Consider the following 144,179-nt stretch of genomic DNA (forward strand, 5'->3'; position numbering starts at 1 on the left):
TGAAGTTGCTGAGGCAAGGGAAAAGAAGTGAACCATACTTGGTTAATAACAACATTACAGGCTCTGCAGATGCCAGTTGTCAACTCTCTTGTGATGCTGGAGAAACGTTTAGTGCATGATAAGGAGTAGCAATGGTGGTTGTTTTTTTTAAATATTTTAGTGTGATGGGCTTCAGTGCATAACAGCCTGCAAATCTAAATAACAAGGAGAAGGAGAAGCCTGTGTTACGGCAGTAAATTCCATAGATTAAATTATTCATTGTGTAAAGAAGGTACCTCACACACTGAATAATTAAATGTGTGGAATTCACTGGCACAAGTCATTGAGGTGGTCTCTGGCTTAGGTCATCTTTAAGAGGGCATTAGGCAAAATTCGAGGAGGAGCTATATCTCTATGGCTAACCATCAACCAGTATAGAGGGAGGGAGGGAGGGAGGGAGAGTGAAAAAACAACAACTTCTGGCTCCCCCTGTGCTGTCATCATCCACTTGTTTGCATTCTGCCTCTGGGCTCTGTGAGGGAGAGAGCAAATGAGTAGCCAAGAAATGCCATGGTCTTCCTCACATTGCCACCTCCCATTGTCCCAAGCTCACTCAGGCCCTCTGGTACTTTTCTGTGGCTGTATTCTGCACCAGCTTCTTGACCATTAGTAATGGTTTTATTCTCCTTCAGTTTGTTACACAATGCTTCCCCAATGCTACCATATTATCACTGGCGGAGGAAGAGGAGTGCGGGGGGAGCACACCGCCCCCGGCAGCACAATCCCAGTAGGGTGCCATTGCGGCTGCCCCCCCCCCCCATGCTGGGTGCCACGTCCCTGCAGGCGGCGCGCCACGCACCAGGACGCACACCAACCCTGCCCCCGCCTGCTGTCCACCCCCCCGGTGCCAGAGCATGAAGCTCCACCACTGCATGTTATTGCTGTCTGGAGGGGATATGACGCAACAAAAGCAAGGGGGGGGAAATAAGCCAGAACATTTGAGGTATAATAAGCCATGAGATTTCAGCAGGAAGTTATGGGGAAAGCACTGATTGGAACTGAAGCCGTGTGACCACCTCAAAACTTTTTTTTGAAATAAATTGAAATACTATTTAATATACATGGCTGAGTCACACATGCAGCCACACATGTGCAGCAGCTGAATGTGTGAACCAACTCTATTGAAAAATGCCACAAAGGGGGATTCAACCAATCAGTATCAGCAGCAGAAGCCATGCAAAAGGATTTTCACTTGTGCAACAATACTTCTCCCTCTCCTACCCCACATGCCCCCAGAATTGGCTCAGCGGGGTGGTTAGGAGAGTCCCTGGAACTGCCCATGAGCGGAGCAGAGGAGATCTTGTTTTGCTTGGCAAGCTGATATGGTTGCCATTGTGAAACGATCAGCATAGTGCTAGGTTTGAGGCAGCTTTGGGTGACAGTGGTGTTTGAGTCACACAAGCAAACTGACCCTGGACATTGAATTTTACATGCATCTGGTAGCCATCCTGTGTGTAACTACAGCGTTCTGGTCATAACTCAGTGGTAGAGCACCTGCAGAGCATACAGAAGGTTGCAGGTTCAATCCCCTGCATCTCCAGGTGGAGTTGGGAGAGATGTGTTGAAATTCTGGAGAGCTGTTGCCAAGTCAATGTGGACAATATTGAGCTACATGGACTAATGATCTGTCTTTGTGAGAGGCACGCACGCATATGAATAACTGGAGAGAAGGGCTGCTGGGCTGTGGACAGCTAAGTTACCAGAGCTCCATTTACCTCCATGGGATTTAAGCAACCTAACTCCGAAGAGGATTGAGGCTAAGGATCTCACATGCTGCTCATAGAAACTCTGCCCTGTTTTCTTTGCAGTGTGAAAAATGTCTGTGCTGGAGGGAGGAAGCGCAGTCTTTTATTAGGAAATAACCACTGACACCTGCTTTCTCGAAGACAACAACAATGCTGCTTCTTGTTTGTACATACTGCCATCATTATTCCCCAGCTGGTGCGTTTGATTTATGACTCTTAATATCTTTGAAGTAATGCTTGTGGTAATTGCAGTTACACTATTGATTTTTGACAAAGCCATTTTATTCCATATGAAACCATTGCTTTTGAATCAATGGCTCACGCGCTACTAGTTCAGTTGTAATAATGTGGGCATTCTGGTAACCCGTAGCTTGAGATTTTTTTTGTCAACAACTCTTGTTTATCATGCCGCAGCTTTAAAGGCCTGAAGAAACTGCTAAATATAGGCACTGGATGTTCACCAATTCGTCAGGCACCATCCCAGCAGCCTCATATATTTTATGCAGAACAAAACATCCTTAATTAAGTAGGCCTTGCTGTGAAAAGTGGGGGGATTGCTTGCTTCCTAGGGAACTTTGCATGAAAGATTATTAAGCTTTCCAAAAAAGAAAAGTGAGACATACATACTGCTTGCTTCTTTCTTTCTTTCTTTCTTTCTTTCATGAAAAAGGCATAGAAAGCACCAAGGGGGAAATCCTCATTATACTAACACACGGAAATGGCTGGCAAAAGGTTTTAATAGGGTATCTTTTCCCAGTAGACACAATGAAGCTAAAAGTAATGTACATTCCACCACAACTCCCAAATCACACTTGCATGAAATTTAAAGGTCTTCGGTAACATTCTTATTTACTGTGCAGGAGCCTAAATTCTTTACCAGAGATTAGTGGTACTCAGCAAACTTTAAAAGGGGAATAAACAGTGAGGACACAAACCTATGACTCAGCTAGTATGGTAAAGAAAAAGTGTTTCATATGTGTTGTATATACAGTGGTACCTTGGGTTACATACGCTTCAGGTTACATACGCTTCAGGTTACAGACTCCGCTAACCCAGAAATAGTGCTTCAGCTTAAGAACTTTGCTTCAGGATGAGAACGGAAAACGTGCTCCTGCGGTGCGGCAGCAGCAGCAGGAGGCCCCATTAGCTAAAGTGGTGCTTCAGGGTAAGAATAGTTTCAGGTTAAGAACGGACCTCTGGAACAAATTAAGTACTTAACCCGAGGTACCACTGTACAATATAACACTGTGACACCAGATGGAGCTGCACAGTCCCTCCTTCCCTACTAATTGCTTCTTTGACATGTCTAGATCCAGCCCTACACTCCTCCAGCCTATACTCTCCTTCCAGTTTATGACTTGTTAGTGTTAAAATGTTGTAGCATCCCCCATGATTCTTTACATTCTGATGTGACAACCCAGTGTAAACAGCAAGTGAGAGAAAAGCTGGAATGGATAGCTTTGTGAGTGAGTGAGTGAGTGAGTGAGTGAGAGGTAGGTAGGGGGAGGAACTGGTGGGAGGGTTGCATTTGGGGGGGGGGGACACATAGGTTAGTTTGCACTTTTGCCCAAGTTTACTTTAGGATTTCTTAACAACAGCCTTAATAATTCCCTGCAGCATAAGATTTTTATTATTATTGGACATGGCCTTTCACAACAACTTTGTAAGGTGAATGCTTCGTTAAATGTTCTTCACTCCTTCATGTCACAGGATATTTTGGCAGCAATGGCAGGAGTTGACCCAAAGCAACTGGATTTCCCAAGAAATGCCAAAAAAATGCAAACTTTAAAAGCATCAGGTTTCCCCTCTCTGAAGTAATCTTGCTATTATTTTGGGGGAAAATTCTCCTAAACGTACACTTGGGCACAATCCCTGCTTTGTTCAGATATAGATTCCCTTATCTTCTCTTGAGTATTTTTACTTAAATCTGTGGACCTAGTATTTCTTCTTTCTATCATCCATAACTGCCAATATATTATATATCATACAATGTCACTTTCTGTTTTCCTTGTACCAGTAATTCTTCAAATGCAATTTCCTTCTCTCTCAATTTACTTTGAATTAAGTTTCTTAATTAGAAATATCAATATAAATTTCTTATTACCCCTTCTCTCAATTATTGATAGGTACAAATATCATACTCCTTAATCAATTGCTTTAATCTTACCAACCTTCCGTGCTGCCAATCTTCTCCAAAATTCATTGCCAATACAGTACTTCTGTACAAAATGACTCTCACGGGGACACTGAAGAATTCAATTTGTTTCATTTTATCCCATACCTCAAATATAAATCTCATTACTGGCATTAACACTTTCTGCCATCTCCTCTTCTCACTACTTTTCCATAACATACTCAGTAGAGGTATTTTAAATTACTTTTGTTCATATTTTGTTAGGGCCCATTCTGGATCAAGCCATTCAAGCATTCCCTGCAGCTGTGTTTCTAATATATTGGAGAATCCTAAGCCCTCTTTTTTCTTTCATTTTATCTGAGTTTCCATTTCCTCTTTCCTTGCTTTTTTTTATAGTTCTTTGCCACTGACATTTAAAGAGCAAGGTTTTGGAAGAGCTAAATAAACTTCAACAACATACACATCTTCACTCACCTAATTCTTCCAAACTAAGGTATATTCAACTTTTCCTCAATCTCAAACTTTTTCTGAATTGTTTTCATGAGTGGCCCAAAATTATTTGAATTATGTGTTATAAGGTGTTGCTTTCCACTGACTTCCAAATGTCTTCTGAATTTTGAGACAACCCTCCCCAAAACTCCATTCTACATCCTGTTTCCCGAATTACTCTCTTAACTTGTTTCAATTAGTTTATTGGATCCAAAGTTGTTAACATTGTAACTTCCACATAATACCATTACAGTGTTACCTTGGGTTACATACGCTTCAGGTTACAGACGCTTCAGGTTACAGACTCCGCTAACCCAGAAATAGTACCTCGGTTTAAGAACTTTGCTTCAGGATGAGAACAGAAATTGTGCTCTGGTGGCGTGGCGGCAGCAGGAGGCCCCATTGGCTAAAGTGGTACCTCACGTTAAGAACAGTTTCAGGTTAAGAACGGACCTCCGGAACGAATTAAATACTTAACCCGAGGTACCACTGTATTTTAATTTCTTTTGCCTCTAACCTTCCCTGTCTCCCTCTTTATTAACTTTCACGAGGAACTTAAAAACATTCCCATTTTCCCAAGCATTTGATGGCTGAAAGTTTCTTTTCCTGGCATCCTTGAAATTATTTGCTGTGCGAGTATGTGATTGCTTTTATTTCATTTTTATTATGTTGTTTTAAGGCTGATGTGTTTGCTGTCCTAGGCAATGTTGGGAGGGAGAGCAGGATATGGACTTAACAAATAACTAATATGATTTTCTTTCAGTCCTCCTTTCTGAGTTGGTTAATCCTTTGCTTGCTGATTCTTAATTTTATAGCTCCCTATTCTCCCCTTATCTCACTTCTCCCCCTCCCCCAGTAATCTTACTTCCTTTTTTCACTAAATAATTTCTGTCATTAATAACCCCCTCATATAAGCCTTAAAAGTCTTGGAAACTATAATGTTTTCTGGGGTAATTTTTATTAGGGGGGAAAATGCTTTATTTCCTCCTAAAGCCTATTAATTATACAGTGGTACCTCGGCTTACAGACTCTTCAGGTTACAGACTCCGCTAACCCAGAAATAGTGCTTCAGGTTAAGAACTTTGCTTCAGGATGAGAACAGAAATTGTGCTCTGGTGACGCAGCAGCAGCAGGAAGCCCCATTAGCTAAAGTGGTGCTTCAGGTTAAGAACAGTTTCAGGTTAAGAACGGACCTCCAGAACGAATTAAGTACTTAACTCGAGGTACCACTGTATATTCATTCCAGAAAAATCACTGATCCATCCCATAAATTTATATCCTCTCTCAACCATGTGTACTACTAGCCTTGGTCAGCTACCATTCTGATTAGTATCTAACATTTATTCATACACCACCTTGAGATCTTTTGAAAAAGGGCAGTACAGTCATACCTCATCTCCCAAACGCCTTGGGAGTCGAATGTTCCAGCTCCTGAACGATCGAAAACCGGAAGTGAGTGTTCCGGTTTTCGAATGTTCTTTTGAAAGCTGAACGTCCAGCGGGGCTTCCGATTGGCTGCAGGAGCTTCCTCCTGTCCTCCCCCTAATTCAATGAATTTATCTGACTCTATTTTAAAGCCATCCATGGGGGTGGCCATCACTGCCTTTTGTGGGAGCAAGTTCCATAGTTTAACTATGCACTGTGTGAAGAAGTACCATATTTTTTGCTCTATAAGACTCACTTTTTCCCTCCTAAAAAGTAAGGGGAAATGTGTGTGCGTCTTATGGAGCGAATGCAGGCTGCGCAGCTATCCCAGAAGCCAGAACAGCATGAGGATCGCTGCTTTCGCTGCGCAGCGATCCCTCTTGTTGTTCTGGCTTCTGATATTCAGAGTATTTTTTTTCTTGCTTTCCTCCTCCAAAAACTAGGTGCGTCTTATGGTCTGGTGCGTCTTATAGAGCGAAAAATACGGTACTTTCTTTTATCTCCCTGCAATTCTCCAACAATCCACTTCATTGGATGTCCACGAGTTCCAGCGTTAACGAGAAAGGGAGAAAAAGCATCTCTCTGTCCACTTACGCCATGCATGATTTCATTCACCTCTGCCTTGTGCCCTCTTGCTCACCTACTCTCTAAGCTACAAAATCCTGCAATCTTTCGTCGCAGGGGACTTGAGTGTTTTGCACCACAGCTGCAATCCCATCTATACAGATCCCATGCAAAGGAAGCGGTGGCGGGGGGGGGGGGGCTTTAATAGTCAGACGAATGTGAACTAATTCCCTCTGCTGATTACATTCCCTCTCCTCCACAACTATCAAAGGTGCAGGCCTGTTTTTGTACCTAGCCACCCTGCCCGTGTCCTTCATTTCTGTTCTTATGCAATAGCTCCATTTAGTTTGATACATGCCTTCTGAAAGCTGTTTGCTGTTTTTATATTTAGGACTTGACTCTGAATGACTTAACATGTCTCATCCATATATATATATATATATATATATATATATATATATATTTCAATCTGCTCCTTAGAGTTGGAGGCATAGCTAACGGCAGGCAGCTTTCCAGCTCAGTGAGTGCTACCACCATACTGTAGTTATCACTATGTTGGAGAATCGATATATATTTGCTGATGAGTATCTGATTTTCCACCCAACTAAAATGCCCACGTCGATTTGTTGTGGGTGAGGTGTCAGCCCTGCTGTAAACAGGCTCAAATGTAAAGCAAGGCAAAAAAATGACTCTCCTGCACAGTCTCCTTTGTTCCCCATAGTCTTAAGTTTCCAGGCTGAAAATGAAGTGCCAGCAGTTTCCATAGAAAAACAAAAACCCTCGATTCTGTATGCTCTGCTGCAAAATCTCAGAGTTGGATGCTTTGCAATCCGCTCTCTCCTTCTCACTAGATGGTGCTCTAGGCCTTCAGCACAAGGATGGAGGGGAAAGAAGAAAAAACCGCTAAGAAAGCATCAAGGAGCTGGCTGTACTGCAACCGTGATATTATTCTGATTAGCAATTACACTGCTAACCCTCCCAGTTCTACCCATCCAGGTAGCAGTTTGTCCAAACATCAGTTTAAATTAGCGGAAGATTACAGTAAGCATTTATGACACACCCAGCTGTAAAGGACACATACATTTGCATTTACAGGATCAAAGCCCCCTGTTGTTTCTGTTGAAAAGCTAAATGCAGGTATTTATTCAGGAAGTAACAATTAATCTTCTTGGCAGAAAGAAATTCTTTATACCTGCCGCTTAAAAAATTTATGGTCTCAGCAGGTGACTTTATTAGCTTTAAAACACAGGGTGGGTTTTTTTTTTCCTTCTTAGGAGGTTTATTGACTATGTCATCTGATTAAATGCACTGTGCAGAGGGTTAGACTGAATCTTTGTACTGGTGGTAAGGCTACAATCCTACACACACTTATCTGGGAGTAAGGCTCAATAGGACTCCTCTGAGTATGAATGCATGGACTTGCATTGAAGGGGAAAGTTGGTGTGCATTCTAGGGTGTAGCTATTGGCTAGCCCTTCCCTTATGTAATGTGTTAAAACATAAGAACATAGGAAGCTGCCTTATACAGAGTCAGACCATTGGTGCATCTAGTATTGCCCACCCTGGCTGCCAGCAGCTCTTCAGAGTTTCAGGCAGGAGATCCTGAGGTCTAAACCTGTGACTTTATGCGAGCAAAGCAGATGCCACTGAGCCTCTACTAGACAGACAGGCTGTAATCCTATACAGTGGTGCCTCGCAAGATGAAATTAATTCGTTCCGCGAGTTTTTTCGTAGAGCGAGTTTTTTCGTCTTGCGAAGCACCACGGCGGGGAGGGGTGGGGAGAAGCAGGGCAGCTGCCGCAGCCGGTCCTTGGACTCACCCGCGCCTTGTGGACACCGCACGACGCGGCTGCTGGAGGGCGGCGGGGCTCAGGAGCGCGACTCCGGCTGCAGCGCTGGCTGCTGACAGCAACGGCTCCTGAGGGGAGTGCGTGAGGGTGGTGGGCAGCGGCGCAAGGCAGCCAGAAGGTCGGAAGTTCGGCCGGAAGGTGGGAGGGAGCCGGAGGATCCGTCAGCAGGAAGGTGGGAGGGAGCCGGAGGAGCGGGGAAGCGAGCGTGCGGGCGTGCAGTGACCGTCGCCATGACAGGAGAGGCAGGGCTGTTTCGTCTAGCGAATCAAGCCCTTAGAAAAATCCGTCTTGCGAAGCACCTCAGAAAACGAAAAACCCTTTCGTCTGGTGGGTTTTTTGTCTTCCGAGGCATTCGTCTTGCGGGGTACCACTGTACTTGCTTACCTGGGTTAAACTGAGTGGCACTTACATTTGAGTGGACATGAAAAACAGCACTGAAAAATGGATAAACAGTTTTTCCTGTCTTTCCGCTGGAAACACTGGGAAGCATTTCCCACTGCAACTGTGTACCAAGAGCATGTAGCTTATGTATGTAAAGGCAGCACCATGCAACAGGTTTTTCCTGCCCGTGTGCCTGCTTGCTAAGAGAGGTTGAGGAAAAAGCTGCTGGGAGGGCCAGGACAAGCTAGCACCAGCACCAGCCAAAATTCTTCTCACATGATATCTCTGTAAATAAGAATTCTTCCTTCTACAGTGGTACCTCGGGTTACATACGCTTCAGGTTACATACTCTTCAGGTTACAGACTCCGCTAACCCAGAAATAGTACCTCGGGTTAAGCACTTCGCTTCAGGATGAGAACAGAAATCGTGTGGCAGCGGCGGGAGGCCCCATTAGCTAAAGTGGTGCTTCAGGTTAAGAACAGTTTCAGGTTAAGAACGGACCTCCGGAATGAACTAAGTACGTAACCAGAGGTACCACTGTACTTCCTTTGCAACAGATGCCACTTCACATACAACATTCTTTGTGCACACAAATTTCATGCTGGAAAAACATGTCATAATGTGCTATGCTCCCTCAGCCTCTCGTGTTGAGTCCACCTGCATTTCCTCAGCCGCCATGAAACGCTCCCTAGCTCCCAGAGCCCATTGAGGAAACTGTCCTCATTTCTTGTGCTTTACCGAAAGGATTTATTTCTGTCTTTTTATTTTATTTAGTGAGGGCAGAAGTTCACTTCCCATGGGGAGACTCTCCTTTGTGTTGAAGCAGAGATGCTGGGCCCAGCTTTCCTCTTGACTGACGTACTCACTGCTTTCAGATTTGGATGTTATCCATTTCAGTGGATATCAGACATTCATGTCAGTTTAAATATAGGAGAATTAAGACATTTAGGTGTGATGTCCTTAAGATTTAGGATTAGCTACTTGGCTGAGACATTCCGTGATACGCACCAGGGATTTCTCTGTGCCTTGCTTGTGGTCTACCAGGGAGTATAAAAACCAAACACTGTAGGGTTTGAAAAAGCAGTAAATGTACTTGCATGCTTAAGCCTGACCAAAGCACTGTTTTATTTAGTTACTTGTTATCTTGACTCTGGCTGCAGTCAGGGTCCAGGACAAATAATCCAAATGAGAGGCACCCCAAAGACCAAACAAAACCTGCAGAAGAGCTACAGAAATGCCTGGCAAAGACCTTAACATTAGTTGAGGAGTGAGTTCATGCAGAGTCATGAGGGTGGAAGCCTTGAGATGGCCAGAGAGACTGCTACTGCTTCCACTAACATATAAGTATGTGTAGTCATGGGAGCTGTAGGAATGAGCAAGTGGGTAAGAGTCCATGTTGCAGGTGAGATACACACATGAATAAATGTATTTTGCAGAGAAGGAAGGAAGCCCAGCCCAGGATGCACCCAGGGGACTTATGAGGACTCTGTTGACTCTGCATGTTATGCCATTTATTTGTTTTCGGTTTTTTAAAAAAATATAAAGTTCTTTAGGTGCCATGGCTGAACTGTGGCATATAAATACAGTGAATATATAAATATAGAGGGAATTGCTGGTTCATTTTTGGAGCATCAGACTAATGCAGCTACTTTCCTGGAAAGCAAGTGAAAGTATTTCCTTTCTGACTTTAGTGTGACACACGGGGGGGGGGGGGGGAGAAGGAAGGAGGGAGGGAGGGAAAAAGAAGAAGAAAAAGAAAAAGATGACGACTATAGATTTGTTCTCAAACAGCTGGGACAGAGTGTTTTCCCCAATCAGGAAAAACGTTAACAACAACAACCACCGCAATTTATTTTGTGTCAGATAAAATAATGTTTCTTCCAATTTTGAAACTGCATAGAAGCAGGGGGTGGGGGGAGACTTCAAAAAGCCAGGAAGATTAAGCAGGAAACAAAACAATGATTTAAGTGTTCTAGGTGATACACCAAAAGGCTCAGTCCAATTTATGAACAAGTTTGTGGAATGGAATCTCTGAAGAATCCTCCAGATAGTTCACCCAAAGGAGAAGCTGCCAGGAAGTGAAATGGTGCCTCCTTGCTAGGGAAGCAGCATTTGAACAGGGTCTCCTTGCGGCGGCAGCAACAATGGATCACCGCCCTGCCGGTCAGGAAATGCTCCTTTACCAGGGAACAAGGTGAACTCAGGTATGACTGAGAAGCAAACACGATAGAATAACACTGAAAATGGAGTAGTCAGATTAATAATAAGCTCAAGTTGTTAATTAGGAAAGAAAACACTTTCCATTGTTGCAGGAAGGCGTGAAGTGCTGAAGGCAAATTAGAGTGCCAGCCACTTGGGGTGGGGGTGGGGTGGGGAAGCTCATTAAAACAAAAGGATACAATTTCCTTTTTGTTCTGGAGAGGAGAATGTGGGCTGCATCTGATAACAGAGGTAGGGAGGAGGCTGAATCTCAGCAGAAAAACACAACCCTTCGCATCCTTCAGGAGGGCTGCTGAGTATTGAAGAAGAAGCAAACAAACCTCTGCAAAGGTTTATTATAAATACATTAATTGGCTTATACGCCTCTCAGGTTAGCATCATGCAATCACAGCTTATTGCAGAACAACACTCCCTTGAGGTATTTTTAATAGTTTGCTTAATGCGTCTCTCTATTCTAGATCCTACACTGGGGTTTCCCTTACCCTTTTTATTGCAAGGTTAGGCATGCTCCTTGGGGAATGCACGGGCCACCACAAAATTCCTAGTGATCAACATGTTTGAAAGGTTCTCTGTAAATATCTATCACAGAATTCTAGCAGTGATTGGCCTATTACAGAGCCAGGGTGAGTGCAGTGGATAGCAGAGACAACTCCTCAATGAATTTCGCTGAAGTGAACTTGGGTCAGTCACAACTCACCAGACAGACCCGACTTCACTGAGTTCTGTTGATGATGAATTGGGGGGGGGGGGGACTCACTGGGAAAGCAGAGATGCACAAATGAACTAAACAAATAAGTATGTTTAGTGTAAGAGCCACAATTCTGTTGAACTACACTTGGTGAGTGTCAGCGCAGACAGACAAGCCCTGGGGGCGGGGGGGGGGGGGACCAACCAATAGTGATGCAAAAATCAGGCACCATTAATTGGTCGATCTTTTTCCATGTCCATTCTACAGTGTAGCTCAAATGTCGGGAATCTTTGGCTCTACAGATGTTGCAGGTCTATTTTATTTATTTATTTAACTTTATTTACCCCCCCCCCCGCCCTACATCTGAGGATCACAGGGCAATTAGCAATATAAAAACACAAAAATGCATTGTAACAAACAAAAACAATACCGCCCCCTCCTGCCACAAACACAGTTTAAACAGCCATGGATTTTTTTAATTGGCTGAAGGCCTGGGAGAAGAGGAATGGTTTTGCCGGGTGACTGAAGATATTTAATGAAGATGTCAGGCGAGCCTCCCTGGGGAGAGCATTCCACAAATGGGGAGCCACCAAAGAAAAGGCCCAGTCTCGTGTTGCCACCCTCTGGACCTTTCGTGGAGAAGGCACACAAAGAAGGGCCTCAGATGATGATTGCAAGGTCCTGGTTGGTTCGCTTCCCATCACCCCAAGCAAGCATGGCCAATAACCAGGGGTGATGGGAGTTGTAGTTCAAGATAGCAACATTAGGAGAGCCAAAGATTCCTCACACTGGGCCTAGCTGCAGGATTGCCTCAGTATTCCATCCTCTGGATGGTACTATCCTTCCCTCCACCCTACCCCTAGGTAGAAACACCAGCACTTTAACTGGATGGCCAGGGCCTAAGTACCTTAGATTTTACACTCATGGGTCATATTTGAATGTTACATGTCTGTGTGTACATCTGGGACACTGGTGGTGGGGCTGAGTTATTGACCCAATCTAGGAGATGATCCAGCCTTGTAAACGTAGTTTAATATCACTTTGAAGATAAGCCCAGAGGAGGAATCTTAAATCCACGAATATGCTTCTTATCGCACCGTATCTTCTTGTGTAAAGAATGAGATAGACACAGAGGGAAGTTAGCGATGGCTTGGGAAGGGCTTGCTTACCCCCCCCCCCCAAACAATGGCCTCTATAGGAGCAAGGTGGCAAACTCTAAAGATAATCCAAGAGGATATTGAAGACTGGATGCTGCAGGAGAGGTGCCTTTCAACTCTACTCTGTATGCCATTAGAACAGAAACTTGCCCCACTGGGAGTTAAGCTTGAAGGGAAAATGGAAAACATTTGGGGGGGGGAGGCCCCTGAATCAGTACAATGAAAGAATCAGTACCTTAAAAAGCCCAGCTTGATAGCTCAAAGGCTCAAAGGGGAATTTGAATGAAGAGCAATCTAGTCCTTTGCTAAGAAATAGAAACCCCTGAAAACAGTAAAAAGGAGTTTTAATAGATATTCCTAGGACTAATGGAAAATGCTGAGAGGGATTCTCCTGGAGTTTTGGAGACAAATCTTGAGATCAAATCTGAATCTTCCCTTGAAACTGCTAGAGCACTTCACCATCCCACTGGGGCAGCTGCAATGAGCGAAAAGTCTCACTTTATGGCTTCCAAAGCTGTGAAATTTAAATTACTTAACTATAAATTGCTTCAGAAATACTGCCTGATGGCTTATCTTGCAGCCCAAGGAAGTGGAGATATAGGGAAGAAGATGGAAGTGATGGATTTATGCACAGACCTGTTGTTACCTGCAAATGCTGTATCCTTTCAGGCACTCAAAGACAGAAAATTGGGTATTAGATTACTGTTTATTAGAGGACTGCTTCCTGAGATATTCATTTCAGTCAAGTGCCCTATTTTACAAAGAACAGTTCTCTATTTGAAGGGCTTTGTGCTCCAGATCTGGTTTAAAGGACCATAAGAAAGGATAGAAAGAGGAGGCTTGAATTTACCTATCAACAGCATCTGGTTAGCAGACTGAACAGATCATCTGGGCACAGTCTTCCCGGATGTATTGTATTTCTATTTAAATTAACTGTTACTATTCCTAAATTTGTATCTATACATATCAATTTGCACACTTTCCTTTTATGCAAATCAGTGTTCTTTTTATTTAACATCTAATACAACCCCTGGAAAAGATCATCCTTGGATTTAGAGTGTGTTGCTGTATATCTGCTGATAGCACAGCTCTATTTATTTACCATTTTCATCTAACACAGTAATGGGAACACCTGTCCTGTATGCCTATTTAAACCTGCCAGGCTACTGAATTTCACCTGTGAGGCCATTTTCGACACACCAGACATACCCGCCAATCACCTGATCTGAGCACTAGGTGTGGCTGCTTGCTTTTTTATGGTAAAAGAGAGCAGAAGATGTTTATGATCTTAGCACTGTGGTCCCACAGCACTAAGATCAGTGATAAGCCTTGGCCTACTAGCTGCTACCTTTTAAAGGGCAGGCAGACTTATCACTGTGAGGCTGCAGGAGATAAGCTTGTGCCTTCTCCTAGAGGTTTGAACTTGAAATCACTTGATATCATATGATTGTTGTTGTTGTTTAGTCGTGTCCGACTCTTCGTGATCCCATGGACCAGAGCACGCCAGGCACTCCTGTCTTCCACTGCCTCCCGCAGTTTGGTCAAACTCATGCTGGTAGCTTCGAGAACACTATCCAACCATCTCGTCCTCTGTCATCCCCTTCTCCTTGTGCCCTCCATCTTTCCCAACATCAGGGTCTTTTCCAGGGAGTCTTTTCTTCTCGTGAGGTGGCCAAAGTATTGGAGCCTCAGCTTCATGATCTGTCCTTCCAGTGAGCACTCAGGGCTGATTTCCTTAAGAATGGATAGGTTTGATCTTCTTGTAGTCCATGGGACTCTCAAGAGTCTCCTCCAACACCATAATTCAAAAGCATCAATTCTTCGACGATCAGCCTTCTTTATGGTCCAGCTCTCACTTCCATACATCACTACTGGGAAAACCATAGCTTTAACTATACGGACCTTTGTTGGCAATGTGATGTCTCTGCTTTTTAAGATGCTGTCTAGATTTGCCATTGCTTTTCTCCCAAGAAGCAGGCGCCTTTAATTTCATGACTGCTGTCACCATCTGCAGTGATCATGGAGCCCAAGAAAGTAAAATCTCTCACTGCCTCCATTTCTTCCCCTTCTATTTGCCAGGAGGTGATGGGACTAGTGGCCATGATACCAGGTTATTATTAGATGTGTGTCCTACCCACATTGAGAAGCATATAGCCATTAGGAAGCCATAAAATAGATAAATGATTACAAATCCAATGGTGCTCAATCACTCCATTATAACTTCATCTCTCCTCACTGAATGTTCTCTTTATGTAACAGCAGTTATACATCAATTGGGAGAGGCTACAGCTGACTAATAAATAAGGGCTTGTAGGCAGGTTCAATACCTGGCGCCTCCATTTAAATGACCAGGCAGTAAGTGACAGTGTCCCTGCCTGATGAGACCCTAGAAACCCGTTTGCACAGTAGGCATCATTCAGTTAGGTCAGCAATGGGGAACCTGCTGCCCTCCAGGTAATCTTGGACTCCAGCTCCCATCAGCCTCAGCCATGATATTCCATGGTCAGGCATGACAGCCGCAGAAGTCCAGCAATATTTGGAGTCCCGTGGGTTCCTGATCCCTAGGCTAGATCGTTAAGGAGCCTGATCTGATGCTAGGCAGTTTTCTATCTTCAAAATAACATGCATGAGTTATTTGGAAGAGTGGGATCTGCTTTCTTTTTCTTCTTAGGTGCACTGAAAGTTCAGCCACTGGGATTCTGAAAAAGCTTTTTAAATTGTGCACCACATTCTCAAAGCATTGTTCACTGTCTGAATAGAGGCTGGAGTCTTAACGTTCATTTCCTATCAGCATGGAACAATCCACAACATCCGTCATCCTCAGAAGTGACCAGAGCAAACCTGGATCAAGTTGGGAGGTACAGGAGTCGCCACAGGCATGCGTTTAGTGAAATATTTCCATCTGTACTCCTGTGCAATATATCTTATATATTGTCTGGTGCTGTATAAATAAAGCACCACCAACAAACACCTAATCAGAGATTAATACAGACCTGCCATAACACAGCATGTTAAATTAGACCATTTGAGAATAGTGTAGCATTTCATTCATACTTAGGGGGGAAAGTTATGGCAAGCAGCTAAAACTATGTTAAATTGCCTGAGCTGAAGAATTACACAACAGTGCATTCCTTATGAAAAGTTGTGACAAGTGTAACTGCTTCCCTTCCTTTCTCCCAAAGGCAGCACAGTGTGTCCTATTCCAGTGTCATGACTGATCAAATATATGGAGTGCATTGATTTTATTTATACAGCAGAGTCCACAACCCTGGGACTTTAAAATGCCAGCCATCATGCTCCGAAAGGGCAGGAACTTTTTTTAGAAGAGCTTTCTGCTGTTATTCATTGGAATTTCCATTTAGAGGGCAGGAATTCCAGTGGGGGGGGGGGATGGGACCCGTGTGCAAATTAATCTATCCAAATGGCTTCGCAGGGGTGGACAAAGGCAATTTTTAAAAATTGAGATGACCTAACACAGGGTGATGGGGATAAAAAGATATATGGTCCTGAGTTTTTTGGGGAGGGGCAGGGGGAAGAGACCACAGCAAAACACTCAATAACAAACCAGGGGCATGATTCAGCAAGTGTTTTCAAGTCCCATGAATTTAAAAGGAGAGGTTTAAATATGTGCTTAATCAAAATCAATGGGAGCTAAAGGTGTATGACTCTTTACATGTGGCCGAATTGTGCTCCCAGTTATTACATTAAAGCTGCAATCCTATACCTACTTGAGTGGGAATAAGCCTCGTTGGACAAACCCATGGAGAGCATAATCGTGCCTTGAGGTTACCAACACATAGGTAACTATGGGCAGGCTAACACTTTAGAAGAAATAGCCTTACTTGGTCTCAGCCTCTGGGATACCTTTTGCCGCCAGGGGACACTAGTTGAGGATTCCTAGTGTGCACAAGTCCCACATGTCTTGCTTTTGGGTTTCCCAGAGGCGTTTGGGATGCTGAAAGCTAGGCTAAATGAGCTTTCGGTCTGTTCCAGCAGGGCTCTTCTTGTGCCCTTATCTTCCCATAAAGTTACTGGCCAACAAAGAACATTTAACCCTTTTTCCCAGGAAATATTCATCACCTTGCAACTTTATCTTACCCCCTCCCCCATAAAATATTTCTCTTCAGTACAGATGATTGAATTTTGTGATGGGATTTTGCCACCGCTTAACCTTGTTCAGGGCGCTCCAGGCTTGAGAGCATCGATCATGAATGCTAAGTTGCCTAGATGTTACACTCTCTTTCAGGACAATGGCAAAGTTACACAGGAGTCAGGAGGAGAGATGATACGATGCCAAGGAAGATTATTTGCTTGGGGCCCACGTGGTGAATGTTAAGAAGTGTGCAAACCAGTTGGCTCACTGTGGGGATTGCCGGCACAAAGTAAGAAAGGAAAACAGCACCAAAGAATACTAAGTGCCTCTGTGTTAAACTGGCACGTCAGCTGTAGTTTTCATTTTTGCGGGTTTACAAGGCGAAGATCATAAGCGCATTTCACATAGCTCAATGGTTTCACTGAACGAAGAGTCCACGTTAGGTAATAAAAGGCAGCTAGATCTTAAAGGGGGGGAAAGCAAGCAGTATGAAGTAAGGAAGCTTTTGTTTCACTCCCGCTTCTCTGAGCAGCAGCAATAGATTCATGGCAGCCTCTCTGAGGTCAGTCTCCTTCAAAGAGGAGGGCACTGCCTTGTTATGTATACTTAGCATGCTGCCTTGCAGCTTGTGTGAGAGGACGGGGCAAGAGGGCCTTGGTCCTGAGGTCACAGAGGTGGAGGAGCTGACTCAAGAGTTCAGCAGCAATGAGCAGGAGCAGCAGCCATAACTGGACATTTTTGTGCCCAGTAGTAAGGAAGTGGGGAGGAACATGTGTCTAGAATATAAATTCTAGGTACTCTTTGGAGCTGCAACACCAATTTGGCATTTTAGTGGCGGGGTTCCAAGAATCAAGGTAATGAGAGGGCAGAGAGAGACTTGGGGTGGGGAAGCAGGGGAGATAAATTAAGATGGCGAGCAAGTGGAAAATGTGGACTATTCCATAGAACCTGCAAAAATATATAGGCTGTTTGCACACACCTGGTGCTTGTCTTGCCCTACTGCTGGGAATTTCCTGTGAGCCCTCTTTTATATTCCCAGAGCTGCTGATTCACACACCGATCGAGTGTTGTCAGCGCGAATTAAACTTTTTCAGACAACATGGATTAGACCAGGGCCAGCCCTATCATGAGGCCGAGTGAGGAGGTTGCCTCAGGAGGCAGATGCTGAGAGGTGGGAAGTGGACCTGCACCCCCTAAGCTAGCCTGCCGCACTTGAGTGTAAAGGAAGATACTGTTCCTTCACCAATGCAGAAGTAGGATTCAACTGTCTGTTTGGTCAGCTTTTGGACCTTCAATGAGAGATGTGTCACCCTACGTTTCACATCAGGGAGCAAAATGTATTGAGCCAGCCCTGGACATGTTATCTCACTCTTGTGACTAGTTCAGTATGCCAAGAATAGAGGGCAGCCTGTATTTGAAAGTCTGTGGACTGGCATGCAGACAAAAGAAAATATTTCTTCACAAAGTGCATTGTTAAACTATGGAACTCTAGGATACACTGGACCTGTCGGAGCAGACATTAGATGGTTGTGTGAATCAGCATTGCCTCCTTTAAACGGTGTTATGTACCAGTTCCCCCTCCCCACTTACAACCTTTTAATGTGAAGGGCTGCCGATGGTAAGAACCAACAGGCAAATTTGAAGCTAATATTTGTTGCTTAATATATTCAATCACAGCCACCTGAAACAGACACTAGATTTTCTTCACTGTTCTATCCACCAGTAAAAATGATGGCACGTTTATATGTTTCTCCAGCTGCTTCTGTTTCCTGAAAGACTGAAATAGTTTTCTCACATCGACAATCAATTTTAATAGCTTCTCCCCAGTGCTGTTATCTATGACTGCAATTTCAGACACACATACTATCAGGCCAAGGATTGGTGAGAATGTAGGAATCCTAATACTCAGAAACTTGAGGAAAGGGAAAGTGTTACCAATCCATATCACTGTCTCGTCACTAAGGGGTGGCTTCTGGGAAGGCACCCCATGGTGAAAACTCACATGAAGACTGTTCTTGCAGATGGGTTTTAACATGTGCCTGTTTGCTGGCAAAGTGTAGCAGGGATGCCCAGATACATTGCAGTTCTGCTGTCTGAAGCAGCATTTATATACTCTTAGAATTGTAGAGTTGTGTCGCTTTTGTTTCACATAACAAGCCAAGCTTACTTTATTCCTTTTGTGTGGGAACTTCTTGTGGGCATAGGGTAAGGATAAACACATATTCATAAATATTCTGAATAGCACATTATAACTCTTGTAAAAGATCCCAAACCTCTTTGTAGTGTGCTTGCACACTCAGCCTCCGAAGTCTCAAAGCACTTCAAACCAGTTGTTAACACTTTCCCCAAGTCTAAATTTAGAAGTGAGAATAAGGTGGCGGCTGTTGCCTGTGAAACACTAAAAAGATATGTAAGCTTTATCATTGACACGTAGTCCACCTGTGAGGTAAACAGGAGTGTTTCATAGCTTTCAAAACATTGCCTGGAAGACAATTACCCCATGTGAATAAGAAGTGCACTTCACTGTTAACGGTACACGCAGGAGAATGGCAATATGGAACCTTGCTAGGAATATATATATACAAGAATAATAGTAAAATGGTACATGAGCCTGTTGTATAAACCTCAATAGCATATTGATAAAGAGATTCCATTGCAAGTCATCTGGGCAGTTTAACCAATAAAATTTATCTGCAGCAATTGTGGGGGACAGGAAACAAGAAGCCAAGTAGAGGTGTCAATATGTTGTCACTGTTACTAATTGAGGGGGGGACTATTTTTTATACCAGGTGTGGGGAACTTGTGTCCTCCAGATGTTGCTGGATGACAGCTCCCATCACCCTTGACCTTTGGCTGATGGGAGCTGGAAGTCCAGCAACACCTGGAAGGCCATAGGTTCCCCAAGTGTTCCATACCATCAAATGTATCTTCCTACTAAATAACTTTCCAGAAGTCCACAGCTACCTCAGCTTTTAACCTCTTGATTTCTGTCCTTGGAACTGTTTTGCTTGGGCTGAAGCTTCCAGATTTCAGAAGGGTTTGAGTGACTTTTTTATCTGGACAGCTATATGATGCTCTTCTGCCCCCAAAGCAGCCTCTCAAATGGCCTCTGAAAGCAGCATGCAGTAGATGCTAAAAATATCATATATTAACGTGTGCACATCTGCATCCAGAAATGTTGCAGGTTTTTTGTTTTACTGATCCTGCTGCTTGGCTTTAACAGCTGCCTGAAACATAGAGTAAAGCAGGTAATGCTCTCCTGGTCACAATAGGAAACCCTTCCCCTTCTTCCTTTCTGGATGTCAAGCTGCTGTGCCAAAACCACAGAAAAGGGGCCACTTTATAAGTTTGCAATCCTAAATACTGCACACTCCATCCCATTCATTATACCTTAGCATCTTTAGTTTCCCCCTATTTATGTATTTTGAAGGTTATCATCGTTGAATTAATTCATCTCCATGACCCTTGCCTTTGCAAGTGGGTGAGGGGCTTTGAGCTTTTGCTGATTGCATATTTAATTCATATGCTGAATTACCCATGCAAGTCTTATTTTTATACATAATCATTGTACAGTAAATGTGGCGGGGACGACTGTGAGCTGCTCAACCATTATTTGAGAGATGCTATTTTGGTTATTGGCCTTTAGATAAACTGCATCAGCACAAAATGGGCCACTGTAATTTCATGTCTGAGATGCTCTGATTTGGATGTATTGAACTATTTATATTTGCTGCATCCCTACTGTGTTATTTCATTAATCACATAACAAGCCTTCCATTTCTCTGCAGAACACACTAACTCTAATTATCTCTCTACTGCACAGATGTTTCCTCATTTAGATGTTTGCTGCATAGCCATTTGTCACTCTGGTTTCCACATATATTTCAGTTTGCATTATATCACTCTAATGCCTTTTCTGCATCTGAGCCCTCAGGGGTTAATATGTCCCCTCTGGGTAGCAAGTAGACATATGTGGCCCAGATAGGTGCCTCTATAAAATGGATGGCTTTGTCCATATGGGGACTGTTTGGAAAAGATCTATTGCCTTTGGTTGCAATTCTGCACAGACGTGTGCTGATTGTATCTCAGTGACTCAAATGGGATCTAAGCTGCCTAAATGGATGCAGGATCTCAAGCTTTGGCAAGAGTGATTACCCTGAAAAGGGCAGCATGAAGTAAACGTTGCTTGCTTTACAAAGATCAAAGCATGCTATTAATTAGAATAATGCTTGCTCTAGTTAATGGTATATATATGCAATGCCCTGCCCCCGTAACAATAAAAACAAGGATTTAAAGGGATGATCCAGCATTTTGATCCAGCAATAGGAATGATAAAATGTTGAACTAACCAATTGTGTTTAACTTGTGTGGTTTTACTTTTTAAGATTATATATTTCCATTTTGCAATTAAAGGATCCCCTTTGTCCTCTTCCAAAATGCAGATTAACATATTACAATATGACGAGTGCCTATATGCAGTCCAAGCCTATGCATGTCTACTCAAAAGCAAGTGCCACTTAAGTTCCACAGTGCTGTCTCTCAAGCAAGCAAGCATGCATAAGATTGAATCCTAAGCATGCTTACTAGGGCATTAGCACCGCTGAACACAATTAAAGATTTACTTTTTTAATATTGACCTGTCAGGTTGTGATTCTAAGCACATCATAAGAAATGTAACCATCACTGAACTCAGTAGGACTCCTTTTCAGGGAGCATTCTTAGTATCACATTGCATATTGGTTAGGTTTTAACCTCAGGTGGCAAAATGGGATGGGCTGCCCCTGTGTTGAATACCCAACACTTGGACTTTGGTTGTGCTCTAACTAGGCAGTCACCTTCTGTTGATAGGACCTTGATTGCCTTTGTTCCTTATGAAGAGAGACCCAGACATAGAGCAGGATTAGGCAGTCAGAGTTTATCGAATGTTTGGTCTTCCTTGGCACCTTTCATCCAGCAGGTACAGGGTTGTGTGTCCAAGACACATGCTTTTTGTATGTTGCTCAAAGGCAAAGTCTATCATTGCAAAAACCCTGCAGCCAAAATAGTGTGTCTGCCTTTCCAAAACATATCATACCAAGTTCCAAAGCATTTTCCATTTCTCGTTATCCCTTACTCTGTCAAAAAATAAACATGAGTTCTGCAGAATCACATGCCAGGAGCAAAAGCAGAGCAGGCAGGGCATGTGCTTCAGGGAGCTCTCCCCCTGTATTCTTTTCCAAGAAAGAGCAGCAAGAGGGGCTGTAGGACCACCAGCAGCAGTGATGTAGCGAGATAGGTTCAACACAACTCTTTAGCCACAGCAGTACCCAGCCTTTGGTAACATGCTGTGACATTACCTACAAGGTGCTTTGAAGATACAATTGATGGCATCTATCCTGACCTAAGCGGACGCAGGTGGCACTGTGGTCTAAACCACAGAGCCTAGGACCTGCCGATCAGAAGGTCGGCGGTTCGAAGTCCCGCAACGGGGTGAGCTCCTGTTGCTCGGTCCCTGCTCCTGCAAACCTAGCAGTTCAAAAGCACGTCAAAGTGCAAGTAGATAAATAGGTACCACTCCGGCGGGAAGGTAAATGGCGTTTCCTTGTGCTGCTCTGGTTTGCCAGAAGCGGCTTAGTCATGCTGGCCACATGACCCGGAAGCTGTATGCCGGCTCCCTCGGCAGGTAAAGCGAGATGAGCGCCACAACACCCAGAGTCATTTGCAACTGGACCTAATGGTCAGGGGTCCCTTTACCTTATCCTGACCTAAGAACCCACATTTAGTGCAGTACCTATAGTGGGGGGGGGGTCCAGACAATAGGGTCCTATTTGATCAATGGGCATCAGTTTTGGGGGCCTGAGGATTTTGACAAAGGTGCTTGGACAGGTTTCGCTGACCAGTTGTGTGCTGGGGCCTTGCTTGTCTTGGCCTATTCCATTAAAGAGGGATGAGATGTCTGGGTCTAAGGAACTGTTAACTCCTCATTGTGAGAGCAAATCATAGCAGCCAACTCCTAGGGGCCAAGATCCCTTCAGCCCCCCCCCCAAATAATAATTGAGGGGACCACCCTCAGATGAATCTGCTGCTCAGTTCTGCATTAGCAGGAGTTTCCAAACACTTGTCAAAAGCAGTCCCACATACACAATGTGTTGCAGTTCTACAATTCTATGAATCTATTAAGATCTAGTTGAGATTCCTGCATTTCAGGGGGTTGGACTAGATGACCCTCAGGGTTCCTTCCAACACTACAATTCTGTGGTTCGGTAATCAAACCAAAAGGTTACCAGACCATAAGATATTACCACTCAGTGGTCTCATGTTAACTAGTGGTGATAAAATTGAACCCTACAAAGTCCCCCCCCTGTAGATCCTACTGCATTGTTTGGTGCTCCACCACTTTCTGGAGTCAATTGTGCAAATAAGACTGGGAACTATTGCAAAGCATTGCTTCCCAGACCCAGCTGAGGGAGCCGCTCCAGAAGGATACTATGCTCAACTGTATAAAAAAGATGCTCAGGGTGAGGGGTCTAGGAGAATCAACAGGATCACGCCCTCCCACCCACCTTTCTCCCAAGGAAGGTCATCATACAAGGTGGAAAAGGCAACCCCGCTGCCAAACTCAGGCTGAAATGGATCCAGAAAATTAGCATTTTCCAAGGGTCTAGTTCTGGTCCCAAAAGGACCACCCTGCCTGACTATAAAAACCACGACGATATATAAATACCCCCCACCCGTTTCAAGACAGCGAAAACGCGTTGCCTTGTGTCTCCCCTCCAGTTGCGGAACAGTAAGAGTTGACACAAGGCTTCTTTAGACTCCGGTGGCGCTGATGAAAGGAGGAAGATCCCCGAGTATGGAGCATATGCTCTCGGCTCTGAGCTTTCCATCTTCACACGACCACCACCCTTTAAAAATAAAAACCAGGGGGGCCCTCAGAGAGATTCCAAGAGGAAGAAGTACCAGCAGGAATATCTTCTACTTCTCTCCCCTCACCCGCTTTGGTGGTGCTGCTGCTGCCAAAGGCTCAGCGCCTGACTTCTTCCAATACAATACCCAGCCGCTGCACAGCAACTTCTCCCTTCGGCTGTGTTTGGCTAGCGGGCTGGCTGCAAACAGCAACCTTTTCCCATCTTCTGCTTCGCGGTGGTGTGACTAAATCTCCACTCCAACCCCGATTCCGCCCCCGCCCCCGCCTCCTCTCCCTCTCCACCCCCCCCCCCGGCGCAACCCACCCCCTTTCCAGGTCTCTGGAGTTTTCAGCACGTGAACCTATTCACTGCCTTATGTTTCACAGAGAGAGAAAGAGAGACCCCGCAGTGCAAAGCGAGAACAAGGGCAGCAATCCTTGCAGCTACTCGGAAAGAGGGAGGGAGGGAGACTCACCGGCTCCCACCCCACCCCCCTGCGCCGCATCAGCCCTGAGGGGATCCCTCCCCCTCTTCTCCGACACGCGAGCACCACCGTAAGCGCCCAGTGAAGCCGCCTGCCGCCGAGAAGACTCGCTCCTGGCTGGATCCTTCTCTCCGCCACCGCCCCCACCAGTCATCCCGCCGCGCACCCAGCGCCTGCCGCCCGCCCGCCAGGACAGCCGAGTGTTTCCAGAAGCCGCCCGGCTCGGGAAGAAGGAAAGTGGAAGAGTTCGGGACTCTCCCGCGTCCGCGCACCCCTTTCTTTCCTTCCCCAACACCACCCCCCCCCCCGTCGTCCCGCTGCTGCTTCGGAGGCGGACGGGAGGAAAGCGATGCTGAAAGGGAAGAAAGAAGGAAAGCAGCGGCAGAAAGACCCGGAGCTTTGGCATAAATAAACAAGAATAGTAATAGAAGGATCGGCGGCTGTGTGGAGCGGAGGGGGGGCAACCCCATCACGCCCTGCAGCGCTTCTCCGGAGACAGAAGAAGGAGCGCAGAAATAAGAACGGAGAGTTTGGCGCAGGTCGGTGGTCCCCGCTCCGGGGGCGCCTCTCCCACAGCATCCCGCCGCCGTCTCCGCCTTTCCCCGCGGGAGGTCGGTCAGTGGCCTCTTCTCTTCCTCCTCCTCTCCGCGCAGGAGCCAGGCGGGAAGAAGCGGGGCCTCGCCGCCTCCGAAGCAGCCGGGCGACCGTCCTGCGCTCTCCCCCAAGGTGTCGGCGCCAAGGCGGGCGGTCCCGTCGGCTCCTCCGCTCCAGGTGCGCAGCGCCGAGCTCCCGTGTGCCAGGAAGCCCGGCGTCCCTCCGTGCGCCCTGCCGCCCGCTCCATGGCGAGGGAAGCGCAGGCTGAATCTCTCCGCAGGAGGAGGAGGAGGCGCCGGCAAGAGCAGCCTCGGCGGCGGCTCCGCGATGCCCCGCTGCCGCTGCCACTGCTGTGAGGGCTGCAGCGGCGGCGGGGGCTCCCCGGGCGGCGAGGCGGAGGGCGGCCGCGGCCGGGGCCCCAGCATGAAGTCGCTGCTGCTGAGCCGCTTCTTGGTGCTGCTGCCCTGGATGCTGCTGGTGATCGTCATGCTGGACACGGGCGGCAGCCACCGGGCGCCCCGTCCGCCGCCCGCCTCCTCGCGGCAGCCCCTGTCCCAGCCGCAGCATCCGGGGGCGCCGCAGCGCCGGGAGGCCGAACTGCCCGTCATCTACACCATCACGCCGACCTACAGCCGCCCGGTGCAGAAAGCCGAGCTGACGCGCCTGGCCAACACGTTCCGCCAGGTGGCGCGCCTGCACTGGGTCCTGGTGGAAGACTCCGCCGTGGGCACCGAGCTGGTCAGCCGCTTCGTGGCGGGGCTCCTGCGCAGCGGGGGCCCGCCTTGCACCCACCTGCACGCCCTCACGCCCAGGAGGTTCAAGCGGCCCGGGCAACCCCGAGCCACCGAGCAGCGCAACGCCGGCCTGGCTTGGGTCCGTCAGAGGCACCAGCGCCTGCCTGCCCCGCAGCCGGGCGTCGTGTTCTTCGCCGACGACGACAACACCTACAGTCTGGAGCTCTTCCAGGAGGTAGTGGGCGCGCGGGAGTCCGGACAGCCGAGCGGGGAGGGAGGGAGGGAGGGAGACGCCGGGCCTCCTTTCGCGCGCGCGCTTGGGCGCCGAGTTTTCCAGCAAAAGTGGCGCGCGACAGAGCCGCGGGCTCTCTCTCTTTTTTAAGTGCTTCTTGAACAAAGCAGACCTACTTCAGTTCTGCGTCCCATGGAGTTGTGGGGCTCGAACCCTTTTGCAAGTGTATACAGGGACAGGGTTGTAGCCTCAGGTAGGCCCGTTTTTATGCGCGCGCGTGTTTTGCTCCAAAGTCAGCTCCGCTTTGTCCGGCGAGGCGCAACTTTGCAAGTCAGCGTGCCTCGCCATAAAGGCTCTTCTTGAGCGTCTCTCTCCCCCCTCCAGTCTGCAGCGTCGCCGGCGGCCCAGTGTTTCCCTTCCCTAACCATGGACTTCGGGTTATTCCTAGCATGTTCAGCTAAGCATGCCTCGCTGACCAGGCGGCAGGCCAAGCCCTGCAGGTAGCGGGCACCATAGCTCCTCCTCCGACTCACCTCCTTCCCCGTTTGGTTTTCCCTTCAGCTTCCACGCCTGCCTTGCTTAAGAAAAAGAGCTCGGCTTGGAAGGAAAGCCTCCATGGGGCTCCTGCTCCCCCTTCACATAACTTGCTTCGAGGGCTTTCTCCACCCTCGACTCTTTCCCAGGCTTGCAGTATCCTGGAGTCCGTCAAGTTTTGCTGTAGGTTCCCCACCGTGTGTGAACCAAATGTTTTCCTGTTTTTAAGCAGGATCTCATTTGAACCAGAACTTATAATCATTTGTTTGTAGTGCCAGCACTGGGGCCTGTGAATTTTTTAGGTCTGGACTTCCTCCTTCAAACTTTTTTTATTGCTAATCATTATTTGTGTACACCACCCAGAGAATGTTTTGATTACTAAGAGGCATAGAAATGGAGTTGATAAATTAATAAGGTATATTAAGGGAATGTATTTGAACAGTTGCAGAGTAACTCTCTCAGGTAATGGTGACTAACCTCTCAGTTACTTAGGATTGGGAGGAAGAGTTTCCGGATAAAAGGTCTGACTTCCAGTTATGTTTTTACTTTCTGGCTAGCTGTATGCCTTCATTAAGACCAAAAGCTATGTGTAAAACCTTCCCTAGATTTTATCCAAAAATACCTACTCAGTGACAAGACCTGTTATTCTGTCCACTCACAACTCCAGCAAACTTTTGCAGGTCAAAGGTAATTCCTGCAAGGTACCCCCTGCAACTTTGGCTGTAACACCACAATTTGGGTGTTTTCAAAATAAACTACCGTATCTTGCCTTAGAGCCCCAAAGTAGCTTCCAGAAAGTCCTCGCAATAAAATCACATTAACAACTCTTATTGCAGTACAGTCCTGTGCATGCCTACTCCATAGAGTCCTGGGAAGATTACTCCCTGCAAAGTGCAGCCTTAATAAGGGTCTAAGAGAGCTCTGCTGTCTTTGATTCCTAAGCTGATTCTTTTCCTGCCTTGCTGAGGAACTTTCGTCACACACCACAATCCCTTGCTGCAAATTCCTCCGGAGTAATCTATCTATTCTCCCATAATTGTTCAGTCTTTAGAGTCTCCTTGTTTCTTTCTTTCAAAAGTGAAAAGCTCATTTATATAGTGACTAAACGCACTGTAACATGTCACTGGTCTATGAGTAATTCCTGCACTTCATTCTGAGGTCTTGGTTGAAGGCAAGCTTTTCTCTCTCTCTCTTTTTAAGTGGTGGCTGCTGGCAAGTGTTTGCAAAAGGGCCGGGAGATAACAGGGGCAGGGTTTTTAAGGGGGAGACATCATGGGGAGTGCAAGTAGGATAGTGATGAATAAGTGTGTAGTTTTGGCAAGGGAAAAGGGAGGGGGCTAAGTATGCAGAGGGGATATAAATTACCATAACTCATTCAGAATAGGAAGCCTTGCCAGCTGCTGTGTGTGTATTACAAGGCACTCAATAAAAGCTCAATAGAATATAACCCCCCCACACCTAAGAATGCCCAGGGCAGCTCCACAGAACTCAATGCTATTGACGTCCCCCATCCCCGCTTGCAGCCCTTTGCTGACCCAAGATGGGGGCCAAACATGCTTGTGTGTTGCAATGTACTGGTGATTCCTCTCTCTTTGCAAGTAGGCTAGGTGCATTAGGAATCAATAGATTAAAGCCAAGGCACTGCGGAAAGATGCAGAGCACATCGAGTCCCTGAAGAGAGAACCGTTTCAGAAAGGCTGCTCAACCCTGCTGACGTGTGTTTAGATTTCCAAATGTGTTTGGGTCTCTTTCAATATACTGCTGGCAGGTGTTCTGCCTGTTCCCCACCAGCACTTCCCATTCAGTAAAAGAGCTGTGCTTCCTTTCCTTATGTGGAGGCCTTTAGTTGCATTGAAATCCTTTATTGGAAGTGTCTAAAAGGGAGATTATTATTTTTTTTTTTAGTTCTGTTGCTTTGGTTTATTTCCCACTAAATTGTGGGGGACCTCACATAGCTCTTTACTGCTGAGAAAGTTCGGGCTTTCGTCTTCTTGGCGTGTAATTATTTCAACTGTGCTTTCCCTTTGAACTGAAAGCTCATGGAGCTTTTTTTACTTTGGGGGGCGGTGTTGTCTGAAATCCTGTCCCGTTGCCTGAAGCGGTGCTGAGGCAAAAAAAGGCTATTGAGAGACAGACCTCCGTTCTCTTTAAAGCCTAAATGGCTCTTGTAAATGAAAGCACTAATTACGCAGGAGAGGGAGGAATTGACTGTAGCAAGAACCGGCACAGAGTCACAATGTTCCAGTTGAGGTCGCTGCTGTGTAACCCTCTGGCGAAGAGATGCACCCACACTGCATTTAGTATTTTACTTGTTAGTCATCTCCCTCTACCTCCCCCAATTTAACTGGCTTTTATTAAAATCAAGGTACTAATGAGATCCTCTCTAGCAATGCTGCTTGTCAGTTAAATTGCAAGGCTAAATGCGAGTAGATAAAATAAGCCAATTGATGTTGAGATGCTTCTCTTCTGACAAGATGGCTAAATTCTTTATGTGTATGGGCACACAAGCACACACACATCTTCAGTGCAACAAGGGAGAGGTTTGCTCTGAACAAGCTCCTATTCACTTAAAATGCATGCACTGAAGAGCTCAGCATAGTCACATTACAAGGAAGGAGGAGACAGACAGAGATAATGTTTGTGAGACTACTATTCATCTCTCCTCTATCACTGATAGAGATAAACCCTTTCTGAGAAGGGAATGAATTTGTCATATTGTTAGGTGTAGGAAAACAGATAATCTTTTCTTATGTTGTTCTTATATCTTTCAATTTTTTAAAAAAATATGTAGATTTCTTTGAGAAGGCGAAGCACATTTTGCATCCCTGGTAGGAGGAAGTTGAGAGATAGCCTTTTGTTTTCACATCAACCATTGATCAGAATTTGTATTGGCTACAGAAAATGATTTCCTTTTCAGTCTTCCATTCACCCCTTTCTCTCTTTCTGCCAGATCTTGATCAGTTTACAAAAGCTGTACAGTACTGGTTTTCCCTTTGGTGTGAAAAGTCCAAGCTTGTGATATGTAGGAGAAATTCAGACATACTTTCTTTCTGGATTAATGGCAGATGAGAGGAAATTGATGCCTAATGTGTCCTGCGCCCCTCCCTCCGGCTGCCTCCCATTAGCAAATCTGGCTGCTGATTCTCTGAGCCAAAAGGAGCTCTGATTTAAGAACCATTTCAAAAGTGGAGGTTTTGTGGTTATAACACCAGTCGGAGATGTCTAAAAGAAATTGCAACACCCCAGTCCTGCCCTTTCTTTGTAGCTGTGCATGAAAAATGCTACAGTTGTCAAACTGAATAAGATTAACTTCTTGCCAAGCAAACCTGCTTTGTACGCTAAATTTTGCGTAAAACTAACTAGATTTAGAGTATTGTGCGTTGCAAGTTTGTTTTTCCCAGGTAGAGTCTTATTACACGCTTTGAATCCAGTGTATTTACAGTGCTGCCGCCCATATTTTCATAAGTTTACTGCAGAGCTACAAGTTTCGTGCACTGGAATCTTGTGCAAATCGATACCTTTGCACAGTCCACTTCCATTTACACAATGCGTTCCTTAACATGTACAGTTTTGTATATTTTAGTGTATTGTATAATTTCTTCCATGTGTCCCAAGTCCTGATTTTCAAAATTTTGTCTACGATCATGAGTGCTGGAAACTTTGTGTGTGGTTGATAACAGCAATATTCAGAAAGCCAAGTTCTCTTCAGGGCAGGGTTCAGGCTGCATGCTGGACAGCAAGCAATGGGTGAAGACAGACAGACATAAATTTGGAAGCCACCTTTTGTTTTCTATCCATTTTGATTTCAATATTAATTTAAAGACTTGAATGAAGAAGACAAAGTGGCAAACAAATGTTGCAGTAGATAAAAATGCTGGACACCTGATGGTGGTGGGAGCCAATAATAAAGGGGCCAAGCTTATTGAAGTGTGTGGGCAGGCTGTGCGTATCTTAGTTAAGAATCAAAGCTAGCCGGGAGCAGAGTTTGCTCCCATAACTGAATATCTGACACCTGCTGTTCAGTTTAAGGTATATCTCCTTTCACATGAACCAATAGCACTAAATTTTACGTGAGATTCGTCCAATATCTTTAATAATCTATGTGAGTTAAAATGGGCAATGGAGATGCATTACAATTGACACGCAGCAATGTTGTTTGTCAGAATACATTCCTGAATGTAAACAGATTATGATCCTGGTCAGATCATCATATTATTCCTGAAGCAACATGCAAGCTCTTTAATGCTGGTGAAATGCTTCCTCAGCTCAAGCCTGAGGAAAAATTGGGCTCATGAAAAGAGGGTCCTGTCCCCTTGATTTATTCCCACCAGAACAACTGTGGCTAAAGTGTCTGCTGTTAAAAAGAGCTAAAATCAAATATTCTATTTTGGGGGGGGGAGGGGAATGCAAATACAGGTGAGGGGTGGAAGGTGCTACAAATTTGCTCAGGCCATGCAGGGAGGGAGGAGGTGTTAAAACTCTTACCCCACAGTTTTCGTGATCTGAATCCTCACCCTCTGAAGCAACTGCTAGCAATGATGATCATCTGTACTTCTGTACAACAATATTATATATGTTTAGCAAACCTAGACCCCTTTGTGGTAGAGGTGTTATGAAATGGAATTCTATGGGCTAGTGGTATGATTATACTTTGGGGGGAAAAAGTTATGAGGCCAGTTTGTAGGATTTATCAGCTTGTGCTTTTCAAATGTGCTCATGCCTTATATAGTTGATAGAAATATATTGTGTAGGTTAAAGAGAAAGTGGTTATTAGAGCTGTTCCAAAGATGGGTATACCTGATCCCTCCAAAATTAATACTGTTGCTTGTCACATTCTCCCTCCTCTCCACCCCCTGTAGGTTGCTATACTAATAATCAGTTTCTGGACCACTGTTGAATGGTTGCCATGGTAATGGTTAGTGCCAGTTTGAGTTTTCTGTCTCTGCCTTTCCATCTGTAAATAATCTTGCATAAGTTGAATTTGCCTTTTTGAGAAGAGGAATGGCAAATTGTTACGCAATTATACTATAATGTTTTAATTTTTAAAAAAGAAGAAAAGAACCAGTTGTTGCAAATAAATACTGGCAACCTGTTATTTCTAATTCAAAACCACAGATGTCCATTGATGGGGATTATATTTAGGTTTATTACTTCAGACGTTGAGCAAAGTGTCATGGTACCCACCCATTTTGTAGTAAATGGTGGTTTTCAGTTAGAATCTTTTACGAGACAGTAAGGGGAAAACTTACATATTAAGTGTTGTTGGTCCTCACTTTAGCACAACTTAAAAAGCAAACAAACTGGGATGCTTCAGTGCTGAGTGGAGGACTGGTATGAGTGGGGGGCTGCTTAACCCTTTCATGTCAAGACTTCCCTACTCAAAATCCCCCCAGCTGCTTTTTACTCCCATGAGGGGAAACATATTTGGACCAGGAAAATGCAGTTTGCAACTACAGAACCCCCAGGAAGCCTGTAAAAACCCCTTGGTTTCTACAGGATAAATCTTTTCTCATACGGGGCAGTGATTGTTAAAGGTAGGTTAGAAAGCAACATTCCAGCAACATTCCAGCAGAATACGTGCAACAATTCATAGCTTTTGGAATTGATGGGTAATATTTATTAACTTATTCTCAGTTTTTATTTTCTAAATCAAGCACTAAAGTGTAATTTATGTACATTTCTTAAGCTATACAGATAAGAACTAGCCATTTTTCTTCTTCCCATGTATGGACCATTGAACTGCTGATGCTTTTGTAAAGGCCAGCAATGCCCATTTCATTATTCCCGCTTCCTTCGGCCTTTAAGCATCAGTTAACTTTCTTAAGAAAATGTTAATTTCCAGAACAAACTAGTGGAAGAATCAAAGGCTGCCCTCTTTATTTGATCATCATTACTGAGGTTTCTGTACGGAGCTATTATAACCTCTCCTTCGTTTTTACTGTAGGCTGTTTTATTACTTCGTGCAACAAGAGGTCATTCATGCTATTGGATTTTCTTCACCCTTTGCTTGGAGTGGGAGATAGCTATATTGAGGCTGTCGACAACTCCTTTTGACTGCCAATTGTATAATTCCTAATGGAAAACTTGTAACAGTGAAGGCAATGCCTTTTTAATTCCATCTCTATGTAGAATGTCACATAAAAGTAATTCTACACAATCTAAAATACTGGAGTCTCAAATAACTTAGGTGTGAAGAGGCCTGATCTGGTTAGCTGTTACAGGAACCTGCAGGTGTGTCCTGTTGTCCCATGGGCGCAGCTCTCTGCTAACAGGAAGATGGCTAATAGTATTGTCAACACCAAGGGTACCTAACCTGTTGCCCTCCAGACTCTGTTTGGCTCCAGCTCCTATCAGCCCGAGCCAGCCTGGCCAGGAATGATGGGAGTTGTAGTCCAGGAACATCTGGCGGGCCTTAGGTTTCTTACCCATGGTCTACACTGGAAGCAGTGTGTCTCTGGTTTTGGGTTGGCTCTTTCCAGCTCTACCTGAAGATGCCTGGGTTTGCACTTAGGATCTCTTGTGTACAAAGGATATGCTCTACAACTGAGCTATGCCCCTTCTTCACAGGCAGGGGTGAAGAACCTGTGGCCCTCCCGATGTTTTTGCACTCCATGCTCCATTGTCCCAGACCATTAGCCATGCTAGGTGGGACTAATGAGAGTTGGACTCCATCTACATCAGTGGGGCACAGCTGCCCCGCGCTACTGAAAGGAAACTCCCTGAGCTTGGAGCAGTGGTGCAAGAGAGGATGGGGGCAGGATTCAGTCCATATTTTTGTTTGCTTCCGACATAGGAAGATTTGGATTGCCTGGTGGATCATTGGATGACTTGTAAGGTAAAGGTAAAGGGACTCCTGATCATTAGGTCCAGTCGTGACCGACTCTGGGGTTGCGGCACTCATCTCGCTTTATTGGCCAAGGGAGCCGCCGTTTGTCCGCAGACAGCTTCCGGGTCATGTGGCCAGCATGACCAAGCTGCTTCTGGCGAACCAGAGCAGCACACGGAAACGCCGTTTATCTTCCTGCCAGAGCGGTACCTATTTATCTACATGCACTTTGTTGTGCTTTGGAACTGCTAGGTTGGCAGGAGCTGGGACCGAGCAACGGGAGCTCACCCCGTCACGGGGATTCGAACCTCCGACCTTCTGATCGGCAAGTCCTAGGCTCTGTGGTTTAACCCACAGCCCCACCCGCGTCCCTTTTGGATGACTTGTAGTATATCATTAATAGGTTATTTCATTAAACTCCCAAGCAGTTTGATAGCAAAAGCAAATGACTTTTCCTTTCTTCTTTCAAAACAGGCTATTAGAACCTCTGGTGATCTTTTTAACTCAGGTGTAGATTGGCACATATATATATGAAGGTCATCCCTGAAAAGAGTTTATGGGCGTCAGTGGATGGCAAGCTCTGCCCCTTGGGCTACCACTGGGTGTCTGACTTTGCCCTTTCTCTGCTGCTATTTTGTGACATCGTTGATCAGTTGATCACATTGGAACACGGAAAAGAAAATGTGTGTGGTTGAATGCCTCCCCTTCCCCTGCTTTGAATGCTCCCCTGCCCTGCCCCGCTGGATAGCTGATTAAGATCAAGAGGCCCTTCTGCTCTCCAGCCCCAGTAACTCTGCTGGAAACTGGAGCAGCCTAGCAGAAGGCACGAAGCCTTCTGCTGCACTTGTGCTTTTCTGAATCAGTGCCAGAGTGTATAATATCAGCTCCCACAGGGCTGGAGTGACAAGGCCTTGCAAGCAATCTGCAGATGGGAGTGTGAACAGCACAGCAGATTACCAAATACTATTCCAGAGCTTTTTAGTGAAATCTGGAGGGAAATGTTTTGCGAAGGCTCAGGATTTCCTGTAGACTTTTGTGTCCTCTGAAGTCGTTTATATTTGTGTGTGGACCGCTACAATATTGGGAAGCTAATGCCAACGTGGAAAAAGTAGGCTTTATAAAACATATATGCTCACGCAAAGATAGCAGGTGGATTTGTATGCATGCTTGCACTACATAAACCTTGCATGGCAGAGAGGGAAAGATACTCTGCCCCTCTTATCTCCACCCCTGCATGTGTACCTTTGATCATGTGGGTACCATTGCCTCCTCAGTTGCTTGCCTGGCAGTTTGGCTATATCTAAAGACCTCTACCTGCCTGGCTTAATGTTTATGTACCATGAAATAACAGACTTCCCAAAGCATCCCTGTTTCGTGTGTAAATAGGGCATCATCCTAATGAGCCATGTGGGTGGAAGATTTTACATGTAACCAGACAAGCTTGGGAAGAGTAGTTTACTAGGTATCCTGGACCTGAGTTGTTTACAACAAAACCCTGAACTTGCCTAGGTACCTCGCAGGGTTGTTGTGAGGATAAAATGTGGAGTGGGAGAACCTCGTCTGCCACATTGAGCACCTTGGAGGACAGGTGGGATCTGATTGTTAAAAAAACAAAAACAAATAAACAATAGGCCAATATTTCAGTGCTTGTGTAATATGTGCAAAACTGAGTGTCTTGTCAAATACCCCAACAGCTGCACTCTGCACTAGCTGCAGCCAGGTATGAGACTCATCCTGCATAGAGCACATAACACTAGTTACCGTATTTTTCGCTCTGTAAGACGCACCAGACCACAAGACGCACCTAGTTTTTGGAGGAGGAAAACAAGAAAAAAAATATTCTGAATCTCAGAAGCCAGAACAGCAAGAGGGATCACTGCGCAGTGAAAGCAGTTCTTGCTGTTCTGGCTTCTGGGATAGCTGCGCAGCCTGCATTCGCTCCATAAGATGCACACACATCTCCCCTTACTTTTTAGGAGGGAAAAAGTGAGTCTTATAGAGCAAAAAATACGGTAACTGCTGTCATGGGCCAGGAATCAGCTTCACCTGCTGAACAGCAGCCTGAAGAGGGAGAAGGTGGAGTGAGCCCACCTGCAGCTGATCAGCTTTCTGGTACACAGAGGAGAAGGCACTAATGAGAACCAGCTGGCTTCAGCCTTCTTAAGCAGAGCTTCCAGCAGCGGTCAGATGCTGGTAATGCTTGTAGTTTCTGGCTCTACCTTGCTGCTTCCTGCTCATTTTGACCCTTAACCCCGTGATCATTGGATTCCCTGACCCCTGGACCATCTGACCATGCGGATTACTGTTTGCCTGACCCTAGGACTGAAACTGACTTCAGATGCTGACTCTGCCTCCAGGCAAGTACACCTCAGAGACTCTTCTGGTTGACTGGTCTCCCCACCCCACTGAGCTTCACATTGTTGCTCAGTAACGAGACTGCGACAGCTGTGTGATTATTGGTGTATGGATGCCTGTGGCATGGCTGTCCCTGGCCAGGAATGGCCATATAATTATTGCAGTATATATTTTAGGACCAGCTCTGGCTGTGGTTGTCATTTGTTTTAAACTGTTTTTTAATGTTGTGCTTTATATAGTTGTAACCTGCTTCTAATGAAGGGCAGGCTCTAAATATAACAATAGTAGAAATAAAGACCCATTAATGTAGGTGCAGGAAACCTTTAGTCCCCTAGAGCAGTGTTTCCCAAACTTGGGTCTCCAGCTTCTTTCGGACTACAATTCCCATCATCCCTGACCACTGGTCTTGCTAGCTAGGGGTGATGGGAGTTGGAGTCCAAAAATACAGCTGGAGACCTAAGTTTGGGAAACACTGCCTAGATGTTGCTGAACTGCAACCTGCATCAGCTGCAGCAGGCATGGCCAGAGATGATGGGATTTGTAATTCAACAACACCTGGAGGGCCAAAGGTCCCTCACAGCTGCATTAAGGCATGGTTGATATCATACTATATTGCTTCTTCTCTGAATGAGTCCATGTGCATCAGTGTATTTATGAATCATGGTAAGGCTGTAATGCCAAACAACTGGATAAGAGTTGTCTGCCTTAGAATGAAGAGGAAAGGGGAAAGGTAGCATTATAGACACAGGGAATTTTCTTTTGTCCCTTGCAGTATTGAAATGCATTTTGGAGAGATGATGCCCAGTGTTGGTTTCACATGTGATTATTTTTCTATGTATTTAGAATGTTATAGACCAGGATCCAAAGAACTGTGCAGATAGTTTCATGTGCTCAAGAGCGCTTTTGGTTAGCTTCTGTCAAACGCCAGACCTTCATGCCACATGGCACACTCACTTTAAGATTAGTGTGCGGGGGGGGGGGGTGTAGAAGCTGTTTGTAATGGGGCAGGACAGCCTGCTGTTTGAAGAGATCTTGGGGGGGGGGGGACTTGCAAGGCATGCCAGCTCTTGGGTAGTTCTTCAGCTATCTCAGTATTCTAAATTTTTGGCTTTGTTTTCTCAGGCTATATCAGGGCAACTGCACTAGATTAGTTTAAGAGGAAAGCTAAATAATATATGAGGGAGGTTTGCATGAATGCTTGAATTCTGGCATTTTATTGAGTGCAAGAGGTAGAGTGAAGGATGCTGTAATCTTTTATGATGCCCCTCATGGCAACAATAGTTCTACAGTGTACAGAGCCTACAATTCAAATTTCAACACAAATGGAATTCTATTTTTATTACCTAACATAAAGGGGAAAGGCATACCCAGTGCCAAAATTTGTTCATCTTTAACGCACCTAAATTAACATTTATGGGATAACCGTCTCGTGACAGTCATTGTTGCAGGGGGGAAAAACATGAGAAGTTACTGTTGCTTTCCCACATTCAATATGTTTTGATGAAAGCTTCAGTTGAAATTCATCTACATATAATTGAGAATCTATCTACAGCATACTAGATATATAGGCAGGAAGCAAAGTGTTGCAGATTTTACCCCCGTTGGCCTTTGCTATGGGTATCTATAGCTATATAAAAGTCACCACCAACATTTCTTCCTGCTATAGTGGCTGTGCTCAGATGTAATGCTAAACCATAGTTTAGCACTGTGGGAACATGCCAGGGTCATAGGCTCTCCACTCCTTCACAAGCATGGCAGCAAGAATGAAATCAAAAGCAGTTTGCCTCTTGTTCTAAAATAATTGCAGTAAGTATAGTCGTATAGGGAGGATTCTCAATGACCGAAATCGTAAGGGGGCAAACTTTGACTCTATGCCCTGAAAGCCCCATCCCATGTATAGCCTTTGACCTAAGACCTCTGTGCTCCACCTGTCGGTCTGTAGGCACATGAGGTCACCAACTTGCCAAAGCTAAATGGGTCTGGGTCCAGCTGATGCCTTGAAACCATTTTTTTTACAGTATACATTTTCCAATCAGTGTTAGAAATTAGCTAGGTGCTAGGCTTGTTTTGCTACTGACATGGATCCAATTGCAACTACGTGGGGATTTCTAGGTGCCATAGTTCATACTGTTTCAATTTCCACTGTGTGTGTTTCTCCTCCTTGCAAACTGGGACAAGTGAATTGTTGTAAGAGCAAGCTATAGTCAAGCAAAGTAGTTGAGATCATAGAATCGTGGAATTGTAGCATTGGAAGAGATCCCAAGGATCAATCCCCGGGTGAATAGAGATTCTGTTTTGGCAAACATAACCTAGATTTAAGGCGCCATTTGGCACCCAGCTTACATATCTGAGTTTCTAACTCCGACTGTATAAAACACTGGGCAGTACTCAGATCATTCTTGGGTCCTGATTCCACAGTACCGAAATATCTCTCGGCATGCTAGCACATTCAAGGGCTATTTCAGCCATAGCTGAGAGTTACGATTCAATTATTGATGCCCTTGCTTGTGTTCATACTAGTGACAATGAAAAAGGTGATACGGGGAGAGAAGATGCTATTCTTCGGGGGAAATGGAGGATTTAGTGTTTGTGTTCAGGCTCAAGCTTTTGGAATCATTTATTAGATCAGTTCCGCAAAACTAGCAAGGCCCCACAGGATTCAAAGATAGCCCTCAGTACAGATGTGCAGAGCTTTACACATCGCTCCTCCACTTCTTAAAAGAAACCTAATAAAGTTTTGATGAGATTGAACTCAAAAGCAAAATAATACCTGCCTGGTGTAGACTGCAAGTGTGTGAATAAAGAAAAAGTCGGTGATACTGATGCACCCGATGCTGATGAAAGCCATTCTCCAAGAGAATCCTTTATTCTTTTGACGGATGGGCTTGAAACCAATTTAAAGAAAATAGCAGAGGATAATATGTTTTAGTGGTTTTGGTAATTTTTAGTTGCATCCTTGGCTGTGTACCAATGTATGCGTGAATATAAAACTTTATTATTGCCCTTTCTGTTAGGCTAATGCACTTTTATTAAACACTGTGAGGCATCTTAAACTTGACATAGATTAAGGCCTCAGAGTGCCTTAATCTGGCCATAGATCAAGGACAGAGACACCCAGGGGCAGCCCACCCATGAGGCAAAGTAAGGTGACTGCCTTGGACAGCAGAATCCATGGGGGCTGCAGATCCAGCTTCCAAGGAATGCATTGCCCACTGCCGCCACTGTGCCCTCCTTGGAGGCCAAATCTGCTGCCTCCTCAGTAGCCCCCACAATTCTGCCTCTACAGGGACCTCTTGACAAATAGGAGGCACTGCTGGTCTCCTCCCACCCCTAGGGAGGAAATGGTGGGCGCTGCCCTCTGGTATCTCCCAGGCTTTGCAACCCCCTGTGTGATTCAGAGTGAGGCCCTTTCCCCTCTGTAACGGAGTTTGACTCCCACTGGTTGAGTTTGATCTGATACTCTCCCCACCCACGTTCCTGATGTAGATCTGTATTTCCCCTCTTGTTCCTGATGTAGATTTTTGCTCCCCTTTTTCTTCTATGGTTGGGGGCACCATTTTGTGGTTTGCCCCAGATGCCAAAGTGTTTTGGATCAGTTCTGGAGACACCAACTACTTTCTGAGCATCTCAGTCACAGCACAATGCAAGTCGGTGAAGAAACGAGTTTGAAAGTGATTTTATGCTTCCTTTCTTACAGATGCGCACAACCCACAAAGTGTCTGTATGGCCTGTGGGTCTGGCGGGCGGACGACGCTATGAGCGCCCAGTTGTGGAAAAGGGCAAGGTTGTTGGATGGTACACTGGCTGGCGGGCAGGTAGACCTTTTCCCATTGATATGGCCGGTGAGTATAGTTACAGAATCTCAGATACAGATTATATTCATGTGAACCTGCATGCAGACATTGTATCACCCACTTGCACTTGCAAACAATCTAGTTCTAGATATTGCATGAATGCTCTAGGCAGGCATACAAAAACCCAGTCTTCTGCCTTGTTCTGGTGCACAGAAACAATGTTACTAGGTTCCTTCACCTCCTGAGAATCTCAATCTTTCCTTTTTTTTCTTTAAATGCAGTAGACTCTCAACTTGTGTGGATTTAACTTGTGTGATCACAGTTTTATGTGCTTGGCGGCTGGCCAGCTGCGATCCCACAAATTAAAAGCGTGGAAAGTGGAGAACTTAAAAGCTCTTTTCACAGCAGATTTTATTCTGGTGCGAAAGAACTTTTAAGCTGTCAGGTCTGCTTACAGGGCTCTGGGAAGCTATAGTGAGATCTTGTGGAGCCGCCTGAAATCTCATGAAGGCCTCCAGAACCTGGTAAGCCCTTGCATGGGGTCAAGGCTTGTCGCACCAACTCCGAAACGATAGGGATGGACATGAAGTGTTGCTTCTGGGTTTCTTCGTCTTTACACAATTCTGGCTTTGTGTGCAATCCGCAGGACCTATGTTCTGTGCAAGTTCTGAGTCGTCTGTACAACTTCATGGTGCTCAAGAGTTTCAGACAGAAATTTGTAGAAATTAATGAAGTTGGGTGTGTGTGGTGTGTGTGGTGTGTGCTTAATGCTATCATTCTGGCTACATACGACCATCAGGAGCACTCTTGATAATAACACTCAGAATCTTCCTCCTTGGCTACCCTGTGCTGGATAGGAAGGTTTCGGCATGCCATTTTAATAGCACCAGCATATCTTGGAGAGTATATTCTGGTTAAATCCCGCAGTCACTGGAATGCTTCTGAGAGTAAGTTGTGACTGAGCCTAGGGTCTGGAAGAAATATGCACCAATATTAGGTTTTGCATGTACACACCTATCTCCTTCCCCCTTCTGGATTATTTTCCCTTCGCTACAAAGACCAGTTGTAGTAGTTGGGAATGGGGCTCATTCGGTGATGCTTCTTACACATTACAATTTTCCAGCTCCGTATTGGCATTCAAATCTCTGCTTTTAATGGGCTCTTGAGAATCTTCAGTGCATTAGCGAAGGGTGCATAATGCATTTAAAGCTGCTGATTTCAGAGGTTTTGCCCAGGGTTGTAGCATAGCATGGTTCTGATGTTGTAGCACAGGCTTAGTCAACCTGGTGTTCTCAGGACATGGTAAGCTACAGCTCCCATCACCCCTTGGCTAGGGCTGATTGGAGTTGTAGCCCAACAAATCTGGATGGTACCATATTGGTTACTCTTGATGTAGCAGGAAACTATCATAGGGTGGGTTTGTTGGCTGATGTGATGCTGCTCCACCTGCAGTTGGTATTTGGAACGTTTCATGGCTCTAATCAGTAGTCCATCTTGTTCAGCACTGTGTCTGAGCAACTTGCCAGCCAGAGATCCTAAGATGTTGGCAGCCAGAACAAGCATGATGCAGATAGCACTTTCTTATCATTTTTATTCAGTGTCTAGTAATAGGACATACTGCCACTGGATTCAGATACTTCACTATCGAGTTATGGATAGATCTGAGGGTTTTTAAAATTTAGATTTATATTGTATATTATTGCTGTTGACTATGAAAAAACCTATAAGATAGTATTCAGAACTTCTCTCCAGAGGGTGGTAAAGTGAGGAATTTTGTCTGATAGGACACCTGGCAAGCATGCCCTGTTAAACTTCACACTGAGCATGTTAAAAATTCATATTGTATTCATGGCTGCCATTAGAATGCATGCAGTATTTGTAATTAGGAATATTGTTGAAAAAGAGCAAAGTGTGAAACTAATAGAACTTTTTGCATAACATGTATTCTCATCATTAACCCTCTTATAAGCCCTGCTGCTGTACCCTAATTTAATTTACTTTTTAATAATAGGAAAACACTCTTCTCATTTATTTGAATTTTATATGGTATTTCTGTTTGAATGCTTCACTGAATTTCTTCTCTGAGCCTTCATTAATTACTGCAGGCAGCTAGTATCTTTCATTACATGAACATTGCCATGTGCATAGGAAAACAAGCCCCATCAGATAGTTCAAGTGTGAAAAGCACTGCTTCATCATGAAATTAGTCATTTCGTACAAACCGCCGGAAAGTGAGGACTCTTGATAGCTTATAGGTAGATACAGTTTGAAGTGCCCTGCTTAAGGGAGAAATCAACAAAACAACCACGAAGGCAGAGAAGGTTCAAAAATTAATCTCATCAATCTTTCACTGTATAGCTTGTGACTGCATAGCGCTGTCTAGCAGCATAGCTCTACATGCTTGGTCAGTCTTTGGTGTATTCTAGATGCATCTCAAGCGCTGGCTGAATTGCTTTTGATATAGTGGCAGCTGTATTCCTGTCAGCCATGAGTTTCTGTATTTCAGAGAACACAGGGAGTGGGGTAGCGGTGAGGAGCAATAGCATAGTGGTATATTTTGAAGTACACATAGGCATCTGTTTTGATCCAGGTATGTGTGTGTGTGCATGCACACACACACACTAAAGAGCAGGAGTATGTAGCGATATCTGAGCTATTAGGATCAGTAGATGGTCACTGTATATAGTGAGCAGGCAAAGGGGTGGTGTACTGGTTAATATGTTGGACTTCAGTTGGAGACCACTGCTGATCGGCCACGGAGTCTTCTTCCTCTGTAATTTCAACTTGTAAAGCACATTGAGCTTTAACAAAAGATCATCACCATTGGGCTGAAACAATGCAACCTTTAGCTTTAATTAGCAAGGCAAACAATCTAAATTAGTCCATTTTTAGAACATCTCCCGTTGTTTTTTATAACAGATAGTTGGCTTCAGTCGAGGATGTTGGTTAAATTCCACATCTGTCCATTGAACTCCCTGTTAGGGATGTAGGAGGTTGCCTTATACACAGGCAGACCAATGGTCTATCTAACTCACTGCTTGCCCTGACTTAGCAGAGGTGCTCTCTCCTCTGCCGGCCCCTTTCAGAGCTGCAAATAATACAGCTGCAAACATAGCAAGAGGAACATTCTGCACCATTGCAGGGATTTGGACTTAGTGGCACCAATGGCAACCTTGTCCTCTATTCCTGCGGCAAGGCAGCAGCTCATAGAAGAGCCTTCGGTGGGCATCTGTATTCTTTTCATTCCCATTGGCTCAGCAATGCCTATTTAGCTGATTCTGCCATTCTAATGTTTATTTCCAGGATCAAAAGCACAGATAATAATAAGTGCAATCAAACACTGCATGCAGAGAACCTTCTGCTGTTTTCTTTTATGCTCTGCAGGCAAATATATCTTCACAAGATACCGTGGAAGTAATAAGTTGAATCCAGAATATCTATTCTGTGAATGGAAGGACTCCTTCCATTTATGCAAGGGAATGAGATCCAGCGGAAACTCTCTACCAAATGAATGGTTGGGATGTGTGTGTGTGAAGGCAATTTTTGGAGAGTCCCTCTGTCTCCTTCTGTGCTGTTCCTCATGTTATTCTGGAGGGTTCCCTGCCCCCCACAGCATATTTTCAGGTGGTGCTGGGGCTGTAGGGTGAATGATCAAAAATCATATTCCTCAAGCACAAACTGTGAACTTTGGATCCAAGCCATGATCACTAGTAGATTACTTAACTCTATAATTTGATCCATAGGGAAGATGCTCTGACTGGAAAATTTTTACTGACCATTTGAGAATTTTACTTGACCATACTGAGAATTTGCAACAACTATTAAAAAAAATCCACCCTTTCCTCCCTTTTTTGATAGGCAGTTGGCCTAATCCAGTATGCAAATTGTTTTCCTTTGAAAAGGGATGCAGCTTTTAAAAGAAGAATATAGCTGGAATTCAAAGAAACTTAATGCCAAATGGAGAAACTTTTACAGTGGCCTTGCAAAAAAAAAGAAATACTAGCCTTCAAATGGTTCCGTGCCTGACTGCCCATACCAAGAGTGTAGGGGAAAGATGGTTGGGAGGTCTTGTACAATCTCATGGATGGCTTTAGGCATTTTGGCACCCTATTGGGCAGAATCCTTTGGCAACAACTTTAAAGGTTTATAGCTGCTCCCCCTATCTATAAGGCAGGAGTTTGACTCTTGCTTGATTCTGCAGGCAACACCGATTAGGAAACTGATCTGTAGGCTCCAATGATATAAGCTTAAACCAGAGTTACTTGCCCTCTGGAATATTGCCTTGTTCTGCTCAGCCCTAATTACTAATTCTCATCTGTTATACTAAACTGGATTTGATGGCATCCCAAAGATGTTTTGTTGGGACTTTGATCCACCCACTTGTGTGCTGGGAAAAGGGACAGTGACTTTGTCTGTATTCAGAATGTCACTAGTAATTTAATCTCCATGAGAGTAAGGAATAAATGGACTTGGTAGCTAAAGAGGGAAGTGTGTGTGCATTAGGTGTGTGGCAACTCACAGCTTGAGTTATAACGTGGATTTCCCGCCAACTGCCATTATGTGGACATTTAGTACAGTATTACATCTACTTTATCTAAATTAAGATCTCAGCTAGACACAAGAATATTGGCCTCTCTGGACCTTAGCTGTAACCCATTGTAACAGGTTGAGCAGCATCCTCTGACTCGATCAGAATAAGGCCTGCATTACTTTGAAGATTTATCAGATGGATGCAAGAGAATATTATAAATGCTGCCCCTAAAATTAGTTTCCCCTTTCCCCCATCTCCATTCCACTTCAGCCCACTTCTCCTATACCAGGAAGCTATACTAATTTCTCTTTAAGCCTTTCCTGATCCACCATGGACATGTCTGTTCTAGGGTCAGTTAACAGTTGTCTTTCCTTACTCTGGTATTAAATGATATTTGTCTTAATAGCAGACAGCCTTAGTTGCTTTCTCTCACCACCTCTGTTATCACAGCTGTCCTTCCTTAAGAAGCTTTTACAGAATGATAACTTTATATTCAGTTGATTAGAAAATATTAATCCTGGGGAATGTTTACCGCACGGTAAAATGTCTGGAAGTCTAAAACAGCTTGCAGAGTATGTATTTGTGGCAGCATCCTACATATGTAATCTTCCAAAATATATTGGCTTTGAGCTGAGTGAATTATATCTCCTAACAAAAATTGCAAAGTGCTGTAGTCTACTCACTGCAGCTTGTTATTTTGAAGTATAGTTAAAATAAGTGTTTTATTAATATGCATTGCAAAGGCTCTGCTACCAAACCTGGTCATTAAGCAACCACAAATGTGCTTCTTTCAGCACTGCAGAGTTTTATTAAGAGACCATCCAATACATCATACAGGCAGTTGAACACTGTTGGGGGCCTAATGGAAAACATTACTCTTCACTGCAGTAGTGAGGACGTTATGGCCCTACTGATGTTGTTGGACTACAACTCCCATCATTCCTGATGGGCTGAGGTGATGGGAATCTTAACAATATATGTAGGGCCACAGCTTCCTTACCCCTGCATTTTTGGGTCTGAATTCCTAACTGCTTGATTCAAAATCTTTAGGACAGAGTTAAGCAAGTTAACTGATTTGGTTCCAGAATACCTTTTAGACAATGGGGCACCTGGCATTCAAATCTCAGGGCTTTTGCGGAAGATAGGTCCCCTCCCCAAATCCTTACTTTCAGATATGCAGGAGAGGGGCAAAGGAAAACAGCCTCTGAACATACTCTTTGCTTGGCAGTTGCTTCCTGCATCCCACAGCTGAGCTGTAGAAGGTTGTAAAGTCCTGCCTCAGGTAAAAATGCCGCTAAAGGCCTTTTGTCCCAATCCTGATTGTGCACCGTAGAATGATGTAGCTCAAATACTTCTTTAAACGAAAGCAGTGGATTCCAAATTGAACTTACAGAAAAAAATGTTGGCAAGCGTCTTGTTGTACAACAGATTTGCAAAACCCTCATGAATCTTTTTCTTGTGCAAGGATCTCTTTTTTTGCTGCCGGAAGAAGCCCTTTCAAACATGGAAAGATCTTCGACTTCTGGAAGAGCACTTCTGGGCTAACCCCTTAAAATGAGAACTGCACGTGTACAAAAGAATCAGGAAGGCACACTAGCTGCCTTTACGACTTCCTAAGATCCTAAGTAGCAGTTAAAGTCTCTTGACAAATTTTTGGTACTCTGAGGAGGGAATAGGGAGAAAATGTCTGAAGGGTAGTACATTACCATGCTTCCCTGTTTAAACCAATTGCTGAGTGCACAGGAGGCCTACTAGTATATTTAGACGTATGCAATAGCCATTTCGTATCACAAATTAAAAGCTAAACTGAAAATTGAATCACCCAGTTTCTGCATTCAGTGGGCTCAATTGTGACAACTGGCCTAATTTCATATATATGAGAGAAATGAATGATACAAGCAGCAGCAAGTATTCTAGTTTTAGGAAGTCTTGCTATATGCTAGAAATTATTGACATCCACACCTCCACAGTAAGGGTTCGCTAAATAGTGTACTGCGAAAGGATTTGTTTTTCTACCACTTTCTCTTCAGATCATTTTTTAAAAATGGTGATTATGGCTGCATTAAGTATAGGTGTTACACTCATCATGAATGGATATCACTGCTGGTAGTATCAATGACATACTAATTTGCATGTGAAATTCACTAAGCCAATTTTATTTTGCCTTCTCGTTAACAACTACATTCACTTCAGAATTTAATTTTCAACTCGTTACAAATGTGCTGTCTGTTGCTTTTAAATCTCGTTTTTCACACCAGGCAGGCTTTTCATCACTTGTAAATTCCAATAACTTGCATTAAAGGTCACTGTTCACATTCAGAGAAAAAGTATAAACAGATACAGAGAAGCAGAGCTACTTTTCCAAATGAGAAAAAGCAGCTTATAGCCTGAGATATATGCTGCATAAATTGTGATGCGACCACAGGAGTGAAATTATATCCTGCCACATGATGCGGTGTAACACCCTTAGGTTGTTTACAAAATACAGGTTAGCAAGAAGAAAAAGGGAAAAAATATTTTTTAAAGGTAAATGAAAGAGGTATGAAATGTTTATAACTTTGGTTTTAATGATTTAACAATATCTTGATTTATGAAGGGTTTGCTGTGAGCCTTCAGGTGATCTTATCCAACCCTAAAGCGATATTCAGACGCCATGGATCCCAACCAGGAATGCAGGAATCTGATTTTCTCAGACAGATCACCACAGTGGAAGAGCTGGAACCAAAAGCCAACAACTGCACAAAGGTATTAGTTTTGCTGTTTTAATACAGGAACCTGTCCTATAAGGGGATTATCCAGAACTAATTGTTGATCCTGAACTTTTTTTCAGGTTCTTGTATGGCACACGAGAACTGAAAAGGTAAATCTATCTAATGAGCCAAAGTATCACCTGGACAGTGTCAAAATTGAAGTATGATACGTAAGCATAAAATGGGACATAACAAAATTAATGGTTGCATCCTTGAAACAGCTAAACATTCAAACAGCAGTTTGCTTTTGTGCAACAACTTACTTTACCGGTATCAGTTAAGACTCATCAGATGGCTGTGATTTGTCTTCACTTGTTTTGCATGTGTTTGGATTTTTTTTTTAAATCTGTTTTAGTACTTTATCCAGATCTTAGATTGTTCTTACACAAGACGTTCAATGAAATGCAGCGGAACACTAAAAGAGTGACTGATCTAAACAAATGCAAAATTTCCAATTCATTTATAAATAGCAGCTTCCAGATTATTATGTTCAAAGTTTATTGTTCCTGAATTAAACAGCTTTGCTTTTGAAGAACAGTAGATAAAAGAGGTCTTTATAGAATGAAAAAAAATCACATGTTGTTTATGGATTTCTTTAATAGAGGGAAGCAACAGCTTATTGATACGAGGCACCATAAAATGTAAACACAGTTACTGGCATAAACCTGGATACAGCTGTAGAAAATAAAAGTAAATGTACAATTGAGGAGTGAGTTACCCTGTATATATGCTGTGCAATATACTTTAGATTAGCCCTCTGTACATACGTTTTAAGCCAAATTTACTCATTTTGTCACAGGCAACTCTTAAGAAAACTGATGAGGCGACAGTGACATCCAGGTTTATCTCTCTTTCACTAACCATCTTATCTGTTCAGCACGTCGCAGTAAAATATCACAGTGGCATGAATAATGGGACAAAATCAATTTTACACAAGGAAAAAAGTTTCAGTGATACATGTACACTTATTTATATGATTTAACATTTGTTCATACAGTACCTTCTACAGGATTACTGGGCAATTTGTGGGGTGGGGTTTACATATTAGAGATAGTACTTACATGATATCTATTTCCCTTATATGCAAACATTGGTTCTAGAACTGATAAAATAATTTGAGTATGTAGTTGGTCACGAAGCTCTTTTGAAAATGTATCATTCATGAAATCAAATGTACTGTGGAATGAAAAAGCTGCTGATGAGAGGTGTTCCCAACCTGCTTTTCACTACATCAAAATTTAAGTCAATACAGACCACAACACGGTTGGTTAAGATTATGTCTTAATATGAAGAACTGTGAGATTGAAGGGGGTGAGGGTGGGCAATGTATGTGGGCAGACCAAGAAAACTAGATGTATTTGAGCATGGAATGTCAAGTCTCTGATCTAGATGAAACTTCTATTGCAGTGTTCATTTCCAGAGTTGTGTGCTGAGAGTCTGGCCTGAGGAAGTTCCAGTCCATCCTGCCACTGTATTTGGGGGCTGGCCAGCAAAGCCCATCACATTGCTGGAACTAGACAGATTCATTCCAGCCATTTGCTGATTCATCTGTGAAATGCAAACATGGTTCTAAGTTAGTATACAGGGGTTCAGATACTGTTTGTCTTGCTCAAATTTCATGCTGAAAGTTCAGACTCAAGCTTTATTTGAAAACGCAGACACCACCTTGTCTCAGGGAGGGTCATTTGTATAGCTGCACCTCTGTTACATAAACAGGTATCTTTCAATACCGTATTTTTCGTCCCATAGGACGCAGCTAGTTTTTTGGGGGGGAAATAAAGGAAATTTTTTTTCCCTTTATTTCCCCCCCAAAAGCAGGTCGGGGAAACCTAACCAGGTCGAGGAACAGCGGGGTGGCGGCGCTGCGCCTCCCTGCTGTCCCCCGAGCTTGTGGGGCTGGCAGATGTCTGCCCGGCGCGAGGGGCGCTCTGCTTCAGGGCGCCCCGCCCGCCGGGCGGCAGGCTGCTATCCGCAGCGTGGGGAGCCCTGCGGGAAACTCCTGGAGGGCTCCCGACGCTGCGGATGTGTTCCCGAAGCGCCGGGCGCTCTGCTTTCAGGACGCCCGACGCTCCAGGAAGCAGGCTGCTATCCGCAGCCTAGACATCCCTGCGGAACCTCCCGCAGGGCTGCCTGGGCTGCGGATGTCTTCCTGAAGCCTGGAGAACGAGAGGGGTTGGTGCGCACCGACCCCTCTCGCTCTCCACACTTCAGCGAAAGCCTGCATTCGCCCCATAGGACGCACCCAGATTTCCCCTTCATTTTTGGAGGGGAAAAAGTGCGTCCTATAGGGCGAAAAATACGGTATGTCCTTTTCAACAGTACGTTTAGTTTTATTTTATCGCTGTCCTATGACTGGTCTTATTGCTGTTTTAACATGAATACTGTAAACCACCCAGGTAGCCTGGTGGATAAACGGTAATGTAGAGATATGGCAAATAAATAAATTGTATACCGTTTCCGACTTTTAGATAATATACATGAAGCATATTTGCGAATCAGTAGATATAGTGCTGTAGAGAATTTTAAAGGGTGCATTTTCTACAAAGAAGTCTTATCAAGGAGAATAAAGGTCAATGCAGTGGTTTCCAGAGTGGTGTGAAAGCTGCTTCTATTTGACCCGATGGATTGTTAGTCCAGTAAAACAAAAAGCAGTCATGTGGTTGGATAGTTTAGCAGGGCAACTTTCCATGCTGACAGCAGCAATGGGCATGAAAAACAACCTTACCCAAAGAATTTCTTCCTGCTGTTACGAGTGTAGAAGCTGCTCTCACACCATTCTCACAACAAATCTACATTCCAATTTTAGAGATTAGTAGCATCCGGAAACGGCTCCACCCTGTCTGGCCCTCTTCCACCTTGTGAAGGCTACTGTCTTCAGTGGGAAGCCTTTTGCATCTGTGGAAGCTCTGACCCACAATTACAAAAGCCCCCTCTCCCCGACAATTGCTTTTTTCAAGTTGGAAGTTGACAAGAGACTGAGGTGGGGACAGCTAGTCACCCTTCCTCACTGCATGTTTATTTCCCCAGGATTTCCAACACCTGAATAAAGGTTAGATGGTTATACTACATCATTGATAGGATATTTAGAAAGAACAGTACTTTTAAAATGTTAGCTAATATATTGTACCATACATACACACAAAGTACAGTGACACAATGGGCTCATTCATACATGCAAGTGAAACCTTGGCTACAGCTCATGGTTAGGGAGGGTAGAGACTAACCACAAGAGCAGGTTCAAATGATGCACTAAGCCAGGGGGCTGGATGACCTGCTATGCCTGCAGCTTTCAGGGCATTGGGAAAGAGTTGTGCTTCTCAAATGCTAAGCATAGGGCTTGCAAAAGCACTTTGTGCAGTACTTCCAAATTTCCCAACCACCACCTGGCTGGGAAACACCTTTTGAATGTTGACAGGTAGGGAGACTTCCCACCTGCCAAAGTTGGCCTGCTGGGTTATAAAGATTTAGCCTGTTGGGCCACGGAATTTCCCCACCCTGCGCTAAGCTACAGCTTGGATAGCTCTGCTATCCAACAGGAATAAAAAACAGCAGGGTGGAGCCAAGAGCAAAGCAGCCAAGAGCTGCTCCCTGGGAGCCTGTATATATTGGCACCATCCTGCTAAGCCACAGCACACCCATGGTTTTGCTGAACAAAATACACAAAGTTGTCTAGTGTCTAGTATTCTGAATTAAGGAGTAATGCACCAAATTACCAAGCCATTCTTGTACTAGCACCCATCTAACAAATTGTTTAAAGTGGATAATATCGCCAAAAAGCAATCTTGAACACAAATACAATATGGCAGGATTTACAGTTCTGCTGGTGTAATTAATTCCTCCTAACTGCAGCAATAGCTCCCTAGCAATAACTGGTTTTACTACTATTATTATTATTATAAATTCTATTGACATTATATGCATAACCAGGTTTTAATCCTAAGAAGTTGCTCCTCTCTGTAGCACCCTCTCCCCATGAGGAGAAAAATGTATATTCATTCTCACCTGAGAAAGGTTCCACTGGGCTTGCTGATTTTGCTGTATACCATAGTTCTGTGGTGGGGCTACAGGCCCCACCATTGGTCCTTGTGGTCCAACGTTTTGAGGAAGTCCCAAACCAGCAGTTTGTGTAGTGACAGAAAAACCATTAGGTATTCCCATGCCCACCATCATGCCTGTGTTCTGTCCTATGACAGGCACCGATTGCCCCATCATGGTTCCCATCATTGCAGGGGCTGCAGGTACAGATACAGGTACAGGCACTCCCATGGCTGGAAAACCTTGAAAATGAGCTGGTGGTTGTGCAGTAAAGGGAATAGGTTGTGGTCCCATGAATACACCTGTATTAGGCAACATGGAAGAGGAAAGGAGTAAATTCCATTATGTCAGCAAAGTTTTAAGTTCTAAAAACAAAACCTGCTTTTGCTAAATTTGCCAACCAAACTTCCGTTACATCAGGCAAAAAACAAAACTGATATCTAGAGGAGTGGGAAGTAGCTGCTTTACTTAAATCATTCTTAATTTCATTTCCTGATTTGTAGACTACCTTTGAGGGCTCAATTATCCCTTCAAGACAGTGTACAAATAGTGTTAAGATCTACATGTGGCTCAATGAATGTTGGCAAGGAATCTATTTAAAGACAAACCCACAGTCAGACATTTAAGGTGGCTGGGGTTTATAACAAGAAGCATGGGTGCAAAAATCCAAGCACCTAGTTGTCAGTAGTACCTAAAGTTAGGCCTGGTGATCTTGTGGCTGTGTCGCTGAAGGAGATAGGAAGCAGGCTTTCTCTGAAGCTGCTGCCACCTTTTGCTCCTTCTCTGTTCCCTTACAAGCTAGGATAGCTCCCTCACCCCGCAACACTCTGGGCTACCTGCAGAGGCAAGGCACTGGCAAGCTACTCCTTTGCTCCCGCTCCACCTGCGTGGCTTTACCGCATGAACAGCAGCTCCTAAAGAGAAACCAAGAACTGGGCAATGGCAGAATCTGATGACTGCCACTCTCCTGAGACATGGGAAAGAGCCTAAAGTGGATTATGGGATTTGTTATGGTTTCTGGTTTAGGATTACAGTAGGAGTGGGGAAACTCCAGTCTGCAGGCTGACTTGTGCAGAAAGCAGGCGTGAAGTCACTGCCCATCAACAGATAGGTGGTGACCAAGCCTGCTGATCACTTGGACAGGAGGGTGGCTCTGTCCACAAGGGTAAGGGGGGATAAGAATTTGGCCCTCTGGCCAGATCAAGTTCCCCACCTCTGGGTTTAGAGGGTCATTTTCTCTTCCACCTTTCCTTCTTATTTTTGCCCTCAAATCCAACTTTACACACCCCTCCACAGTCTTTTACTTTCCACTCAAGCTATTTACTTCTTATACTCATCCCTCCCCCCTCCCCGTTTCCAACTCATTTCAGGGAAGGAGACCTTAAATTGCAGTCAAAGCTTCCTGGAATGCAGCCCCAGAGCCTTTTCAATAGCAGAGACCAGCTCTGGCAGATATGTTTCTATAACAGTAATAACAATAATAGTAACCCTGATAAAACCATTAATGATTGTGAGCATACTGAAGATCATGAGGCGTAGCTACTCAGGGGCAAAGAAGTACAAAGGAAGCAGCGAGAAGAACAGCACCAAGAAGATCCCTCCTCTGAATAGAAGCCTCCTCTTCTCCAAATTGACTCCTAACCTTTTCTGTGAATAGCTGTAGCCTTCAAATTACAATGCTCAGTTTTGAATAATTTCCTTCTTTAGGCCTGCTGCTTGATGTTAGTTTTTTAATGATAAAAAGGGAAAAATAAATCCCACTTATCACTAATACACACTTTTTGCCGCAGGGAGAGAGAGCAAGAGCCCCAACCATGTGTTCTAGGCACAACTTTTAATTAAGACATTTAGAAATAAATTTGAAAACCAATTACCTGGAGCATTTTGCTGCGGAATAGTACCTGCGCCATACAATGACAGGATGGAGTCTTTGGAGAGCAGTTTCTTTGCTGACTCTTCTGATTTTGTTTGTTCAGTGAACAGATCAAGATCTCCAGATGCAGCAGATAAGGTGGCAGCTGCAGTGTTAGTGGAAGCAGTCTGGGAAGAAAGTCAAATGAGATTACTGAAAACCATTATCACCAAATACATTAGCTAAAGGGCCATGTGTTTTCAAACAGAATGCAAAGATTTAGTTATTGTATTAGTAACCAAACTTTCCAATTACAAGCATCCCTAAAATTTGTAAGTACCGTGAGGGAAAATGTCCTAACGTTGAAAAAAACAACAACAACAACAACAACAACAAAAAACCACTAACAAACAAATGCTTGCATATGTATAACACAATACTATTTACCAATGTTTCCTTTGTGCAAGTTACAATGACATATATTATGACAAATAATCCAGAGGTTTACAAAAGTACAACAGCTACACGTTTTTATACAGCAAATTTATTACCTACGGCTAGCATGTAAAATTTATGTCTTCCACATGTATATATGCACATCTGGGAACCTTGACTGGCCCAGGATCATCAGATGTGTACACACAGTTGTTTGAAGATGCGCACACAAGCTTCTGTTTCATAGTTTATGCAGTGCAGCACCACTGTATACGTAGCAAATATGCCAACATAAACATACACACACTATGAAGAGTTCATTATCTGTCCATCTGTTTTTAAATAAAAAGCTTACAAAGAAATTGCACAAAGATTGTCTCTTGCAGAATTTGTTCTACTTGTGATGCACACATACACCCATTACAACTGTTCATCATCTCTATTCTAGTCCCAGATCCTTGGTGGGTTTATTCTCCTTCTTACTTGCCTCCATGTAACATTGTACAAACTACAAGTACGGTATTCGTTTGGCTGCATTACATGCAAACACTTTTCCAGGAGAAAACACCTTCAGATCAACTTCATTTTGGTTTGCTTATAATTTTTCTCAAGTAAACTAAAGAAAGTAGTGATCAGATGAAGCAATTTCGTATGATAAGAAATACTGAGCAGAACTGATGTCATAGATCTATTACTTTCAACTAATTCAAGGCAAGGTTACGAGAACTGCATAAGGTAAGTTTTGGAAGCTGCCAGTTTTAATTTTAGGGTCACTGCGTAAGAACAAGATTTTTGAAAAAGATCTCAAGTGGTTTGTGAAGCTCAGATTCTTAAAGGCTTCAACTGTGTTTTAAAAGCAGAACCACAAAAGGATAAATTTTGTATTGCCCCGTGTTCCGCACAGTGCATAAAGGTCACAGCTTGAATGGTTCAGTAGTCTTTGTAAGGAAGAACTGCACCTTTAGAAACTAGAAATTCTCACATTTTTTATGACCTCAGTGAAGCATGAAGAAAAGCATCTCTTCCATAAATCTTAGTATGTCTGTAAGAATGGCACCTCTGAAAAGAAATGTAAGTAACTAATCAACCAGAAACAGGAGGTAGTGTGGTTAATGTGTCAACCTAGGACCCAGGAGACCCAGGTTCAAATCTCCTGGTGATGTTGGCCCAGCTGCTATCCCAAGCCTGTGGGGAAATCGTGTATGCTACTTTGCTCATTTATCTATTTAATTTTGAACATTTCTTACTGACTTTTCATTGTACAGTGATTTCAGAGCTGTAGCTTAAATAAGTTCCAAATTCACAATACACTTGCTAAAATCAAGGTATGCAGGTCAGAACCAGCCAACTAAAAATTCAATACTGGGATCAGATTCCAATAAATGTTTGGACGAATAACAAGGTCATCAGCTGGCAACTACCACTTTTTTTAAAAAAAGTAGGTGCCCACCATATCACAGAGGGGAGGGAGTTCCAAAATGCTTTCTCCCTGGGGCTCAGCACATAGAGAGGTTGGAACAACAGCCATGGGTGGCATGCATGGGTAAACAGGTGGTGGGATGAATGCTCACCCTCTACCCAATTTGGGCCCTCATACAGAAAAGAGCTATTCATATCCAGTTTCATTGGAAGGGGAAAAGACTATTGCTATGGGTGGACTCAGGAGTAGTATAATGTAACTGAAAAACTCCTACTGCTGGAAAGCTCTCTCCAGGCAAATTTCTAAAGTCTCACCACTCACAACTGAAAAATTATGATTGTGCAGTGATTCAAAATATACAAAAGTGCTCTTGTCTGAAGTGGTTTCACACCTTCAAGCCATCTGATATATATATTAATATTTGAGGAAGCAGTCTACAGTCCACAAAAGTTTATGCCATAATAAAAGTTGTTAACCTTTCATGTGTCACAAGAGTCTGCTCTAGTACTGGAACAAGTTCAAATTTTTCACTTGTCATATGTAAGAGTATCTAAAATAACCTGAGCACTACACAACAAAAGGAGAAAGAGAAGTCCATGCTTGAAGGGCTGCAATCTACCCATCTGCAAGAGAATGGGGCACAGGAAGAACAGAAAAGGAGAAGAGAACAAGCCAAGGTCATATATCACTTAGATAGCACTTCACCTTCCTAAAAATGGAAAGTAGTTGATGGAAAAATTACTTTAAAAAAATGTCATGGGGCTGGATTTAACTAACTTGTTCTGCTAGCGGAAGGACTTCTGTTAATGCAATGGGGCTCCCCCCCCCTTTGCCCTGCCTCCCTAAATTCAACTTTGGAGGGTCAGGAGAAACCTCAGTGTCTAGGGCAAGGAGAGGGGAGGTAGTTCCATCAGCAAGAGCATTTCTCCTCGCCTGATAGAAAAATCTTAGTACTTTGCTGAATTCCACTCAAAGTGTTTTGTTTTGTTCTGTTCTTTGTAAAGATAAGGTAAGGAGCTTAAGCCTCAGAGCACAGTAACAGAAAGCATTACATGCACAAAATGAGTTAGCATAAGAAAGAGCAAGCAGTGAACAGGAAGACCATTGAATATCACGGAAAAAGGAATTAAGCTGTTACCCTGAAGAGCTTTCAGTTTTTAATGAGACAACATCAAGAAGACAGAACAGTGATGCATGGTTAGTGTGTTGGACTAGGGCAGGGATGTCCAAAGTCTGTTTTAGGGACCTAATCTGGCCTGCCAGTCAATTTAATCCGGCACCCTTGGCAGTATATGTTCACTTCATCAAATCTGGCCCTCTTTGAAAAAAGTTTGGGCACCCCTGGACTAGGGCCTGGGTTCAAATCCCCACTCATCTTTGAAGCTCACTGGGTGACTCTGGGCTAGCCACTGTCTCTCAAACTACTCAACTCTACTTCACAAGGCTCTTGTGAGAATAAAATAGGAAGTGTGAGAACCATGTATGAGATGCTTGGGAGGAAATGTGGGCTAAAGATGTGATAATAATATCACAAAAGGAAAATAAACACCCTTAATCAAATAACAAAAAGGAGACATGGGCAGCACACCTGACCACTCCCACTTTTCAGTTCACTAATCACAAACAATTAAAAATGCAGATTAGAACCATGCTAGAGTCATAGATCAATAAATCTACAAAACCATTAAGAGATCAGCTGGACTAACTAGGCCTCTGCACACTTTAAAGGGAAAGAATTTTCATTGCCAAAATGTGCCACTAAACCTTAATGAGCCTCATAACAGTGAGACTCTGTTGAAACCATCTAGTTATCACTAGTCTAGAAGCTACTGAGAGAGTTAACACCAAGTCTTAATAGATGATATATTGTGCCTTTATACTATTATGCATATTACTAATCAGGTCACTGGACTCCACTCAGCATTGTGCTCCAGGCAAAGCCTTGTTAAATCCCCCAGGGATGTTCATAAACATGAAAGGTTGGTTATTTATATCAATGATGCTCATCCCAGAGCTATGGAAGTCTGAAGCATAATACCTTTAAACATAAAAGATGAATGATAGCTGTAATGGTTGAACAGCCCAGACAGACCGAACATCTAGAAAATGTATCTAAACCTTTTTTTAAAAAAACCACCCTAAGACTAAATATTAGCTTCCCTCTCCACAGAGATATTATAGCACTTAGTGAGCTACAAGATGCCTCATACTATAATGTTTGGAAAGAAATTATGCAAGGTATTGGTACTCATATCAATAGCATGCTATTGATGAGGCCAGCTGCTGAAGTGCAATAAAATATGGAATGCACGAGTAAAATTGAGCTCTCTTCTTAAATTGAGGGGCTACATAACACCGGCTTTCCTATGGCCAGTTTCTTTTCCCACTGCTATTTCAAATGTGAAGAACTTCTTTCTTATGCTAACACCTGGCGTGGGCTTATAAATTGTGTGTCTATAACCGACGCAAGCTTCACTGCCTGCCAATCTCTCTAGTAAGAAGATGAAAGTGATTTTAACGGGACAGCTGATACAAGTCATCTTTATATTTTTAGGCAGGCTTGTCATTTCTAATGTAAACATCTCAATCAACAAGAAATTTTAAAAAGGGCTAGGCATGCTAAATTTTGCTGCTTACCTGAGCAGGAGGTATAGAAGTGGCTGGCAATGGGTTAGAGATCATTGGGCCAAATATATCCAGGTCATCATTCAATACAGCAGCAGGAGTTGTGATGCTTCCATTTGTAACGGAGGAATCGGCAGGGCCATCTTAAATGACAGTGTTTTAAAAGGAAAAACGTTAAACCGATTTTTTGATAATTGCAAAGTATGTACAAAGCAAGCCGTTGCTTAAAGGTATCCTGTGTTGGTAGAAATACCCAAGCATTCATAGCACTGAATCCAGGCTCCTCTAGTATTCTGCCAGCTCGTCGTAATTTAAAAGCTACAACATGCCAACGTAATTAGCAAAATTTGAACGCATTAAAACACAGCCTGAGGCCAACCTAATGGCATCTAAGCTGGTTTAACAGAATTACACATTTCTACAAGCTGCCTAAAGCACTGTTGGTTACCAGCACTGTAACTTTTAAAATAGAAATCCTTCTCATAAGTAACCAAACCCTTTGGACGTAAGCACTGCAATAATTGGCTATATAAATTTTAAGTCTGGAAAAGATCACTACTAAATACATAGGTTGTAAGTTCTTGAGTCAAGATTCATAGCTTATAAATCAAGCCAACAAATACATTGCTGCAACAGATAAAAGACCCTGCAGTCTCTCTCAGCCATTGTTCAACTGCTTAGCTATTCTTACAGCCAAAGAACCTCCTTGCACGCCTCCCTCTCATTAACGACAATGGAAGAAAGATCTCTTTCTTCCTTGCAACATTATTCCCAGTATCTTCAAAGGAAAGGCTATACTTATTGAAAAGGGAAAAGAACTACAAAGTTTAAACTTCTTCACATTATCAACATCTTCCTTCAAATCAGACCAGCACTGTCTGATACATTCTGAAACTATTTTTCTTGATTAACTCAGGTTTATGACCTACCATCAAGGCTTCCCTCCCCTCCATCTGAATCGATAAAAGTATCTTCCATTGTGTGTGCACTTAATTTTTAAGTTTGTGTAGCTGCAATATGACATAGTACAGCTCTTTATTAACACCATTATTCTGAAGTCCAAAAATAGTATCCAGGGTGCCCAAAGAACCACAAATACATACTGCTTAACAGATGCCTAGTCTACAATGGAGAATGGAGGACAAAGTCTACAGTTTCTAGATAGGTGGCCTAGAAGGATACTATACACATCCTATTTTGTATTTCCACATGATTTGAGTCAAGTATTTTAACATATATAGAGTAAAGCCTTTATAATATATTTTCGTTCTCAATGAACAAGCCCTTCAGTGGCAAATGAACAGCACATTTCAGCAGTCACCGGGGTATTTTTGCTCACTTCATTCTTCTCTTGTTATGAAAGTAAATGCAAAAGCACTATTGCAACTGTACACTAGGGATTCTACACTGAAGTCAGGCAATCAGAGTTCTGGTTCCCATAGCAACTGTAAATGTGCCACAATTTATATACTTATTAACCCATAAAGATTAACACCTACTGATAACATGGAATTTGAGGGGAGGAGGTAAATGTATCACAGCTGTACAAACCACAACAATTTCCTTAACACTGGTATTTTTTTATATTTCAAGCATAGCCTCCACAATAACAGCAATTCTTTATCAAGTACTAACAAGCTACCTTCCCAATGCTTCCTCTGAGGAAAATAAAGCTTTTGGGTTGGCACAAGATCTGACAGCTTCCTTTTGTCACATTCTGTGAATAGTGGCATAAGAAGTGACCACAGGTGCTGCTAATCATATTTAGCGAAGGGATACTCAAGGCAGAAATCAAGCATCTAGCCAGCTCCAGAATAATCTTTGAATATATTTTTGGTTTCCCAATTCTTATGTTCTGGAGCAGAATCATCATCATCATCATTTTGGCCATCCATTTCTAACTGGTGATCCTTAATGAAAACACATTTCTTTCTCAGAATGCTTTATATTTTGGAGTTGCCAAAGCTAAGGATAAAGAGATAAGATAGTAAGATCATGCAAGGAATTTTTATATAGTCATTACAATACAGAAGAATACCTATTCATCTTACTCCTAACCTTTTCTAGTTCTAGCTAGGAAAATAACTTAAAGATGGCAAAATTAAAGCTAAACCAAAACCTGGTTTTCAAAACAAGTTCGGGCAACTATGAGTATGAGTAAACAGGGGTAGAAGGGTTTTTTCCCCTTTCCATTTTAATTTCTGTAAGCCATTCGGGAAACATGTTTTTGCTGAACAGCTGCAAATCTATAAATTTATAAAATGTACACCTGACAAGAAGCCCGTTCAGAAGTTACATACGAAGTCAAAATCTCAATCCAGCAAGTGTGTCTTGGTCACACACACAGACATACACAATCTACCACTTGCTCCTCACTTAATTTTACTACAGGGAGAAAGTAATCTAGGCTTTACCTTGCAGTTCACTACAATATGAGTAATGGCAGATGTTTGAGGGGGGGGAACCTAAAAAGGTTTCAAGAGACAAAGTCAGGGACGACACATCTACAGATACCTGAACCTACTTATACCTTACGAGTACAGGGTATTGGAGATAACCTAGCAGCTGCTTCGGTTTTTGCACCAAACTCTCCCTTGCTACATACAGCTCTAGCTGCTGTGTTTTATGCTGATTTTAGCTGTTTTTTAAAAAAAACAAAAACCTGGGCTTTGCAATTTATTATTCAGTTTTAAAGGGTTTTATTGTAAATTGTCTTCTGTATTTTACTGTCTATGTAAACTGCCCAGAGAACTTCTTTATTATTAATGCTGCATTCCCAGAATTGCAGAGGAGAATAAGCTGCACCAAAAAATCTCAAGGGATATATTGCTTATCCAGAAAGCTTCCAGGCAAGGTATTGTTTCTGAGGTGGGTAAATGACACTAAGCATGATAGGCATCCTCTGAAATGGCTGGCTAGCTTATTTGATTAGCAGTCATATTCTAATATCTATTGAACTGCTTTCCGCTCTTCTTGTAATTGAAGGTTAATAAGGTTACATATTTCACTTGTTTTCAATAAGCATCTTCCTTATCTTCCATCATTCTTATGATAAATTTGAAGTGAAAGAGCATAGTAATTTACTTATGCCCCCACAGAAAGGTTGGGACTATCCATTTTAATGCTAATACACTGTGATGGTTACTTCAACATGTGCAACCATCCATACTCATCTCTTGTTTTTTGTGTAGTACATCTAACTGGTAAATGATGCATCAAATGGCAAACGAGTTTTGCTTCTTTTTGCAAATTCAACCTTTCAACATGATGGAAAAGCTAATACTTAAACATTCTGCAGCGTTGCAAAACATCTCACAATATAAGGTGTGCCATTTTTAGAAAGTAAAAGAAAGGGAGTTATCTGCAAATTGGAAAACCGAGGTCTGCTATTCTTCGAATCATAGAATTGTAGAGTTGAAAGGGACCCCGAGGGTCACCACTACAGATCTATCATTTCACTTATTTTTATATATTCATATAAAATGAAATGACAATTATTTGTCTGTAGTTATATTTTAAAAAGGATGCTGAGTTGGAAAATAACCAAGATGCACTGTTCACTGAGGTGCATGACTTAGCAGTTGGCAAGGTGTGTAGTTCTGCACAGGGAGACAACCACAATCAATCTGGCAAAGCACCTAACTATGAAACACATTGATAAACATGCTATATTTATAACTATCCTCTTAGAATGTAAGACCGTTAGTACTCAAGAGAACGTGATTTACCTGTACCCGGGGTTTATGGTCCATCTATTTACACCCGTGCAATAAAACAGAACTCCCCTGGAGTTCTTCGGCCACTGAGGTGATATTTATATACTGATGCAACAAGGCCAAAATTCTAACAATGCAGCAGCTTCTAGAGTACCTTTATACTTGTAATGCATGAATGCACTTCTCGTAATGATCCATAGCAGAAGAGGAAGTGCAGACAGGCAAGGATGGCAAAGAGTACCAGTAACAGGTAAGTGATGCCTTTGCTGTGCACAGGCACAAGGGGAGTAAGTTGCTGCTCTTCAGAATAAGGCAGAAAAGCCTAACCAACAAGCGAGGACTGCTTCCCTGAACTGCTAAGGGATTAAAGGTAAAGGTACCCCTGCCCGTACGGGCCAGTCTTGACAGACTCTAGGGTTGTGCGCCCATCTCACTCAAGAGGCCGGGGGCCAGCGCTGTCCAGAGACACTTCCAGGTCACGTGGCCAGCGTGACATCGCTGCTCTGGCGAGCCAGAGCCGCACACGGAAACGCCGTTTACCTTCCCGCTTAGTAAGCGGTCCCTATTTATCTACTTGCACCCGGGAGTGCTTTCGAACTGCTAGGTTGGCAGGCGCTGGGACCGAACAACGGGAGCGCACCCCGCCGCGGGGATTCGAACCGCCGACCTTTCGATTGGCAAGCCCTAGGCGCTGAGGCTTTTACCCACAGCGCCACCCACGTCCCTAAGGGATTAGGAGCTGTTTAAATTCCATAACTGCCATGATCAATCCTCAACTGCAAACTGAAGCTCTGGGAGGGGAATCAGCCCCCTTAACAAACAACAGTTCTTAGGATTCCTTGGATGGAAGCTTGACTGTTTAAAGTGGTATGATAGTGCTGCCATTGTGTAGTAAAGATGGGGCCTAAGCTGTTGGATCAACTGGATTTGGACTGAAGAGCCATATTTCTGAGATACTAACTTCTCCTCCAAAACTGCTATATTATATAAACTTATTAAGATTTCTTTGTATGTTTGCAGAAGCCATTTAACCATGTTATATTATTAGTTCAACCGGAAGTTTATTTACAGAAAGTGTTTTAGAGGAACAGGATTCTTGAGTCAAACTACAGTCGTACCTTGGTTGTTGAACACCTTGGTACTCGTCTGTTTTGGCTCCCGAACGCCACAACCCCAGAAGTGAGTGTTCTAGTTTGCAAATGTTCTGTGGAAGCTGAACGTTCGACGCAGCTTCTGCGGCTTTCGATTAAGTGCTTTTGATTCCTGCAGCCAATCGGAAGCTGCGGCTTGGTTTTCTAACGTTTTCGGAAGTCGAACAGAATTCCGGAACGGATTCCGTTCAACAATCAAGGTAAGGCTGTACTGTACTTAAAATGCATCAGACTTGTTGAAATGAAACAGGCTAACCTATCCTCTTGGTGCAGCCCAGCCAGAAATGTTTGAAACTTGTTTTGTACATTTCCATCAATGTGCTGGCTCAATAAAAATATGCAATCTTAGCCACATTTATTGTCACTTGCTTTCTCCTGTGGTATTTCATACTTCAGTCTATCACATGACTCAAGACTCTAAGCTCCTACACTAGAAGAGGCATTAGTTACACAATTAAGATATGGCAAGCTAACAGAGGTTATTCAGACTGGTTAAACTTGGTCTGATCTACTCTAAAAAATAATCTCCCATGAATGCTAGACTAGTTTGAACAAAAGCAAGCATTTGACATGTAAACAGTTGCTTTTTCAAGGTAAAAATTTAAGTAAAGCCCAAATGTAGTGAAAAAAGGGGATAATCCCTAATTCAACAGTAAACCTGCACAGAAATGACTGAATACACAGCAGCACTGGAGTACCATCAAACAAAATAAAAGTGTAGGAAGAATATGTAACCAGGTTTGGATTAAATAAGTACTCAGGCAGAATTGTTTCTGATTAGGCTCCACATTGAAGAGCTGGCTTGGGAATGATAGGATTTAGGTTACACTAGACTTCTGAAAATGTTGGCCAACGTCTGGGACTTGGAACAGTTTATCATGAAGGAATTAATTATAAAATGTTTTGAATATGGTAAGATAGGAGAAACTCTGGACATTCCATAAGAAGAAAACTGTCACCTTGCACAAGTTCCTAGAAGCATGATTTTGCCAAGGGATTCTGTTTTTATTATTTTCTGAAAAGCACATGCCATCTCACCTCACAACTAGCTACTTAAATTCAATAATTTCAAAAATACAGTGGTACCTCAGGTTAAGAACTTAATTCGTTCTGGAGTCCGTTCTTAACCTGAAACTGTTCTTAACTTGAGGTACCCCTTTAGCTAATGGGGCCTCCCGCTGCTGCTGCTACACCACCACCACGCGATTTCTGGTCTCATCCTGAAGCAAAGTTCTTAACCTGAGAACTATTTCTGGGTTAGCAGAGTCTGTAATCTGAAGTGTCTGTAACCTGAAACTTCTGTAACCCGAGGTACCACTGTAATTGGGAGGGAGCTGCCATTTAAGAAATCTAATTACAAAGGGCAGGCAAAATTAGTTGCATGGATATTTAGGATGGGGGAATACAACAGAACCTGTACATGGTTCATTTGGATATTAGAAAGGTTTGTACTTCAATAAAACAAGACTATTTTTAAACAACAGATTTTCTTTAAAAAAAGCTTGAGCTCACAGTCCTTTGAAGATCACTTTGATAGCTTCTCACTCCCTAAGGAGCTCATTACTTATAGTTTAGTAGACGGCACAGATCTGCTTCAGTTTTTCTCTCTAAGTATATTAGCAGACTACAACACCATTTACAGATTAACCAACAATGTTTTCCAGCATGTGGGGGGGAAACCCCTTTAATTATTGCAGCATAGGTCTTGCCATTTTTCTGCAATGCAAAACAAAGAATTAACTACTTACCAAGTCCCAAGAGATCGACAGTGGATTCTGGAACTTTCTTAGGACTTGCTTTAAGTTCCAGTTGTTGATCCTCTTTCTTTGGAAGCTTTATTTTGTAAGAAAAGGAAAAGATAATTAAGATTCTTATAGAAACCAAAATATAATGAATAACTGACCTCATCCAGTCTCACATTTCATTTGAACCTCTTATTTTTAAAATTAGTGTTACTAGCATGTACAGGAGGTCTTTTGGCGAAAAGTATGACAAAATATAATGTTTCGTTGCAGTGTTTGAGCTAGTGTTATAATGGCACATTTCCAAGTAATCAAAATACTACATATACATTATTGCAACAATCCTTATAACAGCCTTCCTTTTATTCTCCTCCTAATGCAGATGGAGAGTTGAGAAGAGTTGATTGCCTAAAGCTACCTAACACATTCACAGCTGAAACATAACTTGAACTGGGGACCTCCTGGCCCACAGCTCACACACTTCACCACTAAACAAATATTGTCACGAGTTACACTTGTACACATACAACAAAGAAGTAAAGATTAAACTGTCAAACTAGGACAAAAAGGACAAAGACTAAAATCCCCACTCAGCTCTGCCATTAAGCTCACCAGCTATCCCTGGGATAGTTATCATTCCTCAGCCTAGCCTTTGCTAAAAAGTTGTAGTGAAGATAAAATGTGGGGACAGAAACCACAAACACTGCTCTGAATTACTTGGAGGAGGACTGGGATATAAAAGTAATAATAAATAACACATTAATCTACAGAAAAATCATACTGATGCGTTATCTCAGGCAGGATGAACACCACAAATGATGGTTATTATTGAACATTCCACTTATTGTGGCACAAGAAAAAGACGCTTTGGTTTATTTCCCCAGCCATTTAATTTTTAAAATCTTTCCAGCTGGATGGAATTGTTTTAATCCTTTTATTATTCTCTTTATTTATTATAATGTTAAAATTATCTGTTGATTTTATTGTTTTTATAGTGTGGTTTTTGTAACCTGCCCAGGAAACGATTTTACAATGAAAGGTGAGGTGTAAATTCATAAAATAATACATTTCACAGTGTTTCCTAATGAATTAACATATCCTTTCCCCAGAGGTCTAGAGCAAAAGCACCTTGTGTGAATTATGCAGGACCTTTTTATATAAAGAAGGTTCCCCATGTGAACCTGAACTGAATAGCTTAGCAATATATTTTACTATAAACTATATTAAGTTTCTATTTCAAAATATTAGATTCATTTACATATTATTATTCATCTAGGGATTTGAGTGGGGGAGGATTAATGTTCTAAATAAGTAAGTTTTATCTTGTACAATGCTATATTGTGGAAACCACATGGTTAAGCGCCAACACAGCCAGGGCAGAACAAAAGGATTGGCTAATGTGTTGCTCTCCAGATGTTGTTGAACTACTATCATCCCTAACTGTGAGTCATACTGGCTGGGGCAGATGGGAATTGTAGTCCGACAGCACATGGTGGGGATTGCTTTGCCTATCTTGCCCTGAAGTATATAGTACAAGGCAAATGAAACCACCTTGTTAAGTTGCATGTGTCAACTGCTATCCTACTGAACAGGTAACTACTATGGGTTCACATATGCACTGCCATTTTGTGCTGACTGCAACATTAAGAGATACTTCACCATAGCCACCGTAGTTCAAACACCGCACATAAAACTGCAGTTAAAAAAATTCCAGGGTGGTGGTGGATGATGACAGTTTTGCTTCATCTTCAGCATATTATTATTAATTATAATTACTTTATTTCTAAAGTGTCCTTCATCCAAATGTCACATGGTGGTATACAATATAAAACCAATAAAACTTACAACAAAATTTAAAAATCCATCTTTTTAAAAAATAATAAAGTTAGAATCAGAGTAAATTCAGCTAAACCAATCAGTGGAGATCAGTTTCAAGAAGTCGAAAACAGATATACAACTTCCTGCAAAGGGCAGAGAAAATTATGTATTTTTGAGAATTTATATTTTTGAAAATTAATATTTACCATAATCCATATCTACATTATATTAAACTGAAAGCCTAACACTGCAGTTGTAAAGCAAACCCTTTAGGAAGCATGGGGTGTCTGTAGATGAAGCAACTGCTATTATTAAAATGCTTATGTGCTGCCTTTTTATTTAAAAATCTACAAGGCACCCAACAATCGCTAAAATAATACATTAAAAGCAACAGTCCAGGCAGTATAATTAAAACTGGCAGCAACACCTCCAGACATCTGAAACATCAACAGCAGGAGCAAAATTAAGCCAGTCATAGTACTTTGAAGAGCAAACGAATGCCACCACCTTGGGTAACTGCCGTAAGTGACAGGGAAGGGTTTGATAAATTTGGCAGCACTCTTAAGAAGGCATTACCATATCACCACCAACCATACTTCAGTGAAAAAGGGCATGTGAAACAGGGCCTCCAAGGAAGATTTTAAACTTGATGATATTACAGTGCATTCCAGTCAGATTACAGGAAATGGATAAAAATACTGAAAAGAAGCTTGGGACAATTTTCATATTCTTACAGACAAGTGGCTTTATTTATCACAATCACTATGTTGTTACGTGTGTGAATGGACATTACATATCTAAGATCATAGAGAAAACATTCAAACCACCTCAAACACAGTGCTCCTTCAACTGAAGCATCAATATGACAATTAAGAAATTATATTAAGTAAATGAAACTATCGATTTGGAGCTTGAACAGATCAACCATTGCACCCATTCAATGAACCAAGTTGAGAGGAAGAAGGGTGCAAAACCTAGTTTGATGAAAAGTCTAAAGCAAATCTGTTAAATGGTATGCTTACAAATTTAGTATTTTTTTTAAAAAAAATATATGCCATGCCACATAATATTATTATATTTTACTGCAACAAGAAAAAGTCCTACTATAATACCATGTTAATTAAACGGGGGCAGGAAGCCCTGCTTAGTCTGAACCTTAATAAACCTAGAATAATAATATTGCCAATTAATATAGTTGTATATACTTGGCTGGGTTTATACAACTCCAAGGATTAATTTATTAGGATATGATTATCACACAATATGGAACTGATCATGGCAGCTGGAGAACAAAAGCATTATAGAACTTGCCATTACAATTCTTCCAGAGAATAGAAAAATACCAATCGTCAGTAGAACAACATAATGTAGTCAAGCCACATACTGCTCCCTATGATAATTGCTCTTCTAAGTTCAACATGTCCTTGCTGCCAGCACCACAGGAGATATTTAAAGCTGCTCGAAAGAGTTCATTGATCCAATACAGCCTTCACAGTGAAAAAGTAAGATTTAAGGTGTAAAAATATTATACTTAAGACCAGATAATGTCCAGATTATTTCAAATGAACCTTTAGACAACTTGAATGTAATCCACCGGGCCTTCTATCACATAGGGCAGTCTATATCCCAAACCTCTGCAGAAAATCAATTTTACAATGTTTTAACTCTAGTAAAGTTAAGGCTATCAGAACCTTTCTTTTATTAGCTTTGGTATCAACAACAGTACAGAGCAGGTAGAGCGACTGTGCGTTATTCAGCAGTGGCAGCCCCAAAAATGTGTGTGGAACTCAAGGGTTGTATCCAATACAGCACGAGTGGCTTTCTGCTCATGCAATTGGATTTACCCTTCCTCTCCCTGCATGGCCCCAAAAACTTATCCAGAGGGTTCCTCAGCCTTGTGGATGGTACATGGGAAGCTTTGGGGAGAGGAGAGGGGGAAATTCTAATGTGCAAGCAGAAGTCTGTTGTGGAAGCAAAACAGTAAAACTGGCCATTAAAAAAAAAAACTTTTCTAAAATTTTCCAGACTAACCTAACGCTAAATATTCAGCGAGAGAAAGAGGGAGGGGGAGGAGTGCTACAAAGAGCTACAAATAAAATGGCTGGTTTCACTTGGTGAAATGGTGCTAAATTTGAGCTGAAATCGCAGTGATTTTCAACCAATTTGAGTGCTGGGCTGAGTAACATAAAATGGTATGCTTCAGTAACTGTAAGCCGCTTATATGATTATACTGTTCCCTACTCTCTTTTACTAACAGTAAAATCTCAATATATTTTAAAATGGAGAGCACTAAGAGCCTAAGACCATTAAAACAAAAGAAAGCAAAAAACTCCATAGGTATTAAGACTAAAAGTTTGGTGAAATGAACATGTCTTAACCTCACACCTAAAAAACAAAAGAGGCCAGTCTAAACTCCACTGGGACACAACCCTGTCCAGAACAAGTTTTACTTCCAATGCCAAGAGAGCATTTCTACTGATCATTAGTACCTTTGCCTTGCCTGGATTAAGCTTCATTCCAGTACTGAAAGTTCTCATATCCAAGTACAAATTAAGTATTCTCTAAAGTTACAATTAGTAAGGACACGGGTGGCGCTGTTGTCTAAACCACAGAGCCTAGGGCTTGCCGATCAGAAGGTTGGTGGTTCGAATCCCAGCGACGGAGTGAGCTCCCGTTGCTCAGTCCCAGCTCCTGCCAACTTAGCAGTTCGAAAGCACAAAGTGCAAGTAGATAAATAGGTACTGCTCCGGTGAGAAGGTAAATGGCGTTTCAGTGCACTGCTCTGGTTTGCCAGAAGCAGCTTAGTCATGCTGGCCACATGACCCGGAAGCTGTACGCCGGCTCCCTCGGCCAGTAAAGCGAAATGAGCGCCGCACCCCCAGAGTCATCCACGACTGGACCTAAAGGGGTCCCTTTACCTTTAAAGTTATGATTATTTTTCACTGGCATTTAAGAAATAATAATAGTCACTTTAGAAACAGCCAGGAAGTGACAGAATGTAGTTTACCAAATTCCAAGTCAAAATTTAGATGCCCATTCGATGTCTAATTTGCTTTAAACATTTTGCCTCTAATAAGAACTCTTCTAATAAGTTCGTCTTCTAATGTGCTACTGCAAAAAGCTTTCTTTAAAATATTTAAGGTTGATTTCTACTAAGTTTGGAACTAATTTAAGGCTTCCCAAATTATTGAACAAAACCTTCTTCTACTCTCATTAAGAACAAACTATGTTTATATAGAAAAGTAACTGGATTCATTCCCCCTTTATTGCAGTGATGGCAATAACGTTTATAAATGATTGCCTAAACATTTGAGAACTCCCTTAAGGCAAGAAAGTAATGTTAGCAATTTTCTATAAATCTTCAATGGGCTTGCAGATATTTTTCTCTGACAGCTCATATGCCCTTTTCATACCACTTACTTCAATAAGCATGCATTTAAAAAAAGCTATTACTCACGCTGAAGCTTCTCATCTGAAAAAGCTGTTCAACACACCTTTCAGCCCTTTTTGTTAACAAAATATATAAATGTATAGTACTAGTGCAACCTTGTCAGTTAACATTTCTTTATTTCTCCATAATATCTGAATCAGGAGAGGCAGTGCAAGCACTGAAGCAGTTCTTGAATGCAGTGGTGGAGTAAACAAGAACCAATCAACTGAGATTATATCCTGGGAAGATTTGAGATTTTGTGGGTAGGTCACTCCCATGGCCAGAAGCCTGGCCAATTGCCTGCTGTGGCTGGATGGGGTTCTTCTCTAAAGGAGCAGGCACTTCTTTCTATTGCTAATTATGTGTTTGGGTGAGTGACCTTCATGATTATAAATGCTGCTTAAAGAAGCAATACAAATCCTTTGGGTTCCTTTTTAGAAACAGCCCTAAATACAAATGACTGCATCAGCTGTCAATAAACATGAACCATTATCTAAGTTGTGCTCTAGGTTGTCGACTAGGTTCTACATAGGTAAAGGTACCCCTGCCCGTACGGGCCAGTCTTGACAGACTGTAGGGTTGTGCGCTCATCTCACTCTAGAGGCTGGGAGCCAGCGCTGTCTGCAGACACTTCCGGGTCACGTGGCCAGCGTGACGAAGCTGCTCTGGCGAACCGGCACCAGAGCAGCACACGGAAACGCTGTTTACCTTCCCGCTATAAAGCGGTACCTATTTATCTACTTGTACTTAAGGGTGCTTTCGAACTGCTAGGTGGGCAGGAGCTGGGACCGAATGACGGGAGCTCACCCCGCCGCGGGGATTTGAACCGCCGACCATGCGATCGGCAAGTCCTAGGTGCTGAGGTTTTACCCACAGCGCCACCCGCGTCCCAGGTTCTACATAACTAGCAATAAAAAGAAAATAATTTGTTTGGCATTATGTACAAGCCTATGTTTTCTCAAGTTAAGAGATTGAGTGATATATAAAACTGCCTACCAAGAAAAAGGAAAATATCCACTTCACTGTGGAAGAAAAATATTTTCCCCTTCTTCAAGGAAGCCATCCTTGACCAGGGTTTAGGAAAGGACAGTGGTACCTCGGGTTACATACGCTTCAGGTTACAGACTCCGCTAACCCAGAAATAATACCTTGGGTTAAGAACTTTGCTTCTGGATGAGAACAGAAATTGTGCTCTGGCAGCGCAGCGGCAGCGGGAGGCCCCATTAGCTAAAGTGGTGCTTCAGGTTAAGAACAGTTTCAGGTTAAGAATGGACCTCTAGAACGAATGAAGTTCTTAACCCAAGGTACCACTGTGTTTACTGGATGCTAAAGTGTTTTAAAAGGAACATTTTCCTTATAGAATTGAACCCACCTATTTTCATTAGCTACATTCCTTGTTCCAAATTCTACTTAGCTATTGGTCACTTACACTTTTCTTGCCTTGATTTACTTAGTTTATTGCTTCTTATCTGTACAGATTAAGAATACATTGAAATAGGCAGAGAACACTACTATTTAATGAAAACTTGAGCTGAAAGTTAAAGTACGTAAACTAACTTGTGTATGAACAAACCCAGTGATTTGCCCATATCCAAATTACAGCAATATATAAACTCAGGCATATCTTAAAATATACTGGCATCACATATGTCCACTTACAATGGAAGTCTTTACATATGGGACAAACTATTTTGTTTTTTATTTCGATGATTTGTATACTGCTTAATCCGTCATCTCTAAGTGGTATACAGGAGATACAATAAGACTAAAAATAACTTAAAAGTATAAATGCAGAATTTAAAAACCCACTGGAATAAAACTAATAGCTATTTGCCCTAGGTGACCAAAGCTGTTGCTTTGAGTAGGAAACACATTCATCTTACATTATGCACCATACATTCTTATTTATGCATCTATGTTAAGACATAAGTCAGTCCCTTATAAAACCATTTGAGTTTTCTCATCTTTTAGTAGAATCCTGCAAAAGACTCAGCCTAGCAATTTAATTAATCAATTAATTAATCTAATCATAAATCTGCTACATACACATTAGTGTCCATCAATGCAAGCATCTACTAATTCTGGGGCACATGATCAGATTTATCTTCAAAGCATCATATCAGAATGTTGGCATCCGTCTGTCTCAAGAGACAATGAACTGTGCCTCCGGGGTGAAGTCAAACCGCTGTGTTAGCAGCATGAAAGTGACTGCCCCAGAATGCAAGCCTAGCCAGTGAGTATGGATCTCCCTGGATGCCCAGATGAGAAGACCCCACTGATGTGATCCAAAGGAAAGCAGAGCAGTATGTTTGGCACCAGCTTGGCTGCAGTAGGAGGAGGCGTACAATGCACCATCCAACCATCTTAGGGGCTCCACTCCAGATTTGTATAGGATTTACACCTTTGCTTTTTTCTTCTACTGAAGATATCCCACAAAGCAGTAGAGGTTTAGGATCAGTTTTCCTTCTCCTAGAAGGGCTACCATCTAGGAGATGCTGCTGGGTAGTTAATGTAAACCAGTGTGGCCCTTGAGTTAATGAAAATGTATTAAATGGCTGTCATCTCATCCAGTCCAGCATCCTGTCTGAACTATGCTGGGATAGAACTCTACCTATGTTCCAATGACCAGCGCCTTGGCCTTCTTGATATTCTTTCCCACAGACTCAATTACTGATGCAGTTACAGCAATATGCCACAAAACCACAATATATCCATGCACTTCTGGAAATACCACCATATTAAGACCATTAAGTGAAGAGCTTAAAATAATGTTTTAAAATATCTAAATAAACCCACACAGCTGGGTCTGCATGATTTTAAAGGTAAACCCATATACTTTTCCTAACTACAGGCTTAACATTCCTCAATCCATTTTTGTTGTTTCATCACCTCTTGCTCATTTAATTCCATCCATAAATGGTTATGCTGTCATTATTTTATTTATAAATCATCAAAAAGAAGGAGGAAATAGAAGCATTCAGTTTTCTTTCCTTGTTTCTTTCTAGGCTAGCACAAAAGCAGGCAATTGATCAATATAAGATGTGCCAAGCAATCTTGAGCAGTTATTTGTTTTGCAGTGTCCAACATGGGAATTAATGATTTCACAACACATCCTGGATAACAAAAGTCATTCTCAGAGCCTTCTCTGACCCACAGACATTAAGGAGCAAAGTGTTAGAAAAATGTCATGCATTCATTGGACTGTATTAATAACACACCAGAACAGCTAGGCAATGCAGCCTATGAATTTCACTATGAACACTTTTCAAATATATTCTAATGGATGCAGTTAAACTGTAATAACTCTACAGAGAACCAAAAAGAGAATCAATAAGCAAGGAAATCTTTCTAGTTGGACTACCTTTGATGGTATTATGTAGAATTAATAGATAATTTACTTCCATAAAAGCTGAAAAGATGGTTACAAAGAGAAGTATTTTTCAACCTCAGTGGAGAAAATGAAGGAATACTTTAACTTAATTTTTCAAGATCCTTGTCTCAGTGGTAAGTTGAAAGCCATATAAATCACCACTGCTGGAAAGGCACAGCTTCTGGAGGAATAAAGGATGGACAGGCTGCTTATTGGCAGCTGAAGGTCTTTAGGTATTAGTCTATAAAGCCATACAACTCTCCTCCCTCCCCACTGCATATTATTCTAGAAATTGAGACAACGTATGCTGCAGAGGAACTGCAAAAAAAATATGAGAGGACAACTTAACTTTTTTCCCACTTGAAAATGATGTCATGCTTAAAAGTTCCAGCAGGTATTTGTGTGGCTTTCTTAGAGCACTTTGGCCCCATACCAGAGTGGTTAGCACTTTTCTGTTGATAGATGACTAAAGATTCTTTTGGAGATGGGGACTTGTGGATAGGCTGATATATAGATTAAATATTAGAACTTTCTCCCTCCCCACCCCACCAGCCAAGACACTGTCAAACTATAAGGGCTAGAAGCATGGATTTCTTAGGATTACACTGGCTGTTCAAAACATTTTATGGACTATTAAGCAGCCTGGACAGCATATTTTATGGGCCTCTGCTCTGGTAAACATGGAAATTCTTTTGTCTTGCCTTCATTGGTTACACATTCTTTTGGAGAATAGAGAATGAATACTGAACATGCATGTTTAGTGATAAAAAAAATCCAGCCCTCTCCCATCTCCTTATATAAACTATATATACTGCTGTTGTTCTCTGTAAATGTATTCAACTATGATAATTACCAGCAATTGTTTCACTCCATCAGAATGCAGATTTGCAGTTCATATTATTAAAAAGCTTGTAACTTGTTCTGACCCTCACTGCCAGAAGCCAATCTATGATGCTATGATTACTGGCCACATAAATTAATTTTATTTGCCTTTAAGCTGTCACTTAATCTTTTAGTATCCATAATTGCTGCGTGAACAAGAACTGCCACTCAAACCAAGATTCAGAGAACACAAATTTTATCATGATAATGAATGTTTTTTTAGCCCTCCCTCACTACAAAGGTGAGGTGGGGGGGGGGAGATTTTCCCTATGAAAAACCCAAATACATCTTTTGCTGCATATCTGTTTGTTACTCCAGCCTAGTTTGTTAAGAATAACATTGAAGGTAAGGTTGGGAAATCAGAACAAAATTTATGTATGATGGTAAAATGTGTGTACGTAGAAAAATGGAAAATATATACACAATACTTTTAAAAAGAAAAAGAAAAACCTGAATGTATTTGTTGTAATGAAACAAAATATATAAACACCAAACATTGTTACAGCTAATTTCAACATAATGAGGAATGGCTTTGAAGTTTTGCTGAAGGAGGGAAAGGCAATGTATGAGTGATCTTGCACATATGATTTTAATCCCTGGTGAAACATTGGAAGGGCATGCATGCCACAATCTTCCCTGCAGTGAGATGCATATGCTGTCTGCATCCCACTGTGAGGAGAAAACAATTGTTAGCTATAGAAAAGGGATGCAGAAAGTCTAATCACTCTGAATGCAACTTCTATGTTAACTGAATAATCACTGGAAAGCATTTCTGTTGTCATTTTAATTTCGTGTTTAATCCAGCCTCCTTTTTCCTTGTAACCCATACCATGAAATCTTTCTCTTAAGCCTCTTTATTCCCATCTTCACTTCTTGGCATGCTCTGCTTACTCAATAGGATGCCTTTTCCTTCTGTACCATCACAGTCTGCATGTCCATCTGTATCGCTCCCCTTTTCTGTTTCTAATACTGAAACATTTGTAGCCCCATTTCCTAGCGGCACTTTCTTTTTCCAGATCATAGAGGCTACCCTTTCCCCCCCTCCCCAGGCACAATCATCTTTGTCTGCACCATCTCTCAGCTATCACCTCTTTCTTCATCCCAGAGGTCTTACCATATCTAATCTTAACCACATTCTAATCTTCATAAACCTGAAGTCTGAAGCTGCTGTTTACTTCCATTTTTCTTTCTTCATCCTACTCTCACACACACCCTTTCCTTCTTTCATTAAAAAATATGTGTGTTTGCTCCATTTCTGTCTCTATCTCACCTCTCTCTCACTTTATGCCTCCTTGGTTCAGCAGGAGCACAATATAAGTCCTTCACTATCCTAGCAACTCACCCTAGTGAAAGGGAAACAAGGGAAAGAGAAACCTGTAGCATGGATGGCTGAACTGGGACCATTCCAGCACACAGTTCTGAATTGAGGGAAAGGAGTTCCAATGCAGACACTGCTCCATCTGCACTGTTCCACGTTTCACTGGATTTGGTATCCCAAGTCTACTCCCACTTTCTGATGGGGTTGGGAGTGCCTATGATTTTCCCAACAAGATATGGGAAAGGGTCATGGACAGCAAATATGTGTAATTCCTTCAAGAGGCTGCAAACACAAAAGACACATGTACACAGACCCCAATCAAGATTTGTGGAAGGGCTGCAGCTCAGTGGTAAAGAACATGAATTCCCTGGCACCTCCAGGTAGGTAAAGATGTCTGGAAAAGATTTCTGTCTGAAAATCTGGAGAGCTGCTGCCAGTCAGTGTAGAAAACAACACTGATATAGATGGTCTGACTCAGTATAAGACAACTTCCTATGTTCTTAGGCCTGCATAAGAAGAACAAAGAGCAGATACACAAGTCGTTCATGCAGTTGCTTGCCCTGCTTCAGTGTAACATCAAGCACTGCTTAGTGACTGCAGCATCTATGGGAGAGGAGGACAAGCTGAGCTAAAAATCTTATACAGGGTGAGAAAAAAATGGCTATACAGTGGTACCTCAGGTTACATACGCTTCAGGTTACAGACTCCGCCAACCCAGAAATAGTATCTCGGGTTAAGAACTTTGCTTCAGGATGAGAACAGAAATCGTGCTCCGGCGGTGCGGCAGAAGCAGGAGGCCCCATTAGCTAAAGTGGTGCTTCAGGTTAAGAACAGTTTCAGGTTAAGAACGGACTTCCGGAACGAATTAAGTACTTAACCCGAGGTATCACTGTATACTGTAGGTTAACTGAGAGATAGGAAACAAAACCCTAACTACAGTAGGAGTGACATGGGTTAACTGTAAATACTGAGTTAAGATTATTTGCCTAGTTTGGCAGGAAGTTCCCAATACAGTGGTACCTTGGTTTACGAACTTAATCCGTTTCGGAAATCCGTTCTTAAACCAAAACCATTCTTAAATCGAGGCGTGCTTTCCCTAATGAGGCCTCCCGCCGCTGGTGCCCTTCCACTGTTCGGATTCTGTTCTTAGACCGAGGAAAAGTTCTCAAACCAAGACACTATTTCCAGTTTTGCAAAGTTTGTAAACCAAATTGTTCTTAAACCGGACTGTTCTTAAATGAGGTACCACTGTGCTATCAAAAGAGGTCTGGTCTTGGATACAAAGGCTCAAAATAAAAGATCAGCCATCACTCCTTCAGGAATCGATAGAATATCGCTTCCAGTAGTAAAACATGTTCTATTTCAAAACTTAAAGAGCAATTCTTTTGACAAAAAATCTCTGCACTCTTCATTCCTCTGGTTTTCTTCTGGACAAAAATAATCCTTTTATTTATTAATAGCATCAATAGGAGTGAAAAGGGGGTGCTTCACAATAAAACAACAGCATCTTAGAACTCACTGCATTCCCATAAGTTGAACTAAACACACTGCTTTGATCAAATTAGTACCCATGTACAGATCAAAGAATAGGGCAGCTTCCATGCCTCCATTAATTTCTAATACATTTCTCTGTACAAGGTTAAAACAATAACTGTCCCTGAAGAATTCACAACGCTCTAGAAAACTAAAAGAGCAATTGGCAACAGTTGGCTGTACAGGATGATTTAAAACAGATTTGGAACCCTGCTATACTGTCATCTTATGCAAGCCAAGCTCCCTCTTATTAAAAGGCACAGCAAATCACTCTCTTTTTCCAGATAACCTGTGCCAGCTATTATTAGCACGAAAAGGCAGCTGGAAGAAGAGACCCAAGGCCATCCGAGAATGAGAGAATGGAAGTTTCTTTCCTCTTGTGGATACATTTGATGGAAGCTGTCATGAGCTTTTTTTGTCTCATTAGTATTTCCAACTGAGATTTCCATGCAATTCATGCTGCTAGGTAGCAGTGTCATATTTAAGCTTTCAAAATTATTCAAACGACTTCTATTTCATGCATTTTAAACACACATTACAAATAGCAATATACATAAAAAATATATTTTAGTAAGAGAAAAAATTAGCTTACTTTTTCAACTCCTAAGCATTTCAAAGGTTTTTCTGGCTCTCTATCTTTCTTTTTCTCTTCCTTCCTTTTTTCCTTTTCCTTCTGTGGGAAAGATGTTCTGTTATCAGTTTTAGATACGATAATCATTTAAAACACTGACAGACATAGTTTCATCCAAGATAATGTTAATTTACTTAGGCATATTTATACCTTGCCTTTTAGCTGAAGCTCCGAAACTGGTGGAAAATGTATTGCAAATACAATAAAATAAATAATACAATAGTTACTGTAACAGGGTAAAAGTGTACTTAAGTGGTCTCCCTTGTTCTTTGATGTTCCAATGGCCACTTAGCAGCTGAATTGCCTGGCCTGGAACTGACTGTTGAAGAGGCAGATATTGGTTGCTCTTAGGCCAAGACTTTTTTTACTTGCTTGTTGCTGCTTATGTCTTTCACAACGTCTGGCTCTTGAGACAAATGCATAGATTTCAAAAAGACACTCACTGAGGATTGCAGGATCACACTAAGCTCTCAAATATTTTCTTCAGATGTAATAGTACAATGTCATAATCTGACTGTGTCTCAAAGCAATTCAAATTCCTGATAAATGGTAGCGGTCTTACCCGGGTAATTTAAAGTACCCTAGGAGGACAATGAAATTGGGTTTCAGTACCATCCCCTGTCTTGTCAAGCCTCAAAACAGTGTAGCATTACACCTGCACTAACTGTAGAAAGGTATCAAAACTCCACAAAGGTAAAGGGTAAAGGTACCTCTGACCATTAGGTCCAGTCATGACCGACTCTGGGGTTACGGCGCTCATCTCACTTTATTGGCCAAGGGAGCCAGTATACAGCTTCCGGGTCATGTGGCCAGCATGACTAAGCTGCTTCTGGTGAACCAGAGCAGCGCACTGAAACGCCATTTACCTTCCCACCGGAGCAGTACCTATTTATCTACTTGCACTTTGACATGCTTTCAAACTGCTAGGTTGGCAGGAGCAGGGACCAAACAAAGGGAGCAAACTCCATATATTATTGTAAAAGAACAGGAAACACGTGAGATATTGACACAACCACCACCTCAACTCTCAAACATGCAAGTTAAGTTTACCTGAATGGATCTCTTCGGTTTACATTAAAGGAGGGGTACAATAACACTTGTGGTTTAAATTAAAATGTTTACAGACAAATCATGGGATTGGCCTAGAGAATACTGTTCAACATTATTCAAATTCAACGTAGAAAGCATCTGCATGCAACAAGCACACAAGGAAGAGGAGATACCTCTATTTTGTTTTTCTCAGAAGCAGCTTGCAGAGAAGGAGAAGATGCCAGAGGTTGAGAAGCATCAGAGGAAGACATCTGTACAAAGCAGATGAAAGATGAGAAAAAGGAGCCAAGGCAGATTTCACTAAGACTACAGAATAACCATCAGTTTACTTTGCTCTTTCTCATTTATCAGAAGATACAGATGAAATACAGACAAGGCAGAACAGAGATGAAATCAGCGACACAAAACGTATGCATGTTGAGGACTACATGTTTTGGTTAACTTCGCTACTGAAAACATTCAGCGTTTCAAGGAAGACCAATGAGAATTCAGAATACTTCCTCAGACCAACCTAGCTGTTTAACTAAAGCACACAAAATTTAACAATTGTGCAGAAGAGTACATGCTGGCTTGGTTTGCAAAGCATAGGTAAAGGTGAAGGGACCCCTGACCGTTAGGTCCAATCGCGGATAACTCTGGGGTTGTGGTGCTCATCTCACTTTTCTGGCCGACGGAGCCGGCATACAGCTTCCGGGTCATGTGGCCAGCATGACCAAGCCGCTTCTGGCGAACCAGAGCAGAATACGGAAACGCCGTTTACCTTCCCGTTGGAGCAGTACCTATTTATCTACTTGCACTTTGACATGCTTTTGAACTGCTAGGTTGGCAAGAGCAGGGACTGAGCAATGGGAGCTCACCCCGTTGCGGGGATTCAAACCGCTGACCTTCTGATCGGCAAGCCCTAGGCTCTGTGGTTTAAACAAAAGCGCCACCAGTGTCTTAGTGCAAAATAAGCTCCTAGAAAAGAGAATGCAGCTGCTTTGCTCCCTAGTTATTTTGTTGCTGCACTCAGCTAGGGAATGTTTTGGTTTAACATATCATCCAAACACAGGTTCATGGTTTAGCTCTCTCAAAAAAGGCCATAAGCTGTCCTATGATTTACAGCTCATGGTTTTTCTGGAGGCAGGGGCATAGAAGGGGGGGGTGGACCACCCCAGGTGCCCTTACTGAGGGTGGTGACATTTGGTGTGCCGCCCGCCTATGACTGCCAAGCCTACCCCGAGCCACCAGAGTAAGAGGGGGGAGCTGCGCTGCTTTGCCAGTGGCATTCCCCCCTTCCACCTTCATTTTGACAGATTGAGGGAGGCTTGGGAGCTGCAGGCAGGCGGCACACTGAATGTCCACCATGGGCAGCTCACTCCGCCCCCAGCTGCAGGGCACCCAAGCAGCTATCCCGCACCTGGGAGGGCACCCTCTGCGCCACGCCCCCCTTGGGAGCGCGCCCGCCCTGGGCGGCACGGGCATATGCTCTGCCGCTGTCTGGAGGGAGTCCAGATTCAGATGGCACTAAGTCAAACTGCAGCTCAGGACGGCACAGCAGAAAAACAACCAAGGAGGAGCAAAGCTGCTGCCATCTCCTCTACTGGCACCTCCACATTCACTTCTTCGCACTAAGCCGTGGTTTGGGCTTAGCATTACATGCAAATTACATGCAGTTACCTCTTCATCTTTTTAAAAATTTTACTACAGCTTTTTCAAAAGGCAATTTTTTAAAAAAATCAATAGTGAATGCTTTATGGATGAATTCACCAGAATATAAAATAAGAAATGAACTTGGATAAGATCACATCACAAGCACGAGGGAAAATAATTACATTTCATCCATTGTTCAGTTTTATCCAGTGTGACTGTTGAAATATTAATGTCCTGAAACTGAAAATGAACACTGTCCCATGGGGAAGGGGAAAGAGGCAAAGGCGTCTTTGTTCTTGCTCATTCTAACAGAATTATTTATTTAAAGATTGAAGCAAAATAACTCAGAACTCTAAATGTATAACTTTCAAATAAAGCACTCCATTTCAAAACAGTAAAGGAAAAAATCTTCGTTAATAAGGAACAGCCTGCTAACCATAAACTGCCGGTTGTATTATAATGCAGTTTGTATAGTCTTTTGAGAATTTCTACATACACCTGTAATCAGCAGGGTATTTTCAGCATTCAACAAAGTATTATTCAGCTTGTTTATGAGCAGATGCAATTATACCTTGAAATTTACTGCAGTATTTTCAGAAATTTCCATAAACTCCCAAAGAGCAGTCACAATCAGAAGGCCTAAGAAAGCCCATTGTTACCTGTTAGTAATAAACTTTTGAGCTCCTGCAAAGTAGAGGTGTAGGAGCCTTGAAATGCCAAATCCATCAGCCCAAGCTTTTCAGTTATCTCCAGAAACTAGGCAGGCAAGACAGCGCCACAGCTGGGACTTTCTGCATGCAAAGCATGTTCTCCACCACTGAGCAACCGCCTCTCTAAATAAACAACGGCCAACTCTTGACATTACTAAGAGGCCCCATAAGCCACACGTGATGTTAAAAATTCTGCTGGCAACATCTCATTGTAACACTTGGAACCACAATGCTTTAACAACTTCATTTCATTTCTACTCTCAAATTGTTACTCCATATTTTCTATTCTTTGATTACTACAAACTATTTTTAATATTTAACTCTCACAAACCATTTGTTGTGGGTAGGAACATGACTTAGCAGTTTGTCTATATGAAAAATTCTATTTGGCTGTGATTATTCCACTTCAAGAGCACTAAATGATTTTTTTTTTTTTATGTCCACAACCCTGTGAGTATATATGTATAAAAAATTACATGGTGACTTTGCTCCTCAAGGTCACTTGCTTGTTCTCACTAAGTAATAATTTGGCTTAGCATTACAAGAAAATTGGGGCTATTTTTTTTGGAATGTGAAAATAGTAAGATATTTTTTTAAAAAAAAAAATGTTAAACTAAATGTTAGACTAAACTAAATGTTAGACTTCATTATAATCAGCTAGGATTATAATGAATCTGTTGGATCCCAAAAGCAAATTAATATTATCTTTTAAAATGGTGTATTAGGATTTTTAAAAGGTCAAGGTCAGTCCGCCAAGTAAAAGTTGTAGTAATATGATCAATGGGCTGATATAGATCACTGCACAGCAAAATTCCAATACTGATTTCAGGCAGAGGAATATAGGGATGCCTTCTGTAAGTAGAGCCACACTGCCTACCTTCAAGCAGACAGGTAGCAAAAATATATGTTATTTGCATTTCAAGTTAACCCCCTCCCAAAAGGAGCTTGGTGTGAATGAAGGTGGTCAACAAGGCAACACATAACCAACTTATGGAGTTCATTGCCATGAGAATAGCAAGTGCTCACTAGGTCAAATGACTTCTCAGAAGGTCTAGAAGGATTCCTCGAAGTATGGTACTTAGCCATAACAGCAGAGCTGAATGTTAAAACTGTATATCTCTGATCATAACAAAGGATTGCCAGCTCAGCCATGCAAATTGGTGGCCACTGTCAGGGGATACAATGCTTGGCTAGAGGAATCCCTGTTCTGATTCAGCAAAGCAATTTCCATTTTACAGTTAATGAGTTTACATGCCCAAGTTCTTTTCAGTAGCAAAGGTTCTTGTGAGCCTTGAAGGAACATCTATCAGTACCCCACCCATCAGTTTAGAGTCACAAATACTTGACAGCAGGTTTCAATCACATTCCTCTTCATTCTCCCTAAGAGCTCCTCAGTTTGTGGGCATGGTACAGTACTTTATTTTTCATGCAAGTCATTAACACCAATTTTATGATTAATGATATTTTTTCCTGTACTGACAGGGTTGGTCTTTTATAATATGTTGGCAGGGAAACTTTTTTTGCCCTTAGTGGTCAATTTTGACAGGTGGGTGGAACAAGCACAGCATGTAAATCACATGGTGTTGTGATACCACATAATTCGTAAGCAAGTGTCCTGTTCATGTTCACTTGTTAAAATCCATGCACAGTGATGGATTGCAGTGATTGCAGAAGTGACAGGAAGGGGAGGAATCACAGAATCATAGAATTGTAGAGTTGGAAGGAACCCTGGGGGTCATCTGGTCCAACTCCCTGCCATGCAGAAAACTCAGTTAAAGCATACATGACAGCTAGTTGTCCAACCTCTACTTTAAAAATTCCACGCAAGGAGAGCCCACCACCTCCTGAGGTAGTCTGTTCCACTGTTGAACAGCTCTTACTGTCAGAAAGTTCTTCCTGGCTTGCACAGGGTAGCCCAAAATGCCTCTGATTTCTCATCCTGCTACAGCTGCCCCCTGCCCTATCCCATGCCTTGCGAGAGGGATCCATCAACTGCCAGGAGCAGCTTTGTTAGGCGGATCACAGTGGGCTGTGGAGGTGGGGAGCAATCACTTAAAATATGTCATAGTATGCATAATTTAACTATATTACAACATGCACATGTTAAACCAAAATTCAGAAGAAATCGATCGTTTACTTACACTGCTGATATTAACAGCATTTTTGTCATAGTATTTCTTCTTCTCGTATTTATCCCTGATGAAAAATTCCACAGCTCTGAGATCAGATAACTTAAGGAAGACAGAACACAGACCAAACTAAAGAGGGTTTACAGTACAAAACATTTAATTCCCAGTTATATCCTAGATAAGATCTTTAAAGCTAGAAGCACACACATTCAATTTTAATTAGTATTTTAGCAAGGTCTCATTCAATACTTGATTTCATATAAGCACACCTTAATACATCGAGCCTTCTAGCATAAAATCTTTTGAACTACATCTCAAAATGCATGTGAGGAGTGACTATATGATCAGCATTAGTAAGCAAAAAAAGAAAAAAGAAAAAAAAAGAGCTCTTTAAATTCCCCCCAACTTTTCTAGTACAGACTCGAAAAAGTTAGGAAAGTTAGGGAGGTGCACTTTCTTGACTAATGTAGTCACACCTATGCTATGCACAGTTAATGCTTCCCTGCTGGCTATCAATGGGCTAGGGGTAATTTAAAAAAACAAAAACAGTTTTTATAGTTCCAAGCATGTTTAGAAGTCTTCATTACAGTAAGTTAGAACTAAAAGCCCCGAGTTTTAGCTAGCCCTGTTGTCTGACATTTTCCCTTCCCCTCCACAACTCTGGTAACACTTGGAGACAGGTCAGAGGAAAGACACTGTTAGAGGTGTGCCACAAAGCCATTATACATCATGTCAGAATGGATGGGTGCTAGTGCTGGCTCTGAACTGAGTGGGACTACCTTCCAAACTCTGTTTCCAAAATGTGTTACCATCACTAGTTCACATGCACTAGCACAGTACAGAAGTGGTACATAGGGATGGGAGATGCCTCAGAGATTGTCCAATCAAAGACAGGGCTAGAGGTCACCTGGGTTATGCTTATTTGTGATTTTTTTCCCCCACTACTAAAAGTGGTCTACTAGACCAAGCTCTTTATCGTAATATTTCTACATATTTAGCAGTATTTAACCAAATGTTATCTCTGAATATATTATTATTTGGAATAAACTAAAAACTGTCTCACAATTCACTGAAAACCAATCATCCAGTGTTTCTTTCTTGTTTTTACTCCTTTTCAATTTAATCACTCTATGCACAGTACAATATAATCATGTACATTGTAATAATACTCAAATTACTATTGTCTTCTCCCAGTATGGCAGTGCACAAAGGATACTGATCTGTTTGTGGTCTTCGAAAGTTCTCTGGTAGATTAGCTTCATAGAGTAGCCTTGCCTTGGTATTTCCCATCTCCTGCATGCACTAAAAGCAACAGCAAAAGAAAAAAGATGGACCATTTTAATTCTTATTGCAAACACAGCCACTGACGTCATAACCATTTGTACGTGAAAGTCATTACTATCAAGATCAATGGGACTTTTGAGTATTTATAGTTAGAAGTGGCCTGTAAATGTGCAACTATTCAAGCAACTACTTTTGTAGTCATTTTTCGCAAGTATCATAATATTCTGGCTTTAGCCTTTTCATGGAATCTTCTCACGGAATTATATTCTGCAAAAGCAGCAGTGCTGACGTGCCTTGTATGCTTTCTGCAAGGTAAAACTTTCAAACACAACGAAAAGCTTAAGGTATTATTCTTGACTGATTTCTTCCTACGCGTAGCAAAACCTTGTGGAAGTATTTTGGAGTTCTGTACTGTTACAAGGAGCAGTCAAGATTACTAAATGGAAGTTTTTTAAAAAATCAAGCAAAAGAACGCTCATTTTGTCAGTTCCCCGCTTTTTTCCTTTGACAGCAGATAACTATTTTAAGCATAAATAACATGTGCATTGTACAAGTTTTGTCTTGTTGGGATAAGGTTGCATAGTACTGCCTAAGCAATGCTAAATTCTATTGTAAGTTTTTGGTAGGGAGATATTATCAGGCACTTTTAGTGTTGAGGAAATGGTAATATCCCTGTTGAAAATGTTTCCGCTACCATAAAATATACTGCACACTGCTTTTATACCATAACATAAATTGCTTCTATATTTTTGATGTTGCAAGTACTGTATTTTTTTACAATTGTGCTTAAACTGCCTTTTGATAATTAAATGTCACATTTCTAAAAATTTATAGAATTCTACTTTAAGTGTATTAATGGACAAAATGATAGTTGACAGGAACAGGTCATCAGGCTAAGTGAAGTTATGTTTTTGTTGAAAAGCTGGATAATGTAACAGAAGTGAAATGCTCCTGTAAACTGAAAATCCTTAAAGACTGTCGTCAGAAACATTGAAAAAATAGTGGCTATTTTGAGATAAGGCAAAACAGGACTGATTTATCAAACATGCTTGTGACACCCTCCAAAAAGCAGGCCTCTCTTTTGGAGAATTGCCAGGGTGCATCTTGATTATCAAAACAACTGAGACGATGCTCCCCCTTTCTTCAGCCTGAAAAACTGAAACTGATACTATTACCACCCTGATTATTAATGAGGGCAATATGAAGGTTCTCTCTGCCTTCAGTAAAAATCACCACTTTTTTTAAAAAAAAAAATTGCAATATGCAACTTGATTGATTGGGATCATGTTCTGAATATGGAAGAAGCCCTAAGAAAAATGGGAGACACTATGCCAAAATGGATCAGGCTATGAACAAGTGAACAAAATAGAGGGCCAAAAGTTTCAGGGCATCATTCACTTTATTGGCTAGAAAGCTTTTAATACTATTAGACTATGCAAGTTGCCACAATACAAGTTTGGCAGCACAAAGACAAGCCATTATTAGCATGGAACGTCAATCCATTTCATTACTCTTTTCACACAGAAAATGGCAGCTGTCATGTGGAAGCAGTTTCAAACAGCCTTCAATATGTAGTCTTGATATTTTAAGTAGATATGAATACTGAAATCCGCAAGGGAAGCAAACATAGTGGCTGCTACATAGTGTCCTCCTAACGAAAATGCCTCTAACTAAATAACAGTTGTTGGTCCTTTTTTTTTTTAAAGGTGGGCAAGAATAATCCATTTTACCAATTAAGCTTGTGAAATAAACTTTCCAGAAGATTTCTGCCGCCCCCACTACAATTTTAGTTTTCTTTACCTGTATTTGTTCTGGTGTCCATTGGTCCAAGTTGACAGACTTGACCCTTGATATATGAACCCCCAGATTTCGATGAATTCCAGCGCATCTGATACAAATAAAGACACCTGTGTTCCAGGAAGCCCATCTTGGACCTATGGGAAATAACTGATATGAAAATATTGCAAGATCTGGCTATGTTTTAAAGTAAGTTTTATTTCGGGCATATAAATGCAACTGTCAGTTTAAGACTATCATTCAGACAGTCCATTTGCACATATTACTGCATGTAGGCCTTTGCTTTTACTTCCCAGGCAGTAGCCCATTTGCATAGCATCACAAATTGCTTTTCCAACTCTAGGAAGATAATAATATCCAGCAGTCCATTGGATCAAAGTCTTCTACAGTTGTTGCCAATCCAGCACCCTTGGTTGCCATGGCACCTGTGAAGGCTTCCAGTGGTGCTTGTTGGCAGGTGTCCCAGACTCTGAGCTTTCATTTTTTAAAATCTCTAGCCCTCTTAGAAAGAAAGATATTGGGACAAAATAGGCAGTTCCATTCATTCATTCATTTTCTATACCACCCTTCACTGGAGGATCACAGGGCAGTTTACAATATACAATATAAAAGCACAAAAATACATACAATAATAACAAACACAAACAATAATCCCCCCTGCCCCCAGTTTAAAAGGCCATAGATTGTTTAATTAGCCAAAGGCCTGTTGCCTAAAAATATGTAATGAAGGCGCCAGACGAGCATCCCTGGGAAGAGCATTCCACAAGTGGGGAGCCACCACAGAAAAAGCCTGTTCTCGTGTTGTTGCCCTCCAGGCCTCTCGCGGAGGGGGCACGCGAAGGGCTCAAATTATGATTGCAGGGTCCAGGTTGGTTCATATGGGGAGAGGTGGTCCTTGGAGTATTGAGAATTGTGTGAAATGTGAGTGGTACAGTACCCTATGGCTGTGTGGTAGGATGTGTAGGTGGAAATTATGGGAATGGTTGCTTGACCAAATTATTTTAGCGCTAGAAGGGAAAACAGGCAATCTGCAAAACATAAGGAATAGTCCCATGGTTGCACCTACACTGACCCAAGATGACATGATTGTGGGGTGCCATAGGAAACTGATTCACATGATAAAACACAAGCACATATGGCCCTTTTGTTACGTCACAGATTTAAATTCCATAATGGTCTCAATAAAGTTAAGTTGAACTCTTATTAACAAAAGATTTTTGTATGTTTTTGAAAATTAAAGGAATGATAACCCAAACAACAGATTTGTTGGGTAGACTGCCTCAGGTAAAAGGCACATTCAAATGGTAGATCTTATTTACTTGATCAGTGAAATTTTCAGTGCTACTTCATGACAGAATAACACATACCAACTGTTTTCACATGGCATTTTATCATTATTTATATTGCCCATCTGTATGTTTTGAATATAAGCCTGTGTATTAGACTACACATTTCATTTGAAAACAAGAGCATCCTTCTAACTCATTTAACATTTACAACTAATGCACTCAATGATAAAATATGTTATCGGCACCACATGTGAAAATGCCCAAATGGCAAAAACAAATTTAAGGGTGACTTATGCCTTTACAAGTATCCACATCATAACATCATAGCCAAACATTGGAGAGACCTGTTAGGAGTAAGCATGAACTAATGGTATCAAATAGTATGGGAAACAGCCTTCTTAGAAAAACTAACCAATAAACTGAAACTGACATGGGGACAAATAGAAGATGCTTTCACCGCCCGGTATGGTTCCCCTTTATCACATACAAAGCCCAACAAGTCAACAACAAGAATCCGTTGACAGCATATGTATCAATCTGGCTAACCTGATGCAAAAATCCACACACACACAAAAACAAATCTCACTACAGCAAACCAAACACAACCAACCACACCCTAGGCCACCCCTCAACCCCTCTCACCACCAAGGAAATACAACAAGCGAATAGTAAGAGAACCCATACAAGTGACGCTGACACAAAACCCCACACATACACTAAGTAGAAGAATGGAAGAATAGAAGCAGAACCACCTGAGCCCACCCTACTCACCATTCCTCCTCCCCCTCTTTTCTTCCCAACCTAATACTACATGCAACACTAATGTCTCGCAACAAATGAAACTGATCTGTAGAAAACACAACTTGAAAAAAGAGACAATGCACATATTTTTGTAAACTAAGATAGATGGCTGGATGGCTGGATAGATAGATATAGCATCCAGCTTCCTCCTTTCCAAGGGCGCAAATGCTACTGCAGGGGAGAGAGGAAGATGAAGGAGAAAAGTCCCAGCAAATTTGTTATACCCCATAAGGACTTATAGCCTGCTGTGTCGCAGCTACTTCCAGAGAAGTCGTGATTTATTTGAAAGACTGTCACAGCTGGTGGGCCACTCTCTTTTATTTAGTCTCAGCCTTTTGGCTAGAAAAGATCCTAAGTAATGGCCATATTCTTTTTTGTTATGCTGGTACAGCAATAGAACACTCATAATGGAATCCCCCCCCCCCCAAAAAAAATTCTGCCAATGCACTTTGGGAGTTTTTAGAACTCTTAAGTTTATACATTTATTTAAAGTAGGGGTGGCCAATGTGGTACAGCAACTCCCAATATCACTGGCCATTGGTCATACTGTTGAGAGTTGGCAACATCTGCCAGTACACTGATTTAAAGCGTTTTCCCTGCGAGCTTTCAGCTAATATGCTTCCAGAACAGCTTAAAAACGGTCAATAACCAATGAGATAGTTCCTGCCAGCAGGCTCACAATCTTAAAGACTCAAAAGAAAAAAACAGGGATGGTGACGGTGAAAGGAAAAGCAAAAACAAACACTTGCAGTGATTGAAAAAAAGTTTGGCTGAGTGTGATTAGCTTTCTCCAAACTAACCATAAGATGTATCCAAGGTTTGTGCTACAGTTTACAGCTTGTAGTTTGTCTAGGAGAGCTCTAGGTTTGAAGACATTCTAAGACAAACTATGGTTTAGCTCAGTGTAGCAGCAGAATGACCAGGGAGGAACAAAGGAGCTGCAATCTCTCTCCAGAAGGCTGCACATTCATGCTAAGCCATGGTTGCAAACCATAATGTTCAAACCAGGCCATAGCTGGTCTTGGATCAAAGACAACGAAGTGGCCCTGCTTCCCATCTCACCCTTTGTTGTAATCTGATGGATTGCCTGCTGCTATATTTTGCTCTGCTTCTGGTTGGATTTTTTTGAGCTGTTTTTTCTGCTATGAGTTGGAATCAATTTATAATAGCTTAAGATTAGCTTGAGCTTTGTTCACCAATATTGCTTGTCAAGAGACTGGCAGAAAGATGCAATTTTATATCATTTTATCGTTTGCAGCTTTTAAATTTTGTAATTGGTGTTTTTGTCCTGATACTGGTCATCGACGGTCATAAAACGACTTGCATTTGCACTGTTAGAGTACCTCTGAAGCCTACCAAAAGGTCTGAAACTCATAGTGAGCACATCTGTGGCAAAACTGCATGTTCATGGGCTTAATGAGAGGGGGAAAGTAATTATTAAGTGGGAGAGGTAGCCACAGAAGCCACTTTCCCAGGTCATCTGTTTTATACGTATTGGATGAAAGAGAAAGTACCAGCTCAATCACTATATCATAAAGTATCAGACATACTGAAAAAAAGCTTCAGAGAAGGGATTCTGGGTCATGATATGGTTGCCCAGGAATAATTATACTCTGATTTGCATGAGGGTATTATAATCATACTGTACTTCTCAAAAGTCATTGTGGTTTCTGCAGTGAGCTATTTAATGGAGAACTAACATCATAACAAACAATACGCTTTCACTGCACAGCCCAACATCTTTGACAACTAAGTCAAAGATGGCTTTGACATTTATTCCAGCCATCCCTCAGTATGTGCATATATGATCAAAACTATTGAGAGTTTAGATATCATTGCTCCAGTCTACATATGCTAATCTATTTTGAAAATATCCTCTCTTCAAGAGTGGATGCTACAGCTATCTCCCATGGGTCTCACTTTTTACCTTTCCTCACAACTTCAGCATAACAAGCAGTACTTCAAACATCTGTTTGTCTTTTTTTGCAGTAATCATCTATGCAATTATGGGGAGCACATCAACTAAGAAAGCAGAGGAAAAGCTTAGTCTTATTTTGATACAAAGCCACAGCCAACCATCTGTCAATGTTTCTAAAGACACACAGCTGGAGAATAATGCAACATAAGATATACTCACTTCCTTAAAAAATGGCAATCCTGCTCTCTGCCATATTTGAGTTTTTCACATATTAAGGACAGCTTCTAGGTCTTGAACCTCATTTTTCACAATACTGACTTTATTTTAAAGCAGCAGGTCCACTTTCTATAGTATGGCTGAAAATCAGAGTCTACAAAGTTCATTTTTCAGATTCTCCCAACATATATAAACTGATACACTTCCTGATTTTTTCATAAACATCGGTACCAAATTTCTATTTGATTATTGTTGTAAACTTCACCCTTCCAACATTGAGGGGTTATTTCAGTTGGAACATTTCAATAGGTTGTTTTATTCATTAGATGAAATCCGTAACAGTATGCATCATTCTTTGTATGCTACTTAAGAACAGAGAAAGCTGCCTTATACCAATTCAGGCCATTGATCAGTACTGTCCACACTGACGAGCATCAATTCTCCAGCATTTCAGATAGGGGACATGCCCAGTCCTACCTGGAAAGGCCAGTATTCAGATCTGGGATGCAAAAAGCAGGTGTTCTACCAATAAGCTATGGATGCTCTGTCACTACTTACTCTATCTCTCCCAATAAAGGATACAGGTTAAGAAGATTTCTTAGCATTTGCCTATCCCAGGAGTCCTATAGCTCTTATGCTCTTCATTACAGCCAGTTTTATCTGGTATTCTAATAATTCCAAAATACAGTACTGTTCAACAGGAAGCAAACTAAATGCTTAATGACAATTTTCACTTGTTTGGATTAACAGCTCCACCTAGTGGCACTGTTAATTTATCCATGCAGAGAACAAGGAAACCTGCCCTTAATTCTTGGAAAACCTATAATCAGTTTACTTTCTTGGTGAAAAAGACTAAACATAATGGCCCAGTTTTAGATGCACAAAATTATCAAGTTCCTATGGAACAATTCCAATAGTCATTTGCATGTTAATCTTGTAGAGCTAAAAAATGCATCAATTTTGATATATTTTGATTTTCAGGGGTAAAGGAGCAGGATACAATGAGGTCTCTTATAAGCATTTTCCAAAAGCTGCTGTCTTTATGAAGACCTGGTTATTTACCTGCCGAATGAGTAAGTCTAGCAATAAACCAGATTCACACACACAAATAATTATATTGTCAGACATGATTTAAACAATATCAAAGGTACCCCTTCAATTTGCATTCATAATAACTTGTCTGATCCATTTCTATAGAGAGAAGGGATGTGTGTATAACATCCATTACATGTATTCTTGCCGGGAGCCTTTCTTAATTTTCTTGCCTTGCTCAATAGGTAAGACAATAATTTTCTACAGTGATACAAATGAAAATATACGCTAAATCAGATTATACACTAGAAGTAATGATAGAGCATCTATGGAATTCTACATGGCAGGAATCACAACTATGACAAAAACTGGAGATATTTGCTACTTGAACAAAGAGGATATAGCCCTGGCAGAATACACTTGCTGATGCTAATCTAATATAGCTGCAGGCATAAATGAGAACTGCAAAATTAAATCAGGGAACTAAAGTAAAATTTAAAGGCAACAAATTATTCAGAAAACTAGGCATGTACTTGCATGCGTGCACACAGACACACAGTTCTTGATCTAATACTGGAGCAAAGTAACTGACAAACAGGTTGAGGGTCAAGTAAGTTGTGAGATCAGGAGGTCTGAGAGCATATCTCCTTTCGTTTCGTTAAACTATTAACAGTGGAGGAGGAAGGCAATCCCATCAGTACTATGTCACTGGGGAAAAGGGGTGTATTCTTTTCTTCGCCCTCTTGTTTTCCAAATGAAAATTATGTACTCAAAACTATTTGCCTCATGGGGAGGAAATGTACACATAGCTGTGGGATTCCCACCCCCCACAGGCTAAAAAGAAGCTGAAGGTAAACAGTTTTCACTAAGAAAATGGCATGGAATGAAAGGTTAAATATTTTTCTCCCTGTGGCTGTTATTAAACTATTTTTAAAAGTAAGAGTTCTGATCATGGATCTCTAAATGTTATATCCAGTTGTGCTGCAAGTTTCTTCAACACCTGAATCAACTATATGTATACACAAATTAGGTGAACAGTGAAAGTAAAATGCTTAAATTAATCTAGCACTCAGTATCTTAAGCAACACAATTTTTCAAAACCTGAGGTGCTCTTCTACTACAGTAGCTTCCAAACTCTTTTTCTCATGCACCACTTGAAAAATGCTGATTGTCTTGGCAGACTGTTAAAGGTTTTTTATGTCTGTTTTAGCAACTGCAATGCAACACAGTTTTGATTGATTTTGATTTGATTGATTATATTTCTATGCCACTTTTCATTCCAAGTAAATCCCAAAGTAGCTTGCAAACAATAAATAATAATAGGATAGAACATAAAAGAACATCACAAGTACAGCATAAATCTTATAGAATAATTAAAAAATTAATCAGTGAAACAATTGAAATCTATAAAACATTGTTAAGAAATCAACAATTAAAAATAAGCTAAAAAAGCAAAGTCATATTATATGATTAACAAATCAATACAGCATTTACAATTTATAAAATATTAACATTAACAAAATAACAACCAAAAAAAACCCTAAGCACTATTAAGTTTAAGTTTATGACTCATAATCTCTCTATTTAGCTCATTAAAATACACATACACATACTGCCTGTGGGAGGAACTCCCTTCTGAAGTTTCCTTGGGCTGGAGGATGGGGCAAGGCAGGTGGGAAAAGCCATTACCTACTTGCCAACAGAGTCTCTCATACCTCATCTGTGCTAGATACTGTATGGTTTTACTTGTATTTTATTGATTCTTCTATTTCTCCACAGAATTAAAATTTTAATGTAATAAAATACAACACAAGAAATAAAAGCAATAAAGGAAGCAATAAAATACAATTAAAAATCAATATGAATAGAATCAGATTTGGAGAGGACCCCATGGATCATATACTCCAACCCCCTGCAGTGCAGGAATATGCACCCATACAGGGATCAAACCTGTGACCTTGGTGTTATAAGCACCACGCTCCCCAACTGAGCTAATATTTAATATAATGGACATGCCGTCTCCTTGTACAGTGGTACCTTGGTTCTCGAATGGCTTAGTTGTCGAACAAATCGGCTCCCGAACACCGCAAACCTGAAAGTGTTCCAGTTCGCAAATGTTTTTCGGAAACAAACGTCCGACGCAGGTTCCGCTTGAGTATAGGAAGCTCCTGCAGCCAACCGGAAGCCGCACCTTGGTTTTCGAATGGTTTCGGGAGTCAAATGGACTCCTGGAACGGATTAAGTTCAAGAACCAAGGTACCACTGTATTCCACCAAAAATCCACAGACCACCTAAATGAAGCTCACAGACCAGTTTTGGAAACTCTTCTAATTATAGGGACCTGTTCCTACAGAAAAAAAAAGTCAACTGACATCCATCTGTTCAGTTGGAGCAAGAATCAGCTGACTGTTCACACAATCTACAAGTCATCTCCCAGAATTTTTTTAATACTCCAGTAACTGAGAGCAAGGGTTTGAGTATACACTTATCAGCAACTGAAGTTTAGAGTTAAGGGAAGCCTGGATGACAAGACCTATGACACCTGTCCTGGAATAGAGCTTTTTTGGGAGGAGGGGCAAAGTTGTTGAGCTTTTTTCCTGCAAAATCTCCAAAAAATATATATGAAATTCTTACCTATTTTTTAGGAATGTCGCCAAAAAATCAACACTTCCGATATGGGCTGCCATATGCCCAGGTTTTCCCAGACATTTTTGCTGCTTTTCAAAAATTGCGCCTGGACGCTATTTTCGGAGGACAAATCACAGCTATGTCCAGGAAATTTTGGACATATGGCAGCTCTAAGTAAGATCCTATTCTCAATTTTGATGACCACTGTGCATACAGGGTTACCTCTGGTTACGAACTTAATTCATTCTGGAGGTCCATTCTTAACCTGAAACCGTTCTTAACCTGAGGTACCACTTTAGCTAATGGGGCCTCCAACTGCTGCCGGTGTGCAATTTCTGTTCTCATCCTGAGGTAAAGTTCTTAACCCAAGGTACTACTTCTGGGTTAGCGGAGTCTATAACCTGAAGTGTTTGTAACCCGAGGTACCACTGTAGTCCTGTTATTCTAACTCCATAGATTATTCCTCTCACCCTAGATTAGCTGTACAAAGATTACCTTGCTAGATCAGATTAAACATTCAACAGGAAGAGATAAAGAGATCACCTTCCGTTTGAAAAGGGTGAATGCAGAAGAATGATGCAAGCGTTTACAGGGCATGATAATGAAATAATGGCCTTGCAACCAATGTCTTCATATTAATGATGTTGAATTTAATGTTGCACAAAATTAGAAATATTTTCAATTTGTAAACCAAGTAAGATGATTTATACTGTGACAGTTACAGACCAGCTGATAAATACTTGTCTGAGCCACAAAGTATAGAAACAAAATCAGAAACTGAAGTGCTAGATTTTATGCCACGGTTCTCTTGCCACTTGTAAAACAAAACTGAATGTAGTTGAAATACACACTTCTATTTAATTTTAAAGGATCAATTCTGGGCATGTGGATGGGCATGTGCTTACTAAATTTGTTCCTCCATGTAGTAGATCTTTTTGCCAGAGGAGGGCATAAGAGAAGTGCCATTTCATTTTCTTTAACATAATGATGCTTAAATGAAGCACTTGAAAGCTACTTTTTAAAGCTACTTTTAAAATCCAGTCACCAAGAAACATCATTATGGATTAGGTACAGGCAGATTAGCCAAACTGAACTTTGTTTAAAGTAGAGGCTATGCATCTGTATGATGGTCCCTACTGCAGGGATGCTTTTCTTCCAGTTCTGATACAACTGCCCTACAGGACCACTCTTGTCTTAAAACTTATATTCTCCCTTCTAACTTTCCTTATCTCTGTGAGCTCAATTTGAGAACCTATTGATAGGGAAGATCCTTTCCCTTTGGGGTATCTTTCCAGGGGTAGCTGCCCAAACCACTGAGGGAAGCATTTCACTTAAAGCACCTATAATCACATCCTTGATATGATAAATTATAGCCCCTGGCAATTCTACATCTACTGGAAGTTCAGGGGTGAGTGTCATTATCATTTTGCTAGCCCTTCCTTTCAATAAAAGAAATGGATTTCTTGGATTGTATGGGTAGCGATCTCATGCTTTTCTCTTTTAATCCTTCCTCCCTACCCATGTTTCCTCTCCTGATTCAGGATTCAGCTAAGGAGAGCCACACACAGCACTAGTACATGCATGCATTGCTAGAACAGAAGCATGGACTTGGACTGGAGCAATATTTGAGTACATATCCCATCAAAAATAATTGATGCAAGTATTTATTTTTATTTCCAGTTCTTTGTGACCCATACATATCAAAGAAGTGTAACAAAGGATTAATATAGTATCACTAAAATACAGAAAAGATTGGGGGGGGGGGAATAAAGCAATACTAAAACCAGCAGAAAACAGAATGTCTTATTAAAAAATGAAAAGCTTGGCCAAAATGACTGGGTGGGACTAATTAGGCCCGTGGGATGGTGATTCCCCACCCTTTATTATTGTTATTATTTATTACATTTATATACTGCCCTTCATCCAAAGATCTCAGGGCGGTTCACAAGTTAAACCATAACAGACATGTTCAGCCAGTTGTTCCTCTATTCATAAGCAAATTCATGCTCGGCTTCAGTTGTGAGTTGACTACAGGATCACATGACTCTTAACTTCTTCACCTCCTTCAGATGCCCAAATCCTTACCCCTCCTATGTGGTTTTTAATGTATATTTATTCAGAAAATGAGATCAACCAGGAGTGCTACTAGTTGTCTCCCATGTTACAGAGACTCAACTGTCCTCAATGAGAAATCAGGAGTTTCATGTTGTCTCACACTGTGGAAGATTTCTAAGAAGTTTCAGTAGTCACCCTTGCTTTTAAGTTTTAGGTGTCTCTTTTTTATGTCAAAGGCTTTTGCAGCTGTTTAATTTTTAATTTTTTGATTAGTCAGACATTTTAATGATTGGTCTGTACTGTTTTGGTTATGTTTTTTGTTTTAACATTGTATACCACTCTGATATTTTGATATGGTGGTATAGAAATACTTTCAAGAAATATGTAAAATTTATATGACATATTTCAGTCAATAAAAAGGATCCTCAAAGCACCCCACATATAAACAAGATAAAATACAAGCCAATTTAAATGCAATTTTAAAAATCATGTAAAGTTTGACTGCCACCACACTTGGCATGCTCTTCAAATGAGCCAAGAATATGCACTCTATAATAACAAAATTTTAAATCTGCACTAAATCAATGTTTATTGTGTTTGTAGTCTACAAACCAATTACACAAAATTTGGAGAATTAATCACAGCATGCATACTTTAAGTAATTCAGTTAATTTGCTATAAATTTAAAGTGAATCAACATATATTCAACTTGTTGTGCATTTTAATAGTGCTAGCCAGAAAATTTCTCTTGTATCTTAAATCCTGGTATGCTCAAATAGAAAACTGACAAAAAAAGGAAAGAAATCCTCCGTAAGATTCAAGCAATGAGCTAATGAGTACTTCACAGTAGTCATATAGTACAACAAAACTATACAGCAAAGGAGTGGAAAACTCAAATCTGCTGCCTGCTGGTGTTAAGAGTGAGGGTCTGACTTGTGACAGTATTTATGACTGAAAGTAATAAACTACAGCTTACATACAAGGTACTGGGCTACCATATGGGTTTCCAATATTTTGTATTTTAAAGGATGACCTTTATTTTGTAATATACAATGGCTTGTTTTATTCCCACTTCCATAAAGTATAATTATTACCTCTTACTGCAATGCCATAGTTCCAAATTGCCTTTTATTTTCTGATCCTATTAACAGCATGTCGGCTTATAAGCAGCAAGTAACAGGGAGTCATAACAAAAGGCTACTTAGTTATACAACTGAAATGAACAATAAGAGTAAAGTGGCACCTTAAAGACCAACAGATTTATTGTGACATAAGTCTTCATGGACTAGCAGGCACTTCAGATGAATTAAGTACAATTCTCTGTTGACAAATACTTAAAGAAACTGTAAACAATGGGGGCCAAAATACCATGAAATGCAAGAGGTACAGTGTGTGACATTTCTATACGAAGGACAAATGTGTACAAGACAAGGACGTGATCTTTCACAATAGTAGTAATCAGCAATCACACTTTCTGCCTCGCTTTTCTATGTTAAAAATGAACACTTGCAACAGGAGAAAAGTTTTACATTTTGACTTAGTACTAAACAAATAACTTGATGATTAATCAGCAACTTTTAAAATTCAAGTTGTCCTTTGAAGGTTTGTTGTTGCTCAATTATGACTTTCAAATGAACTGTGCTGCAATCAGTGATGTGGGGCGGTGTTTTTTTTTAATGGATTTCACTCCCAAGAATTCTAGTGGAACACCACATTTAAAGCAAATTCCTTTTAAGGGAATTTCTTTCAGTACATTTTCAAAGGCACTTTGATGTTTTCTGCTGTGGTTGTATCCATCTGTCCTCAAACAAACTGAAAGGCTCCTACTACTGCAGAAGGAACTGCAGCCCCTGTTGGAGGAAGATGGAAAAAGAGGCAATTTCTCATCTTGCCCCCAATGCCACCCACATTGTTCTATATGGTCCCGTAACCCTCTAGTCTAGAACATTCTTTGGGAAGCATGGTCGGGACTGCAGGGAGAAATAAATGAAAACTGCCTTCCCTCTTCCTCCAGAAGGGAAGCCCCATGGGTGCAATCGTCTGGATCTCCTAGCAAATGAGTTGTTTTTTTCTTCCTCAAGTATAAAATTGTAGATAGAATTAACTATTTCACTATAAAAACCTGGACTCTTTTTAGACACTTGACTAGTCAGTTAGGTTGATTGTCCCCATATCATACCACAGCAGTATTCTAGCGCTGATGCACTAGACAATATGGAGGGTGATGGGATGTAGAAAAGAAGGTGGGAGGAAGGGAAGATGGAGAATTACAAAGCGGTTCCCACATCAGATCTACAGTAAAGGTGGATCTCATTTGGGGGAGAAAGAGAGGTTGCTGGTCAAGATTATTTTCCTACTCATTTTGCTACTTTGCTACCCAGCATTCTAAGTATTGATGCTACTCTTTACTCAGTAAGCAACTGTACTTTTCCCAAGTTTGACTTTACAGACTGCTGATCACAGATAACTTTGTTTCTTGTATGTGAAGCTTTGAAACATCTGAAAAAATGACTTCAGGGAAACTGACTGAGTTTGGAAAACAAAGTAATGAAAGCTGTTCTGCTATTTGGGCTCGTCCGCGAAAACTGATGGATCCTGATAGATTCCGACAAGCCTTGCGGAACCCTGCTCCTCCTGGTGACTCATTAGATGACCTTGTTGAGGACTGGAATAACTGGCTCTTGGCAGCCATTGATGAGATCGCGCCTAAGCGCCCTCTGCGACCCCGTCGAAACCGGGCACCTTGGTTTACTGAGGAGCTCCGGAAAATGAAGCGGGATCTCAGACGGCTAGAGCGAGTATGGCGACGGACTCGTGACAGAGCCTCAAGAACATCTTATAGGATGCTTATGAAAGCCTATGAGATGGCTATGAAAGCTGCTAAAAAATCTTACTTTGCAGCTTCCATTGCATCCGCTAGCTCTCGCCCGGCACAACTTTTTAGAATAATTAGGTCATTAACGTCCTTAGGAGGACAACCAAATCTAAGCACAAATTCGACCCACAGCTGTGAGGCATTTGCGAGCTTTTTTGCGGAGAAAGTCCTGTTGCTCCGCCGTGACCTCCCTGCCAATTTAGATACAGTGACTGAACTGGAGACCCCTCGACTGACTTCGGGTCCAGTGTTGGACCATTTCGATCGGATACTCCCTACTGATGTGGATAGATTCCTCCAAGTTAGTAGGCCCACCACCTGCCTCCTTGATCCGTGCCCGTCTTGGCTGATTAGGGAGTGTCCAGATGTTGTGCGGACCCCCCTGGCTGAAATTATCAATTTGTCCCTTGACACGGGGACATTCCCAGGGGAACTGAAGGAAGCAGTGGTGTGTCCACTCTTAAAGAAAACTTCATTAGATCCCTTAGACCTATCCAATTACCGCCCAGTTTCAAATCTTCCATACCTGGGTAAGGTAATTGAGAGAGCGGTTGCTGAACAGCTTGGTAGGTTTCTGGAGGAAACATCGGCATTAGATCCATTTCAGTCCGGTTTTCGTCCTGGTTTTGGGACGGAGACGGCTCTGGTTGCCCTAACAGATGATCTCCGTAGACAACTAGATCGAGGCGGGTCAGGACTGCTGATCCTTTTAGATTTGTCAGCAGCCTTTGACATGGTCGATCATGATCTTCTGGACCACCGCCTTGCAGACGTGGGGATACAGGGCATAGCCCAGAACTGGTTGTGCTCTTTTATCTCTGGTCGGGGACAGAGGGTGACACTAGGGAGGGAAATGTCGTCGCGCCACTCCTTGGTGTGTGGAGTGCCGCAGGGCGCAATTCTCTCCCCGATGCTTTTTAACATCTTTATGCGCCCCCTTGCCCAGATTATCCGGAGCTTTGGGCTGGGCTGTCACCAATATGCTGATGACACTCAGCTCTATCTGTTGATGGATGGCCACACCGACTTGGCCCCGAACACACTGACCAGATGTTTGGAAGCTGTGGCTGGATGGTTTCGTGGGAGCCGACTGAAACTAAATCCTTCGAAGACAGAGGTCCTATGGTTAGGTCGGGATGGCATGGGGATGAGGGACCAACTCCCTTCTCTTGCGGGGGCCCAGTTAGTGCCATTGCCTTCCGTTAAGAGTTTGGGTGTAATCCTTGACGCCTCCCTTTCCATGGAGGCGCAAGTTACAGCAACAGCCAAGGCGACATTTTTCCACCTTCGCCGCATCAAGCAGTTGGTCCCTTACCTTTCCCGCCCCGACCTGGCCACAGTGATCCATGCGACGGTCATCTCCAGGCTTGACTACTGTAATTCGTTCTACGCAGGGCTGCCCTTGAAGCTGTCCCAGAAACTCCAGCGGGTACAGAATGCTGCAGCGAGGCTCCTCACAGGGTCTCTGCCATGGGAGCATATTCACCCAGTGCTTTTCAAGCTGCACTGGCTCCCGGTGGAGTACAGGGTCAGATTTAAGGTGCTGCTTTTGACCTTTAAAGCCCTTCACGGCCTAGGACCCTCATACCTACGGGACCGCCTCTCCTGGTATGCCCCACGGAGAGCCTCAAGGTCCATAAATAACAACACCCTAGTGGTCCCAGGCCCTAAGGAAGTTAGATTGGCTTCAACCAGAGCCAGGGCCTTTTCAGCTCTGGCTCCGGCCTGGTGGAACGCTCTGCCTCATGAGACCAGGGCCCTGCAGGATCTGATTTCTTTCCGCAGGGCCTGTAAGACAGAGTTGTTCCGCCTGGCCTTTGGCTTGGAGCCAATTTGATTCCCTCCCTCCCTCTCTTTCTTTTTTCTTTTCCTTCTCCTCCTGCGATGAGGCTACATTTTAATATTTTAATGTTACATTATTTTCATGTTGTATTTTACTTTTGTTTTTAAGTTGTAATCATTCATCTTGTTTTTATTATTGCTTGTAAGCCGCTCTGAGCCCGGCCTTGGCTGGGGAGGGCGGGGTATAAATAAAAATTATTATTATTATTATTATTATTATTAACCAAGTGAATCCTTGTAACATGCAGCAATTCTAGGCCTCAGCCTATTAAATTATTCTTACTTTTGAAATTAGGATTCCCTCTTTTATCTTGTGTTTCAACATTCAGCATAGGCAATTCAGCATTTGTTAGGGAGACAAGTTCCTGATGTGTGCTCAGGCAAAGCAAGCATTAGCCCACTGGTATGACTCACTTCTCTTCCTTATTATGGTAGGGCAACACAATGAAACATCAAGGAAATTCTAGGTCAAACATTGCATAAAACCACACAGTCTGTTTCCCTGACTTTGAAATAATGCAATGATCTAATTCATTCAAGGGACTGTGGGCAGACTTATAGTTAAAAGTCTGTAAACCACTCCTCCCTGACAACTGCTGCAATAAATGTTCAGCTCTGACCTTCTATTTCTGGAGTATGTTTAGAAAAAGAAGTTAAGATTAAGGAAGGAATGTCATCATACTTGGTAAGAACTGAATTGCTGCTCTAGGTATTAATTTAAAATATTTAATACCTCACCCTTCAATGGGATAACTTCCATATCAATATGGAGGCTTAGAATAAATATTTAACCACACACAAGAAAATCAAAATACAATTAAAACAACAGTGCAGCAGAACAAAGCAGCAGGAAAAAACCAATCTAACAATGCAGTTAAAAGGCACAGGTAAATAGAGAGATCTTAATCTAACCCTGGAAGACTTGAAATCCAGCACAAAGCAAACTTTCCTGGTTTTCTACACACAGGTAGCCACAATTGATAAGGTCCTTTTTCCACTCAACGTCTCTGAAGGCAGGGACACCCAAAAAGGACCGAAGAAGATACCCTTAACATATGAGAAGACTCACATGGGATTAGGCACTCCTTCAAATACCCTAAAGGCCTATACAGTGGTACCTCGGATTACATACGCTTCAGGTTAAAGACTCCGTTAACCCAGAAATATTACCTCGGGTTAAGCACTTTGTTTCAGGATGAGAACAGAAATCGTGCAGCGGCGGCGCAACAGCAGGCCCCATTAGCTAAAGTGGTGCTTCAGGTTAAGAACAGACCTCAAGAACGAATTAAGTTCTTAACCGAGGTACCACTGTGTATGACTTGAAACCTAGGTAAGCAGAAGCACTTCTGAACTGTGTTGGGAAACAGATCAGTGGCCAATCAAGTTAATAACTAGCCAATTTTATAAATAATCTAGAAATTGTATTTTTGGACCACCAGCAGTTTCCAACATCTTCAAAGGCAGCCCTATGTACAACAGCTGGTCCTAGTATAAACTGGATGTTACTGTAACAGTGATCAAATTGACCAGGGTCTTTCTGTGAGGAAACAGCTGGTGCTTGCATTGGGAGGTGGAATGTACTTCTTGCCATAGATTCTACCTTGGCTTCCAAATACAGGTTGAATCAATACACACCCTCAATCTGCAACCCAACCATAACAAGTTGCCCACCACCTCAACAACAACAACAACAACAACAACAAAACAATGTCTTACTATCAGTACCTTGATCTTAACTTTTATCTTCTTTTCAGGGTTTTTCTGGCAATTTTACAGTCCACAATTGATTCCAGAAACTGATTCAATCTCCCTATCACACCACCTGATTCTGATGAACAGGAGAAGTAGAGCTGGGTGGTATTAGCATGCTGATGGCACCTAACTCAAGACCTCTGGATATTCCCACCCAGGAGGTCATTTAGATGTTACAACAGCTTGGGAAACAAATTAGGCCTTGCAGAACACTAACACATGGGCTATAAGGTCTCCCATCACCACCACCTGAAACTAGCCATCAATATAGGAACAAAATCACCTGTGCACATCTGCTATGGCAGAGAAGTTTCCAGACGGATACAGTTTCCCATTTGAATAGGTCTTGAAAAGCCCAATGTTGTCACATTTTATCATAACTAAAAAAAAGTTAGATTGTACTCGAGTCAAACCAATTCTAAAATGCAAAATCCTGAGCCACCAAGGGTATTTTTCTTTTACTCTGCTGCCTTTGCAACATACCCTTGAACACCAGCTCTATAAATCCTACTGAGGTCTGTGGAACTTACTTCCATGTGCCAGTGTCAATGTCAACAACACTTACTCAACTCCAGCAACTGTGGTGAAGAGCCTACAGCATGTGCAAATCCTTACAACCTCAACACATTGAACCAGACTCTTCATCAGGGAACTTCTAAAATGATACAATATTCACTTCAATGTATCATTCCAAATACAGTGGTGCCTCGCAAGACGAAAAGAATCCGTTCTGGGAGTCTTTTCGTCTTGCGGTTTCTTCGTCTTGCGAAGCAAGCCCATTGACAGAGTAGCGCTATTAGCGCTATTGACATTTTAAGGGCTAAAAACGGCTTTTTAAGGGGGGGGATTAGCGGTTTTGCTGCTAAAATGCTTTTAGCAGCTTAGCGATTCAGAATAAGGGGTTTTGGAGCAAAAAAAAAAATTAAATTTTTTTGTCATTTTTCGTCTTGCGGAGCAAGCCCATAGGGAAATTCATCTTGCGAAGCGGCTCCGCAGACGGAAAACCCTTTCGTCTTGCGGGTTTTCCGTCTTGCGAGGCATTCGTCTTGCGGGGCACCACTGTAATGGCAAAAACCCCAAGAATTTGGTTCCATGAACCAACAGGGCCTCAGGCATGCTCATCTTTAACAGTTAGCCTTTCCATGCCATGCAGCCAACCCTCTTTTCAAAACTAAGGAACACTTCCAAAGCCAAATTGCTGTATGGCATTACAGCTTGCTGTTGGGAAAGGAAAAACAAAAAATTTCAAGAATCCTACTAGGCATGCCCAAACTCTCAAACAAACCTGAAAAGCCTCTCTGGAACTTAGCCCTTATCCTCGTCATCCCTGACTCAGGACGGGAGTCCTCCTACTCCCAAGTGTTAGAAGAGGGTGGATCTCTGTGCCTGCTAAATCCTCAGAGGAGAGCACTGCTCAAATCAAACCCTGCTTTTAGAAGGGCGGGAGATCACAGAACTGTGGAGTCAGAAGGAACCACAAAGGTCATCGAGCCCAACCCCCCTGCAATGCAGGAACTCTTTTGCCCAGTGTGTGTGTGCATCTCATACACAAAACCTTTTATTTCCCCCACACCCCAGCAACCGCAAAAAACCCTTACAAGTAACTGTCAGTCCTGTTAGAAGTAGAGAGAGAAAGAGACATAATAGGAAAGGAAGGAAGCCGGTTCCAGGAAGCAGTGGCCGCAGCGATACCGCTGATACAACAGCAAGTGATAGGAAAAAGCCTGCCAGCAAACCACAGAGGTGCCTTTTTTATAATATATTATAAAATATAATTATATATTTATAATTTATTATAAAAGAACAGCCAGGGCTGTTCGGCCTTCTGCTGCTGCTGCCGCCACCCCACAACCACTTTCCCATTTCGCACCCTCGGCCCCCCACCCACCTAGGAAATGTTAAAAAAGGGGGGGGAGGGATATCCCACAGAGGCACAAAGGACCATTCCCACCCCTGGCTGTTCACCTGTCCCTCTCACCGCGAAGGCCGCCGCCTCAGACCCCCGCCGACCCACCCCAACGTCCGGTCCTTTTCCCCGCCCCCCGCCGACGTACCCTTGGCCTCGCAGTCGGCGCAGTACTTGTTGTCCTCCTCCCTCAGGAGCTTGGCCAGGATGGCCTGGTGCTGCTCGTTCTGCTTCTGCGCCTTCTCCCGGCACGAGCGGGTGGCCATGGCGAAGGCAAGGAGGGCAAAGGGAGAGGAAGGAAGGAAGGGGAGGCGGAGACGAAGGAGAGCGTGAGGGGAGCGAAAAGAGAGGCGGGAGGGCGCACCGCCTCAGGAACCAAAGAAAGGAGGACTCTCCAGCCGAAGCCGGCAAACCAACAGCGGCGGCGGCGGAGGAGCTTCCTATTCCTCCTCCTCCTCCGCCTGCCGTCACGCCGACAGCGAAGAGGGACGAGCGCCGGCTCAGCCAATCAGCAGCCTCCGGAGGCGCACGAGCGGCGGCGGCTTCCTCAACCGGAACTACAAACGGCCCTCGTACGCTTGCGCCGCCTCCCTCCAAGCGCGTGACGCGTCGTCGACTGCCCTCCTATTTCGCCTTTTTTTCTTTCTACCTCCTCGGAACAAAGTGGTTCCTAAGATGTACCACGTTAGGGGGCGCGGCGGCGGGGAGAACGGATAGGGTTATAGATAGGCAATAGGTGGGGTCCCCCCCCCACTTCTCCCTATTAGAAAGGGAGCCCCCCTGGCTCAACTTTGGAGCAAGGGGCGGGGCTTTTCTTCTGGCAGCCCGTTCTAAGCGGTAAAAATAGCCCTCCCCCGCGGCGTGGCTGGACGTGAGTGGTGACTCGTCACATTCCACGGGAAAATTCTTTCAGAAAATAAAAATCCCTCCGCCTTGCAAAGGGGAGCGGGAAGGGAGAGGCGCGGCCAGGAGCAGCCTTTGCCCTGCCTGTCCTTAATTGCTTCTGCCCCGTGTCCTAGGCAGAGCCGCCCACGCTGTGCAGCTGTGCCAGTAAGGCAAACACAGCAGTGGATGCTTTTTGTTTTCCCTTTTCCAGGGAAGTTTCTGTACGGGGACTTTCCTCTGGTTTTGCGCGCCACTGATTTCCCGCACTTGGGATAAGGAAGGGAAGGTTGCGTGTTGGCTGGAAAGGAAAGAAGTCCGAAAGAGAACTGCAAAAGCGAGCACGCGCTCTGGGGTTTTATTTGCTTGGCGCGCAATCCTGTGCGTGTCCACTCTAAAATTAAGTCTGTGGTTTGTGGACCTTACCTACCACGCGTTAAGATAACATCCTGGATTACATTCCAGGATTACAGTACCTCTCAGAACTGCTTCTGGGACACTTGCGGGTGCTCACAGGACTATCGGTTTCTAGAAGTAACTAGTGGAGCCATAGTGCAATGTCTATATTTGATTTTCCTATTTCAAAGGGCCAGCGGGCTGGAGGAGTGATTGTGTGTTTTCCTTCCTTAACTAGAATCCCCACCCTTTGTCAGCCTTTCTCTATGTTGTTCTGTATAACCTGAGGGAAGTGTTCCTCTTATCCACATTTAGAGGCTGAAGGATAAAGGTGTGGTTTTTTTCTTTTTTGGGGGAGCGAGTAGGCTGTATGCCTGAGTTCCTTATAATTCCCCAAATCCAACAAGGATCCAATTGCTGAATTAGCCATGCAAGGGTCATAATGCTCCCCCCCCCCCAAGTATGGGTAGTTAAGGGAACAAAGGAAGTGGCTCTGTGCCAGAGATCAAATGGGTGGGCCCCCTTCCTTCAACTATCTCTTAGTTAGAAAGGCAAAAGCCAGAGTTGTGTGAGAGAGAGCTGGAAGCTAGAAGTAGGCTGGGCAGCTGAGATATACAGCCATGCCTGGGATGTACTGGGATCCAAGGCTGTGGCGATGGGAAAGGCAAGACCACATTGGGTGTTAATGCGGTGAGCCCCTCCACCATCAGATCAGGTTGCATATATGTGTAAATAAACCATATATCCTAAAGACACAAGTGTTTCTCTACTGTCCCTTATTCCGAGGAAATGGAATTCTGGGTAAGCACTTGGAAACCCTGAAATGTCGCACTGCTCTGAGATTGGGGTGGCATGCAACAAAAATGGTGCCCCCCTCTCACTGCTAGCTTATCGGTATCTATAGTTCAGTTAGGAGATGAAAGATTTCTGTACCCCAACCTGAGAAATTCCCCTCCATTGAGGTGTAGCCCAAGTTTTGTGGGGGAAGTAAAGTATCTGTTTGCCAAGATCTCAGTCCCACTGATTACAAGGTCATGATAGATCCACAGTATTGAAAATGAAAATAACAATTTCAAAAAACACAATAGAAATAATCCAAACTTTGTGTGCGCTCCAGCTTCCTGTTCTTTTCTGTGAGGGGAGCAGTGATAGAGCTTTCTGGACAATTATGACATGGGGGAAATCTTAACCCAAGCTAGGGTCATATTGGGTGAGATAATGGGTATTGGAAAGTTTTCAGTTTTCATGTTTTGATATCCCATAGAGTACCGGTAGTTGAATTTTGCATGTTTTATTTTACTTGTATTTATTATTAAAAGGTTGCTAAAAACCTGTAAGCTTTAATACACAAGTTCCCCCGCCAGTAGAGTGTAAAACTTCATTTATACTGTAAATTTAGAAAGAATGACAATGGTATTACCAGATTTCATATAAAACATATGAAAAGAACCCTAAGATTGTCAAGCATGTAGGCTGAAGACTAACATAAAGAATAATAAATCATAAATTATCTTAACTAGTTAAACTTACAGGGTTGCATCCAAAAAACCTGCTTGCACAAGGACATTTGCTTGTACAATGGAACTTCCCCTTCCTCTCCTGTCCCCTTCCCAAAATCTGCTCCAGAGGGTTGGGGGGACGACCCAGAATAGATGTGGGGCAGGGGGAGGAAAGAGAGGTGAAATTCCATTGTGTAAGCAGAAGTCTGTGCACAAACCAGATGACTTCATTGGATACAACCCATATATGCCGAAGAGTAATGCACTTTTGTTAACGCCCAACATGTTTCAGCCCAAACAGGTCTTCCTCAGGCTTTTCTACCAAAAAATAGGACAGCAATTAATAAATCATGCTGAAAACACATTTTTTTAAAAGTTAGAACACAATCTCAAAAGTCACAGCTTGTAAAAACACTCCTCACCTTTCTCATAGAAAACACCTATTAGTAAAACAAAACCATTTTTATTTTCCCACGTATAGACAAAATCAAGAGTCATGTAGCACTTTAAAAGCTAAGAAATTCATTCTGGCACATGTTTCTGTGGATTAAAGCTCACGTCATCAGTTGCCTAAAGTGAAATTGCAGTCAGCGTATATGCTATGCACGCACACAAGGGTGTAGAAGAGAAACACATAAGGTGGGAGATGAATCATCTCAGCATTGCTAAGACGGTTGCGTTAACGCCTTTTCCATTCTTCTTAGCAATGCTAAGTAAATTACTAACAATGTATTGCATTAAGGATTACTGTGCTTATTCTACACTTTTTTTGCATCTCATTGCCATTCAGCTTCCACCTTACATTTTTCTCCTTTACACTCTTGTTGGTATATATACTTGACAGATGCAAGTTCATTTCATGCAGTTGATGAAGTCAGCTTTCAGTCCCCAAAACCGTAATGTGTAATAAATCTATTATCATTTAATGTGCCCTAGGATGCTTTGATTCAGCTACTGTTTAAGTTGGCTTACATTCAAAGAAGGCAAAAATGTATCACTGAGAAGGGCTCTGCTGGGTCAGGCCAATGGACCATCTAGTTCAGTGCCCTGTTCTCACAGTAGACAACCAGATACCCATGGGAGGCCTGAAAGCAGGACCTAACATCACTCTCCCCACTTGTGATTCCTGACAACTGGCTTTCAGAGACATACTGCCTCCAACAATGGAAGTAAAACATAGCCAAGATCTTTGGGGCACTAATGACTGGAGTGCTAGATCTTACAAGCTCTAGCACTTGATGAAGAAAACCATCTTCAATAAATGATGACATAATCATTGCCTACCCAGCTCATATTATGGGTAAAGTAAAGGTAAAGGGACCCCCGACCATTAGATCCAGTTGTGGCCGACTCTGGGGTTGCAGTGCTCATCTCGCTTTATTGCCCGAGGGAGCCGGTGTACAGCTTCCGGGTCATGTGGCAAGCATGACTAAGCCGCTTCTGGCGAACCAGAGCAGTGCATGGAAACATCGTTTACCTTCCCACTGAAGGGGTACCTATTTATCTACTTGCACTTTGACATGCTTTTGAACTGCTAGGTTGGCAGGAGCAGGGACTGAGCAACGGGAGCTCACCCTGTTGCGGGGATTCGAACCGCCAACCTTCTGATCGGCAAGTCTGATCACCCGCATCCCTTCATATTATGGGTAGGGGCCCTTTATCTGCCTGAAAGCTGCATTCCCTTTTTCAGACCAGAGGCAAAAATGGGCAGGGTGGAGCAAAGTATGTGATCCTGCTTTGCACATTCCAGCCAAATGCAGCCAGTGGGGGGGCATGGAGCAGAGCCAGTGAGGGTGTGTGTGGCCTGGGAAGATTCCCAGAGAGACCCTAGACCCGAGGTTTCTCATATCTGCTTATATGGAATACTGACTACTTCACTATGCTACTGTGTGAAACAATCAGGTTGCCCGGTACTTCCTAGTTCTGTTGCATATGCACAAAGAAGAAACCAAATCCACAGCAAGGCATTAATAATAACCAATCCCTTCAGGTAAATGAAAGAGAATAGCTAGCAATTACATTTGTAAGCAGATATCCAGGAAGGCACTGTTAAGTTATTCAGCAGTGCATGGGGGTGGTGTAAGTTGCTTTCCCAAAGCTGGATTTCTTGAAGCCTCCCACCTTTCATATGGCATGGTGAATCAGCAAGAAAACAGAAGCTCAGTGCTCCAGTGGGACACCTGCTCTCTCCTCCAAACTCTCATGGATTTCCTGCTCTCTTCATCTGTTCTTGTGCTTTTGAACTTGCTCAAAAGGCAAAGAGTTGGTGGCAATAAGTTTCTGTATCTCTTCAGCCCTTCTTTATTTAGGCTGTTAGCACACTCAGCCTTTGAAGCTCAATGAAATGTCTTTGCATCTATTCCTAGTTGATTAACTGCTCCTAGAAGTTGGGAACTGGGAGTGCAAAAACAAAACAAAACTTCCTGTATGCCAGCAAATGAGCACCTGAACAAGAATTTTGCACCCAGATCTCCATTGTAACCCTGTCATTCTGCTGTCTGTGAAAATAAGCTGTCTGGAGAAAAGTGTGCCACCCCCCCCCCCGATTTAATTATCCACTGTCAAAATGGGCACAATCCATCTTATATTCAATGCTCTGGAAAATCTCATCAGCCCCTCAGCATTTTCAAACTCCAAAAGTTATTTAGACCTGACATTTCTCTAGATAATATTTGCTTTCCTAAAAAAACAACAGTATTTTGCCTTTAGCCACAAGATTTATAATAACCCATTGGTTATTTTTCTTATAATAACCCATTGGTTCTGATTTTCTTTACCCCTTTTGCTACTGCCCTCTAAGGCACATGACCATGTCTTCTTCCTTCAAAGTTTATTTCCTGCTTCTATTCTCCATTCTTGCCATTTCCATTTTGTAACTCTTGCCTAAGGCTGTGTACACAATGTACATTCAAAGCATATTCTTTCCCTCAAATAATTTTGTGCACTGTGGTTCATTGAGGGTTGCTGGTAATTGTAACTCTGTGAGGAGTAAACTACAGTGTCCAGAATTCTTTATGGGGAAGACTGTGTTTTGAATGTCCTTTAAAAGTATAGTCTATACATCATCTTAGTTTCACAGCTTCTATCCCCCATTGGTCTTTCTTGCTACTCTCCCCTGCCTCAATAACTCAGCTTCTCCCCCTCCGCACTCTGCCTGCCTGTCTCTTCTGCTGATATGCAAGGATTTTCCACAATATTATTTTCCCCTCCACATGTCTTGGGGCCACATCTGGGACTGGCTGACCAGAAGAGCCCCTGCAGCTTCAAATGTTCCTAGAACTTAGCCCAATAATGATTGAACAGTGCAATTGAATTCTGTCGAGAACACTGCAGCCTAGAAATAAATCTTGACTGAGCACCTATTTTCTGCTGTTATCCCCGAGATATCTATAGTATGAGCAGATGGATGGAGAGGTGTGTAGATATTTCAAAGGCTTGCTTTTGACGTCTTATACTCAGCTTTATCTTTCAAAACAACGAGCACCTAGAATTTCTCAGTGAAGCAATGGATTCTGTGTTAGCAACTCACTCATCTTTTTCTTCTCCTGCTCGCAAAATATACTACCTATCTGTTGTCCCTGCTCCCATTGTATGGGTGGTCATTGCTTTCTTAACACTGTTGTCATAATTGTCAGCGTTACCATAGCCACCACCATGGAAACTTTTATTTGCAATTCACAAGATGACACAGGCATGATCTCGGCAATATAAAAATTATGGTGGTAGAGATGAGCACAGAGAGCCGAACTGCAAGTTATATGGTAGCTCTGATTTACTTTAAAACAGCTACAGGGAATTCTAGTTGAGCAAGTGAGGCCAGAGAGGGAGTGTTCTGTTTCTGGTCTCAAAGTTCGTGATCTAAATTACCCCCTGCATCTGCTGTTAGCTCTATGGTGGGAAACACAGGTGGCTGTGTTTCTTCTCCAGGGGGCAAACTGCAACTCTACCAACAGAGAGTTAAAGCCCTCTCTGCCAGAACCAGTGTTCAATTAAATTCAGTGCCCCCCTTGTTATTTTATGGTATGGTACAGACAGAAATTTTATGGTATGGTACAGTAGAAATAAGACCAGCAAATTTAATCCCAGGTGAAGTACATCCCCGATAGCACCTGGCAGGGCAGGTGATATTGAAAGGAAGGAGGCACAGGAATTGCACTGCAGTATGACAGGTCAGTGGCAATCCATTCAAAACCCCTGAACCTCAGGAGATTTGCCTCCAAGTCCTAAGATGTCCAGATTCATAATATCTTACACAAAGTTGCATGTACAACCCCAATGGCCAATTAAATTAGCATAGTGCTGGAAAAACAGATATAGAACACGGGACTCTGAATATATGTATATCTATATCTGTCTGTCTTTTTTGTGTAGGGAAGGGTCTCAGTGCTGGTTGTTATATCTAGCTGCTTCCAGGAGCTATATTCTTCCTTGTGGGAATGTTTTTATGGAACCAGAACAAGGCTATTGACCAAATACACCATTAGTTATCCTTGCATGTTGTAGCTAAAAATAAATATTTGTCAGTTCACACCACAGGAAGTGCTAGCAACTGTTATTATTTGTTTATTTATTTAGCTGGTTATTATTTCAAAAATTGTATACCACTTAACCATGGTCTTCTCTAAGCAGTTCACAAGGACACAATACAAAAATAGTAGAAGTCAGTTAAAACGATGAAATCAAACTTGAATTAAAATGCCTGCTGGAATAAAAAGTCTTCCATAGGTGCCATACATTCAGGAGGGAGATGGTCTGATCTCAACTGGATGGAAGTTCCATAAAACTGGCCCACAGTACTAAACTCATGGCTCCCGGTGGATATGAGCTGTGCACCAAAGCCACGGGGGAACCACTAACTTCCCCAAAGACTTGAGTGATCAGGCTGGAATATAAGAGATTAGGCATCCTTTAAATTATCCTAGACCCAAACTGCTAACGGCCTTTTAAATACAAAAAACATGAATCTGGTCCAGTAGCGTATGGGCAGCCTGTGCAAACTTTTAAGCATTGGAAATATGTGTCGGCAGCAGTCTTTTCCCATCAACAGTTTGCCTATGGGATTTTGCTAAATCTATGCTGTAAAAACCTATGTTTTGTCTCATGTATAGCAACCCTGATAGCTAAGCACTGAAAATTCCCTGGTCCTCACAATCTTTACCATATTTTAACGATTTCCATGATTTATTGGACTTGTTTCTTTTGAGCTAGGTTGCACAATAATGGACAGTGCTATTAGTGTCAGCAGATGATCCGTCTTAGCAATTCGAGTCTCTGTTCTATGCAAAATATGCATATTCATGATATTACCCCGAGCCAAGGTTATCGAGGCTCCAACCTGGAATCTTTTCAGTATCAGTCTACATCTCTGAAAAATGTATAAATAAAAGTGTCTTTTGACTCACATAGCTGAAATTAGGGGTTCCAGATTGCAGTATGTTGCTTCTAGATAACACTCAGTTTAAAAATCATGTACTGTACTGCTCCGACACAACCTTTTGTACTTATTTTTTTCCTTTTCTCCTTTCTGCTAGACAAGGTATCAATATAAACTTAAAAATGAATAAAATTCTGTGTACCACTTATCTGCCTACCTGTACTTCTTCCCTGGGAGCTAACAGGAACTTCAGTCTGTTATCAACCTGCATTAGATAACCAACACCAGCATTCTGCCTGCTTGCTCGCTAGATAATAAGTGTGTAAAGTTGTGTGTACTTCTGGTAACAAAATATGTTTGTCCTACAATCAGATCCTACAAACTGCTGTGCTGGCAAAGCAGATCAAGAAATTACATATTTACTTGAACAAGGGCAGTGTAATGAATCTAACTTACGATGTACAATCATTATGACCAAGCAGATGACATCATAGTGGCAAAGAAGTAGAGGCCACCACTATAGTAATCAGACATATGTAGCAGCAAATGCACTGTGCAAAGCTGGGATGGGTCACAATCAAAATTAAATTATACATTTATCCATATCAGTGGCTCAGGATGAGTAGCAGTGTGCTAATTATTTAGCCCTAACCATCTTTATTCGTATGTCTGGCCACCATAAAGCAATCCGAATGGTCTTACACTATTTCCAGAAAATGCACAGGCTTTGGTGAAGGTATTTGGTTCCAAAGTTACGATGCTGGCAGTCACCAAGAATGCCTCTTTCCTTTAAATTCCAATCTTGCTTAAATGCATAGATGGCGTAACAGAGGCCCCCAGATTGAGACGTTCTAGTGAAAAATGACAGAGGTAACTATTTAGGTGTGCTATGCTAGTTTGCAGCAGTTTTTATAACCTGCTACATATAATATAGTATATACATATAGTATGGGTGTATACAGAACAATTTATCAAGTTTGTAACTTGTTGAGTGTACGATTAGATGGGGAGCTGGTCATCTGTTGCATCCACCTCCATGGTGAGAGTTTTACTGTGCCTTCGCTTCCCTGGTATCCAGGGAACGTTTTCATTGAGATGAGAAGGGTTCAGGCATGATTAAAGAAGTCCTTTCACTTTGGGATCAATCCTGTAGCAAACTCCACCAGGATGAACATGTTAGGATTCAGCAGATTTCCAGCTGAGTCAGGAGATTCCTAGCTGAGCTGGGCAATACCTGTTCACTGTATTTTTCCATGTATAAGACACCCCCACATATAAGACGCCCACTATTTTTTGAGCCCAAAATTAAGAAATAAACATTTTAAACACCAAGCAAAACAACTTTGATATTTTATTAAATATTCAAAACACTGGTATATTTAGTACCGTATATTTAAACATCAAACAGTGAGGCAAGCTGTGTAATGGCAGCTGCTCCTGTCAGCTCAGTGTAGCTTCACTGTAGCTGCAGCTCCAGCTCTCCCGCTTGTGTGGTGCACTTTCGTCTCAGTATTTACGGTATGTACCGTATTTACTCCATGAGCGCCGGCAGATGCGGACGCTGATCAAGGAGCTGCGACTGCCAGAGCTTCCTGAGTGAGTGTGCTGGGGGGATGGGGGGTCTTGGGTAGCCAGGGGGCAGCTGTGGGAACCAGGTGGAAGGGACAATGTCCAGAGTGGGGGCTGCTGGGAGGGAGGGGTACCAGACCAGGGTTTGACATGTAGTGAGGGGAGGCTGGGGGGAGAGAATATGGATGGCGGCATGTATTTATTTATATATTTAATTGCAACATTCTGCGTATAAGACGACCCCCAATTTTAGACTTTAAAAATTTGGGAGGAAATATTGTCTTATACATGGAAAAATACAGTAACTCCTTCATCCTCTGCTTAGCCAGAGATATGCTGGCATATCTCCCCATCCCAGCTCAGACATGACCCAGCTGGCTAATCTGACCCTGGTGGATCTTTAGCTAGTGTAGACCCTATCTGAACCCTATTCAGCTCCGTCATGTGACATGGCAACTCACTGTAAATTAAGTCACAAAAAAGGGGGTGTAACTCAAAACACTATTTTAAAGGCTTGTTTTTCCCTCTTCCACACTTAGAAGATGGATGTCGTGTAACTTTACACCAGTTTGCTTTACACCAGCTTCTCGTGTATAGGATTACTCTGTACAGGGTTGTCTTGTTTGCCCCAGTAAGTTACTGCCTGATACAGTTGCCTATAGCTATTCTGTGTGCATTATATATTTACTAAGCTTTTTGTGGTAAGAGTATAATTGACAGGCAGTATGGCAGGATTATATTTTACGGAGATAAAACACTACCGAAGCAGAAAGTGTTGAAACAAACGTTTTGTCAAGGCATTTTCTCTCCCGGGCTGACACAAAAATGCTTTAAATGTCACCATCATTTAGATTAGAAGCCCTGTTTTCATTTTATTGTTAATGCAGCACTCCTAATAATAGCCCGGTATTAACCAGGGCATTGTTATTTGCTTGCTAAAATGAGTAACTGCAACAAAATGCTATAAACTTAGCAGGTCATGTCACAACAAGAGTTGCAAAACCATTAATCTAAATGGCATAACTGAAACTCAGCAATTTCTCTCTCATTTACTCTTGTGCTGCCATCAGAGATGTATTTTACCAACAAAGCTCTAATACCTGCTAAGTATCTTAGAAGTCAGAATGCAGACAACCATTTCCCCCCTCTTTCTCTAACTTTAACTCTTAGACTACATACAGTATGTATCTATAATCCTTTCACCAGAGTGGTGTACATTTCCCAAATGAATTACAGATGTTTGATCTTAGGTGCAGTATTCAACACAACCTGCAGAAAATGATCAAATGCAGTTTATCAGCCATGTATTATGGTCTGACACATTCCTTGTTTTGCAGTCCTACGATTTCACTAACCTTCTTCTTGAGCATTCACCCTAATTTGCTTGCACAAAGTTTATGCAGATCTTAGATTATGCTGGGTCTTTACTGAGCCTTCATTCTGATTTTAACAGGGAGGATATACAAAAAGAATTCCTTCTGATTTCCTTTACACCAAATCTTGCACAAATGTTGGTTCAAGCATATGCAAAAGCACAACACACAAAACAGAAAGCAGCTCAGTGATCTGCTTACTGCCTACTTATTAAAACAAGTGGTTTCTGCTAGAGGACACACCTGAGTCTTTTATATTCAATAATCTCACTGCATGGACTTTGCAATGGCACTTGATTGTAGTTGTCGCCATGGCTATCTCCTTTGCTAACTCATGGTCGACTTTAGTGTTTAGGTATATCTCCTGCAGCTTTTCCTTAATTTTCTCTAATCTCCTTCCACACAACACACGGTGTTAATAGGAGCAATGGTTGTGTGCTTCCATATTGTAATGTCCACACCGTTAGCTATTGTTCCAATTAAGAGTAGGAACAGCAACCAATAAGACACATGTACTGAATTGTGGGCCAGGGTGTGCCATTAAAAAAAAAGATGCTTAGCCATGGTAGCAAATTTCCCCAATGTCACTGATCATCCCCGCAAGATAGGAGAGCCAATAGCACAACTGCATTCCAGAGGTTTTTAAAGCATCGTAAGTCGTGATTTGGTTTCCCCAGAAACTTAAATGAAATGAACATTTCCTGTATGCTTTCCTTCTGCAACCACATGCACCTACCCACTAAAAAGGCTGTTTACAAATGATCTGATTTAGTATTTTAATGGGGCACTGTTGATGGAGGGATGAGTTGCCCCAAATAGGGTGGAATTCCACCCGATTTGGAGCAACTCTTCTTCCAGTAGCCTTTTGTATCTTGTCTCACACTGTTCAGGGGGTCCCCTGACCCTTTGTAGAGGCACAGGTGATTGCGGTGGGAGAGACAGAAAGCTTTCTGTGAACTTCCTTAAGTTAGTGTTTTGATATTGCACTTTGGGATATAGTTGAACGATGGAGTGTCCAACAATGGACGTACTACACTGAGGAAAGATTCTGACTTCTGCAAAACAAGCATCAATGTGTATTTTATGGGGGAAGGGAGGGAAACATACAGCCCCCCAAAAGAGGACTGTAGTTTTGAACTAAAATGTTGTACTTTGTTCACAATTTCCAGTGATTTACATATCTTAATCTAATAGTTCATCTAATTTTAACTCCCTTTTGCAACTAAATTGCAAAAAAAGGACTCGCAAGAGCAACTAGCAATTAAAAGCAAATATATCAAGAAAGCTTCTTTCTTTGAAACCTGGACCTTCTTGGCAGTCGCCCACACAGACACATTTCTCTTTTGCCTCATTCTTTTACACAGGGTCCCTCCTCTCTCCTCGTCAGTCTTGTTACCTCAGTCACACCAAAACACTGCCTTCCCCTCAACTTTTCACCAGTCATTTCTCTTGGTTGCCTGGAGACTACTGGCTGGTTGCCATCATTTGTCCCCTTATTTATACTGCACATTCTCTAACTCCACTGAACCTTAAATCCAAACACTCCGATTTTAGCAGACGTGTCAAACATATTACCCCGTTTAAACAGCTAAGGTGTTATCTTCCTGCGGAGCAGGTTGTCAGTTACGAACCAGAGATCCGAATGGATTTTCATTTGTGCTTTTATTACTCATTTCCATAGTTACATTAAAATAATAGAAACTTTCATCCACAAATATGAGAGCTGAAGAGACACAACCTCAGCTTCCTAGTTCTTCAAAATAGAAGGGAGCCTTATATCATGTTTGACTTCAAAATAACTCCAGTCTTTGACCTTCGTTGTTTCTGTAAGCAATTAAATCTTGTACTGCCAATAAATAAGGCAGTTTTAGTGGAGTGAGCTAGCCATATACTATTAGAAACTAGCTCAAGGCCTCCTGCTAATTTCAAATATATTTCTTTCTGAAATATTCCACTTCTGAAGAAACTTTTAGTTCTTTGGTTTGTTAGAATGGCAGCACTTAAATGAGCAACTTTTATTACTAGCTAAAACAATAAATTTCAGATTTTTCAACCTAAGCTCCAGTTGGCACCAAGTTAAGTGTGAATATAGAGTTTTAACACAGATGAGCTTCATTAACTTAAACTTAAGCGTTGGAGCTTTTTAGTGCCATAAAATGTATTGCCATAGCAAAGGCAGACTAGAACAATCTGTGATGCTATATATAATATGTTGAGTCATAAGCATTATTTACTGGGGTTTGCTGTTCAGGATAGAAAGGAATCCCACTGGCATTGTTAAGTAATATGATCTGCAAAAGACAGCACTTAATGGCCAAAAATTCATTCCTTGTTCAATGGCATATATACTTAAGTGTTTGTAACAGCTGCAGAAATTAAGGTTACTGAAGTACAAAATGGCTTGCTTAGTGTTATTGCACTTCACTCTGCTCTTCATCACCATAGCATAGAAAAGAACCCACTTCTCCATCTTTTTACCTAATGAGTATTTTCCAGACAGAGAAGAGAGTAGGGGGGCATTAGTTTGTTTCAGTTTATTAGTCTGTGAAAAATACATAACATTTTTCAAATGAAAAAATATATTACATCAAATCAATAGCTGCTTGGTTCAGATTAATGCCTATTTGCAGTTATGTGCCCAATTTTTTCATAAACTATAAAAATGAAACTTGGCACAACAGGAAATCATAGAGGAAATCTAAAACAGATTGGGCCCATCATGTCAAAATCTGGCAATGCCCTGCCAAATAGAGAGACAGTATCTTCAGTGGCATCCAAATTGGAGTAGTTTGGATCAGTCATGCCCAAGTTAGGGCACAGTCATACCAAAGTATACCATCTTGACTGAAAACGTTGGCCACCTTTGTGCCAAGTTTGGCAATGGTTATCCTGAGAGGCATCCAAACTTACACAGAACAGATAAAGATGGATGTCACTTTCCAAAATAGATAGTAGCTTAATTAATCAGAAAAATGTCCATTGAATGATTTGAAGGGGCAGTACTGGAATGGCTTTTTGTCAGCCCAAAGGCCACAATAAAGGAGTGTCATGGACTGGTTGGACACAGAGGAATGGTGGGAGGAACCAGCTGGGAATCAACCAAGGGAAGAAGGCTCAGAGCCTGGGGAGTGGTGGTGGGACAACAATGAGTGGTCAACAAGGAGAAGACTGGGAAGAGATGTTGGAAGCTGAAGGTATAACAGGGCTTAGTGTGCTGGGAGTGTCTGTGGCAGAGAGAGGTCCAGAGTCAGAGGTAGAAGCTAAAGCAGGCGAATGGGAGGGAGGCCAAGAGGCAGAGATGAAGAGTCATGGTGTCTCCCCCTCTTCCTGTGACAAGCTCCACTCCCCACTGGTTTCCCAGAACCAGAAGAGGCATGAAGCAGGAGGAGCAAAGACAGGCATGCAGAGAGTCTCCAACTGCTTGGGGGGAAATTCTGGAGAGGAGACATAAGATGGCTGTGGGGAGGTAGGGTCCTTTAGTCTTGACAACTGATCCTTGGGGAAGACCTATTGGGGATGAGTACCTGTCATAGCTGTCGCTTCCCTTTTTTAAAGGGAAATTCCCTTATTCTGAATAGGATTCCTCGCAAGAAAAGGGAAAAGTTGACAGCTATGGTACCTGTGCTCATTAGGTCTGACACTCTGCTAGGTCTGTGCAGATTCTGTTCTTGCTCATAAGGAGTTAACTCTAATGTGCAGGGTGTGATTTACTGCTGGCTCGCTCCTATCAGACAGCCACCCCTCCAAGTGCTGCATGCCAAAAGGAGGCATACTGGCACAGCACGTATACACAGACCACACACACAAAGACAGACACAAATACACTCAGCAGATCACACTCAGGCAGTCAGACAAAACCGGCTGTGTGTGTATGTGTCTTGTTTCTAGCATTTCTGTTCCCATCAGTGGTACTGGGGAATAAGGCATTCCTCTGACCTCAGTGCTGTAATGGGGAGTAAAAACTAAAGGATTTAAAGGTCTTCTTACCTTGCAAGGTAGCTTCTTCTCCTTCTGATGCAAGAAGATCTTAGAACTCAGGAGCTAAGACAGCGTAGGTCAAATCAGACTACATAGGCTTCAGTTGGCTCTAGCTCCCTGAAAAGACAACATCTCAGGTAGCTGCCTTAGAAGGGTCCTTTAGAGCTGCCCAAGGTCTTTTATACTTCCTGTTTGACTGGGACTCTTGACTGAATGCTTTCTGCTTCCTCCATGAGCCCATAGAACAGTTGGGTTTAAGTACAAGTGAATGGGCAACATGTAATTATCTACATCACATGATACAACAGATATTAACTGGGGAGAAAACACTTGCACAACCAAACTTTACAACATTAAAAAACACAACCCAGTCAAATCTGATACAGAGAACTGAGAAGTCACACTGCTAAGAGTGACAGCTGTTCTGAATTTCTTTTTTGGAGTGACTTTGGACATTTGCGAGACCGTCAAAAACAAACTGTAGCATTTTGAACTAAGCTCACCACATCTCACCTCTTTTTTAACATCCTAAGTGTCAGAAACTTAAAAACTATTGCAGGTTTTCATTTCACAATCGCAGTAGGAAGTCAAGTTACCGGTTTATTTCCGCCGACTCTACAGCTAGTGAACGAGCAGAACCCCAGGGTCACTAGAAAAGTGGTGACTTTTGGCACCTCTAGAACACCAGTGAACCACAGAGTGGGACCAAGAGATGAGCAGTTACAAGTTCAGCATTCAATCATGATTATTGGTTGTGGAAAGCTCCCCTCAGGTAGGCACGCCTAGCGCCAGAGACCTTTCTCTTTGGCCCCAGTTCAGTTGGCAACTTTAAGATGGTAATGTTCCTTGTTTATCTTGGTAGTAATATAGATGGCATTCCTGATCATCCTCAGACTAGGGAGCATACAAGGGAGAGAAACAGCATAATAAAACAGAGGGATACAATTATACATAGCGGGGGCAATAATTTAGCAAGAATACTATCATTCTATCATTCTCACAGCTGAAAGGAGGAGGTTCCTGCAATAGTAAGGTCTGAGTACATGTATAAAGGTGGCGTTGCACACAGGTTTGCTTTTATTGGTCTCTACAATCAATATTTTGGATCTGTATACTGTGAATATTGAGGAATACTCAAAACCACTTCAACATGAAGCAGTTGCTTTTTAAGACACACCACCATCCTCAGGAAGGGTAAAAATGGTGAACATTTCCCTTGTACATTTAAGGATAACTATAACAACAAACTGTGATCTTAGAACCGTGGAACAACACCAGTGCTCAGAAGTTAGGACTTTGCCTACTATTAGAATGAAATTAATTATGGAATTGATGGAAGGGATGGCAATGAGATAAAAACGTCCTAGGAAAATAACTGCAAGGAGTGGCTCTCTCTCTCTCTTGAGTGAATGGCACCAAAGAGAAAGTAGACTAAGTAGCAGTTATTACGGTGCCAGTACATCATTTGAATGGCCACGGCCAAAAAAGAATGAAACACAAGCCTTTTAAGTGAAACGAGAAGCCAGAAAACTCTTAATCAATGAACTCATTATTTCCTGCTGGCCTTGGTCCAGTTCTAGCTATACATAGTTGCATAATACTACATGGAATGGCAATAGCTGGGCTGCAAACCTCTAGTGGAAGAATTGCAGAACAAGCTATAACACTGGGGCTCGATAAGGTACAGATGGAACCATTAAACATGTACAGAAATTAATTGTGACCACAGGAGACTCAAAATGCAACTATGTGATAGTGATCCTTGTAGTCAAGTAAATCTATCCTTCTCTGCAGATGCATTAGTAGTATCTTTTGTACTCTTAAATGAACTGAAAAAGGAAACAGGAGCCTAAAGCAGACTTAACAGTATCAGTAAACAAGTATTCTTGTATCAGTAAACAACTTTGCTATCAGTAGCAAAATGGTGATGGAGATAGCTTATTCATTATTTACTGCTTTTAGGAAGAAAAAAAGACTTAAATTTTACAAGCATGGTTTTCTTATAGGAGAAAATCTCAGCTTGAGCATCCTAGAAAGCAATATTGTTAAAACTCAGCAAAGGTATTAAAATGGGATCATGTTACTCTGTCTTCTGTAATAAAAGCAGCTGCTTCAAGCCAGTGGGAAATATCCAGGCAAAGGACTAATGTATACTTGGATCACAATGTTATCAAGCCCCCACTAAACTGCCTGTTTACAACAATGTACAATTCGAGTTTGATCAGGGCCAGTCTGAACAAATGTTGGGGCTTGTATCTTCTACCACAGCCCAAGGCCTGCTGTTGAATCTCTGCCTTAGTCCTCCATATACAGAATGAGAATAAGAGTGAACTACAGAGTTGTGAAGGTAAGTAAAAAGTGTGTATATGTGGATGCAAACGTTTGAAGTAGTACCACCATATTACTTTCAAATAAAGTGGTACCTCGGGTTAAGTACTTAATTCGTTCCGGAGGTCCATTCTTAACCTGAAGCACCACTTTAGCTAATGGGGCCTCCTGCTGTCACTGCGCTGCCGGAGCCCAATTTCTGTTCTTATCCTGAAGCAAAGTTCTTAACCTGAAGTACTGTTTCTGGGTTAGCGGAGTCTGTAACCTGAAGCGTATGTAACCCGAGGTACCACTGTACATTAAATTATGGCTGTATGCCTGCTAATACTCCGAACCACAGAGATCACGAAGAGACTGAAAAGATCAAACATGCAATGAATGCAGACCAGGAGCAGCACCAATGCAGACCCAGCCTCTCAGCAGCAGCATTTCTGCCACATACTGGGACAGTGATGAGGTTCACCAGCAGAGTCAATCTGGCATTTCCACAGGTACACCTACACCTACACTGCACTGCCCTTGCTACCATCCTGCTCTGGCATACAGCCACAATGCTGCTGCTGGGAGGCCAGGTTCCCTGTCAGCAGCTGCTGCTACAAACAATGTTCACAGTGCAGTACTAAGTTGTTGAGCATCATCCAATAATGGGTTGTAGGTCATACTCAGAGCTGACCCACTGAAATCAATGAACTTAATAGTTAGCTGTGACTACTTCTGATGTCTACTTCTGATTATGTCTTAGTTGAACACAACCTCAGAGGTTCAAGAGATTTCTCGTGTGCAGAACACAGCAGTAAGAAAAAATTAAGTCCCAGAAATTAAACCTAAAAGTGGGAGAGGGGGAATGGAGAATCCACAAGCACGTTCATGTACAGCCTGCTGCTTCTAGCAGACATCCCCCACCCTTAAGTATCATCTTAGGCTTAAGTCTAAGTTGCCTACACTTAGCATGAGAATTGTGGTGCATTACTTCCCAAGAAGCCAACAATGGAAAAAATGCACTCTTAGAACCATTCATTTAATGCACATACAAGGAGCCATATATTTTTGTGAATCAATATGCATAAGTACGCATAGCCATCACAACTGGTAATAGATAATGGTGCATTCCTATGCACACTAATTCAAGAGTAACTCCTTCTGAACTCAGTGGGATTTACTTCTGAGGAAATATGCATGAGATTGGGTTATTAGTGCAACAGGTAAAATGAACAAGCAGCAATGTCTATTAAAAAGACATCTCTTGTGAAAATAAAAAAAATAAAATAAAAAGTGCAGCTAACAATTGTAGATTAGTCCACAAAATTAGAAACAAATACCACCTATAGAACAATTCACTGCTGGACATTTTGCAAATGTTTGAACGACACAGAAAAACAAAAGTTTCAACAGAGCCATTCAAAAACAACAGAGTTGAAGGTATATAAAAGCTGAGTGGAGTGTTTGCAATGTTAAGTATAAGCAACAAACTGTGACCTTGCTTACTAGAAACTATATATATTCCTCAGCACTTTGAAAAAAGCAAAACATTGCTTTCTCTCTGCATCTATTAGAAGTTTGCTCAATTTATTAACACCAGATGCAATACCACAATGCTAAAAAATAAACATGCACTAGATATACAACAAATTTATAATTTCAGAAAATCTGTTCCTTACAGTTAGCGAATACATGAGACCTTGGGTAAAATCCAGTGCTGCCATTTTACTCATGAAATCACTTTTGATCCACAGGAGGCATCTGCCGATGTAAGAAGGGGCGGGAATTCCCTTTCCTGCTGCACCCTCCTGTATGCCCCCTCCCCCAAGAAAAATGTTTCAGAGGGTTGAGACGCTGTACAGAACAGCATGGAAGGTGGTGATGGGCTGCAACAGGGAGGGGGATTATCCCTCCTCCTATTGCCTCAGTGGATGCTTCCACTGGATCTATGTGAGCAGCACAGCGCTACTGAATTTCACCCCTTTTCTTCACCTTTAAGTGCATTACCATGTGAAACAGGTAAAAAAGAATGAAGAATATTGATCTCAATGCTGTTCAGCACCAATAAAAATTCAATAGACCTTTAACATTCCTGTATATTAAAAACATTTATCAGTATCACTAAAGTTTATCATTTTGTTCTGTTTCAAGATGCAACTGATTTCTATTTACAGCAGTCTGTTATCAATAAAACTTAATATTTAAAAATCTATATTCATAAAAGTATTGCAGAAATTTATAACCTTTGCTTTTTAAAAATGTACATACAAGGAAGTCCCGTGTAAAAGGTTCACTGAAGAACTGAACCGACAGAAGAACAATTTTATTAAACTTTGCAAAACTCCATTTGAAGGCAGCTCACATTTCAACATTCAAAAATCCTTAATTGCTGCTTGCTTATGAAAACTAAAGTTCCAGTAGTAAAGGTGAAAATGTAAACCATCATGCTATTGAGATCAGTAGAAAATTTAATTTCTACAGGCATAGCATGTTCAGTAATGATTCTGTAGAAAACAGTTAGAATGTAGTGATATAACAAACAGGCGACTCAAGAGTGGTCTTGAACAGACCTACAGTTATTGTAGCTATTTTAGCAGCCAACAGTTGCTTTTTCCAGTTCAGCTTTCTCCAATCCCAAACAGGACAACCAAATTTAATACCTTCTTAGACTTGTTAAAATTTGGACTTGGTTTGGCATCCAAAGACTCATAAAAGCATTGACCTTTTGCAGTCTAAGAACCTGTAAGTCCACCAACTTTACATACTGTGCTTAAATCTCAGTTCTGAAATAATTAGGTACCCAAAATAAGAAAAATAGAAAAAAGTAGAAATGAACATTAAAAAAAAATATTGCACAGCCACATTACCTAGAAAGTAAAGTTGATGTTAAAAAAGCTCCTCACATGGACGATATAAATTACCTTCCATATAAAAAAGTATAAATATCTCTTAAAATGCAGCAGCAGCTACAGTTTAATATCACACATTATTTGATTCATCTGTTAATGAGGTAATAGCCAAGTCTGTGACAATGTGTTTATTCCTACTGGAAGTATTTTAGGGCAGCAACAAGAAAAAACTTTTCTAAAAATATGTCCGAGTCCAGAACAGCAATGTGTGCAGCTCTTCCAATGAGGGAATCGGCTGTGTTTGGCAATGCACAATGCACATTATAACGAACTAAATTGCATTCCTTGTTTTGAAGAACAGGCAGAAGCAGATTCTGGATCATTTCAGCATATATTGGTCCTGTATATTTAAAAATAAAAAGTTGCATTATTGATTTATTCTCCTGAAACCTTCATATTCTTGCTTCCTATCAAACAACCCTCAGAATGTCTAACAGCAGTAATTAAAAAACTTCAGCGTAAAACAATCCATGAACACAAAACCTCAGCCACCCAGAACAAACCCTCCTCCCAGCAAATCAACAGGTGTTATTTTAGTATTTCAAAATTGTAAACCACCTTGTCAAAGCCAGTATATGCATGCAACAAATGAACAAAAAAAATTCACTGAGTTTAGCTCAAAGGCCTGCTTAAAAATCCAAGTTTTGGCTATCTTACACAATTGTGAGCAACAGGTAGGCCAACTGGCTCTTTAGGGAGGGCATTCCACAGAGCAGCCTTTACTCGAATCCAGTGTCCTCCAGATGTTTTTGGACTTCCCATCATCCCTGGACACTGGTCAAACTGGCTGATGATGATGGGACTTGCAGTCCAAAACATTTGGGGGGACCAGCTGGGAAAGGATGCCACCGTTAAAAAAAGTCATGTGCCTACACCTGACATACTTCAGTATTACATTTCTACACCACTTTTATCTTCCAAAGATCTCAAGGTGGTATACGTGGTCCCCCCCCCCCCCGTTTCATCCGCACAACAATCCTGTGAGGCAGGGTAGACTTAGAGATGGTGACTGGCCCGAGGTCACCCAGTGAATTTCATGGCTGAATGGGGATTCAAACCCTGCTCTCCCAGGTCCTAGTGCAACACTCTAACCATTACGCCACAATGGCTTATACAGTGGTACCTCAGGTTACAGACGCTTCAGGTTACAGACTCCGCTAACCCAGAAATAGTACCTTGGGGTAAGAACTTTGCTTCAGGATGAGAACAGAAATCATGCAGCAATGGCACGGCAGCAGCGGGAGGCCCCATTAGCTAAAGTGGTGCTTCAGGTTAAGAACAGTTTCAGGTTAAGAACAGACCTCCAGAAAAAATTAAGTTCTTAACCCGAGGTACCACTGTATAATGGAAAGACAAGCAGCAGGGCTTTTAAGCTGAACAAACCACACAAACTGAGTCATGTAGGAATAGGAATATTCTCTTCAATGTTGTCTAAGGAATAAATGCCAAATTGCTTCACAGATGTCTATGTATGGCCATTACCTGTCTGTTTATCCTTCAAAGCTGTTTTACACATCTCAATACGAGCAGAATGATAAGGGACATAACGATCTTGTAGAGATCCTACTAATACTATGTTTTTGAAATACTGCAGACCTGGGGGAAAACAAAAAAAGGTAAATCTAAAGCAAGATACAATATAACTAACACATACAGTTTTCATTCCAAAATGTATGTAAAGTAGCACTGAGCTTCCTGGGGGGGTACAACATAAAACAGGTGTTATATGTAAATGAACTTTCTTCTACTTGAGATTCCAAGCTTTCTATCAGTGCCATAAATTACTGCATTAAAGGACTGGTATCACACCTCATTATTAGAAGACATAGGCAAACTTTAGAACACCTGCTTTAATTGAAAATCAGTGACTGCATAGGTGCAAGAAAAAAGCATTTTTATGGTCATGACTATCCAAGTTGTTTCAAGTTATCACATTAATGTATAATTCAAAGTACATTGCTAATTAAAAGCAACAAAATATTCTTAAAGATTTCGATATTGCTTACCTGCCTTTTTACTAAGTTTGTACAAGAAAGTTTGCCGGGGGTCTGAATGGTCTCGACAGGTCAACTGCAATAAAGACCCTGACTTTTTCCACTTCTGCATAAACCAGAGACCTGTATATTTATATACAGTACATGTGAGTATATACAGCAGAATCATAACAATATTTACTCAAATACTTAATGTGATATGTTACTGGTAACCTAGCCCCCAATTTATGTTCATTCCATACATCATCACAAGGATGTTCTATGCATTTCACAATTCACATCCTTTTAATGTGTTATCAGTGTACACAGCAGTCCACTGGAAGAATTAGCTGAAAGGTGTTAAAGGAATTTCATAAACAGAAACATACATACAAAAATTCCTGCATTGGACCTGCAGGATTATTTTGGTTCCCTTATATATCTCAAAATATTCAGTTTGTTGACCTTAGGGTTGTTTATTGTTCAACACTTCTAAAAATATTTTAGAATATTTATAATGTGAGGCATATCTATAAGAGAATTTACTATGCAGGGTTTAAAATGGAAAATGCAAATATTCACACTTCTGATCATTTGGAGAAAGGAGTGTGTGTGTGTGTATATATATATGCACAACCCTTCTCATATTCATGAGAAGACCTGAAAAGAAAGCAAGGAGCCTTATATCTACCCTTTCCATCAATATAAAGAAGGGAAGGCCATCTATCATTGTTTAATCCTGGCTGCTCTATCTAGATACAGATTCTCTACCCATATACGCTGAACAGTCTTGCTTATGTAGAGTTGGCATTTCAATTACAGAAAGGAAATTTTGATTGGCATGTCAGAACACTAATTTATTAACATTTCATTTTTGGACTGAAATAGTTCTCTGGGCTAAAGAACTCCATTTAAGAACTTTAATTTCTGAAATTAACAATGCCTGCTTATCCAGTAAGATTCTTGTTCTTATACCCTGTAGCTCACCAATGAATGCCAAGCGCTAAATTTATACCAAGAGCTTAAATTTAAAACTTCTTTGAAAATTATCTGCCAAGCTCTTTTTTAAAATCCCAAACATCCAGGTGTTTGTAGAAGATTCATTTCACCCTGTCTTCCCCATTCATTTCCATGAGAGAGAGAGAGGCAGGCAAGCATAACATATGTATTCACACAAACATCCATTGAACTTTCAACATGAAACAAACTATTTTACCTGTATTAACAAGAGCACTGCTGTTGTAGAGTGTACCAAGATGTGGTCCAGACAGAGACAGGAAGGTGTAAAGTTTGCTGAGGTAAAATCTAAACCTAGGTCTTGTGAGCACTGAACGGATTATTAGGTTACCCAATGAATGCCCAATAAAACTGTAGAAGACAGGAAGGGGGGCGGGGAGAGAGAAAGTGATTTATTTATTTTTAAGTTTGCAAATGAAAACTGGTGCAAACAATGACCTATAAACAGCAACAAATAATACACATTTCCTGCAGATGCCTCTAAATCGGTGGTAAGGAGAATCCAGCCTGCAGGCCTTATTAAGCCCATCTCCACACTGGGTTCTCAAGGCCACTTTGGCTAAGCCATGGCACCTGCCAATCACCTGACATCATGCGAAGGCAGGTAAAACTACAGATGCAAACAGCATTGGAATCTGGCCGCATTCCTTTGTAGCTACAATACAGAGGAATCTTAAGATGAACAGTTAAGATGGGTCGCCATAAACTTTATTATATCTCATGAATATATAAACACACACACACTAATAACATAAGACAGCAAAAACACATACATATAATAAATACTTGCATTTTAATTGCTATACTTAATATTTTACCGAATAGAAAAACTATTATATTCATCCACATTTATGCTATATTTATTCGTCATAAATTCAGTAAGAGGATTCAATTTATCCTGAATTTATCTTTCTTGTCTTCCTTCTCTCAATCTGATCAATTCCATTAGCTTGTTCATTTTGGCTACCTTCCCAGTTTTTGTAAACCATTCTTTCACTGCCGGTAGCGTCACCTATTTTTCAATTTTTGTGCAACAACCATTCGAGCAGGCTACTATTACTATCTTAACTCTTTGTGGTTTATTTGTGGATCCAAACACCTTAACAAAATTATTAGGGGGTCCAATGACAAAGCGTAAAATGTTATTAATCAATCTATCTTTATAACCTCTCTCCAGAAGATTTTAATTATTCAACAGGTCCACCAGATATGTTCCATATCTGACTTTAAGCATTCGTGTCTCAAACACTTTGGTCACTGAAATTTTTACTCGTTCCGTGTGGAGTCATATACCATTGATATAGCAGTTTGCAATGATTTCCTTGGATGTTAACACAAACAGACTGTGTTGGTTCCTTATTCTTGTTCAGAATTTCATCTATTATTGTAACCCATTTCCCCATAAATTTGTACCCAGATTTCAAAGTACTCAGAACCCTTTTCAGCTTTACCTTGTTGTGATTTCTCACCTGAAAACTTGAGAGTTAATACAGTGAGGTTAGGAAATAATGTAATTTGCCTCTATCGATCTAAGAAGTAAATGCCTGTACTGTACTATTATTAGCTATCAGGGCTAATAGCCACTTGCAGATGGGACATAAAACAATGATTTTGACATGTACCCTCACATTTTAAGCAAGGGTGCTCTTGTTTAGGGTCCCAGCCATACCTTTGTTCATGATTTCCATGCCCAGACCTCAGGTTTTTTCCTGACACTTAATATTACATGATGATGGCTGAGCATGTTCTCATTTAGTTGTTGTTTTTTCTCCTCTTAATTATTATTTTTTAAAAAATATATTTTGCACTTCTGCAAACCTCTTGATTCTCTCAAGCATGTTGACACCTCTCTTTTATTTCTCTGTGGCCCCATTTTGGCTCCACTTCTGTCAGGACTCACCACTTGAATTTGATATTAAAGAGAGTGAGAGACCTATTTTCAATGAATTTCTCTGAATTTTTTTTTTTTTTAAGATTAGACACCTATTTCATGCGATAGTGAATTTCAGTATTATAAGGTGCAATTCTGTCTCCTGAACCCACTATCAAAAAACTTCATTAAGTGACTCCATTGGTCGAAGGACCAGGACATTTCCCTCAAATTTCCATCACCTCTTGTAACAACAGAACTCTACCACATATCTCACTTAATCCTAAACCCCTTGACAAAGATTGAAGTACAATAAGCTTTTTCTTTGAAGGACAGGTGCTCCAATACTTCTGATTATTTTACTTGCCCTTTTTTCAGCAGTATTATCCTTTTTGACATGTGACCAGAACTCTCTCAGTATGGCATCACCATAAATTTATATAATGGCATTATGGTATATGTGGCCCTGGTTTCACTGACTCACTTCAGTACTTATTTTAGGACGTTGCCATCTAAATCTCCCAGAGCTGCTGCAGCTAGTTTCCTGCTTTTGGTGCATTTTAAAAGAATGGCTCAGATCCTGAGTTGCCCTTCTGCACTGGAGCAGATTTTTTCAGTTAGTTCTGCTCATGGAAACGAGCAATCACAGCTTTCCGATTTATAAAAGAGATATGTGCATGAATGTAACAGTATATGTTCTGATTATACTTAGTAGTTTCTTCAAAATGTGTGCTTTACTTAAAACCCAAGATCATGGCTACAAGTTGCAGTTGGCTTTTCCGGAAAAACTAATAAAACACAAAATGGATCAATTACCTGATTTTTGAAATTGTTAGGCTGTAAATTTGAATGTATTGTATTATTTCATCCAGAAGGCGATCTGTCATTGAATCAAAATCAGCAAATGTATCATTCTATGGGAGAAAAGTTCAGTGTTCTAAATGAAGTCATTTCGCAATAAAACAAATTCTTAGTCATTTGCTCTGACATCACAGATAAGAACTATCAAAGATAATAAAGAGTAATCCCATGAATTTTTTTTATTTTTTTTTGAGGGGGAGCTACTTTTTCTACAGAGGATAATTTTCTCACAGAGGACAGTTTGCTTTAAATGTCTCAAAACAGCCACGTTTCATATACAAAGGTAAAACTATACTATACTATTTCCTTAAGAGGCTCTGTTTCCAAGACTAAGGCAAAATATCTTAGAAGTATGACTATGTGCAACAGCAAAGTAAACTTTATAAAGTAAAATTCCAGATTCTACAGCAGGCTTCCTCAACCTCGGCCCTCCAGATGTTTTTGGCCTACTACTCCCATGATCCCTAGCTAGCAGGACCAGTGGTCAGGGATGATGGGAATTGTAGTCTCAAAACATCTGGAGGGCTGAGGTTGAGGAAGCCTGTTCTACAGCTTTTAACAGCAAAACCACTCAAGCACAATGAAATTTTCACTTATTAGCAAACAGTGAGAGAACTTAAGCAGAACATCACAATATGTTCTGTGAAGAGTAAAAACAGAGTTATTTCTATGGTACAATCTTATGCATGCCTACTCATAAGTAAGTCCCACTGAGTTAATTGAAATGGACTCAAAGGTACAGGATTGTAACGGCAGCTGCAAGGTTAACTTTGCAACCTACAAAGAGATTAGTAATTAGAGATAAATCAGTCTATATGAACTAACCATAGGGTGTTGCATTAGAAATAATAACAATAAATCTTTTCAGCACTTGCAAATACCTGATTTCTCTCAGACATCAGAAAATCTATACGGCTTCCAGGAAGGCCAAGTTCAATGTAAGTCTTTACTAGTCTTAAGTCTGCACTATTACCTAAAATAAAGAAGTGAAGATCAGGTGTTTGAAATGCCTACTTTCAAAAAATGTTAAGTTAAAATGCTTATGCGTAACATTGTACAAGTGCCAATTGTATTCTTTTGGTTTGACACTTGCACTAAAATCAAAGATCTGCTAAATGCATAGTAAACATTGTTTTTGCTTCCAAATATAGAATATAGTGGGAAACATGTTTCATGGGTTATATTAGAATAATGGCTCAACTGATTACTTTCAATCTTGGCAGTGTGAGGATGGTCCGTGCCAAATTTGGGTTTAAAAGGGTAAGAAATGGCTTGTTTTGAATGAGTTAAAAGTTAAAAGTGGAGAGATTCCACCATGTTAACAAGTTCTGTGCATTGACCATACTGGGTTGTTTTACCAGAAAGATTCTGCCATTTGTACTGAATGTTTCAGGAAATCTGCTGCTTGTTTTAGGTTAACGGGAATGCCTAGTACAGTGGTACCTTGGTTTACGAACTTAATCTGTTCTGGAAGTCCCTTCTTAAACCAAAGCATTCTTAAACCAAGGCGTGCTTTCCCATAGCAGCGGGGGACTCAATTTAAACTCAAAAGGAAATGCAACATGTTCCGCTTTCAAGGCAAAGTTCACAAACCAAAACACCTACTTGTAGGTTTGCAGCATCTTAATCCAAGTTGTTCATAAACTAAGCTGTTCTTAAACCAAGGTACCACTGTATGTGCTTTTACCCTTGAGTTGTGCAATATACTTTTAGTTTATATATTAAAAAGTCAACAGTTTCTGACTAGTCTTAGCCCCTGGGAGTTTAGAACCTTTTTGTTACTAGACAATATCCTCACAGACCAGAGTTTACATTTCGAATACGTCATGGCGTTAGAAGTTAGGTGTAAATGAGATGGAAAAAGGAATGACAGGAGATAAGTCAAAACTGTTTGAAAAGCATTTTGGGGCCATGGTGATATCTTTAAGGTGCACAGCAGCTGGATTTCTGATGGGCAGCTTTTGAAGGCACAGGACAGCTTTCAGGAAAAAGGAGGGACATTTAGGAGCAACTGTGAGACTATGCTTTATTTGCTAAATTCCCCCCCCCCCCATTGTAACTTTTAAAGGTTAAGCTTGCCAAATGACTTAAAACCATTACCTTTAACAATCATACCATGTGCAGAAATCTGATGGTGTGACTGTGGGGCCTGAGAAACAAGATGACCCCTGCTGATGTTACTCAACTAACCATTTGTTACACGTAGAGAAGCAGCAAAAGCCAGTAAAAGTTGACAACTCCATTAGTCACCAGAGCCTGGTTCTAAACTTATTCCATTTAAAATATTAAGTCACTTAATAGGCATATTAAATTGCATGTGAAATCATTCTTGTGTGATTTCTTATTAATAAGTGCATTCCTTCCTTTTTCCCATTGCATTTCTCATTTTCAATTATGCCTGATCAGAGAGTTGTAGGAAAAGCCTTCTCAAAATGTTATCAAATTCAATTAAGAAAAAATCTTTTAGTTTTAACATGCTGTGCTAAATGCTTTCCATGTGGTCGCACTGAGTGCAGGAGGAGCTACAATAATGTTGCAGAATGGTGTGTGAGAGATGTGGGAAAGCAAATTTTAGCATTACATAGGGCACCACTGAAATGTGAGAGCCCAAAGACTGCCACTGATAGCCTGTGGCATAAAGGGGATTTTAAAAAAATAACTTTTAAAAGCATCATTTTCATTATTCCTAAATGTACAAATCACCTAGGTTTAATAGTATCTTGCAACAGTGGCCTTCACAAAGATTTGTTAGGAACATAGTTCTCTTGACACCGGGTCTACAAAGCTATAAATGCTACCTGCTGAGGCCGGGAGATACAGGTAGCATACCTATGCTTAAATAAACCTGTTTTCCTTCAGTATTATTTAAAGCAGGGGTAGCCAGTGTGGTACCTCTCCAGATGTAGTGGACTACAACTCCCATCATCCATGACCATTGGTTATATGGGATGATGCGAGCTGTAGCCCAAAACAGCTGGCATCACATTGGCTACTTCTGGTTTAGTGCAAATTCTCAATCTAAACCAAAACTTTATCGGAAACCTAAAGTATTTTCTAATCCATTATCAGCTGCTAGAACATACCATCGAGGCCATGCACACAAACTATGAGATGAATGCCATCATCTGAACTTTCCTCCTCTTCTGTGCTGAAATAAGGTACTGAAGATGCCAGTCTGGGAACATCACTATACATAAATCCAGGGAGCTGAAGTAGTTTCAGTTCCTCTTTAGCATGAAGGAATCTAAAACAAGCAGATTTTATTTAACTCAGTTTGGTAAATGAAAGTACTTTACAGTCATTTGATTTGTTTAACTTGCCGTTCATCTATATTTAAAATTATAGCCCACTGAAAATCCAGTATCTCTGATCAGAAAGCCTTGAGAGTATGTGCTCACCAAATTACTTAAGACCAACACATTCCCCACCCAAAATACGGCTTTTGCAATATAGCTACAGCCTAGCCCTTTGCAAGGTACTGCAATCCCATTTGCTATGCTGAAAAATCAATTAGTTACAACACCATACCACTCGCAGCAGTTCACAGCATTAGTGACAGATAATTCCTCGTGGCAAAAATGCTTTAAAAAGGCGATAATCTCCATACCACCTTCAATTTGAATCCTCTAGTTGCCATTTCTATTCCAGAAGCAGCACAGGCAATATCTCTGTCACATTCAGCAAAGATCAATACCTGCACAAGGCTGCAGACCTTTGCACAACCATCTTGGTTTGCAGCGTTTCATGTGACCATGTTGTATTGGTATTGTGCTATGCTGTGACAACTATTTCACTTGCAGAAAAACCCAGGAGATTGAGACTTTAATAAGCTGCTTAGAATTTAAAAATAATTCCTGATGCTCCAATTCATGTCTTATTTAGCAATCAGGATGCAATTCACGATGAAAAGCAACACCCAGCAAACCATCTCTGCAGAAATGGACCCCATACTGAAAACGCTGAAGCTGGGGGCCAAACGAGTTGTGAAGGTTGTAACATGGTTTGACCCTGCACAGTTGGGTTTTAGAAAACAAAAAAAAAAAAAATAGCCAGCACCAGGGAAGCTGGATTGCTCATGGCAAGATGGGGGCTTTAACCTTTTGCCCCTACCATGGTCCCAATCAGAATTGGACCACCCCCTGCACTTGCTATTGGTATTAGTGGGAATCTTCCTCCCATACGGAATTGCAAGCTGCGGTGTGTATGTATGGTGTGCTGCTAGAGCTTTTAAAAAAATTTCGTGATGAAACAAAAGTCAAAAACATATCTAAGGTGGATTATACTTTCATTCTAGCAGCAGGTCCGCTCAATTCAACTCTGTTCAAAATAATCTTCCTCACCCTTCACAGGTGGATCACAGTCCTGGTCATTATGCACGTACCTCAAAACTTTCATATATTTTAATGTGGAAATAACCTGGAATTCTAGGTGTAGCAAAATGAAGAAAACAGTAGCAAACAACAACCAAACCCAAAAAATAAAATGCAAATGAAGTTTGTATATTTTCCTTTTAAACTGGGTTTTAAAAACAATTGTTTTAAACCATAGCACTTACGCTAGCTTTTGTGGCTTGGGAGAATACTCATACCAGGAGACAGAAGAAGCTGTACTGCAGGACATGCTGCAGGGTTGCTTGAGAACTGCATTCGATTTGTCTTTCGAAGACCATAACACACCACACGGATAGCCTTTCAATGCAGTGGGAGCAGCCAAACTACCTGGAGCACACAGTGGAGCCACGTCTGTTGCCTCCTCAAAAAAATCACTATTCAATATTTCTGTTATAAAAGGTCCCACAAATGCTAGGTCAAGATCCTCCTCAGCATCATGTGTGGCTCCATACAAGTTACTATCATCTGCTTCCTCAAAATAACCATTTTCAACCATGTCTTGATCTTGCTCCTCCTCTTCCTCCTCCTCTTCTGTTGAATTGGAACAGATTGTTCCCCTTTGAGGGCTAACTGTACTGCTATTGTCAGCAGAATGTATTTTGGAAATATCTGTACTGCTTTGATTGCCAAAGTAGTTTTCTACAAGTCCTTGCTTCAGCATATCATTACCTCCTTCCGAGGATACGATGCTCGTGCTTGTGAGATTTTCATCTTTTGCAGCTGACAACTGATCAGACAGTTGTTTTTGCTCTAAAGAATCACTACATTTTCTTTCACTTGGTTGCTTCACGCTGCCCTCTGGATAACTAGACACTGAACCCGAAACAACACAGGACTTGCCCAGATAAACAACTCCTGAAGGAATTTCACTTGTTTTTTCCACACTGTGCAAGTTTTTATCAAGTTTTTGAGAATCATTACAAATTGCACCAATATTCAGTTGCAGGTTGTGAGAGTTCACATCCTCAGATGTACTTTCATCAAGTTGTAGTGGACATTTTTTATCTGAGGATGAGGAAGGCAGAAATGTCGCTTCGTTGCCTGAATACTCTACATACTGCTGTGGCAAAACCTTTGTTTCTTCACTGTCATCACATGTTGTCAACTCAATTGCTCCTAGGTCTAAAACAGTTTTGCTATCACTTAATTGGCATTCAGGTACATCGGATATCTTTGAGTTTTCATCAGGGGACAGATCATCATCAGAAGGCAGAGAGTTTATTGATGTCAGGGAGGACTGTATTTCACTAACAGCACTCGTACTTTCAGTGCAATGACTCTCTACTGGGTTTTTAATATTATTATCTGGTTTAAGCAATAGTTGAGGAAATATTCTTTCATTGTTGCATGCACTTTGCCCTTGAGGAGTTTCAAGAGCCACATCCGTACTTGGGTGCATTGCAAAAGAACTAGGTTCACTTTCTACACCAGAATCTGAAAACCTAGATGATGCATAGGTAATACTAACATCAGGCAACTTAAGTACGTCTCCACCTAAAACTGCAACAGAAGTTTCTTTTGTAGATTGAATGGGCAGGTTGGTGCCAACCCTTGTGAAGGAATCCTCAGTATGCTGGAAGTTTGTTTCTTGTACAACTTCCTTTTCAAGCTGCGGTTCTTCTGATTTAGGTTTTCTTTCGCATTCTGAACTTTCAAAGGTGGGCTCCTGCAAATTCTCTCTACGTGAGCCTTCTGTCTGTAATCCAATACGAACAAAAACTTTATCTCCTCCAGAAATATTCCTACAATATGGTTTTACTTCTATTTTTGTAACCCCCGGTGAACCAAAAGAGTCTTCAACAGTACTTCTGGGGGTCAAGCTGCTGCCCCCATGAGTACCCCCAATGCCTGCTTGGAGGGTATCAGATTTACCCAAAAGGACTGAATTTGCACAATGAGAGATGATAGAACTGGGATGGCTTTCCTCATTCCCTTCCAGTTTGGCAGTTCTTTGTTCAGTTCTACATGGTAAACTTCTAAACTCTTTCTGGCTGATTTGCCTCATTAAGTTCTTTGCATCGGAAGCATGGCCACCAACTGCAGAATCCAGCCCTTCTTTCTGGTCCAATGAAGGCATACCTTCAAAGCACTTTGAGATGTCCTCAGGTACTGCACTTTTCAAGCATTTGTAGCCTACGAGGACTACAGAGTCCTTAGAGTTTTGTTTTACTAATTTTTTGGGATTTTCAGGTTTCATTGTTTTCATCAATTTAGTAACCTTAACTTTGGATTTGTTTGCCTCTTGACATTGCACTTTTGCAGACTTTGTGAATTGTTTTTCACTTTCTGAGTGCCAAGCATGGGAGGCAACTGAAGGTCTGTTTTTCAAATCCGGGCTAGCCATAAAACTTTCTTCGGAATCTGGTTTATCTGGCTTCTTGGAGTCAGACTTCTGATGAGCTGTCAGCCAGGGTACATCCATCTCTTATTTAAAATAAAAAGGCAAGACAATGTCACTTATTATACACCTGAAACTTTTACTAATTTGCAGTTTATAGATTTAAAATATGAGTAAGTGAAGAATGTGTTTCAAGAGCATTCATTTATCTCTAGATAAATAGGAAACCACATTATATTGAATCAGACCATTATTGTCTACACTGACTGGTAGCACAGGGATTTCCCAGCTCTACCTGCAGGTACCAGAGACTGAACCTGGGAACTTTTGCATATAAAACATGTGCTATACTACTAAACTATGGCCATTCTCCAGACTCTCATCAACCAATAAATAAAGCAGACAATTTAGGCATTTTTAAATATTAATTAGTATTTAAATATGCTGAGTTCTAGGGGAAGGTGGTGAACTTTTCACATTTGCAATAGGTTTTTTTGAGACTTCCCATGTAACTGTCGTATTATGTAGCACCATATACAACCTGAGAAGATTCTCTCAAATATCAGGTTAGGCCCCCAATGCAGCAAAAGGACTGGCAGCGAGAAATGGAAGCCACAAAAGCTTCAGTGCACACACCCTTAAGATTCTGGCTATAGTATGTTTCAATGTGTAAAAGCAAGGGTAGCCAACATGATGCCATCAATATGTTATAGGACTATCATCCTTGTCCATTGGCCATGCCGGCTGGCTGATGGGAGCTGAAATTACACAACATCTGGAGGGCACCATGCTCATATTTTTTCAGGACAGAAAATTTCTAAACTTTTATTTCAATCCCGCCCCCCGACAAAACCCAATGATTTACCTTCAGTAACAGAATCTAGATACCGATCTTCAAAGATTATAGGCAAGGAGTTCAGATCACCATCTAATTCACTGCATTCAGTAGGGAGAGGCGGCAGAGAACTACAGAAGGAGGTGCTTTTTATGGCAGTACACATCTGAAGGTAACTTTGCGCACTGAAAGGTACAATCTTATGTTAAAATATTTGTAAAAAAAGTAAACATCGACAATAAGCTGTAACTGAAAATACAACTGCATTTTAATAAGGTACAATTAAAACATGAACACTAATGGAAGGTCAAGTCTTAATAATGCAAATTACATTCAGTACACCTAAATTAGATTTGATTAAAGAAAAACCTTTATGTATTTACCAGCAGAAGTGATAGCAGTTTGGACCAGTGCCATCCAGGCACTGTTCTAATTGCAAAGCAGGGCTATAAATGTGTAGTAAAAATGAAGGATATATTGGATATATAGGAAGTTACATGACAGTAGGTAAAAAGGGCTAGGATCCATGGAATAATAAAAGGAGAATATTTGTGGATAAAAGTGTTTTACATTGGTCAATGAAAACTGTTCATGTCTGAAGAACGACCACTCTTATGTCTGGAAACACTTCAAATTTTTAGGCTTTTTTGTGTGTGCTAGAGGCTGAATCAATAAAATCCTCTCAGCCATTTAGTGCTACAGTCTGAATATAGTTCCACTGGCAGAACTGGCCAACATTAAGATTCAACTGGCCTATATCAATGAAGAACCTGTCCCACTCCAGAAAGTGTTTGGACTCCAATTCCCATTAGTGCCAGTATGGTCAACGGTTAGGGATAATGGGAGCTTCAGTCTGGCAACATCTTGATGGTGACTGATTCCCCATGCTAATGTATATGAAAGGCCATCTCACACCTCACATGTTTGGGGAAAGTGTCAGATGCAAGTTTTTTTTAATACATACAGCCATAAGAATGTATTATTTAAAATATAAATAGCTTAATGCTTTTTAAAAAATCCACATGATGTACAACATAAAAACAAACAAAAATAGAACATCTCCTTAAGATCTCTGCACCCTGCATTGCATGCAAGACTGCTGGTGCTTGAAACATCATTTTTCAGAAGCCAGAATGGCAGCAAGATTCATGCATGGGGAGGGAAAAGCAGGAAGATTCCCAGCTTTTATCCTCCCCAGGTCTAGGGTTTGAACAGAAGGCTGAGCCGCTATCAACATTCTCAAATAGTTTCCCACCATTGGTTTGGATTCTTGCAAAACACATTGGATTATTAACCCCTTTCCTCTCTACCCTTGTTTTTAGCTTCTGCTTCTAGTGGGCTTCTTAACACCAACTCATGCATACTAAGAGATAATAAAAAATCCAGTGCCAAAACTGGATCCATGATGGGGAAGGGGATGAGCAAAACGGAGGCAACCCGTGGCAAGCAGTCCTATGTCCTATATTCACCAGACTTGTCCTTGCCAGATTCTGCGATGGCCCGGTTGATGGGATCTCTCCCACTAAACTCAGGGCCTTGCCCAGAAGCTGGGCCAAGTGCTGACAAAGAGACAGAGCCACTGCCACAGGCAGTGTTTGCTCTACTAACCAAGCCCAGGTTGAGGACTTCCTCCTGCTGAAGTCACTCCAACGTGTCTCCAATGAATTCTCCAGTGAGTCAGTGAAGAGTGCAAGGCTGGACTCTCTGTTGCTGCTGGGAAACATTACAGGAGCAACCTTCTAGATGCTTCTGATCTTACTCTTCCTACTGATTTTTTTCTTTTTTCTTTTAAAAAAATCCATTCTAGCCAGAGACAGACAAAAAGGAAAGGAAACAGAGCAGACGTTGCCAAATCCTAAAATTGGTACAGCTCTGCCAATGCCCTGTAAACAGGATCTGGATAGGATTGGAACTAGGGAAGGGAGACTCTGTCTCACTAGCAGGCATGCGATTTCTGTTATGTATATCCATGGCCTGGGAAGCTGATAAGAGGCTCAACACACCTGAGGATCTCTTCTTCCACTGCAGGTTAATAGTTATTTCCTTTTCTCCCAATCTAAATGCTATTCTTCCATTTATAGAGGCTTCTCTGACCCAGAAAAGATTTCTCTGAATGAAAGGGGGGGGGGGGCTAAGAAATTTTTTGCCAATTCCTCCTTGCACCTGTAGCCCAGCATATTACACGCTACACTATTCTGGAGGTCCCACAACACTTTGGAATAGGATTTTTTGGGGGAGTAGGGGGGCTACAGGAGAAAGAATGAACTGGTGAAAAATTGCCTGCCCTGCTCATAAAAACTTCCACTGAAATAAACTTAATGTAGGATATTGTGGGTTGCAGTCAACTAGCTTTTACTCAACAGTACATGCACTGAAATTAATGGTCAGCTTAGTTGCATTAATTTCAGTGGGTCTACTCTGAGTGAAAGCTAGTTGACTACAACCCACAATATCCAACATTAAGTTTTAATTAACTTTGTAACAAAATAAGCTTAGTGAGCTATGGCTTAATATTTTCAATTTAAAGGTACTTACTGTAGCTCTTGGTATGCAAGCGCTGCTTCCCTTGGATGTTCAAGGCAAAAAAAAGCTTCAGAAAACCTACGTACCTAAAATGTTTCAAAGTAATAAAACAAAAGGTTCACACTGAAATAAAACTTTCATCACTCTCTTTTCTTATAAAAAACCACACACACATAACACATCTATACTATTATGTCACAGTAAAAGTGCATGTTCCATAAACTTTAAAACACGCACATTCACAAGAAACATTGGCATGAAATAGCAAATTAAGCTGGGTCAAGTATTGCAGCAAACCTTTCAAAATAATAACTCATTTTTTAATCCATTTAAGTGGTTGTATATTTTAATGAGAAATATGTTGCAATCTGGTGTTTTTTTTATAGAAAACATTTAGTAAGTTAAGCAGAATTACATTGTGGTTGCATACACACCATACATTTAAAGCACTTTACTTCCTCCAAAGAATCCTAGGAATTGTAGTTTCTCTCTCACAGAGCTACAATTCTCAGCACCCTTAAGATACAGTCTCTAGGATTATTGGAGGAATAATGTGCTTAAATGTATGCTGTGCACGCAGACTGTGTCTCAGGTTATGCCCATGTAGAAACAAGTAAAAAGGGAACATTCAAAGTGTTTCAACAACTCAAAAGGTTCTCAGACTTGTCCAACTGAATGACACACTCTTTCCACCTACTAATATGAATTTGGCTTCCATGAATGTTCAACTACGTTTTCTCGTGTCATTGGTGTACAGTATGCCCATTCTAACAGCCCATTTAGAGGACTAATATTGAGGAATAAGGTTGCAGACAAGTCATACCTATCACAAACTCATGTATCTAGGTCTCAAATGCTCAGATGGCCCTTCCACACACTTAATGGATATCCCATTTGTTACCCAAGTCTTTTCCAAAGGATTGCTTCCTACTTCCTCAATAGGATGTCCTCCAAGCCAAGGAATCAGTTTTCCACAGCAATTAGTGAGACATCCCTATAATACCCTTGAAAGTGTTGTCTGGGTACTACAAATCTGAGCCAATTCACGTTTACTGGAAGCAGCATGCAAGTGCCTCCCTGCGCTTTCTTCCCATGTCACTCTGGTAATACAAATATGAAGGGTTTACCTATTATCTACGAATATGAAAGACTCACATTCTCAGGACCAGTGGTGCTGCTCCTTCCTACGTGAATGTTGCCTTCCCAGGAATTACTTATTGCTTCACTGAACTCAGTGGGACTTACCTCAGAGTAGACATGTACTGAGCTGCACTGTTATAACCTCCCAGTAGTGGTGGCACAGCTGGTTGCCATGAAAGGCCACAGTAAGGAGGTGCTGAGGCGGGCATTGGATGCCTGCCCCAGCAAGCAGCAGCAGCACAGCGGCCCTCCATCTCACACACTATAGCTGTTTTTTGGACAGAAAGACCCCTAGTTTTAAGAGCTAAACCAGCCACATTGTTTTAGAAATTAGTTTCGTGGATGACACACTCCTGTGCTTAAAAGTTGTATCAAGACAGAATGAATACATACACGCATTGTATGATGCTCTCGTGCTAGCAATGCAGTGATATCCTCTTGGAAGTTAACGGCTTCGAGAAATTGTCCCCATAAAGCCATCAGAAGTGAACAGAGCTGTGCAAGATGCATGTTTATAAGTTCTGCCAGTTCATCAGGATTCTCCATTTTCTGCACCAACAGAGAAAACAAACAAGCTTGTATTCTTAGAAGTAGAAACTCTTGTACTTTGAGAAAGTCATAAAAAAATTCTTCTCCTTCTTAAAAGCATCTTTAAAGATTAAAAGCATTTTAAACTTTTAAAAATGGAAAGGGATTCAAAGTCATCTATCCGTTTGCCTTCCTTTGAGTAATGGCATTGACTGTTTAATAATTGGTAATCAACCTTAAGCTTAAAAATGGTACTACAGCCTGTATTCAAACTTTAGAACTTCAAAGCCTCTGGTATATAAATGTGTTTATACTGGCCCTTTTATTTTCAGTTATTTTCTTTATAATCCTTAGAATGTGATTTGTCTTTTCCATAGCTGCTATTGATTTCTGCATTGAGTTGCTTACAATCTACCCCTTGGTCTCCTGGATAGCCACCACAGGTTCAATCTTATCACTGTACATATACGTACATAAGGTAGCTTTTGCCCCAAAGTGCATCAGTTTATACTGTACTGGCTTACTCACATGGCATTTTGTGGCAATTTGGATTTTTCACTATCCTACAGAATTAGGTGTCATCTGTCTCACTCCTCATGCTTCCATATCATTTATGAATGACAGTATTTACATGTCCAACATATAGTACTATAAGCCCCAAACAGTGCTTATTTCCTTCCACCATAAGAACTACTTGTTCCTACTCTTAGCCTTTTTAACTAGTTCAGTTTGTAAGAAGACCTCTTTTCTTATCCCATGACTGCTGAGCTTGCATAGGAGCCTTTGTAGAAATACTCTGTCAAAAGCTCATTAGGCAAAGTATGTCAACCAGAGTACTCATATCCACATATCTATGAAATAATGCAAATAAAAATTAATACTTTAGAACCACAGTTAGCTATTTAAAACAGTATCTAACATCTGAAAAAACCCTGAAATGAAAGCAAGCAAGCTGTGATTTAAGATTTACATGGATCAGAGAAAAAATACCTTTATTTCTTCACAGAGTTCTGACAGGCGTGCTTCTACATCTATATTCTCTGAAAAGATTAGAGTGTATGGAAAATGAATATTCCTAAATTTTTAAGCTACATTTTATAAATTGCAGAGGGAGACCCCATTTAAATCAGTTCAATTTTTAAAACAAAGCTTTTTGGTTGTCTTGAAGTTCCTTAAATACTATAGCCAATGTGAAATCCAGTAAATTTCTCAACTGAGAGTTCAGCTAAGAACAAAATCCTTCTGGTTTTGCAAGCAAGTTCTCATAACTACATTTATTCAAACACTATTTTAAATGTTACCAGACCATAGCATAAGGTACATGAACTTGCACCTCTTTTGATTGTGTATTTTAGAAAGACTTCCAAAAAGCAACACAATGAAACTGAACACACAAACAAAATTTAGACCAGTTCCAATTTACCATGAAAATCTTGCTGGAGAAAGCAAACTTGAAAGAATTCCAATAATCTATATTAGGGCAATACCTCTATTAGGCCTACCCAAAAGTCAGAAAATAGAATACAGAATGCAAGATTTTGAGTTTTATAGAATCCTTCATCAAGTTAAATGGTAAAAAAAAAGCAAGGGAAAGAAATATATTGTTTCCTGGTTGGTATTCAATCCATTCAAGTACATCTGGCAAGAATCTTAAGGTGGAGTGTGAGAGGAAGCAGACATTGAGATGAGGTCCTTTTTAGATGCCATGAAGGTATCATATTGCACTGCAGCTTCCTTGGAAGGAAAAATACTAACAGCAGAGTCCCCATCTCTGAAAATAAAGCAGCCAATTTTATAACAATAAAGGTACGGCCATGATATGGATTTTTTCTTAATGGCCAATACTGCTAAAACCTTTTGTGTGAAATGGGAAACACCAAATTTAAACATACAAAAACTAGAGGAAGAGGATCTTATATACCTGAATGTAAGGCTTTATTCTCTGAGGAAACATTCCCTCAAACAGATTGGTAAATCTATTGTTCTGTTGACCATCTTTTTATCTCACACACCAGCTGAGATAAATCTATATCCCTATTAATGTAAAGGACTACCTGGTTTCTTTAAGCCTGTTTTCTACCTAAGAAGAAACCTGGGTGTTTCATCTAAGGATGGAAAAAGAACCAAACAACAATTCAGCCAAACCTCCCTCCTTCTTTCCTCCATGCACCTCTTTTTTAAAACATCTAACATGATGAAGAGTTCTGTAGAACACCAAAGGTTGTTTACTATTTTGTAGCATTTTGGGTGACCCAATAATGGTTCCCTGATTTTTGTATTTTTCCTTTTGAGTCAATACAGCTACATTTACTGGGTGATCTGGAAAATTTAGATATTGCATTTAAAATAAAAAAAGGGTTTACATTTAAATATACTGAAATATTGGGATGGGTGATTAGGATGTACAGGAAAAGTCAAGTGGAGGCATTATTATTACACTTTGGATTGGATTGTACATTCCTAAGAGTAGAACAATTTTCATGACACTCCCAGTAGGGGGAGGAAAGGAGGAGACACTGGTTTTTCCTTCCTACCAACAATTTTCACTAATTCCCACTAATCTTCCACACTGTTTGAGAAGGTCCCCTAACCTTCTTGAACAAAGAAGGTTAGAGAACCTTCTCAAACAGTGTGGAAGGTAGTGGGAATTAGTGAAAACAGCTTCTCCCACTTCTGCTCACATGAGTTTCTGCTGAATCAGTCCCTTCCATTTGCAGTAGGTCAAGTCAGGATTCACAACATTACATTTAAGCTGATTTTTAAAATAATAATAATAATAATTCTGATTTTAAGTGCAGTATAATCACAATAATAGCAGAGTGTCTGTGTACACAGTCAATATGAATTTCCTAGGTTTTTCCCTAAATTAATGAAAAGGCATGAAATAAAGAACGTGGTCTGTGTTAAATTCAATATGAAAAAGGGGCTTTGCAGATTAGTTACAGCATTAAGTACTATTTGTTTAAAAATTAATTTACTATAGCTTTAAATCACCACCCATCTTCTGGCCCAAAGTTCTCCCATTCAATTTATTTT

The 144,179-nt window shown here is 41.6% G+C and overlaps 3 protein-coding genes across 11 annotated transcripts in view; 1 reads left to right on the forward strand and 2 right to left on the reverse strand.

Moving 5' to 3' along the window:
- The first annotated feature begins 1,866 nt into the window (after positions 1-1,866).
- On the forward strand, positions 1,867-47,212 carry B3GAT2 (beta-1,3-glucuronyltransferase 2). Of its 3 annotated transcripts, none has more exons than XM_083431783.1 (4): positions 1,867-1,980; positions 39,129-39,273; positions 46,353-46,501; positions 46,587-47,212. In XM_083431783.1, the coding sequence occupies exons 2-4, from the start codon at positions 39,129-39,131 to the stop codon at positions 46,671-46,673; spliced, it is 381 nt and encodes a 126-aa protein (XP_083287909.1). In that variant the 5' UTR covers positions 1,867-1,980; the 3' UTR covers positions 46,674-47,212. The 3 variants fall into 3 exon arrangements, with proteins under 3 accessions (XP_083287909.1, XP_083287908.1, XP_083287910.1); XM_083431782.1 differs by lacking the exon at positions 1,867-1,980 and adding an exon at positions 24,059-25,719; XM_083431784.1 differs by lacking the exon at positions 1,867-1,980 and adding an exon at positions 25,951-25,969.
- SMAP1 (small ArfGAP 1) lies at positions 47,086-111,910 on the reverse strand. 3 transcript variants are annotated; one of them, XM_083431701.1, is made up of 11 exons: positions 111,749-111,910; positions 85,070-85,203; positions 83,202-83,287; positions 81,998-82,073; positions 77,688-77,765; positions 76,426-76,506; positions 63,489-63,573; positions 56,886-57,016; positions 52,416-52,581; positions 50,509-50,843; positions 47,086-48,054 (listed from the first exon to the last, which is right to left on the reverse strand). In XM_083431701.1, the coding sequence occupies exons 3-11, from the start codon at positions 83,282-83,284 to the stop codon at positions 47,917-47,919; spliced, it is 1,173 nt and encodes a 390-aa protein (XP_083287827.1). In that variant the 5' UTR covers positions 83,285-83,287; positions 85,070-85,203; positions 111,749-111,910; the 3' UTR covers positions 47,086-47,916. The 3 variants fall into 3 exon arrangements, with proteins under 3 accessions (XP_083287827.1, XP_083287825.1, XP_083287826.1); XM_083431699.1 differs by lacking the exon at positions 111,749-111,910 and adding an exon at positions 103,529-103,895; XM_083431700.1 differs by lacking the exons at positions 77,688-77,765; positions 111,749-111,910 and adding an exon at positions 103,529-103,895.
- A 9,868-nt stretch (positions 111,911-121,778) lies between these two features.
- Positions 121,779-144,179, reverse strand: part of FAM135A (family with sequence similarity 135 member A) — a 50,474-nt gene continuing 28,073 nt past the window's right edge. For 4 of the 5 annotated variants that reach the window (XM_083431432.1, XM_083431430.1, XM_083431431.1 and 1 more), the window contains 12 exons: positions 142,134-142,183; positions 141,009-141,164; positions 139,488-139,561; positions 136,983-137,137; positions 133,944-136,203; positions 132,472-132,632; positions 130,270-130,361; positions 129,344-129,441; positions 126,857-127,008; positions 125,674-125,784; positions 125,150-125,263; positions 121,779-124,007 (listed from right to left, as the gene is read on the reverse strand). In XM_083431432.1, coding sequence (XP_083287558.1) covers positions 123,802-124,007; positions 125,150-125,263; positions 125,674-125,784; positions 126,857-127,008; positions 129,344-129,441; positions 130,270-130,361; positions 132,472-132,632; positions 133,944-136,203; positions 136,983-137,137; positions 139,488-139,561; positions 141,009-141,164; positions 142,134-142,183 — 3,629 coding nt within the window. In that variant the 3' untranslated portion in view covers positions 121,779-123,801. Of the gene's footprint in view, positions 124,008-125,149; positions 125,264-125,673; positions 125,785-126,856; positions 127,009-129,343; positions 129,801-129,938; positions 130,362-132,471; positions 132,633-133,943; positions 136,204-136,982; positions 137,138-139,487; positions 139,562-141,008; positions 141,165-142,133; positions 142,184-144,179 lie in introns of all 5 variants that reach the window. The other variant, XR_014508939.1, reaches the window with a different exon arrangement.

This window comes from Podarcis tiliguerta (assembly GCF_965153285.1).
Source record: "Podarcis tiliguerta genome assembly, chromosome: 3".
NCBI lineage: Eukaryota > Metazoa > Chordata > Lepidosauria > Squamata > Lacertidae > Podarcis > Podarcis tiliguerta.

Excerpts from the sequence above, each read along its gene's own strand:
- B3GAT2 (XM_083431782.1), top strand. The coding sequence starts at position 25,078 with ATGCCCCGCTGCCGCTGCCACTGCTGTGAGGGCTGCAGCGGCGGCGGG. Across the intron at positions 39,274-46,352 it reads TTTTCCCATTGATATGGCCG|GGTTTGCTGTGAGCCTTCAG; the intron begins GTGAGTATAGTT and ends TGATTTATGAAG. Across the intron at positions 46,502-46,586 it reads AAGCCAACAACTGCACAAAG|GTTCTTGTATGGCACACGAG; the intron begins GTATTAGTTTTG and ends ACTTTTTTTCAG.
- SMAP1 (XM_083431699.1), bottom strand. The coding sequence starts at position 103,646 with ATGGCCACCCGCTCGTGCCGGGAGAAGGCGCAGAAGCAGAACGAGCAG. Across the intron at positions 85,204-103,528 it reads CGCCGACTGCGAGGCCAAGG|GTCCAAGATGGGCTTCCTGG; the intron begins GTACGTCGGCGG and ends TATTTCCCATAG. Across the intron at positions 76,507-77,687 it reads CTGAGAAAAACAAAATAGAG|AAGGAAAAGGAAAAAAGGAA; the intron begins GTATCTCCTCTT and ends TCTTTCCCACAG.